The sequence below is a fragment of the Sinohyriopsis cumingii genome, chromosome 5, assembly GCF_028554795.1.
Source record: "Sinohyriopsis cumingii isolate HCF-2022 chromosome 5, ASM2855479v2, whole genome shotgun sequence".
Lineage (NCBI taxonomy): Eukaryota > Metazoa > Mollusca > Bivalvia > Unionida > Unionidae > Sinohyriopsis > Sinohyriopsis cumingii.
The window spans coordinates 113,011,453-113,155,631 of record NC_142965.1 but is presented as its reverse complement, the minus strand read 5'-3'; positions in this window follow the sequence as shown (position 1 = coordinate 113,155,631).

Below are 144,179 nucleotides of genomic sequence, written 5' to 3'. Positions count from 1 at the left end.
AAGTTCTCGGTAGATGCTAGTATCCATGATACCACCTTGAAATAATCGCTGGCAGATATCGGCGGCTTCGTTAATAATTTCTGGCGAGTTATTTCCAGCACGTCTTCCTCCGATGAGAACTTCTAACCGTGATACATCATTGATGATATTATCAGGACAAGTAATTTCAAACCACTGCCAGTTTTTTTTCAGATTCTTGTTTGACCTTCCTTTCCTTAGATTTTTGTAGAACCTCTTTTTTGAAATCTTTATATTCAGGATCCTGTAAGTCAACCGGAGATCCCTTGAAAGCAAAATACAACGTAGACATCCACCTCCCATGGTTAAGACTTTCCATGAGTTTAGGATTTTTTCCGAAAGTTTCCCTATTATTATAACCTTGTGTAACAAGATACTTTAAATTATTTCGATTTTCAATAAATTTAAGAGTGTTATCATTATAAAATGACGCAGGTGATTCTAGCATCTGAACAAGCAGTTTTTTTTCTGTCTGTTGTTTTCTTTATATCTGTTGCTGTGGCGGAGGAAGTTGATAGGAAGGCTCCTGTGGTGACGGAGGCTGTTTTTCTTATATCTGTGGTGGCGAGTAGGCAGGTGGAGGATCTTGTGGTTGTCTAGCTTCGTCGATCGCTCGCATTTTTTTCCACAAGTCCTGTAAATTTTACCGAAGAGGCCTTATTTGTGCCGTAGTGTACACGATATGCCCATTTGACAAAATTTGTATCACTCGTTTAGGCATGTTTTGGATCTAAATTTACGGACTTTTTTATACAAACCATCTAATATTGTTTTAGGTAATTCTGCTTCTGGTGTTTTTTTAAGAAGTTCAACAAAAGCTGAGTTAAATCTTGCAACCGGGTCAACTTTTCTCCCCTTTCTTGCTGGTTCGGGTGCATCAGCTTCGGCGACTTCAGTGCCTTCTTCGGCGGCGGGTGAATACTGAGCTGTAGCGATTTTCATTGGAAGATCTCGTAAAATACATTTTGTTTGCTTGGTTCTTTTAGCAATCTTTTCAGTTTGTACAACAGCTTCTTTTAGCGTTGGAAGAATACCATCCCCCTTGTCGTCTCCTAGTAGAGCCCTTCTTGTGATCTCCTTAGATAACTCACTAGCTGTCGTAACAGGTTTAAATAATTGTTCTGTACCTGTTGCAAATTCAACATGTGCTTCTTGTCGATCTTGAAGTTTTTGTTTGACAGAATCTCTCACGGGAAGAAAACTTTTTATTGCTTCTAGTCGCTCTCGAGCTAATCTAGCGGGATGTGCTTCTCCAATGTTGGCCATTATTGTTAACTTAAATTTTTAATTTATGACAACTGACACGCAAATATGTTTTTTCGTACATCAGTAAAGGCCTTGATTTTCGAAAAGGGACGCAGAAAGCAGCATGGTGGGCGCGCCTACAAATTGTCACCGACAATCGCACATCTTTCCGTCGAAGTTACAAGAGGAAGAAAACCCATCAGCGATAAAGGTAAACAGAGTTGTTTTTACGCTGATACGCACATTTTTTTACGATTTTTGTGTTTTTGTGGAAGGCTTAATTTGACGAAATATGAGTGAATCAATTAGAGGCTGCTCGCCCACCCTCCTGCTCATATATATACATATATACACCTATACAGATATATACATATACACATGTATATACACCTATACATATATATACATATATACACCTATATATATAAATACATATATGCATGTATATACACCTATACATATATACATATATACATGTATATACACCTATACATATATATACATATATACACCTATACATATATATACATTTATACATGCATATACACCTATACATATATATATATACATATATACATGTATATACACCTATACATATATATACATATATACATCTATATACACCTATAAATATATTTACATATATACATGTGTATATACCTATACATATATACATATATACATTTATATACACCTATCCACATATATGCATATATACATATATATACACCTATGCATATATAGATATCTAGATATATATACATCTATATACATCTATACATATATACATATATATATGTACATGTATATACACCTATATATATATATATATATATATATATATCTATATATCTATATATATATCTATCTATTTATCTATATATATATACATATATACACACACACACACATATATATATATATATATATATATATATATATATATATATATATATATATATATATATATATATGTGTGTGTGTGTGTGTGTGTGTGTATATATACATATATCGGAAATAAAACCGTCCTTTTTTCAACATCTTTTCTAGAAAATATATGGGTATACTCTGACTTACAATATTAGCAGCAGCAGAGAGGGTGAATCATACAAACTTTCTTTTACCAGAAAACCCTTCCACGGAAAACATTTCCGATAGAGCATTTATTTTCATGAAATAACCCTTCTATTCAGAAAACACGACAAAAAGATGTCCCCACACCGAAATAAGGGGTTATTTCAACGAAATTCTTTAATATCGGAAACGTTTCCGTGGTAAGGTCTATTTCGAAAAATATCGGGTATAGATTCACCCTCTCTGCTGCTGTAGAAACTCAAAGAGTTTCCCTGGGAAAAATTATGTCAGCTGAATTAGGCATAAAGTGTATCAAGTCCGATACGATATCGGGTTCTGGCATCATGTAAATTTATTGTTAAAAATCCATGCGGTTTTGATTGAGCATGACTAAAAAATTTTTAAATTTATTGAGATCCATATCCCCGCTACACCAAGTTTGGTGAATATTTCGTAGTGTGTGTATATCAGCTCCGTTAAACACCGCAAGAACATTGCAGTTATCTCTGATGATTTTCGGTATTTGTGCGTATCTCTGGGTTACATAAATGATATCTGTGTTTTTATGCCTTCCACGAACAAATATCCTAGCTGTTTTTTTTTTGTTTATCCGTTATCACATCATCGTATACAATTAGGTTATCAATTGATCCATCAAGGTCTTCGGGGTATGGTGCTTCATCCATATCAGTGATAAATTCGATTATATCCTCACCGTCTTCGCTGATCTCTTTTGCCTTCTCATTAAAATCCTTTAATATTTGATAGCACCGCTACTCATCCGCAGACGGAGCTATCAAATATAGTTTATCCCACTTCATCCACTTCATTATCAAGTTCAACAGCAACTGTGTTTTACCCGATCCCGATGGACCTATGATAATCATTCGGATAGAATTTGGTAGTATCGGATGATGCTTGATTGGTTCCTTCTCTTTTGTCGAGGAAAAGTCAGTAATTTCCATTTGTATATAAGGTAAATAAAATATGGATTTATATTGTGTGAAGTGTAAGACACGAACTCCCACGGATGGTCTAACAACCGTTACAACAAAGAATAACAGACAGGCGCTCTCTGGTAAGTGTGCACGATGTGGCACAAAAAAATTTAGATTTCAAAAAAAAAGCCTGACAAAGTCAGCGGAGGTGACATCGCAGCCCAACTTGGAAAACTACCCGGAACTCCATGGGCTAAATACCCAGGAGAAAAACATCTCCCAGGATATAATTATTGCGGACCCGGTACCAGACTTGACATCAGACTTGACAGCGGCGATTAACCCAAACCCGGTGAGTATCCGATAAACGCTATTGACAGCGCTTGTCACGCTCATGATGTAGCTTATAAAAGTAAAGATCTACAGCATCGACATATCGCAGATGTGAAATTAATTCACGCGTTAAACGCCATAAAAATAAATCCTTCAAGGAATCACTCGCTAACTGGTTAATAAGATCTGCAATGAAATCTAAACTAGTATTAGGTGCTGGGTAATTAAATAACATGGAGGTGATTTATTATTCCCCAATCGGATACTGGAGAGGTAACGCAGCAATTAATAAACTCGCCAAGGCGGCATCGGTAACACGCTCGGTCGCGAAAAATTAGCTATCAAAACAGGCAATATGGCAAATTTATCTACCACCGCCTAAACAAATCAACTTTGCACATTTTGATGTTAGGGTTACTAATGAAGTTCATCAGGCCGACATACTATTCCTGCCTCACGATGTTGTTCGTCGGAAAACATATAAGTACGCGTTAACAGTAGTTGATGTTGCAAGTAGATACAAAGAAGCAGAGCGGTTAACAACAAAGACAGCATCTGAAGTTGCTTCTGCGTTAAAAAAAATTTATCAACGAGGACCTCTAAACTGGCCACGACTATTACAAGTTGATCCTGGCAAAGAATTTCAAGGCGCAGTATCATCGCTGATGAAGCAACATAATGTCACCATCAGACGAGGGCATACTGAAATTCATCGTGATCAGGCAATTGTTGAGAGATTTAACCGAACACTCGCTGAGAGATTATTCGGCTATCAGTATGCTAAGGAGTTTATTCAAGACGGCAGATCTCGAGAATGGGTTGCAAGATTGTCAAGTGTGATAGCCGCGTTAAATAATGAAATTACTAGAACAACTAATATGAGACCTGTAAATGCAATCACAAAAAAATATATATCAATACAACGAAATCTGGCAAAGCCAGCGCCAGTGCTGGGTAATGTTACTGTGAGGTATTTATAAGAACCCGGTGAACTAGAAGGAGGAAAAAAAAGGGCAACCGATCCAGTTTGGAGTGTTACTACACACAGGATATCTAGCATAACTAGATCAACTGGGAGAAACGCAAGCGATTCCAGTCCAGCAATCAACAGATTGGATTCGACTGCTCCTCAACGTGGATTCACACGTGAGCAACTTCAGGTGATTCCTGAGGATACACAATTACCACCTAAATCACTAAAGTCATTCAATCACTTCGGTGATCCACGCTTAAATAGCGGCAGCGCCACGATTTCGATTACACTCAAGACAAGTCAGTATCACATTTTCACGTGTATGACCGAGATTGCTACCTTTTCTATCTACGGTAAATTGTCTTGGATTGTTTTTTGAATACTGCCACAGCATTATACAATTATAACTTGCACAGTGATTATTCTGCTGTTGTCGTAACGCAATGACGAAGTCATCGTCGAGGTCAAATTCTCGATTATTTTTTTTGTCGCTCTGTTTGTAACCGGCTACTGTTTTTCTTATTGTATCATCGGCGATTGATTTGTTGACACTGCCATTGACAACATCATCTAATACAATTCTTCGCAGTTGAGACATTTTTCTTACTCTGGACACGGCTAAATAGACTAAGTTTGACCACTCGATGCGATCATCAACAATCCAAACAATTGATTCTGAAATAGTTAGTCCCTGCGATGAGTGAATTGTCATAGAGTATCCTAGCGTCCACGGGGATTTGTTCATTTTTAGTATGCTCTCGACAGCATCAACATCAACTGTGACAATATCATTCAATACTAAATTTTGTTTTTCGGATTTCCCAGGAATATCAACATCAATATTTTGTAACCGCGTATCAGCTGGTCTATAACACAGCGGCACTGGTTACGTTGGGAATTTCTCCTTATGACGTTGAAATAATCGTTGTTGAAGTGTGTCTCTGACTATCTTTCTACTTACCACAATCAAGTCGGAAGGTCTCCATGTTTTCCAAAAGTCGTTCATGGAAGTCTCTGAAATCATCTCGCTCATAATTTCACACTGAACTTTATTCGGCTGTAGTCTGATCAGTTTTTTAAATTCCTTCAACGTTGCATCAAGTGCTCTGTGATCATCGGATATTTCTTCGTAATAATCCACAAATTCTTTCAGCCACTCATGTGGATATGCGCCAACAAATGGTGGTGGCTGACCATGATCACCGCACGCCATCACAGCGGTATTTTTCGTCAGCAGCCAATCCAGGAACTGTTTTAATGTATCCAACGGCACAGTGTCTATCTCGTCCCAGATGATTTTCTCAGGAATATATTTCGTTCCCATTCGTTCAGGAGTCCATGTACCACCGTTATATTTGAAAAAACTGTGATACGTGCAAGATTTTACTTCGCGTTGCCTCATTTCCCTGGAAAGTCTGTGTGTGGGAGTTAAGACTATCATGTCAGAATTTCGAAATAATTCAATCGCTCGGGTTGTCTTACCAGAACCACCTGGGCCGTTCAAATAAACGGTTTTGTGTCTGGTAACAGGGTCATATACAGACGGCAACAACGAAGTTGTCGAGGATATTTCTGTCGTCGTTGATTTACGATATTCATCTTTAATTTCAACGTCAGCTGATTCACAATACCCGTGTAACGTTTCCTTTTTTATTCTCCAACAACGCCATGATTCGGATTTCGTTATAACGCTATCTAACAACGCTGAGTGTTTTTTGTTGATATAAAATGAATCCGTTGCAACTCTCAGCACGGTGTCAGGAAATCTATTGATCATCGATAACAAATTTATAGATACATAAGCCAGCATCGAAGATCTCAAATGTGTGTACTGAGATGATTCTCCGTCAATATAACTAACAACCGTTCCTAATTTTTTCCCGTCTGACGCGAAGACGTCTTCGCGATTACAGAATGCATTTCTCGCAACAGCATCGGCGATTATAAAATCCAATTCAGCATCATCGATAATTAATCGACAGTGATGTTGTTTATGATCATATGCACCACCTTGAGTGAATTTCCCGATTATTCTTCGTCCGAGATCTTTTGCTGTGCTTTCATTGTTTTTGAGTCTAATCTTAAGCATTTCGGGAGCTCCACTGATAATATCATCTTTGGGAGTTTCTGGACGTTCTCGTGACCATTCTTCGATGACTTCCTCGATGGTGATCCGCTCTGGTGTTGGAAACCAAACTGAGGTCTGCGTGCGGTAACATATAATTGCTTCACTGACCGTCAACGATACTAGTATTCGACTGTCAAGCATGTACCGGAATAACACTATCGGTGCCCAACGCTTTTCGACGAAATGCCTGCCAAACCAAACATAACAACACGGATGAAGTCTATCAGCGAATTCAAACGACGTCACACAAGCAAATCCTGTCAGCGGCAAATCGGGTAAAACACCGTTCACGGCGACTCTTATCATCGAGTTTGTAGGATGGCCAAATATTTTAAAATTTTCTTTGCATTCGCCATACCTGAGAAAACTTCCCGGGTAACACGCAGCCATATCAACGGTTATCATATCACGGTGGTCATACTGAGTATTCCATAAACCACCGTGTCCATATTCTACACAGCTCTGTTGGATATCTGCAAGAAAATTATTTCGTGTTGGTCTCCATGAATTTTTTTCCAACGCAATATGGGCGGCAACACTAGGAACAGTAAAACAATTTGTCAACAACTGATCGGTGTTTGTTGAGTATTTTTCTGCGAATTTTTTCATTTGTTGTTGTAACGCTTCCGTTCGGTATATTTCCCCGTTGGGTCTTACAAACTGATCATATTCGCGTTCTTCATCACTTTTAAATAACCATACCGACACAGGGTCGGTTTTACTTATCTGATAAATACAATCAAATATGTTTCCGTGATAATATATTACAACACGATCTCGCGGGAATATCCTAACCGAGTCAGCCCAAGCGTGAGAGTTATGATCAATAATCGTTATTGATGCTCCGTAGCAGTTGTATTTTGATTTGTATAATTCTTCTCCGGTTAACGATTTTACCGTTATAGGAAATCTTAGCGAGCGCTCTATCTCAGTAACATTGTTTATTGACGCTCCTGTATCCTTGACTCGCTCGGCCCATGCTGTTATTTTAGTTTGTCTTAACGCAGTTAGACCGTTTCCTCGCATTGCATTTTTAAAATGTTCCATTACTCGCTCGGCCACACAATTCAACACCCTTGACTCTGTCAAGGTCGACGAGGTCGATTGCATTTTCATTGGGTTGAGTTTATCAATTTTTGGTTTCTTCATCGGATAGATTCCATAAACGACTGCGATCACAGGATAAGCTCGAGTGTAATACGGGATATCAATCCCGGTGAGCATTCCTGGTCTGGAATCGCGACTTAACAAAACGGTTTTCCTGTCAGCGAGAACAGGGTCTAGTTCGTCACGGATAATCAACGTGTCATCACCGTTTTCATCAACGACACCAACAATAAATTTTATTCTGAAAAAATATTTTTTATTATCAAGAAACCCAATTATGTTATTTGCTCGTGTATCGTTCATGGTAGCATCGATGATATTTTCCCCGAAAAGATCTTCAAGAATATCACCAAAGATGTTATCGCGGATAATTTTATATGTCGACCACACATGTGCGGCGCCATCATCGTGAAATTCTTCTTTGGCATCCTTGATAATATCAAGCAATTTTTTTAACTCTCTTCGCCGCAAATCAACAGTTAGTCTGTCAAGATCGAATCTAGAACCTGATACGGGTTTTATTCTGGATAATCTCTTAAACCCCATATTATATTTAAGACAAGTATTTAAATAAGAAATATTTAATATATATAATGAACCAATGCAAGTGGATCAGACTAAATTCATCGGTTCCGTGTAGCAAACCTTGCAGAGGTGAATTCTGCGGACAACACGCCCAATCGGTCAGACGTGGGAGTCTAGGACCGATACCGTGCCTGCGATGTGGTGTTGGAGTTAGAGGAAAAACGCAATTGTGTGCAACGTGCGGTGGAAAACGATACCGAGAACTAAAACGGTATTATAATAAAAAATATCCAAACTGCGATAACGCGCTCAAATGCGAGCGTGATTACATAAATAAATTTTCAGACAAATTATGAATTAGACAATGATTTTGTTTATAGTATAATGAATCAAGAATTTGTCCGACATCCAACTATTAAGAATTATGAAGCATCACGAGATGGCGTAATCAGACATTGCGGGCGAAAACAACCAGTTGGGACTGTGAATAAACTTGGTTATTTAAGATTTACTGCTAGGGAAAGAGGTATCAATGTCATCGTATTATTTACGAATGTTTCTTTGGAATGATTCCTAAAGGCCTTGTCGTTGATCACATTGACGGGAATAGACTTAATAATTCTATAAACAATCTTCGTGCTGTGACCTCGAGTGAGAACAATTTATCCGGAAACACAGGGTGGTGTAAGATGGTTGGAAAACGGGCTGTAAAGTCTCGAAATACACAGACAGGTGAGGAAATTGTATTTCAATCAATGAGCGCAGCTGGTATGTATTTCGGTATTTGTCGGCCTTCAGTACAAAGAGTCGCAGATGGGATCTATAAATCATCATTTTCAAAGAAATTCAATCAAAAGATCTTATTCTGTTATATACCGCTTATTCTTGATACAATTAAGGGAGATAACTCTTCCGAGGATATGTAGCGCTCGCAGAGTTATCTCCACCTCCTGCCGGATAAAATTTCTTGCTGACATATTTTTACCCCTTGACAGAGTCAAGGAGACCGCGTTATTGATTTTTCTATTTTTAGACAATTAGTATACAGCGCTATGTGAGTTATACAGTATTTGATATAATTCCCTGACAAAAGTCAGAAAATCCTGCGGTTTAACAAATTATCTGACTGTCTTTTCATTAAATTTTTTTTTTTGAAAATCATGCGGGATTTCCTAACTTTAACAGTACTATTAGCTACATATTAATTTCAAAATCGTTATAACGTAAGTAAGATCCGTGGTGCGTTGCTAGCTCGTCGACTTATCGTCCAAGCGCTCTGAAATACTTCACGGATCGAGCCCCACGGCGGACAACTATTGTCGGTGATTAATCGGAGGATGATTTTATAGTGGGGGGTGGTGGCACCTACCCTGTGCACATCTATCTCACCATACAATCGTATGGTGAGGCGATTTTTGCCACACCTGGGGTTGTATTCTGGGGTGGGTGCGCACAGGGCAGGTTGTGCAAAATATATGTACTGCAAATATTGTAAATACTGTATATATTACATGTACTGTATCGTCCTACTGTAAATATTGTATATATTACATATACTGTATCGTCTTACTGTAAATATTGTATATATTGCTGTATATATTATAATACGATGCTGTAAATATGCTTCTGTATATACGATGCTGTAAATATGCTTACTGTAAATAATATAAGATAAGTTAGAATTAAGATTATATGTTTGTTGTATCTTTGACCTGCTGGAACACTCGGAAAGCTTGTTCGTGTTGTGAAAAATAAATGTGCCTGACTTGATATAAAACTCGAACCTAGAAGTCAAGGCTGTCTCGTCCTGTAAATAAATGTGCCTTTGACTTACACTCATAGAAGTTAAAGGTTGTCCGTCCTTAATTAAGGTTATAAGATAAGTTAGAATTAAGGTTGTATTATACCCGTTGAGTCTGGTAGGATGCGATGGCACTCTACGGCTCACATGGGATTTGTATATAGTGTAAATAAATTTGTACACAGTGTATATAACAACTGCGTTGTAAATATGCTTGACCCATATTTTTTTGAAAATGCAATGCGTTTCTTTTGAATATATAAAAATATATAATAATATGAATTACGAAAATATAAATAACGTAATTAATGCAATTCAAGAATTACAACAACGTGGTTTTAATATTTTACTAAATACTGAAACAATTATGTCGGATTTTGAATCCCTAAATGAATCAAAATGCTCAGGCAAACATGTACTTCCTGCCCAATACAGGTTCATAAAGAACATACAGGATCGTGTGTACAGGTCCTTGGCCAACATAGCAGAATCACAAATAAATGAATTTATCCCAGTGTCTCGTGCAGTTGAAAAGATCCGGCGAGTACTATCCCAAGAATACGAAACGAGAAAATTAATAAGTACACGAGTCAGGAAGCTGAAAAGCTGTATGGGGAATCTAAGTGTTGAAATCCAAATGGGGGTTTCGACGAATATGAAATTAACACCGAAAATGCCTGCACTGAAATCCCAAACGCTAGTGAAATCAACAAGGAAGTGAATATCGCATATTGATCCTATCAAGGTGACTTAGTCAAGTATCCAGAATTAAAAGTGAAAGTACGACTTTCCCGGTAAAAAAAATAGTACACTATTTTTTTTTTACTTCCAAAAGTGAAACTTTCAGATATGATTTTTGAAAATCCGTTGGATTTTTACGACAGGATTTTCTTAAGCGTTCCAACATCAATGCAAGAATGAGCATAATTCATAATCTGGTCTCGGTGACACCAGATCATGATGATATGATGTTGCTGTAATTGTTCTAATTGTTGGGGAGTTAATAAAAACTTTTCATTACCGTACATATCAATGACCATTTTAACAAGGAAAAACAAATCCGGAAATGTTTGTATTTGAAATACGGTTTTTATTGCTTCTTCAAGAATTTGCTTATCATGAATATGAACTCTTGCATGAATATACTCGGGTTGATACATTATAAACAACTTTTTTTTAAATGCTCTAACGTGAAAAATGCAAAGCATTTTCAGAAATTCTTTGAATTTTCCATGGAAACGCTACTAGCGTTTCACACTGATAACTACTGAACTATGGGAAATGCAAGCATTTCCGATAACTACTGGGTTAACATCATCATCAGAGTCAGTATCATCGCTGGAAATGCTTGCATCGTCATCAGGGTCAGTATCATCGCTAGCGTTTTCATCAGAGTCAGTGAAATCACTATCAGTGTCCACGGTATCACTGTCATCGTAAACTTTTTTCGAGGACATTATTATGTTACAATATCATTAATTTGAAAAAATAATTAGTTTTTTATAATATTTTTCTGAAACAGTCCAAAGTCGCAGATTTGATAGGGTATTAGGTAGTAAAGATCAACAAAACAGTCCAAAGTCGCATAAAATATATAAAATAAAATATTTTTTCTGCAAATTTTTTACGATTTCACCAGCAGGTTTACACTAACCGTCTCCTCACGTAAGTCCAACAAATTTCCTGACTGGTCGGTGAGTTTGAAATTTATTCTTGACAATCACAGGTTATGACACCGCAGATAGACTGGATTGATCGGCTCTTGCACAATCAAAAATCCAGGCGGGTCTTTAGGTGTGAATAAATAGAGAACGAAGCCCTGCTGTGCTGTCGTGGTAGTATCTGATGCGCTGTAGCTACCGTCGAGGACATCACACACAAGATTGACCGCAACCACAATTGTGATATTTACGATCCCCGGAGAAACATGTCTGCCAGTTGATTCTATGCTGTTGTTGTGTCTGAGGATAACGGGCTCTGGTAGTGTTTGCTTGTACGTGGCAAGAATATCCTCTAAGGATTGATCGATGAGATCACTAAGGGATTTTTTCATTTCGGGTACGTTATATCCGGGGAATTTAAATGTTGGAATACCTTCTACACGTATTTTACCCCAATCTGCAAAACGTGTTCTAAAACAACCCTCTTTAGCATTTGATACACTCTGAATAAATTGGAGGTTTATATATTCCATATCATCTACGAGTTGATTTATTATCTCAATACGTTTAATGATTTCGTTACGTGGACCGTATAAATCAGAAATATATTTCTGAAAGGATTGTTGTAGATTTTTAAGTTGTATTTTATACAATTTGTTAATTTCATCAAAATACCTTCCAATATCCGGTGGAGTTATATCATAATACCTAAGATGCCTAGATACTTCTGGAGGGAGTGAACGTTCTGGATGAAAAGACCAACCCGGCCCATCATAATAAATTTTCTCATCAGGTTTGTCAATAACATAATCGGTATAAGTTTCTCTATAATTTGGATTCTTTATTGCAATTACAAATTCTGTGTATGTTGATTGAATTTCATGATATGATTTGTTATCAGTTACGTAATCGGATTTTACAGGTTCTGGTAGACGCGGTTTTACATCAGGGGTTTCCGCTGGCCATCCTAGCACGGTTCGGATTGAGCTGTTATAGATATCCACGGCGTAACCGGGTGTTGAGATTTCAATGGCCGTGGACAGCGTTGGTTCATGAGCTTTTATTGATATTTTGGCTTCCTTGCCAGTGATTCGTTTTATTTGACATTGTATCTCATCGTTGATTTCTTCGATATGATAACTTCCGTTGGGTAACGTGATGGTATCCCAATCAGGGGTTCCATAGGGTTTGTTTCTATACGAAAACACAAACGAATTATTTGACTGCAGACCACCAAACGACGCCGACCTGACACTGGGCCAGCTGTGGTATACTCGCAGTTGTGCTAACGCGATTTCGGTAACTGAAATCGGAGTTGGAAAATTAATACCGAATGCGGGTCTCGTCGATGATACCGTTATCATTGTGGTTTTCACCGGAGTTGTATTCGCGACTATTTGTTGAAGTAATTCGTTCGGCGTTGACATGATTATTTATTTGTTTAGTTTTCAAATTCGAATTCAGAAAGTCATTATACGTGTCAGACATCAGTTTAAACTCAGAATCTGATATTGTCCTGCCGGACCTACTTCGCGCGTCAAGGCTTGATGATATCAGCGACGACAATTTCTGATATGCGGCCGTGGCTGTATTTAATTTTATGACGTAGTCGTGTAATTTTGTGTTCGCGCATGATGACATTTTTTTCGCGATGATCCCGAAAACTCCTGCGGCAGTTGTGGCCGTGGAAACACAGATCGTGGCGGTGATTACTGCGGTCACCGGGGCTATCGCTGATAATACTACTCCAGTAGATGCAACTACCGCAGACACCGAATAAACTAACACGTCCAACACGACAACACGTCTGCGATATTTTTTTACTTTCGACGTGTACTGGTCGATGACGGTTTTCAACTCAGATTGTCATTCACGTACTTGATTGTATCTATACTCGTTTGCGTCCATTATTTGTTTTACGCGGTGACCAATTGAGGTGTTTCAGCGACGAATTCCAGACACCACCAGTAAGTCGTTGCGGTTAATTTCTTGTCTGCGGCTTCCAGTAAAAATATTTCTTCGGTTCCGCTGTTTAATATGATAGGCACAACTGTTGTAACCTTGTCGGTGTCATGCCGCCACGGATACGTAGTAAATATCTTAAATTTTGCAGCGGAAAACACTAATAGTCTGTATACTCCAGTGACCGATGCAGTATATTTGATAGTGTTATTTTGCTGTGACCACGTTGCGGATCCTGATGATACAACGTAGCTGACATTGACGATATCTGCTGCAGTTACCACGGCAGGAATTTTCATCAAACTAGTTTTTGCAACAATATTAGGAATTCCGTTTGCGATGTCATCTAGTATCCTTGTAATCCCGGCGATGTTTGTCTGTAATACCGCGATAAGATCTGAAAAAGATCTAGAGTCTCTGATTACACCCAATCGAGTATTAATATCCGACAGCGATGTCTTGATATCAGATAGGGTCTTATCGACTACGAGTGGAGGACCAAAGAATTTCTCCACGGCTTCATCGGTTTTTTGAAAGTTTCTACGAAGTCTTGTAAACTGGTTTACATGAACATCATACTCGGCTCGTAACGTGGATAATTTAGTATATATGGCGGTATCTGCGGCGTCTACATACTGTTTGCTTGCTGCGTCTTCGTTCGAGGTTGGATCCGCCAACACGACTATTCTGTTTTTGTTCATGTTGATTTCTCCTCTTATCGTGTCGCCGGTGGTTTTCACACGGTCAGAAACACTTTTTGTGATTTTGTCGTTGATGTCTTTGATTGATATATTCGAGTCTTTGATTCTACCACCGTCAGTAAATTCAGCGAAGTTACCCGTGGTAGCTCCAAGAACCCTGCGAATTATGTCATTCCACTAAATGTTGCTCGTTTTTAGTTTTCCTTGCTTGTCTTGGAAAATAGCAACTTCATCTGGGTCAACTCCAGCTAGATTCAAAAGATCATCGACTTCATCTTTGGTCACATATTTTTTCAATGTCTGTGCTTGTTTTACTTTTAACTCTGATAAAAGGTCTTCCGTAAATATCTGCCATTATTTGTTATTGCTGTTTTCAAATTGATTTGCAGTGTATTCATACACAACTTTATGCGGAGGAACTTTTGGATTTCTTGAGATTGCATCAAGAACGTTCAATACCTGTTGTCCACAAATAGGCGGATCAGTTAATGTTTGTGTTGGTAACGTTGACTGCCATAGGAGATTGCGTCTCCCAGGAGTATTTAGAAATCTACTGACGTACCTGAGAAACTCTACTGGCGGTGCTAGCCCGTACGAATCAAAATAGATAATTCCACGTGGATCGATCGCGTAAGCAACCCAGTGAGTTCCAGGACCGTTTTTGTTGTCAAGATTAATAATACCAGTTTCTGGATTATTCGGTTGTTGCGGTAATTGATCTCGCATAAAGACACCTCTGAAATGTTTTACGCGTAATCGCCAAACAGCATCGAGTAAATCAAAATTGCTCGCTGGAAGCGCTAGAATTTTTTTGGATACCATGATGCCGGGGTTCCTGGAAGTCTTAGATAGGATCCCTTTTTCTTTTTTTTTGTATCCTTTTCCGGTTACTTTCTTTAGTGCCATCCCAGCTGCGGTTCCAACTGCGCCGAGTGCTGCGGCTTTTGCTACAGCTGGTGCTGCTGCGGCAATCAACGCTGGCATTGCTGCGAGAAGAGGAAATATTCCACCGGTTTTAACCATGTCGCTGACAGCTTTTGGAGCAAAATCAAGTCGACCACCGGTCTTTGCTGTTAGTGCCTTATTAAAATGTTTGAGCTGGGTCTTAGTCAATGACAATTTGTTTGGGCCACCAGTAATCTGATCTTTTTTTAGTGTTATTGATGTCCCACACGATGCTGCGTTCTTTGATTGCAATTTTTTCGCTTGACCGGAGGTCAAGGTGACATTAACGTGACTGTATGACATTATATTTCAGAGATTGGTCTAATTGTTACATGTTCTCCACTGGGGCGTCAATGACTCTCATTCGTCTGCCAACACCTTCAAGTAGCATTGCTTTATCGGAGAGTATGACAGCAATTGCTCTGAAACCACCAGCAGGTGGAACACCTATACGAGCTCGGAAATGTAGGTCAACAACTGATTGTTTAACCAGATCAAGATGTTCCAACGAAAAGTAATAAATCGGATATAAACTCGTAAAGTCTCGTTGTGATATTTGCAGACCAGTATCAACGTTAAGGTCGCGCCCCATAAATGACATCAGACGATGATACGCGCGTTCGACGCGATAATGTTCAAAATCTATTAATATATATTCAGATGGTTCTTGATGACCGTTTATTCTCAATGAGACTTCAGAAACCCCGAGTGTATCAAATACCATCGGATTTCTATCCTGCCTACCTAATCTATCACGAGATTGAAATGCAATAAAAATATGTCGTGGTGCTGTTACTCCCTGTTGCGATGATATATGCCATGTGAACAACCCACCATGATCACCTTGATTAACATCTGTGGTTGTTGTTCCCCAGGATAACAGTGATTTACCGCCTGTGTCCATGAAAGGCAGTAGTCGTTGTTCTTCGGCGATTGACGGAGACAACACTGGCATCCACAACGACAGTTTAGTTAGCATTACTTGACCAGCGCCAACAGCAGCATCTCGCCAGATAGCATCGTTATCATCGGCTTTTCTATGAAGTACAACCGTGTGTTTGGCGCCGAATATGACCTTGCGGATATCTCTGCAAAAACCAAATATGTGAGATAGAGGAATCACACATGAAAACTCTTCATTGGTATTTAACATTGATCTACGTGTTGCAAAACCCAAATTGAAATTTTCATTCATTGATCTAACTGCGTCACCGGCATCAGTCATTGTTACATTTCTGTTCTCGGGAAAATCAGATATATCCTTTGCAAACATCATTGAAGGTCCGGCTGATCTGGTGTAATCATCCGAGTATCTTGCTAACCCGATAATTGTTGTAGCAACGTCGACGTTATCATGAATTGTTTCAATTTCTTTTCCATCTATCATGTAGATTTAAATAACGCCATGATGCCGTTGTTAACAAATCCAACTCGGTCACCGATTCCGTAGGGAGCGTTACCTGGTGGTGCTCCTAAAAGCCTACCTTCGACTTCGATAAAAGCCTCAGCGGGCAAGAAATATCTACTTGTATCCTGGACCTGCAGTTCGATTCTTCCACGTTGGTTAGGAGTACGCGCATCATAAGAATAATATTGAAAATCACGTACAGAATCATCTTTAAGTACTGGTTTGGACATATCAAACGCGTCATTGGATTTGCGTACAAACATTTTATTATAAATGCGATGGTCTAATTAAAATGTTGTCGTCATCGGAAACCACTACCGGCTATCAAATTAGCGGCTACACTATCTTGCAACGCTTTGGAGGTAATTCCCGTTGTTGCGATCTCAGCTAATTTCTGATTTACAGCCTTATTTACTACTTTGCTAACATCTGCCGGCATAGCTTCAGTGGATGGTAGTTTTACTGGTGGTTGAACCACACGTGGTTTTCTTCGTATCAGCTGTGCTATCCGATCCTTGATTGTTTGGAATGCTTTTCCAGCAAGATTACCAGCAGTGCCAATGGCTTTATCCCTGACAACATCAGCAGCTTTCATCGCGAATTGTTTTGCTAACGGTCCTGCCTTTGGAGCAACTCTTGTTATTAAATCCCTAACAACATCACCGACTCCATCTCCATAAACAACCTCGTATACTGGTAATCGTGAGTTTACTAACCTGACACTTCTTGGTCTGCGATAAGAATCGTGTACGATCATTTTATTTAATTGTTGTTTCTTTAACTAAAGTCATCAGTCACTGTCGATGAATTCATCAATAAGCTCTCGATATACGTGAACATCTATCATTTTATTTTGGAATAGTCGCTGACAGATACCTGCGGCCTCATTTATAATCTCGGGAGAGTTGTTTCCGGCACGTTTTCCTCCTACGAGAACTTCTAACCGGTCTACAGCATTGACGATATTATCAGGACAGGCAATAAAACCACTTCCTGTAGAAAAACCTTTTCCTGTCGTCGTCGGCGGTAAAGTACTTGTGGATAAAATCTCTTGCGGCAAACTTTCAAGAGACGTTGTTAAGTCAATTATCGGCGACCTAGTTTGTTGGGATTTTTGACCACGTGGACTTTGTTCAGATGCAGCCTCGTATTCTCTTAACGGGACCAGGTCAGGGTCTATAACTCTTCGCCGTGAAGTAGATTGTTTATGCGGTAGTGAAATATCAAGTTTACGTATAGCATCAACAAGTCTATCGTATTTTATATCATCCCTACTGATCATTTTTTTATTTTCACGTATGCGATACGAATATTTAATAAAATTATCATCTGTTACAGAAACATATTCTGGTTTTAAAGATACATCTCTTTGAATCAATCCTAACAGTATTGTCTCGGGTAATTTCTCCTCTAGTACACTTTTAAGAAGTTTAATACAGTCCGGATTAAATCTTTCAGATGGGTCAGTAATTCTTTGTGTTACTCGCTTACCAACAGGTACTGACACAACAGCTCCTTCACCAGGTGGAGGCGGAGGTGGAGGATGAAGTCCAGCTGAAATATCCTGTAAAATTCTCCCGTGTTGAGTTAACGTTGGAAGAATACCAGTTTCCCCTAGTAAAGCCTCTTTGGTAACCGTTGCAGCTTTTTCAGTAGCTGTTGTTACGGGTTTAAATAATTCTTCTGCACCAGTTGCAAATTCAACTTTTGCTTGCTGTCTTGCTTGTAATTTTTCTCTGACACTATCGCGGACAGGAAGAAATTTTTTGATCGCTTCGAGTCGTTCTCGAGCTAGTCTAGCTGTACGAGCTTCTCCGATATTTGCCATTATTTGATAACTAATGATTTAATTCACAGCTGACATAGTCGCCGCTGACATAATTTTCCCAGGGAAACTCTTTGAGTTTTTACAGCAGCAGAGAGGGTGAATCTATACCCGATATTTTTCGAAATAGACATTACCAGGGAAACGTTTCCGATATTAAAGAATTTCGTTGAAATAACCCCTTATTTCAGTGTGGGGACATCTTTTTGTCGTGTTTTCTGAATAGAAGGGTTATTTCATGAAAATAAATGCTCTATCGGAAATGTTTTCCGTGGAAGGGTTTTCTGGTAAAAAAAGTTTGTATGATTCACCCTCTCTGCTGCTTTAGCTTAAATGTTTGATTTACAGAAAGATGGTATAATTGTTAAGTTAAGAATAGTTTTATCAATATTCGATATAATTCGGTTCATTTAAAACACAGTTATTAAAGTATTTAGTAAACAGATACCAGATATCTCAACCGAATTAGACTCTAATTCAACGTCATATGATAAATCAAAACTACATTTAGAACACCGGCCCGCATTACCTAGTCTGTTTTATAACATCCATAAATGCCTGACGTCTAATTCGGCCGCTGTATCAAAACTTTCAAGGTAGATTCTAAATACGTCTGTATTGTCTGTTCTGTATTTTGCTTAGAAGATTCACGAAAATACCTTTACGGCCTTCCATATTTTATCTACTTACCTAGAAAAGTACAAAGCTTCATCGTGAGGATTCTTTGCATCGGGTGACCAATCAAGCTAGCTGTCGGGATCAAACCTTTTCAACGATAAGTCCTCAAATGCTGCATCCTGATTACATAAAATAATTTGCGATAAAGTTTTTCTTGTTGGGACGATTGAGTGATCTATTCTTAGCCTATCCTTTTAGAGTTGTTATGCTACTAATTTCTTATCCTCGCACTTCCATAATATTTAAAACTGATACTCCGAACACAAGGGTTACACTGTCTTGCTACCGAATAAGAAACGGTGCTGTACCCAACATAACGATCTGAAGCTCTGCATGTATCGTGATTTGTATAGACATCACAATTAACAACCCAATATAGTAGTCTCATACTACTAAACATGTAGTCAAGAGTTGATCTGCGTGGCTCTAACATATAAGACTGACCTTTAAATCTGACATCAATCGTCATTGTTTTAATAAAAGTTAATATATTCAGTAGACCGCAGATACACGCCAATTATAAAAACTGTACCGTCTTTCACTGAACTTAATGCAATGTCAACAATTCGATCACTACTGCAATTTAGTTCTTTCACTGAGAAGACTAAGTTGTTTCTAATCATAACTGATACTTCACCCAGGGGCGGATTAAGTCTCACTGGTGCCCTAAGCACTGACAAATCTTGGTGCCCCCCTCCTTTCCACGTACACCTGGGAAGATAACCCTAGGATGCACCATGATCTAGAAACAGAATATCATGATCAATTTGCACTAGTTTTATCAATTTTTTTACAAATCTTCATTCGTTTTTTTTCTCTCACCCTTTTCTCAACTTTGTGGTGCCCCCTTTAGCCCTGCTGTCCTAAGCACTTGCTTAGTCTACTTAATGGTTAATACGCCCCTGCTTTCAATTATGTGGTGCAAAACATCTAACAAAATTCACACTGTTACAGCATGCAGTTATCTAAGTAAGTATGTATGTATGTATGCAAAATGTATGCATGTATGTATGTATGTATGTATGTATGTATGTGTACGCATGTATGTATGTATGTATGTAAATATGTACGTATGCATGTATGTGTATATGTATGTATGTATCTATGTATGTATGTATATATGAATGTATGTATGTATGTATGCATGTATTCACGCATGAACGCACGTACGAACGTACGTACGTACGCATGCATGTATGTAAATATGTATGTATGCATATCTGTATGTATGTATGTATGTATGCACGCACGAACGTACATACGTAAGTACTTGCATGTACGTACGTACGTATGTATGTATGTATGTATGCATGTATGTATGTAAGTATGTATGTATGTATGTATGAATGTATGTATGTATGTATGTATGTTTGTATGTATCTATGTACGTATGTATGTATGTATGTATGTATGAATGTATGTATGTATGTATGAATGTATGTATGTATGTAAATATGTACATATGCATGCATGTATATATGTATGTAAGTATGTATCTATGTATGTATGTATATTTGAATGTATGTATGTATGCATGTATTCACGCACGCACGTACGCACGAACGTACGTACTTACGTATGTATGTATGTATGTATGTAAATATGTATGTATGCATATCTGTATGTATGTATGTATGCACGCACGCACGTACGTACGTACGTGCATACGTACGCACGCATGTACGTACGTATGTATGTATGTATGTATGTACGTATGTATGTATGTAGGTAGGCATGTATGTATGCATATATGTATGCATGTATGACTGACTGACTGACTGACTTTCTTTATTTCCTCTTCAGAAGAGATTTCATTCAGTTAATTTTTCCTTAATACAGAAAAGTTAGGAACATAGCTTGACATTAATGGACTTACAGTACACTATATATATATATATATATATATATATATATATATATATATATATATATATATATATATAGATATATAGATATATATATATATATATGCACATATGTATATACACATATACATATATATACATATATATGAGTACATACACACATCTACACACATACATACATATATATATATATAAACACATATTCATGCACACATACATACTTACACATTTATATATATACATACACACATATACATACACATATACACATATACACAAATATAAACATATGTAAACACATACACATATATGCATACGTACATACATATACGCACATACATGCATACACTTATGCACATACACACATATATGCATATACACTTTATACACATACACACATACATATATATACACATACACATATAAATATATACACACATACATACACACATACATACACATACATATATATACATGTATATATATATATATATATATATATATATATATATATATATATATATATATATATATATATATATATATATGCATATACACACATATAGACATACATACACATATACATATATGCATACATATACATATGCATATATATACATATATATGCATGCATACACATACACACATATACACATATACATACACATACATGCACATGTACACATATACATGCATACATGCACATACATACACAGATATATGTACACACATACACTATATATAAAAATATAAAGAAACGTAAAGAAAACGCAATATCTAAACACATGAGTGAGAGAACTCATTGCAAGCAAGATATATATGCAACATAGATTAAGAGTGGAAAATAAAGGAATTGGAATTATTTACATTCGACTGTAACGATTTAAATGGATTATCATGTTCTCTCTCACTTTGAACACATGTACATAATTTATAAGATCGAAATGAAATGGGTCCATTTCCCTAATTTACTGAACAAGGATAGTATCATATATCGTTTTCAAGGTCATTTGTTCTTCTGTACATTGTGTCTATTCCATCAGCAACCACACACGTGAATGCCTGCCATGATTGATCATCCATAGAATCAAAGATGCCCACTCTCTTGCCCAAAAGGATATGAAGTAATGAGTCATTGTCCTGCCCAAAAAGCCAGTGCGAGTCTAGAATGACCATTGCATCTATTAGTTTTTCAAACATAGTATTACGTTCGTCGTTTAGGGCTTGGTAACATATGCTTGGCTCTGTCTGTAGTTAATCTTTTGCAGAGTTTACATTTATATTCATTCTCTGTTGAAATTGAAAACATAGTTAAATTGGCAATGTTAGCGAAAGTCCAAGTTTTATTAGGAAAACATTTACCAAGCTTCCAGACAGCGAGTGGTTGAAGACTAGTATGGACACTTGCATAATGTAAAAGTTCAGGTCAAATTTCAAGGTTAGATCTCTACAATGATTCTTCGCAGCAGTGAACTGACGTTTCAATATTCCTCCTCCAGACTGGTTTCGGGACAGAATATAGGGTGTTTACGTATAGGTGGAAAAAACCGCCAAGCTGGTATTTCAAAAGAACACGATATATATCTTTAACAAAACCTACGCTCTCGTCCTCGTGCATCAGGAAGTCAAGAATTCTTCTGTTGAATATAATTTTCCATGCTAGTGAACCATTAGCTCCGCAGATTTTATTGAAGAAACCTAATTTGATTTTATCTACATATCCCTCTACTGACCACAGTCCAAGACTGCTAATTGTTGTTTCTGTAGAAGAGCGCTGATCACGCCCTATAATTCTTCTTGCAGCTTTTCTTTGACATACTTCTAGATCATATACCCGTGACTGGCTCAAGTTGGACCATAATTCGCATCCATATGTCATTGCAGGTAGTACTTTTTTGACCATATTTTAGAATTATTAATTGGATTCATTCCATCCTTTCCAATGCCAGTCCCAACAAGGGAATAAAATACTGATCTTTCTTTGTCACAAGCATTTTTCACTGCAGCATTATTAGAAAGATCTGTGGAGAGAGTAACTCCAGCATAGGTTCTAGAAGAGACTATTGGAATCCTTTTATCTCCGAGCACGAACTTATATTCTTACCTGATTGTTTTCATCGAAAATATGGCAATATTGCTTTTACCAGCATTATACCGGAGTCTCCACTTCGATGCATAGTCATGGAGGTTGCGAAGTAAAACACACATACCATTAAATGACGAAGATAGCAAGGACGTGTCATCCGCTAGTAAAACACAGGGGATACTTAAGGTACCAACTTGTATTCCACATTTTGTTGACTCCAGCAAGGATATTAGGTCATTTATCATGACTAAGAATAGCCATGCTGATAGCATTCTTCCTTGTCCTACCCCTTGATTGACTGAGTATGGTTTCGAATGATGCCCGTTGAACAGAACAAGGGCCTTAACTTCTCGAAAAGAATTTTTAATCAATCTCCACAGTTTTCCTTTAACTCCGAGATAGAATAGCTTATAAAAGAGACCATCATGCCATACCGTATTAAAGGCCTTAGCATTATCCAGGAATGCAGCATAAACGTTTGATTGACGTTCTAAATAATGGGCTATTCCCTCCTTTATAATAAAGGCTGCAGTGATGCCACTGCATTCGCTTCGAAATCCCTGTTGTAAAGGATGAGGGAAATTGAACCTTTCACTAAAAAGAATTAGCCTTTCAACAATATTTTTTCAAATACTTTTTGAAAAACTGGAACGATTGAGATATCTCTATAGTTATTCATATCTAGTCTGTCTTTTTTTCCACCTTTAAAGATAGGTATAACACTTACAGTTTTGAAGTAGTCGGGATAGGTTTCCAAGGAAATTATGCTATTATTCATATGCTATTATACACTTTACATAAAATAGAACTAATCGGTTGACAGGCAAACATTAAATGCTCTGCATATATTTTATCATGTCATGTATGTATGTATAAATACATATGTATGTATGTATGTATATGCATGTATGTATGTATGTATGTATGTATGTATGTATGTAAGCATGTATGACTGACTGACTGACTGACTGACTTTCTTTATTTCCTCTTCAGAAAAGATTACATTCAGATAATTTTTCGTTAATACAGAAAAGTTAGGAACATAGCTTGACATTAATGGGCTTACAGTACACTATATATATATATATATATATATATATATATATATATATATATATATATATATATATATATATATATATATACTTACACACACACATATATATATATACATATATATATATACATACATACATACATACATACACACACATACACATATATACACACACATTCATATATACATACATACACATACACACATATACACATATATATACATATATATACACATACATGTACATATACACATTTACATACATACATGCACATACATACACACATATATATACACACATATATAAAAATATAAAGAAACGTAAAGAAAACGCAATATCTAAACACGTGAGTGAGAGATCTCATTGGAAACAAGAAATATGTGCAACATAGATTAAGAGAGGAAAATAAAGGAATTGGAATTATTTACATTCGACTGTAACGATTTAAATGGATTATCCTGTTCTCTCTCACTTTGAACACATGTAGATAGTTTATAAGACCGAAATGAGCAGCAGAGGGACTGAGCCCACCACTTTTTTTCGTCTCAACAGAATCCCTATTAAAAACCTTTTCGATAGAAGGCTTATTTCACAAAAATAAACCCTTCCAGCCAGAAACATGATGATGACTAAATCCTCTTTTCTGGCCGGAAGGGTTATTTCGACACTCGCGAATAACTCGCTATCGAAAACTATTTCGTGACGGAGTTGCCGTCGACGAAACACTTTGTGGTGTAGTCCCTCTGCTGCTAATCATGCTAGGATTTTTGTTGTGAATTAAAAATTCGGGTTAACAATAATGGCCAACATCGGAGAAGCACGTTCTGTTAGACTAGCTCGAGAGCGACTAGAAGCAATAAAAAATTTTCTTCCTGTACGAGATAGTTTCAGAGAAAAATTACAGCAACGACAGCAAGCACAGGAAGGTTTCGCAACGACCACGGGGGAATTATTTAAACCTATCACTGCAGTCACTGGAAAGGTTTTAACTGCTATCAAAGGACGAACTGAAGAAGAGGCTGCAATTGAGGGTGGAAAACCAGAGCAGGGTTTGCTTCAAGCAATAAAACAACTTAGTGAACAACAAGTAGCAGCCGCAGCTGATCCAGGTGCAGTAGGTCCACTTGTAACTGTCAAGGAAACATTTATTAAAAAATTTACCGAAGATGGTATTGACGAAATAAGAAATATTTCACTGAGTAGCCCAGGGGAACTTAGACAGTTTTCTGTTTGGATTGATGATAATTATCGTCGCAGACATGAATTTTTAAAACCAGAAGCTGCCAAGGGTATGACTCAATCCGAGTGGAGGGATTATGTGTATAAAATAAATCGAGGTATCTCCCGAATATCTCCAACTGATGAACTTCATGATTTTATAAAAACAGGAGTAATTGGGTATAATAAAGCACTGAGAGATCAAGCAAAAAAAATAAAGGAAGAAAAAAAATCGCGAAAATGCAAGCGAAGGAGATACAAAAGAAAGTTACCGTAGAGAGAGATCAATCACCGCCACCTGAACCACCTAAACGAAAAGGAAGACCTAAAAGAGAGAAACCAGCGCCGTCTTACTCTGCTCTGAAAGTAGAAGAGTTTCCAGAAGAGGGGGATGTTCTTGAAGAATTGGGGATGCTTGAACCTAAAACTGGATCGGGTTTTATTCCCTGCCCTGATAATATCATCAATGATGTATCACGGCTAGAAGTTCTCATCGGAGGAAAACGTGCCGGAAATAACTCTCCGGAAATAATTAATGAAGCGGCTGATATCTGTCAGCGACTATTTCGCTGCGGCATCATGGATTCTCACATCTATCGAGAACTTATTGATGAACTCGTGGACAGCGATTGAAAGTCGCCGCGATTGAAAGTCGATTAGAGGAATAACTAATTAAATAAAATGATCATACATGACTCTCATCATATGACCCGACGAGAGAGAGTGGTAAATTCGCGATATCCTGTTTACAGTGCATATTATGGAGATGGACTTGGAAATGTTATTCAAGGATTGTTTACAAGAATAGCTCCAAAGGCGGGACCAATTGCAAAACAATTATCGTCAAAAGCTATTGATGTTATCAAAGACAAAGCTTCTGGTGTAATCGGTGAAGCCGCTGGCAAAGTGTTCACGGCGATCAAGGACAGACTAGCACGATTAATACGCAGAAAGCCTCCGCCGGTAAAATTACCAATCGCCGCGGACATGCCTGCAAATGTTAGCAAGATAATAAATGAAACTGCGAATCAAAAACTAGCGTCGCTGATACCTTCCAAAGAAGTAGAAAAAAATATAGCTTCAAGTTTAGTAGCGGGGAGTGGTCTTCGTTTTAGATAATAATGTATTACAATAAGATGTTTCAGCGTATATCCAACGTAGCACTTGATATGGTTAAACCAGTCAGAAAGGATGAATCCTTGCGCGATTATCCATTTTATTCTTATGACGCAAAAACACCTAACGCGCGGGGAAGAATTGAGTTTCAAATTCATGACACAAGTAGATATTTTCTGCCTTGTGAGGCCTTTATTGAGGTCACAGGCAGAATCTTAAAAGCGGATGGTGGTGATTACGGAATAGGTGATCGTGTTGGTTTTGTTAATAATGGTGTGATGGCGTTATTTAGCAAAGCCACATACTCGATTGATGGAAAAGATATTGAGTCGTGTTTGGATAATGTTGACGTTGCCACGACAATACTTGGTCTTGCAAGATATTCCGATGACTACACAAGATCAGCTGGTCCAACAATGATGTTTGTAAAGGACATAACTGATCATCCCGAAAGTAGAAATGTAACGATGAACGCGGCTGGGGATGCAGTTGCATCCATGAACGAAAATTTCAACTTGGGTTTTGCCGCGCGTCGGGCAATGCTGAGCGGCGACGAAGAGTTTTCCTGTGCAATTCCTTTATCTCACATTTTTGGATTTTGTAGGGATGTCAGAAAGGTTATATTTGGTGCCAAACACACAGTAACGCTTGTCAGAAAAAACTCTGACAATGATGCAATATGGCGAGCTGCTGGAGTTGATCCTGGTCAAGTAGAGTTAAGAAAACTATCTCTGTGGATGCCAACAATGACTCCATCAATCGCTGAAGAACAAAAATTACTTTCTTTTATGGATCAAGGTGGAAAATCGTTGTTGTCATGGTTAGCAATGACAACAGATAGTACTTCTATCAACGCTCCTGGACTGTTCACGTGGCAATTGGGATCATAACAGGGAGTATCAGCAGCGCGACACATATTTATCGCATTTCAGGCAAATTCTAGAATAAATAACCAGGAGGCAAGTCCAATGATATTTGACACACTCGGAGTTTCTGAAGTTTCATTAAGAATAAACGGACATCAAGAACCCGCTGAGGATATCAGTCTAAATTTTGAAAGAAATGATGTTGCACGGGCATATTATCGATTGATGTCTTATGATGGGCGTGATCAAAACGTTGACACTGGGCTGCAGATATCTCAGCGTGATTTTACAACGTTGTATCCGATCTATTACTTTTCGTTGGAACATTTGGATTTATTCAGAAAATCTGTCGTTGACATAGTTATTCGGGCTCGCCTGGCTCGAGTACCAGCTGCGGCACCACCACTTCCTGGAGGTGCTAGAGCAATCGCGGTCATACTTTCCGATAAAGCAATGTTACTTGAAGGTGCTGGCGGCCGAATGAGAGTCATTGATGCGCCAGTGGAAAACATGTAGCTTTTTCAAAAGCGCAATTAGATCAACATCATATTAAATAAAATGTCATACAGTCATGTTAATGTGTCACTGACTCCTGGTCAGGCGAAGAAATTACAGTCGAAAAACGCGAGCATATGTGGGACATCAATAACGTTAAAACATGATCAGCTAGCGGGCGGCTCAAACAAACTGTCGCTGACTAAAACTCAGCTAAAACATTTCAATAGCGCGAAGCAGGGTAAGACTGGAGTTCGAATTGATCTCTCTCCGGCCGCGATCAAAGATATGGTTAAGTCCGGTGGAATACTTCCATTTATTCCAATAATTGCCGCCGCGTTAGCACAAGCAGCAGCCGCCGCGGCAAAGGCGGCCACGTTAGGAGCTGTTGGAACCGCAGCTGGATTAGCTGTCAAGAAAATGGCCGGAAATGGTTACAATAAACGAGGAGGAAATATACCAGCACTTATGGTGAGCATGATGCCTGCTGTTGGATCATTACCAAATGCTAGGAGATATTCTTCGCTGACGGTAACACCTGTGGGACAGATCGCTTCGAACCTAATAAAAACCAGTAATATTAAGTGGAATGACATAATTCGCAGGGTTATTGGAGCTGTCGCGGACAACATTGTTGTATTCACTGACAGCGGCAGAATCAGAGATTCGTCGATATCAATTGCGATGCTGCGAGATGATGCACGAAGAGTCGCAGCGACGCGTGTAGCGAAGACCGGTGATACAATGACAGGTGAACTGAGCATGAACGGCAACAAAATAACCGTTCTAAAAAATCCGGAAGGTCCCGAAGATGCCGCAAACAAACAATACGTAGACGTCGTTCACGGTAAACTAGCCACGTTGCGGGCAGAGTATGATGTTCACGTGGGCGCGTTTACAAGATTTCGAAGAAACCTTCAAAAAATAACTGAGGCCGTGGATAAGTTCTTTGGGGATCCTCCAGTCGTCGATGTGAAACTCTCCGATGTAAAGACCGACATTAACACGATCAAACAAACACAGCAGGATATCGTATCGGGTATTCCTGATATCGTTAACAAAACCAGTCTGATTAAAGTCCCCACTGGAATTACCCCCGGGCATATCACCAACATCGTATACACGGTATCATCTGGATTTGCAACATGGTCCCGACAAAATAATTCACTCAAATACACAGCAACAGCCACTGGCGTGTACAGGTTGTCTGTGTTTTCAGCCGCTAAATTTGAAATCTTCACAACGTTTCCCTGGAGACATTCCACCGATAAGTATTCCGGTGTTGTAACTGTAATACTAAACAGCGGAACCGAAGAAATATTTATACTTGAAGCCGCAGACGAGAAATTAACCGCAAGATCTTGCTGGTGGTGTTTGGAATTCGTCGCAGGAACGCCTCAATTGGTTACCGCGTAATTGAAAATCGCTAGCGATTTTAAATAATGAAATCAGCATCAACGACGACGTTGAAATCCGAAACATTTCCAGATGCTCAACAATATCGATATGATCAGGTACGCGAATGGCAATCAACGTTGAAAAACACCATCGACAGATGCGCAACAAAAATAAAAAAATACAAACGCCGTGTGACCGTGCTGGACATAACAGTGTATTCGGTATCCGCGGTGGTTGCATCTACGGATGTGCTATTGTCAGCGCTAACTCCGGTGACAACTGCAATCGCTATCACCATCGCGATTTCGGCCTCAACGACGATTGCCGCAGTCGCCAACATCATCGCGAAAAAAATATCCTCGTGCGCGATAACAAAATTACACGAGTATACGCGGGTAGCCAACGCGGCCAACAGCGCCTACTCGAAATTGTCCTCGTTGATATCATCCAGTTGCGACAACAACAACATATCAGATTCTGAATTCACGCTGATGTCAGCGTGCTACAACGATTATGAGCGCGCGGTAAATACTGAAACCGCAAACGGTTTTCATTTGAAAACGATGAAGATAAATAATGACAGAGATAATTCAGCATCAAGCGTTGCTCGACATAGCCGCGAATACAACTCCGACAAGGACCACAATGATATCAGTGTCCTCGACGCAACCAGAGTTCAGCATTAATTTTCCAACTGCAATTGGAGTTACCGAAATCGCGTTGGCACAATTACGAGTATATCACAGCTGGCCCAATATCAGGGCGAAATCATTTCACGGACAATCCCCGAATAACTCATTTGTTTTTTCATATCAGAATAACGCTGATGGAATCCCAGATTGGAACGTCATTGTGTTACCAACTGGGAGTTATTAGATAGAGGAAATCAACAAAGAAATACAGCGTCAAATAAAACGTATCACCGGAAAAGAAGCAAAAATATCAATCACTGCACACGAACCAACGTTGTCAACGATCATCGAGCTTGCTACACCAGGTTATGCCGTTGATATCTATAACAATTCAATCAGAACCGTGTTGGGTTGGCCAAGGGAAAAACCACCACCAAAACCTCGCCCACCAGAACCTGTAAAGGAAGATTATTACACCGATGAACCTGAAACAGAAAAATTTTTTGACGATGAGAAGGATATTCGGAACGAGGAAAGGGCGATTACTTTACCGGCAATGATTGACCCAGGTGGTTATACTCCATTTTTTGCTTTTGTGTATAAATCTGAAAGAATCGGTTGGAGTTTGTTTCACGTGAGTGCTATTCTGCCACTAATTTTTTACAATGAAGCTGGAATAACTAATCTATTTAATAAATATCGCGCATTACATAATCAAAGACTATCAATTTTACGTTCACACTTTCAATCACATATCAGCGATATAACAACCCCCCTTGATGATATCATTAATGAAATCAAAAAATTAAACAGAATTGCAAATTACATGGACACGCTGAACAACAGAATAGTTAGATCATTGGTCGAAGCTAACTCCTACGAAAGAGAGATTATGAGACGAGATGAGGAGGCGGTATCAAGGATAAAAGCAGGCTTTGCGTACAGGCATGGTCTACCCCTCCTCCGCCAAGAACAGGCTATTATTGACAGAGTAAAAGAAGAAAGGGGGTTACGTGCTATCCGGGAAGCACTAGCCAAACTTAACATCAATAATGAGGATGAAATTGCAAATTACAAACACCCCGGATACGTCCCAACGGTTGAGTTAAAAAAATTAGTTACTGATCTCATCGACGAATACTTTCCAAAAATCATGGCAGCATATAATCAGTTACTTCCGGAATCTGCTGTCCTCGAGCACAACAACAGCACATCCGGCGACGGCCGGCACATTTCTCCGGGGATAGTAAATATCACCGACGTCGTCGCGGTCAATCTTGTGTGTGATGTCATCGATGGCAGCTACAGCATAAATACGACAACATCGGATCAGGCCCAGCAGGGGTTTATATTGTATTCGTTTACTCCTACACAACCGCCTGGATTTTTGATTGTGCAAGAGCCAATCAATCCAGTATCGTTGCGGTGTTTGAATCCGACGCTGACAAGGATAAATTTTAAAGTCACTGACCAGCAACAGTGGTTGTCAGACCTACGCGGGGAAACAATTAGTATCAATCTGCTGGTGAAATCCTGAAAAATCTTCGATTTTTTCAAGGATTTTCGTCCTAAGGACTTTCAGTGGAAATTCGAAGAATTTCAGAAACGATTTTCAAATTAGCGTTGTGACTTATCATATATCATGTCTGCGAAACGAGTTCGTGTCGATGTCGCCATTGTTGATTTGGAATCGCAAAGCGATTCTCAATCGGAATCGTCGAAATCACGAAGTGATTCAGATTCTTAAAGTGATTCCGAATCGTCCTGCGATTCTCAGAGTGATTCTCGAGAAACACAAAGTGATTCAGATTCTCAAAGTGATTCTCAAAGTGATTCGTCCTGCGATTCCAGTTAAATAAACAACTACGATATAATGGCCGAGGATTTGGCGATCGAAGATTTTTATCAGCATGTTCGCGTTAACATAATTGACCGAAAAGAACTTGCCGACGCAATCAGGGGCGCGTTCGCACGAACCTGCGATGCTTTTCCATATCAGTTGAAAGATGTCCCTGTTCGCATAGAAAACACCGGCACCGACAAAATGTTGCTGCTAAGCAATGATATCACGCGAATACGCGAATACGGCGTCGCTGTTGTATTCTTCAGCGATGATGAGCTGTTGAACTATGCACACTCATGTTTGTCCCGGGAACAGTTAAATGACGTTCTCGCGGGGGGAAATATTTAATAATATCACATTTAAACAAATATATTCGGAATAAATAACGCGATGAGATTTTCAAAAATCCGTGAAGCATATACCTGTTGCGAATCCATGTCGGTGATTGCCGGTAAACAAAAATACAAGTCCGTGTTTGACAAACTCAGATATGTTTGCGATGTTGACAACGATGTGGTCATCGACGAAGAAAGTGAGCGCGATGACATCCAATTTGAGGTTGTTAAATATTCCCCCCCCCCCACGTATTCGTGGAATTATTTATTGACCACGATGGCTGTTTATGCGAATACGACAACGCTAATAAATCTTTATTCCTGAGAATCCTTTATGACTCTTTCAAACGCAATAGCGGTTTTCGAATGGATTATCAGGAAACTAAATCTCGTCCTGTTTACGACGTTGACGCGCTTAAATTTCTTGAGCGGATTATGCTCGTGGTGGTGAAATCCTGAAATTCGAAGAATTTCAAGGATTTTCACTCTTGATGGCTCAACCCGGGTGTGACCAGGGGAAGTTTTTGAGCATCTCGCGGTTAGCTATCTCACGGGTAAGCTCTTCAATGTACGCACGAAGCTCACTATTTTGTTGAAAAAGTGCCCTGTTACACTCGCGATACTCGCTATTTTTTTTTATCAGTTTTTGGTTGGTTAATTTTTTTTTGGAATTTTTTTTCATCATCGCTGACAGTTGTTGTTGTAACTGTTTCACTGCAACATCTTGTGGGAGAGCACTTTGTGTTTGCGCGGAAACACTCTCTGGGGTAACACTATCTACGGAAACACTCTGTGTTTCCGCGGCAGATTTCGTCGACGCTCTTGGTCTGATCGAGTCTGGGTTGCCCTGTCGCCATATTTCGTAGATTCTGCTGTAACCGATATGATAGGTTCGGGCGATCTCGGAGATCGGGATAACGTTTCGTTGACGCTGAATTTGTTGAATTTGCTCCGGATCGAGATTAACTTTTACCATAATTATTATTACGGTAATAAAAAAGTGCCAAAAAAAATTTTTACTTTGAAAATTGCTTAATAATAATTATTATTACTCGTCGATGAGCAATTTATCGCGCTTATCCGACAACACCTTTCAGAGTTTTTCTTGTTAGAAGATCTGTCCTATATCGCTGAGGATCTTCTTGATGATTCGAGCTATCGGCACGAAAACGTCGATTTGATCCTTGTAACGGCGAATGATTTTGAATCTGAGCTCGTTATTAAGCATCTTTATGGTTCTGTATTCACGCCGGTAGGTTTTGTAGCCTTGTTCGCGAGATTCCGAGATAGAATCGTACTGATCCTGTAGCCAGTCAACGTTGAAAATCTCACTCGATGACGTACATTTTTTTATCGCGCTGATTTCATCGATAAGTGTTGCAACCGTTGACTCGTTCATTATATCTATGGCGGGTTTGTCTCTTTAATATGCTGTCAAGGTTAGGTAGGTTCGTAGAAAGATATAAATTTATTGTATTTTTCCGAGTATACTGTCTTTGTTACAAGACTAATATTTCGATAAATAGATCCTGAGTTTATCTCGAAATATTTAGCGGCAGAATTCATCGACGGAAATTCTATTTCATCTGAGTCCAACACGGCAATGACAGGTCTCGAAGGAAGCTTTTGAAAAACCCTTGTTGAGTTACGCAAGTTTTCGCATGGAGTAACAGCTCTTAGATTTTCGATACGATTATCCAATTTATTTCTGTTAATGTGGTCGATAACTAATCCCGTAGGAATCGGGCCGCGATGACATTCGTAAATAAATCTTTGAGCGTAAACCGTTTTCTGTCTGCCGTTAATTTTAAAACTAATCAATATGTAACCGCAGTTACCCACAACACCAACAGGAATTTTTAATCTGCAGTTTCTAACTGTTCCGTCTGTGGAAGCTTCGTAGTTATCGTAGATTGGATGTCTTCTGAATTCCATTTGTCTATGTTAGATGGCATTTGTTTGTCTAAATAGTAGATCGGATGGCTGTTGATGTACTCTTGTTCTGTAAACAAGCGATTGTGTTTGCGCCGGTAATATCTGGCGAGCTCGCGAAATCTTTTGCCGCCGCAACCTGAACATAAGTTTGTTTTCCCGCGGGTTGCCACGTCACATACTAAACAGTTAACTCCACCGTTGGACCCTCGCTTGAAATTCTGGTTATGAGAAGCACAATATTCTCCAACACATTTTCGCTGGCACTGTTTTTTAGTTCCAGAGATTTTCCAGTTGCAATAGTTTTCAGGCATATATATATATTTGACTTTTTTTTAATTAAACACTATTTGTCCTATTGTTATAACATGAAAGATTTTGACACGTTATCATCGATAAGACCAGCCCGGGGGAGATTTGATCTTGATAGGTTAACCGGCGATGCACAACGAAAAAATTTAACAATACTGAATAGCATCATCAGACGCGCGAAACAGGAATTTCGCGATGATGGTGCAAGTCACGTATTCTCGACGTATAAAATTATCCGTGAGAGTTCCGAAGATATTTTTGAAGAACTGTTTGGGGAAAAAGATTTTTCCGATGATGTCATCGACGGCACAATGACCGATACGCGCGCGAGCAGCATCGTTGAATATCTTGATGATAGCAAATATGGCATGCTGATAAAATTTATCGTCGGTGTCGCCGATGATGAAACCGGCGAGGATAAATGGATTATCCGTGATAAACGTGATCCTGTACTCGCTAACGGAAAAACAGTTTTGTTGAGTCGTCATAGCAGACCAGGAATGCTCGTTGGAGTTGATAGTCCATATTATGCCAGAGCGTATCCTGTAACTGCAGTCATTTACGGGTTATATGCGGTAAAAAAACCAAAAATTGATAAACTTGCCCCGATGCGAATGACTGCGTTGACGTTGAATTGTGTAGCCGAGCGAGTAATGAAACATTTTAAAAACACAAAACGAAGAAACGGTTTAACAGACCTGCGACGTAAAAAAATAACAGCCTGGGGTGAATCGGTTAAGGATACCGGGGCAACAATAAATGATGTTGCTGCGCTATCAAGTAAATTAAAATACTCAATAACAGTAAAAACACTAACCGGGGAGATATTATACAGATCAAAGCATTATAAAAAGTCAGGAACACCGATTGAAATTATTGATCATAATTCGCACGCGTGGACTGATGCGGTTACAATATTTCCACGAGACCGTGTTGTCAAGTTTTATTGTGGAAACATATTCGACAACATTTATGAAGCGAGCAAAACAGATCCTGTGTCGGTATGGTTGTTTAAAAGCGATGAAAATTCCGAGTATGATCAGTTTGTGAGACCCAACGGAGAAGTATACCGAACTGAGTCGTTACAACACGAAATGAAAAATGCTCAATTTCCGTTGATGAGTCTTTCATCGATCAGTTGCTGACACGCTGTTTTACTGTTCCTAGTGTTTCCGCTCACATAGCCAGGGAACGAAATTCATGGAAACCAACCAGCAATAGATTCCTCAAGGATATCGAGCTGAGCTGTGTTGAATATGGTCATGGCGGGTTGTGGAATATTCCGTATGATCACCGCGATATGATATCCGTTGATATGATTGCGTGTTACCCGGGAAGCTTTCTCGGGTACGGCTCATGTAGTGAATATTTTACTAGATTTGGACATCCAACCAACTTGATGACAAGAGTATCCGTTGACGGACCGCTACCTGATTTTGACTTGACTGGATTCGCCCGGGTGACATCATTTCAATTTGCTGAGAATTTACACCCGATCAATGATGCATGGTTCGGTAGACATTTCGCAGAGAAAGGTTGGGTTCCGATTGTGTTACTGCGATACATGCTTGACAGTGGCGTGCTAACGTCGCTGATGGTCGGTGAAGCAATTATATGCTATGGCCGACAAACCTCAGTTTGGTTACCAACGCCTTTTGCTGCTGTTGAAGATCCAAGAACCCTCGGAGAAATTATCCAAAAATACCTCGATGATGTCGGAGATAAGCGCCGCATTGATGATCTCACCGAACAAGAATGTGAAGACATAGCACAGCAATATCAACAACGACGCGAAGAAAGCATCGCAAAAGATCTCTCTCGAAGATTAATAGGGAAATTTACTCAAGGAGGAGCGTATGATCACAAGATACATCATAGCAGATTAATTTTCGATGATGCCGAATTAAATTTTATAATAGCTGACGCTGCCGCAAGAGATGTATTTTGTCACCGTGAAGATGCATTGTTGTCAAACGGAAAAAAATTAGGCACAATTGTTAGTTACCTTGATGGAGAATCATGTCAATACACACATTTGAGATCTTCAATGCTGTCTTATGCTTCTATAAATTTGCTATCGATGATTAACAGATTCCCCGATACCGCAATGAGAGTTGCAACGGATTCATTTTATATAGCAAGCAAATACTTACAGCTGGTAAATAGCGTCGTAACGGAATCTTCATCATGGGGGTGCTGGAGAGTGAAAAATGAAGTATTGCACGGATATTGTGAATCAGCTGATGTTGAAATTAAAGACGTTTATCGTGAATCAACGATGACAGAAATATCTTCCTGCAAGTTGTTACCGTCTGTGCATGATCCTGTTGCCAGACACAGAACTGTTTATCTAAACGGACCAGGTGGCTGTGGTAAGACAACTCAAGTAATTGAGTTATTTGGAAAATCTTCGATTTTCAATTCTGAGATGATAGTGTTAACTCCCACACATAGACTCGCACGAGAGATGAAACAACGCGGAGTTAGCACCTGCACGTATCACAGTTTTTTCAAATACAGCGGAGGCACATGGACTCCTTCGCGGATGGGCACAAAGTATATTCCTGAGAAAATTGTGTGGGATGAAATAGACACTGTACCGCTGGATACACTGAAGATGTTTCTTGAGTGGTTGTTGACGAAAAATACTGCAGTTATTATGTGCGGTGATCATGGTCAACCACCGCCGTTTACAGGTGAATCTCCACATGATTGGCTGACGAATTTTGTTGATTATTACGAAGAAATCGATGACGACATTAGAGCACTTGATGAGCGACTAAAGAAGTTTAAAAAGCTGATCCGGCTACAGAATAATAAAATTCAATGCGTAGTTATGCGCAAGGTAATTCCAAGGACGTCAATGAAAGACTTCCTGGAAACATGGACCCCAAGTGATCTCATAACGGCGAGTAGGAAAACGGTTAGAGACACACTTCAGCGGCGATTACTTCAACTGCATAAAGAAAAATTTCCCATGATGCCGGTACCGTTATGTTATAGACCAACAGATACACGATTACAAAATATCGATGTCGATATTCCAGGAAAATCGGAAAAGCAGCAGTTAGTGTTAAATGACATTGTGTTAGTTGATATCCGTGTTGTTGATGCTGCACTTGCCGCTGATAAATCCCCGTGGATGTTAGGATATGCTATGACAATTCACTCCGCGCAGGGATTAACCATCGAAGACACAAAAGTCTGGATCGTTGATGATCGCATCGAGTGGTCAAATTTAGTTTACTTAGCCGTGTCAAGAGTGCGAAGAATATCTCAACTGGGAAGAATTGTGTTAGATACGTCAACGACATCAGCCGTTGATAAGTCAGCGATGACTGACACAATAAGAAAAAAATTAACCGATTACAAACATAGCGACAAAAAAAATAATCGGAAGTTTGATCAACATTTGGATGTTGAATTCGTAATTACGCTACGACAACAACAACGTAATCGCTGCGTGAATTGCAATTGTGTAATGTTATGGAGATATCCGAAAAATGACCCAAGACAGTTCACGTTGGACAGAAAAAATAGCAACCTTGGTCACACATGTGATAATGTCGTGTTGACCTGTCTTGAGTGTAATCGACGTCGGGGTGCCAGCGCTAGTTAAGTCACTTCAGTGATTTTGGCGGCAATTGTGTGTCCTCGGGAATTACCTGAAGTTGCTCACGGGTGAATCCGCGTTGAGGAGCAGTTGAATCTAATCTATAGATTGCTGGTCTGCCAGTGGATCTTGTCACGGTGGATATGCTATGTGTGGTAACACTCCAGATGGGATCAGTCGCTCTTCGTTTACCACCTTCAAGTTCGCCTGGTTCATATAAATATCTTACAGTAACATTACCCAGTATCGGCTGCGCTGAAGAATCGCGTCGTACGGGTATAATTTTTTTCGTGATCGCAATGGCAGGTTTCATGTTTGTTGTTCGAGTTATTTCATTATTTAGCGCAGTTATCACCCTTGTTAATCTTGCAACCCATTCGCGCGATCTCGTATCTTGAATAAATTCTTTCGCGTATTGATATCCAAATAATTTTTCGGCGAGTGTTCGATTGAATCGCTCAACAATTGCCTGATCACGGTGAATTTCAGTGTGTCCTCGTCGTATGGTGACGTTATGTTGTTTCATCAACGATGATACTGCACCTTGAAATTCTTTGCCAGGATCAACTTGTAGCAGATGCGGCCATCGCAGAGGTCCTCGCCGATGAATTCGTTTAAACGCATCAGCTACCTCAGATGCTGTTTTAGTTGTTAACGGTTCCGCATCTTTGTATCTACTGGCAACATCAACTATGGTTAACGCGTACTTGTATGTGCGTCTTCGGATAGTATCATGTGGCAGAAATAATATATCAGCTTGATGAATCTCATTTGGCACACTAACATCGAAATGCGCAAAGTGAATTTGTTTGGGGCGCGGTAGATAAATTTGCCATATTGCCTGTCGGGATAACCAATTTTTGGCAACCGCGCGTGTTACTGATGTCGCGCTGGCAAGTTTATCAATTGCCGCGTTACCTCTCCAGTATCCGCTTGGGGAATAATAAATCGACTCCATTATATACCAGTACCTAACGCTAATTTACCTTTCATTGCAGTTTTTATCAACCAGGACGCTAACCTTTCTTTGAAAGATTTATCAGGGATGGCATTTAACGCATGAATTAATTTCACGTCCGCGAGATGGCGCTGTTGCAAATCCTTGCTTCGGTAAGCTACATCATGAGCATGGCACGCTGCATCGATAGCGTTTATCGGATACTCACCTGGTTTTGGTTGATCATGAGCATCAAGTCTGATATCAAGTCGGGTTCCTGGACCACAGTAATTATATCCTGGAAGATGTTTTTCTCCTGGGTATTTAGCCCACGGAGCTCCTGGCAGCGCTGTTAACTTGGCTGCGATATCACCTCCGCTTTTTTTTAATAAATCTAAATTTTTTTGTGCCACATCGTTCACACTTGCCCGTGAGCGCTTGTCGATTATTTTTTGTTGTAATTGTTGTTGTGTCCGCGGTTGGGGTACGTGCTCGGCATTTCACACAATATAAATCCATATTATGTTATGATATATCTAATGGAAATCACTGACTTTTCCGCGACAAAGCGAGGAGAGCCAATCAAGCATAACTCAGTGCTACCAAATTCTGTTCGAATGATTATCATAGGCCCATCTGGGTCGGGTAAAACACAGCTGTTACTTAATTTAATCATGAAGTGGATGAAGTGGGATAAATTATATTTGATAGCCCCGTCAGTGGACGATCAGCGATGTTATCAAGTGCTAAAAGATTTTAACGAGAGTGCAAAAACAATCATTGCCGATGCAAGCATTTCTGAGACCGACGAAAACGTAGTTGAATTCATAACTGACATAAATGATGCACCCGGCATTGATGACATCGATGGATCAATTAGCAACCTAGTAGTGTACGATGATGTCATGCTGGATAAACAAACTAACCCGGCGAGAATATTTTCCCGTGGGCGTCATATAAACACTGATGTCATTTATGTGACTCAAGGGTATACACAAATTCCAAAAGTGATCAGAGATAATTGTAACGTTCTTGCGGTGTTTAACGGAGTTGACGCACACACGCTGAGAAATATTCATCAGACTTGGTGCAGTGGTGACATGGACATCAATAAATATAAAAATTTCTTTAGTCATGCTCAACGAAAACCACACGGGTTTGTGACGATAAATTTACATGATCCTCGGACACGATACCGAGTTGGGTTAGATACATTTTTTAACTAAAAATCCTAGCATGATCAGCAGCAGAGGTTCTACACCACAAAGTGTTTCGTCGACGTCAACTCCGTCACGAAATAGTTTTCGATAGCGAGTTATTCGCGAGTGTCGAAATAACCCTTCCGGCCAGAAAAGAGGATTTAGTCATCATCATGTTTCTGGCTGGAAGGGTTTATTTTTGTGAAATAAGCCTTCTATCGAAAAGGTTTTTAATAGGGATTCTGTTGAGACGAAAAAAAGTGGTGGGCTCAGTCCCTCTGCTGCTAAATAAGATGGGTCCATTTCCCTAATTTACTGAACAAGCACAGTATCATATATCGTTTTCAAGGTCATTTGTTCTTCTGTACAATGTGTCTATTCCATCAGCCACCACACACATGAATGCCTGCCATGATTGATCATCCATAGAATCAAAGATGCCCACTCTCTTGCCCAAAAGGATATGAAGTAATGAGTCATTGTCCTGCCCCAAAAGCCAGTGCGAGTCTAGAATGTCCATTGCATCTATTAGTTTTTCAAACATAGTATTACGTTCGTCGTTTAGGGCTTGGCAGTATAGTAACATATGTTTGGCTCTGTCTGTAGTTAATCTTTTGCAGAGTTTACATTTATATTCATTCTCTGTTGAAATTGAAAACATAGTTAAATAGGCAGTGTTAGCGAAAGTCCAAGTTTTATTAGGAAAACATTTACCAAGCTTCCAGACAGCGAGTGGTTGAAGACTAGTATGGACACTTGCATAATGTAAAAGTTCAGGTCTCATATCAAGTATAGATCTCTACAATGATTCTTCGCAGCAGTGAACTGGCGTTTCAATATTCCTCCTCCAGACTGGTTTCGGGACAGAATATAGGGTGTTTACGTATAGGTGGAAAAAACCGCCAAGCCGGTATTTCAAAAGAATACAATATATATCTTTAACAAAACCTACGCTCTCGTTCTCTTGCATCAGGAAGTCAAGAATTCTTCTGTTGAATATAATTTTCCATGCTAGTGAACCATTAGCTCTGCAGATTTTATTGAAGAATCCTAATTTGATTTTATCTACATATCCCTCTACTGACCACAGTCCAAGACTGCTAATTGTTGTTTCTGTAGAAGAGCGCTGATCAAGCCCTATAATTCTTCTTGCAGCTTTTCTTTGACATACTTCTAGATCATATACCTGTGACTGGCTCAAGTTGGACCATAATTCGCATCCATATGTCATTGCAGGTAGTACTATTTTTGACCATATTTTAGAATTATTAATTGGATTCATTCCATCCTTTCCAATGCCAGTCCCAACAAGGGAATAAAATACTGATCTTCCTTTATCACAAGCATTTTTCACTGCAGCATTATTAGAAAGATCTGTGGAGAGAGTAACTCCAGCATAGGTTCTAGAAGAGACTATTGGAATCCTTTTATCTGCGAGCATGAACTTATATTCTTGCCTGATTTTGTTCTTCGAAAATATGACAATATTGCTTTTATCAGCATTATACCGGAGCCTCCACTTTGATGCATAGTCATGGAGGTTGCGAAGTAAAACACACATACCATTAAATGACGAAGATAGCAAGGACGTGTCATCCGCTAGTAAAACACAGAGGATACTTAAGGTACCAACTTGTATTCCACATTTTGTTGACTCCAGTAAGGATATTAGGTCATTTATCATGACTAAGAATAGCCATGCTGATAGCGTTCTTCCTTGTCCTACCCCTTGATTGACTGAGAATGGTTTCGAATGATGCCCGTTGAGCAGAACAAGGGCCTTAACTTCTCGAAAAGAATTTTTAATAAATCTCCACAGTTTTTCTTTAACTCCGAGATAGAATAGCTTATAAAAGAGACCATCATGCCATACCGTATTAAAGGCCTTAGCATTATCCAGGAATGCGGCATAAACGTTTGATTGACCTTCTAAATAATGGGCTATTCCCTCCTTTATAATAAAGGCTGCAGTGATGCCACTGCATTCGCTTCGAAATCCCTGTTGTAAAGGATGAGGGAAATTGATCCTTTCACTACAATGAATTAGCCTTTTCAACATTATTTTTTCAAATACTTTTTGAAAACTTGAAACGATTGAGATATCTCTATAGTTATTCATATCTAGTCTGTCTTTTTTCCCACCTTTAAAGATAGGTATAACATTTATAGTTTTGAAGTAGTCAGGATATGTTTCCAAGGAAATTATGCTATTATACACTTTACACAAAATAGAACTAATCGATTGACAGGCAAACATTAAATGCTCTGCATATATTTTATCATGTCCACATGATTTATTTTTCTTCAGCTCTCGTACAGCCTCTTCAATGTCTTTCTGTAGTATGGTTTCACACATATCCTTATCTGCTCCGTCATCAATATTTGAATCCACAATAGTCTTCATTTTGTTTCTAATATCCGTTGCAAAAGATTCGTTAAAATGAATATTTGGCATTTCAGGACCTAACATTTTAAAATGCTGGCGCCTCGCGTCACGAATCAAATCAAGGTCCCGTATTATTTCTCCTTCCACTTTTAGTTCAGAAATATCTTGTCTCTGACCCTTCTTATGAAGTCTTACTATTCTGTAGAATTTCCCTACATCCAGTTCTGCAGCTTTTTCCAGCTCATTGAATTGTTCCTGTTCGTATTGGTCTTTTGCCTTGTTTAATTGGTTTCTGAATTTTCTTTTCGCATTTTTATATTCTGCATAAGTTTTAAATTGTGTACCACGTGGCCGTTCTTCTTTTATCTATAATGCTCGTTTTCCTCTCATCTCTTTATGTAGTTCAACCACATTAATAAATTTCCAGTAAGGTTTTAAGTGTGGCAGGAAGGGTTTCTTTGGAAGAATGTTGTCAGCTGTATTGCGTAAAACCGTCGCACCAGTAACTAGGGCGTTTTGTACATCTGAAATGTTGTGTAAAAATAGCTCCACTGAGTTTAAGTGCTCGTTGGTTTCACTTCTGTACCGCTCCTGCTGTTCTGAAGAAGCTTTGCGCCAGTTGGTTGTAACTGGATATCTGGAAAATGTTGATTCTAGGAGTTCGTCTGGAACTAACAACTCTGCTCGTGCAGGTAAATAATCAGATAGATTGAGATGATGGTCATCTTCAATATTGGCACTACGGACTAAATCTATTTTGGAGGAGGTAATCAAAATGTAGTCAATCAAGGACGAGTATTTGCCGTCTGATGAGCAATATGTATAACCTGGTATTCCAGAAGGGAAAATATTACATGTTGACATTAGATGCCTATTTTTAAGAAATGATTGAAGGATGTAACCTTTACCATTTGTACTTTTTTAAATCACTTTTTTGTGAAGCTCCGCATTGACGTCACCGCAGATAATCACTAAACCTTTTTGACAATATTCATCATAAAGGCATTCCAAAGCTTCCATTATTTCTTTATAATCATCTAATGAGGCGTTTGTGGAAGGAAACCACACACAGAACAAAAACAATTTGATAGCGCGCAGGCTAATTTCAACTGCAATAACTCTGTCGTTCCCGATATTATTCATAGGACGAACCGGTAATGATTTCCGATAGAAAATTGCAGTTCCTCCAAATCCAGAGGGACGCTTTCTTTCCCATGGACATGTATCAATTCTGGTATCCGGTCTCGAAGAAGCAGTAAATGTCCTATCAATGCTTTGAAAAAATTGCAGTTGCTCTGGATATAGCCAATGCTCTTGTATGCATGCAATATCTAACGTAGGAAGTAACGAACAAAGATAAGGTGTTCCTGTCATAATGCCCTTCGCATTCCAAGTCATTATGTTTAGAGTAGTCATTCAAAAAGTAAACAAAAGCTTTTCCGCATGCAATTTAGAGACACGGGCTCATTTATATCTCATACTATTCTCTGGCTAATACAAATTCCGGCCAAAATCCCTGCTGTAAAGATTTGGTAAGCAGATTTTCCGGAACAGTGACACGAACGGTATAAGTTTCTCCGTTCCTATTTGACCACTTTTTAAGAATCCTAATATTTGTGATCTTTACTCCTCTATTGTATGCATGTCTGCGTATTACATGATTTAGCTCTTCTGGGCCATAGTCTGCTTTAATACGAGATAACAACAAAGATTTTGTTTTCGAACTCCTCTTCATTCCACTGAATGGCACAGTACTGATTCGTACCTGGTTTGGTTTCGAATTATTATTATTCACATCATTCATGACATTGTTTTTCAGTGGAGAATTTCTAGCAACCGATAATTGATTCTGATTAGTGTGATTAGTGTGATTTTCTTTTTCAACAATTTTCTTTTCAAATGTTCTTTCTTTATCTGCTTCACATGTTATAGTAGGTGATGTAGTGTTAGGGGTTTGTGCTACTTGAGATTGCATCAAACCTTCAGTACGAATATTGTATATTGGTAGCCTGGAAACACTTGAGCCGGTACTTTTATATTCTTGTTGATCTGACATAGTCCTATTTCGGGATTCTAGATGATGTCTATCAGTTGTACTTGTATTCGGAGCTGTATTTGGTGTACCAGATGTATTTGAAGATGGGCAAGAAGATCTGGTCATATTTGCATAGGAGCAAGACAGCTGCATAAAGTTTGTAAGTTGGAGCTGAATTCCACGCATCTGTGCACTTATTGTCTCAATTTGTTTCTCGTTTACAACTTGTAGCTTTTCATTTATCATTGCCTGGTTCTTTATTATATCTGCCATTGCATGTAGGTCAGATTCCAAACGCAATTCCGACTCCCTTGCCTTGTCAATGCTCGATTCGAGTCTTTTAATTTTCTTATCTTTACTTTGTATCATCCCATCCAAACGAACGATGTCCTTCCTCATTCTCTTCATCTCTTCCATAATAATTGTACAATTGACGTGTAGTTCATCTTTCACAAATTGTTTCAGATCAATAAATTTTTCATATTGCAATATGGGAATGCTTGTTTCAACTCTCTCTACTTGACTATTAATTCCACAATCACCGATTGATATATTACCTCTTGACTGATCCATGTCACTCGACTGACCATTTTCTTGACTAGTTTCTTGCAGACTCTTTAAGCAACTGAAACTGTCTGTTATACTCTGCTTTCCTTTTCCATACCTAGACATGCATGCCTTCACTTCACTAGTGTTACCATCTCCCTCTAGAAAATGAAATATTGCATATATATCGTCTGCTATTTTTTCCTTCACCGGAGCACTATCAGAACGCAAGGTCCTCTCCACCAGTCGACCAGAAGGATAACTTGGATAGCTGAGCCTACCAATATCATGCAAAGAACTACGAATATGGCGAAGGGACGTTACGTCAAGACTACTCGATAACTCTCGCTTGAATGACTGTTTGTCCAATTTGCCATATTTTTCTCTTATTTCTGCAAGAATACAGCGTTCTAATTGAGAAGCGCACGGTAAATCATTATCAGAATATTGGGTATCCTGAGTATCCTGGGTATCATTGGTATCCATTTTGTCACTCTATTCATTTATCAACCCTAATTTGTAGGAAATTAGTCAGAATAATATATACAATGCTGGACAAAATCCATCAAGCTTCAGCATCCATAAACACAGTAGCATCAAACATAGGTACTAATTACTTAAATTGTTAAGTGTTCATATTAGCATTAGCACATGCTGATGCACTTGCCCTAGTTAATGACACAGGTAATGGACTGTTCGAGCATATATTATCCATAGAACAGGTTACTAGTCAAGCTACTAATCCACTGAATAGTGAGTAAACTCAACTTACAACAGATGACAAATATATATGTATTTATAAAGTATATTGTTTATCCAATGCATTAGACATACAAACTGGAAAACAAAAATCCATCAAGCTTCAGCATCCATAAACATAGTAGCATCAAACATAATTTATGTAGCCTCTCAACATGTCTCCAACAGTACATTTTTCTCAACATATCTCCAACAGCACATAAGATTCAACAGAAACTTCGAAAATACACGATAACGACACACCACTTCATAGCCTGATTTATCAAAATGGCACGAAAAAATATGAAAGGAAAATTGAATTTCATCGAATTTTCTTGAAACGTAGTTTTTATAAAACTATGGTACACATACCATTATGTTTTCAAAAGTATTCACACAGCAGAATTTCAACACTAGAATGAAAAACATTTCTCTTTTCTCTTGTAGGCGTCCATAACTTCTCAGAGCTCGAACACATGACATCCATGTATGTATGTATGTATGATTGTATGTATGTATGTATGTATGTATGTATGTATGTATGTATGTATGTATGTATGTATGTATGTGTATGTATGTATGTATAAATACATATGAATATATGTATGTATGTCTGTAAATATGCAAGGAAGGTAAACAGACCTTATTTTCGCGTCAAAATAAAGCCTTCTGCGAGAAATAATTTCGTAGGAACGTTTATTTTCACTTCCAAAGGCTGCTACGAGGGTTAATTTTTGTGTTTTTCAGACACGCTGCATTAGGGACCCCCCCCCCCCCCCAAGGTGTGTCATAAAAACATGGTGGCACAAACAAATTTTATTTGGTAAACAGATCTTATTTTCGCGTCAAACGAGAAATAATTTCGTAGGAACGTTTATTTCACTTCCAAGGGGCTGCAATCTGTCAAAAAATTTCATCAAGACCAACTCGATATCGACTACGCGGATCATGCAAATTTATCGTTATGAATCCATGCGGCGTTGACTGAGCGCGACTGAATAGATTTTTAAATTTGTTAATGTCCATGTCACCGTTGCACCAGGTTTGATGGATATTTCTTAACGTGTGCGTGTCTATGCCATTGAATACCGCTAAAATATTACAATTATCTCTGATTACCTTGGGAATCTGCGTATACCTCTGAGTTACGTAAATAACATCGGTGTTTTTATGTCTGCCGCGAGAAAATATCCTAGCTGGATTCGTTTGTTTGTCTATCATCACATCATCGTATACGACTAAGTTATTAATTTCTCCGTTAAGATCCTCTACGGAAGGAGCCTCATTGATATCTGTTATAAATTCAATAATATTTTCACTAATTTCGGACACATTGTCGCTGAAATCTTTCAATACCTGATAACAACGCTGATCATCAACGGATGGCGCAACCAAATATAACTTGTCCCATTTTAGCCATCTCATTATTAAATTCAGCAATAACTACGTTTTTCCTGACACGGATGGGCCGATTATGATCATTCTTATCGAGTTTGGTAATGCCGCGTGATGTTTTACTTGTTCGCGTTTTTTCGTAGCTGAAAAATCAATTACATTCATGATATTAATTATTAGGGATCTATATTGTGTTAAATGTCGCACGCGCACAACAACGCTAAATCCGATCGAGATTACCACGCGCAATAATAAAAATGCAATCACGGGTACATGCGAGATATGTGGCGCACACAAGTTTAGATTTGTCAAAAAAAAGCAACACGGAGGTGATATCGCACCAAGTTTAAGCAAATTACCTGGCCTTCCTATGGGCGAAATATCCCGGAGAAAAACATTTACCTGGATATAATTATTGTGGGCCTGGAACGAGACTTGATATAAGACTTGACAAAAATAACCAACCAAATCCTGGTGAAATCCGATAAACGCCATCGATGATGCTTGTTATATTCATGATCTTGCTTACCGCAGCGGAGATTTACAACAAAGGCATCTCGCTGATGTAAAGTTAATTCACGCGTTAGATGCAATTCCTGACAAGTCCTTCAAAGAAAAATTGGCAACGTGGCTAATCAAAGATTCAATGAAAGGCAAATTAGTATTCGGTGCAGGTAAATAATATGGAAGAAATATACTATTCTCCGCGAGGATATTGACAAGGAAAATCAGCAATTGCCAAACTTGCCATGGCCGCTAAAGTAAAAATACCCGTAGCTGCATCTTGGTTATCAAAGCAGGCTATGTGGCGAATTTCTCTTCCTCCGCCTAAGAAAATTCCTTACGCGAGTTTTACCGTTAGTACTCCTAATGAGATTCACCAGGCTGACATAATGTTTCTTCCGCACGACACCGTCAACGGAGTCACTTACAAATACGTGTTGACCGTCGTTGACATCGCTAGCAGATACAAAGAGGCAGCGCCATTAGCAACTAAAACGTCCACGGAGATTGCTAACGCATTTAGCGATATTTATTCACGATCATTATTGACTCGGCCGAATTTTCTCCAGGTTGACCCAGGCAGGGAATTTCTTGACGCGGTTGCCTCGTTGATGAAAAAAATAACGTTAAAATTCGACGTGGTCATGCGGGAATTCATCGTGATCAGGCAATCGTTGAACGATTCAACAAAACGCTTACTGAGCGATTATTTAGATATCAATACGCGCGGAAATTTATCAGCAATGAGCGTTCTCACGAATGGGTGCTAAGATTGCCTCAGGTCATCAACGCGATAAATAACGAACCAACGCGAGCAATATCAATGAAACCAGCAATTGCTATCACAAAATCGATTATACCAACAAAGCGAGATTTCTCAATCCAGCCCGTGCTAGGTAGCATCACTGTCAGGTATTTGTACAAGCAAGGCGAAGCTGAAGGTGGACGGAGAAGAGCAACCGACCCAATTTGGAGCGTTACTTCGCATAAAATATCTGCCGTAACAAGGTCATCAGGAAGGCCAGCAATTTATATATTAGATTCGTTAGCTCCGCAACGAGGATTCAGTAAAGAAGAATTACAGGTAATTCCCGAAGATACTCAATTACCGCCATTGTCACTCAGATAAATTCTTCCAAACTATTATTCAGATAAATTCTTCCAAGCTAGTATTCAGATAAATTCTTCCAAGTTGAGATAATTTTCTAACTCTAGACACGGCCAAGTAAACTAAATTTGACCACATTATTCTATCATCGACAATCCAAACTTTACCTTCCACGGTTAGTCCTTGCGATGAATGTATCGTTGTTGCATAACCTAATTTCCATGGAGATTTTTCTGCGTTTAGCGCATCATTGACAAGATTAATATCAACGGTAATAATATAATTCAACACCAAATTTCTTTTCTCGCCGCATGGCATAATAACGTCAATGTTTTGTCGTCGAGTCCTGAATAACATCACGAACTATTTTCCTGCTAACGACGATTAAATGATCGGGCCGCCATAAATTTAAAAAATCACTCATTGATGTTTCGCTGATTATTTTTCTCATAACGTCACATTGAATTTTATCTGGCTATAGTCGAATTAATTTTTTGAATTCGGTCAATAATTTATCTGTGGATCTGTAATCGACGTCAATTTCTTCGTAATAATCAACAAAATTCCTAAGCCAATCATGCGGTGATTCACCATCAATCGGATTTGGTTGACCATGATCGCCGCACATTATTACGGCGGTATTTTTCTCTGACAGCCAAGCTAAGAATAATTTTAATATGTGCAAATTTACTGTACAAATTTCATCGAAAATTATTACCTTGTTGATGTATTTGTCGCCCATACGCGCTGCATCCCATGCGCCAAGGCTGTATTTGAAATGACTATGATACGTGCAAGTATTAACGCCATGTTGTTTTATTTCTCGCGTTAATCTGTGTGTTGGCGTTAGTACAATCATATCCGAGTTTGCAAATAATTTTATTACTCGCGATGTTTTGCCGCTACCGCCAGGCCCATTCAAGTACACAAATTTACATCGTGAAATTGGATCAAACGCAGATGCAGCCACGGATGTTTCTTCGATGCTACCGCGGTGAAATTCATCACCATCTTCAACGTCTGCGTCTTCGCAATATCCAAGAATATCTTCGTTTTTTATTCTCCAAGTGCCCCAAGAACCATCCGAGATGAGATTTTCCAACCTAGGCAGGTATTTATCAGCGATATAAAACGAATCAGTTGCTACTCGTACTGCAATGTCAGAAAATTTATTTATCATAGAAAGTAAATTTATACTTACATAAGCGAGCATTGACGATCTTAAATGAGTATACTGCGGCGATTCCCCATCAAGATAACTAACTACGGTACCTAACTTTGTTCCGTCAACGATGATATTTTCTCTGTTACAAAATATACCTCGCGATGTTGTATCGGCGATTATAAAATCCAATTCAGCATCGTCGATGAATAATCTAGCATGGCGATGTTTATGATCAACAGAGCCACCTTGAGTAAATTTGCCGATTATTTTTCTTCCAATGTCTTTGGCGTTATTGCAATCCGTTGGCAGCCACACATTAGTTTGTTTTTTATACGAAATAATTGCCTCGCTCACCGTTAGCAATTTTAACATTGACGAATCCAACATATATCTTAGCAGCGCTGTGTGGACCCAACGACGCTCAGGAAAAGGCCTGCCAAACCAAACGTAACAAATTTTATGTAAATTTTCAGCAAATTCGAATGATATAACGCGAGCAAATCCAGTCATAACAAAATCAGGTAATGGCCCGTTAATCGCAACTCTAGTCATTTCACTGGTAGGGTGACCAAATTTAGCAAAATACTCAGCGCAGTCGCCGTATCCCAGAAAACTTCCAGGATAACACGCGGACATATCAACGGATATCATATTTTCATAATCATATTTGGCATTCCACAATCCACCATGGCCATATTCGATACAACTCATCTGAATATCAGCAAGAAATTCACTCCGCGTTGGTTTCCATGAGTTTTTCTCTCTGGCGCGTGAGCAGCAACTGACGGAATGGTAAAACAGTTAGTTAGTAATTGCTCAGGATTTGCCGAATATCTTACCGCTAATTCACTCATTGATTCATGTAAAGATTTATTTCTGTAAATGTCACCGCGTGGCAACACAAATTGATCATACTTATCTTCGCTGGAAAATAACCAAACTGATATTGGATCTGATTTACTTAATTCGCTAATAAATCTAAACATAGCAGAATTATCTTCCGCAGAATTATCGGAATAAAATTTAACTACGCGTTCTCGTGGAAATATCGTTACCGAATGCGACCACGCGTGAGAGTTATGATAAACAATCTCAATTGGCGCTCCTCGAGATTTATACGGCGACGAATATAAAATTTCTCCCGATAGTGTTTTTACCGAGATTGGAAATTTTAATTTTTTTCATAACACAGCCACGTCAGCTATTGATGCGCCATCAGCAACAGTCTCCGCCCAGGTGTTTATTTTTTCCAATCTTAACTGAGTTAAACCAGATCCGCGTTTTGCATTTTTCATGTGTTCGATTACGCGCTCAGCTACGCAATTTATCACCGATGATTTTTTCATCGCGGGTAGATTTTTAATGTCTGGATTGTTATTTAGCCGGTAAATTCCATAAACAACTGCGCTAACCGGGTATGCCTTGGCGTAATAAGGACCATCAATGCCTAATAACAATCCTGGCTTTGAATTCGCGTCAAGAATAACATTTTTCTTACCGCCGCGTATAGGATCTCGTTTATCACGAATAATCCAAATTCCGTCAGGCATTTGTGCGATGAATTTTATTCCAAAAATAAATTTCTCCGCGGGGTGATTTTTCTTCACATGGTCGATTATTTTTTTAGCTCGTTCTATATTCATTGTCGCATCAATGGAATTTGTTTTCCAAGTTGACCAAGTATGAACCGCTCCATCGTCGAAAAATTCTTTCTTGGCTCGATCAGCGTCAGAAATGTCATATTCAGCCTCATTGAGGTCAAATAAATCCATTGTTATATTTTAAACAAATATCTAAATAATAATGAATCATTGCAAATGGCTCTTAATCGGTTCAGTAAATTACTGCAATAAATCATGCAGAAAAGAATATTGTGGCGCGCACATACAAGCAATTCAACATTTAAGCAAAGGACCGCAACGATGCTTGGTTTGCCAAGTTGGCACGCGCGGGAAAACTCGATTATGTTTTCGATGTGGTGGAATGCGTTATCGGGAACTGAAGCGATATTACGATAAAAAATCATCCACGGTTATAACATGCGAAGAAGATTATATTAATAGATTTCAAACAAATAATGATATAAACAAATAAATAATCATATATGAATCAAATATTCAAAAAAATCATCCAACGATTAGCGGATACGTAGCATCATCTGACGGCGTCGTTAGATATATCAAAACAAAAAATCATGTCGGTGTGATTTGTAATTCTGTTTATCTTCGTTTCAAAGCCGGAGGTAAAAATTATTTCAATCACAGATTTATATATGAGTGTTTTAACGGACCAATCAAAGATAAATTTGTTATCGACCACATTGACGGAGATAAACTTAACAAAAGAATATCTAATCTTCGAGCGGTCACTCACAGAGAAAATTGCAGATTTGGCAACAACGGCGGATACAAAATCTGCAGAGCAGTCAAATCAATAAATAAGGAAACCAACGAGGAAAGTATATTTACGTCAATGAGTTCTGCTGCAAAATATTTTGGTATTAATCGCGCATCAGTTCACAGAGTCGCTGACCGAATAATCAATGCAACATACTCATATAAATTTGGAGTATGGATTCATTTTCAATATCTTCCGGTAGTATTTGATCCACAAAGAAAAACCTTTGTACTTAAATTTTAAAAATTTTACAAAATTAAAGAATCTCAAAAAAATAAATTTCCGCAACAAAATATTTTATTTTTTTAAGATTTCCACAAAATTAAAGATACAAAATAAGTATATGAACGAAGAAAATATCAGCAATGTCATTGACGCCATCGAAGATTTGAAAAATAAAAATATAAATTTATCTGCGGATTTAGATACTGATAAAATCATCTCTGAGTTTGAAATATTAGTTCAAAACAAACTCGAGCACAGGTATGTGTTGCCGTCCGAATATAAATTTATAAAGAAAATTCACTCTGCGATGTATCAATCGCTGGCGTCCGTCAATGAGGAACAAATTAAGGATTTTGTTGCGTTGTCAACGTCGGTAGAAAAAATAAGATCGGAATTATCTGACGAATACGAATCAAGAAAAATTATTAGTGCGCGCGCTAGACAGTTAAAAAAAATTAGCAAGTGAGAGTTCAGAATTGCACAAATTTCTGGAATCAAAGATACTTAATCAAAGATTCTTAAGATTCTTGATTTAAAATCAAAGATTTTTAAATATAATGTGCAGTATAAACGATTTAGCAGCATTAAACGTATTATCAAACAATTATTTTTACGAAAAAATGATAATTGATAAAAATTGCAATCATTATTTGCTACCACAAGATAAAATAATGACCTTCACGTTTCGTGACGGCGAAATAATACCAATTATCGGTGATGATTCACCAGATTTAACGTCATTTTCCCTGATCAAAATAGCGAATGAATTTCATAATGAGTTTCAACGACGAATCAGCAGAATCAAAGATTGAAAAATCGAAGATTCTCACAGCGCGGAATTTCTTCTCGCGGCTGATTATGTTAAAATTGCATCAGAATCTAGAATTTATTTTCATACTTCGATGATGTCTTATGTTGGAAATTTCCTCGTGAGGTATAATTTTTATATCAAAAACAAGGAAAATCAGCAAATTCCTTTGTTTTGTGTACCAAACTACCCCTCAGAAATTAAGAAAATTCAAGAAATTCTTTGTTTTTGACTACCAAACTACCCCTCAAAATCCAGAAAAATCAGCAAATTCCTTGTTTTTTGCCTTATTTTATCAAATTATTTTTATTTTTATTTATTTTATAAATTTTTTTTTCTGAATTAATTTATTTTTTACTAAAAATCAGAAAAAAAAATCAGCAAATTCCTTGTTTTTGACTACCAAACTACCCCTCAAAGAAAAGAATTTGCTGATTTTTCTTTAAGAATCTTGGATTCTAAGTACCAAACTACCCCTCAAAAATAAGGAATTTGCTGATTTTTCTTTGTTTTACAAATTATTTTATTTTTATTTATTTTATAAATTATTTTTTTACTGAATTAATTTATTTTTTACTAAAAAACAGGGAAAATTGCACAAATTTCTTAATTTTGAGTACCAAACTACCCCTCAAAAACGAAAAATTGCTGATTTTTCTTTAAGAATTTTTGATTGTAAGTACCAAACTACCCCTCAAAAATAAGGAATTTGCTGATTTTTCTTGTTTTTTGACCACGAACTACCGAAAATTAAAATAATAATTTTTTGTTAGTTTTTGCTGATTTTTATTTATTTTTTATCGATTTTTTTTTACCGTAGACAGGTTGAGAATCGAATGATTCTTAAGATTTTACCAGGAGATTGATACTTAATGTTTCGCAGCGCGTATCAAGCAAATTTCCCTGCTGATTTGTTAACTTAAAATTAATTCTTGACAATAATCGATTATGACATCGCAAGTAAAACGGATTGACAGGTTCTTTCACTATTAAATATCCCGGAGAAACGTCCGGGGCAAACGAATAAAGAACAAATCCTTGTTGGGCCCGCTCTGACACTGATGTATCTGTGCTGTAACTGCCGTCGATGACATCCGCGTGAAGATTAACCACGATAACATCGGATATATTTACGATGCCTGGTGAAATACGCCGTCCTTTCTCGTTTGGATCATTATTATGCCTAAGTATCGACGCTGGCGGTAATTTTTTGACCCACGCGGCGTGTAATTGCGAAAATAACTCATCAATGGTATCAGTGACGGATTTTATCATTTCATCAACTTTATAACCGGGGAATTTAAAATCCGGCAACGTTGCCTCGGTTAACCCGTACTCGTCCATAAATTTTTGTTTATTACCTGAATTTTTAGTAATATCGTGACCAATCCATTCATTACCACCAGCAAATGATATGTCATTAATTATTGCTGGAATAAACATCTGATGATAAGATTCAATATAATATGCAAGTTGATTCAATATTTCCACGTGTTGGATAATATCACTACATGAGCTTGACACGTCAAAAATACATTCTTGAAAATAATTTCGCAGTAAATTTAGTTGTTTTTTATGTTCTTGATTAAATTCATTAATATCTCTCATTATTTCTGCGGAATTTCTGGGTGTCATTCTGTTTCGAATTTTAAGCATCGAGATGAGATGTCCTCTGAGATAAAATTCCCATTCTAGATTATGTTTACCTTTAAAAGTAAAGGTAAAAAATATTAAGTTATTTTTATAATCATCTACAAGAGTACTAACATCGTAAATCGCAGATTCAAACACCAACGTTCCATGATAATCTCTCTTGTCGCTGACATAATCGGATTTCACAGGCTCCGGTGACTCCGGTAAATCTGTGATTGCAGGTGCAATTTCAGGCCAACCTAGAATGGATCTAATCAAAGATTGATAAATATCGACGATGTATGGTGATTTTATTTCAATCGTCTACGTTAGCGTTGGTTCATGTATGGATATTTTCACGCCTGGTTCAGCATTGCCGGTTATATTTGATATTCTATAAGTGAATTCTTTATTGATTTATTCAATCTCGTAGCTGCCCGTTGGTAGTCCAACAGCGATCCAATCTGGAGTGCCATCAGAGCGGTTTTTATTAGCGAAAACAAGCGAGTTATTTGATGATAGGCCACCAAATGATTTTGATCTAATATTGGGCCAGCTATAATAGACGCGTAATTGTGACAGCGCAATTTCGTTGACGCTAATTGGCGTTGGAAAATTAATACTAAATTCAGGCTTAGTCGAACTTGCTAATATCATTGTTGTCACTGACGGCGTTGTGTTTGTCACAATCTGAGCCAACTCTGACATTATTAACATCCACGTGTTCAATCGTGGAATAAATTTTTACCATCAGAGAAAATTCATAATCAGATATAACTCCATCGTTGAGACTCTCAGAAAGCAACAACGATAATTTCGAATACGCTGCCGTGACCGCGGTTAATTTACTTGCATACAAAGATAATTTTGCATTCGCGCACGAAGATAATTTTTTTGCAACAATATTAAACACGCCCGCGATCGTCGTTGACGTGGAAACAATTATCGTTGCCGCGACCGGTGCCATCATTCTTACCGCGGATAATATTATTCCCTCGCCGGCGATAATCGCGCTTGTCGTGTACACGGCCACGTCAATGGTGACTAACCTCCGTTGATATTTTTACCTTTGCCGAGTATTCATCAACGGATAATTTTAGCGAATCCTGCCACGATCGCGCCTGATTATATCGGTACTCCGACGCGGTCATTATTAATTTCCTGTCAAGCTAAATGGTGATGGTATTTCAGCGATAAATTCTATACACCAGAAAAAATTTGTCGGCGTTACAACAGTTCGTTCTTGCGGCTCTAGCTCGAATGTTTCTTCGGAATCTTTCCTTAGTAAAATAATTAAAAATCCAAGATATCTATCGCTGAGATGGCGCCATTTGTAATCTTTAGCTATTATTCTGAATCTTATTTTGGAAAAAACGTATATTCGATACGCACCGGTAACTGGCGCATTATACGTGAATGTGCTATTTTCTGGCGTCCACGTTGACAATCCCGACGCGGTTGTAAATTGCAGATTAATAATTTGTTGTGGCGTCACTGATGGAAGTTTAATATTCTCGGTAAGTTTAATATTCTCGGTAAGTTTAACAATTTTCGCACTAATGTCACGAATTTCTCCATCATACAATGATATATCGACCTTTTGACGAACGTCAAGGCTAATTTTAGTAATATCTTCGTTGTATTTTTCCAGGTCAATTTTGAGAGCCAACGCGGTAATAAGATCATCAATGTCTTTTCGGAGATTTCTTCGTGATTTTCTTATATCATCGTTGTTTTTTTCAATATTCTCGTTGATTTTTGTAATATCCTCGTCGATTTTTCTTATATTTTCGTTGATTCTTCCTACGTGTTCGTTAATTCTTGCAATATAATCGTTTATTTTTTTGGAATCTTCGTCGGTGTTTGCTTTATCGGCCTTTAAAAGCAACTTTGCCGTGAATTCATTAATTTCATTACCGGCTTTTCTCGCTAATTCTCTCAAGCGGTCAAAATCATTCACGTGTGCGTTATATTCAACTCGCTTGATTATATCAGTTATTTTAACGTTACTTGACCGCAATTTTCCGTGTTTATCTTGAAAAATAACAACATCATCAGGGTCTATTCCTGCTATCGATAGAAGATTATTAAGATCCTCCTTTGTCGCGTATTTGGATAAATCAATATCGGTTGTTGTTGTTTTCCTGTAAAGCGATCTTCCATAAATGTCAACCATATTTATTAATCGTATATTCAAGTACTATTTTGTGATACGGACCCGGCGACGTTGAAATCGCATCAAGAACATTAATTGATTCAGGACCGCATATCGGTGGATCTGTTAATGTTTGCGTTGGTAACGTCGAATACCAGATTGGAACTTTTAATTTCGATACGCAATTGAGAAATTCCTTCGGCGGCGCCAACCCGTATGAGTCAAAATAAATAACTTCGCGAGGATTAATCGCGTAAGCAACCCAATGCGTTCCGGGACCGGTACTTGAATCGAGATTTATTATTCCGGTCTCATTAAGGTTTGGTTTGTCGGGTAGTTGATCTCGCATAAACACGCCTCTAAAAAACTTTATTTTTTTATCTCTTGCTTCGTTAGATAAATCTATATTTGACGACGGTATGTTCCTGGTTGCCTTAGGCCGAATCCGTACTTGGGCCGTTTCAGATAGGCGCCGCTGCCCTTTTTTTTACCGTATCGGCCTCCTGTTATTTTTTCTAATATTTTGCTACCTGCGCATCCGGCCGCACCTGTTAATGCGCCCTTTGCTATTAACGGACCAACTGCAGCCAAAATACTAGGAATAGCGCCTAATAATGGAAGAAATCCACCAATTTTAATCATATCTTTGATGGCACCCGGGTTAAGATTGACATGAACGCCAGAATTTGCCAATTTAGCCTTGACGAAATGTCCATGCTGAGTTTTAGTTAGCGATAATTTATTAGGCCCACCTTGAATTTGAGTGTTTTTCAGCGTTAATTTCACGCCGCATTTTTTTGTCGTCGCCGATTGAAGTTTCCTCGACTGACCCGGAGTCAGAGTCACACTAACATGATCGTACGGCATTATTTATAATCAGTTCAATCTAAATTAAATCACATTTTTTCCACAGGTGCGTCAATAACTCTCATTCGGCCACTAATGCCTTCTAGAATCATTGTTCTATCGCTGAGAATTACCGGGATTGTGGTTAGCTCCAAGTGTGTTAATGTTAGCTTTGAAATGTATATCAACGACGGATTGTTTTACCAAATCAAGATGTTCCAGTGAAAAATAATAGATAGGATAGTGAGTATTGAAATCCAACTGTGATATTTGCAATCCCGTGTCAATATTTTGATCCCGGCCCATGAAACTCAGCAAGCGATGATACGCACGAGCCGTCGAGTTATTGGCAAAATTTATTGATATTTCTTCGGATGGTTCTTGTGGTCCGTTTATTCTCAGCGATACATTTGTCGCGGCAACTAAATCAAATATCATATGACTACGTTTTGGATGATATCTATTGTTGTTCTGAAAAGCGATAAAGATATGCCTAGGTGCAGAGACACCTTGCTGTGATGCAATACGCCAGGTGTAATCACCATTAATATTGGTAGTTGTAGAGTCAGTTGTCTTTGTTAACCATGACATAATTGATTTACCGCCCTGATCCATAAATGAGAGTAATTTTTCTTCCTCAATCATTGACGGAGTTATCGCTGGCATCCACAGAGTAAATTTAGTTAATATTACTTTACCAGCGTTAGCAGCGTCGGCGGCCTCATCAGCAACACCTTCTCGCCAGATAGCATCATTGCTGTTATCTTTTCTGGTAAACACAATTGTGTGTTTCGCTCCGAAAATTACTTTTCTAAAATGTCTGCAAAATCCAAATATATGTGATAACGGAATCGCACAGGAAAATCTTCTTGGCCTGCTGTTAACATAGCTACTCGCGTGGCAAATCCAAGATTATAACTTGGATTAGCATTGATTATCATATCCTCGACGTTAACGTCGGCGTCGCCAGCATGAGTTTTTGGTCGTCTGATAATGTATGGTTTGTGATCAGCAAAGTCAGAATTATCCTTGGAAAACATCATGCAAGGGCCAGCTGACCTGGGAAGATCATCTGAATACCTAGCTAGGCCTATAATTGTTGTTGCTAAATCAACATCGTTGGTAATTGACTCAATTTCTTTTCCGTCAATCATATACTTGACGCTGTTAAATAACGCCATAATACCATTATTGACAAATCCGACTTTAAAATTATCTGCGTAGGCGGTATTATCGGTTTTTATAATTTCACCAGCAAATTCGATAAACGCCTTGGATGGTAGAAAATATCTTGTTGTGTCATGAACTTGAATTTCAACACGACCAGACGCATTTGGTATCTCTGTGTCATACGAATAATATTGAAAATCACGCACAGACGTATCCCTGCCTACGGGCTCGTCCATGTCGAATACTTCATTAGGTACTCGTGCAAACATTTTTATTATAAAGATTATCGTCTAAAACGAAGACCACTACCTGATACAAAACTTGTGTTTGCTAATTGATCAGCTATTGCTAACTGATTAGCTGTTGCTAATTGATTGGCAATTTTATTGGCTTCCTTAGTTGTTAACTCCTGATTTGCTAATTTACCAATTTCTTGATTTACCAATTTTTGTTTTACTAATTCATCTAATTTTTGATTTGCTGCGTCGTTTATTATTTTACTAACGTCGCTAGGCATTACGTCAGTGCTAGGTAATTTAACCGGTGGTTTTTTCTTTCCGCGTATCAAATTTATTATTTTATTTTTAATATTTTCATAGCCTTTGCTAGCCAAATCACCAACACCAGAAATAACTTTCTCGCCAATCTTTCCTATAACCTTTGTTGCCAGTTGCTTAGCTAAAGGTCCGATTTTAGGAGCTACTCTTTTTACGAGACTTTTAACGATATCGCCAATTCCGTTGCCGTGAATGTACTTATATACGGGCAATCGAGAATTTATCACGCGAACCTGTGTAGGTCTGCGATGATATTTGTGAACGATCATTATTCATTATTCTAGTAACTAATCGACAAGTTCGTCTATGAGTTCCCTGTAAATGTGAGAATCTATAATACCACCGCGAAATAATCGCTGGCAAATGTCCGATGCTTCAATGACTATCTCGGGCGAGTTATTTCCAGCTCGTTTCCCACCAACAAGCACCTCAAGGCGAGATTCATCATTGACAACGCTGTCAGGACAAACAGAATAACCACTGCCGGTTTTTGGTGAATCACCCAAAATATCTTCCAATAAATCATAAGGTTTTTCTTGTTCTTCTTCTTTAACCTCAGGTTGCTGTTTCAACCTAGATACTTCCTTGAGAAATTCTTTATAATCAGGATCTTCCAGATCAACTGGTTTATTTTTGTGAGCAAAATATACATAAGTTGGCCATTTATCTTCACTGACAAGATTAACATACGTTTGTAATAAATACCTGTCCCTGGCATCATAATCATACGCAGCAATTTCAGCTACTCTAGATCTATTTTTTAGTATTTTATCACTTCTTTCATTGAACATAAGAATCGGATTTTTTTCTGCTTCTTTCTTTCTTGACTTAATTAATTCTTTTTCTTTTTTAATCTCCCCAAGAAATTTAATATATTCCGGGTTATTTTTAACAATTTTTGTTCTCTTGCTGGCAAAATATACCGTGGGAATCCAATCACCAGATGTTATGTGTTCAGCGTGGGATTTGTCTTTTAAATATTTCTCTCTTTTATCATAATCATGCAAGGCAATATCAATTAATTTAAATCTATTATTAAATTCATCAAGTGCCTCCTCGGTAAATACTTCATGCGGTAGAGGTGCCTCTTCTGCTTCCTAGCGCGGTTTTGGTGTCACTACTTGTTTAGATTCTATCTTTTCTCGCTTATACCCCTGCATAAATGCAATATAATTTATGCCTTTTTTGTCTATCCGAGAAATACCTAATCTGGCCTTATACATGAGTAGTGAATGGGGATACCCTACGGACAATGGGAATTAGCATTAAAAACACCCCTGGGACACTCTACGGACAATGGAAATTTAACATGGCGAAAAATCGTGGGACACTCTACGGACAAGGGGAATTAACATGGCAAAAAATCGTGGGATACTCTACGGACAAGGGGAATTTAACATGGCTAAAAATCGTGGGATACTCTACGGACAAGGGGAATTTAACATGGGATTTTTTTTTTAAAAATTTTTTAAAAAAAGGGTAGGCAATGGAAAGGCTATCTCTTTTCGAGAAATATGGCTGGCCCTGAAAAGGGCCTTTGGTTTATGTTAATATGCCCTTAACATAAAGGGCATTTGCGACATCTTCTTGTCCTCAAACTTCGTCTTACAGCAGGGCCATACATCAGAGTCCTCTTGAGGCAACCTTGTCTCTCTATATAGACTCTTCTTATCCACAGGCTGCTGTTAGTCCTGTGGACAACGGTCCACTTGGATCGGACATACATGAGCATGTCCGTCCTGAACATCATTGTTGACACAAGGGTTGAAGATTCAACGTCTGTCCACATGTTGAGGCTCCGAGAATAGGTGAATCAATGCAGTGAACGGCGCTTATTTATAGGGACAGGAAGGATTGAAACGGATTGAGTTCATTCACCAATCCTAACACGCGTTACAGAATTCAGTCAGCCCGCATCCAATCCGAAGAGTGCAGTCTGTGACGTCACGTAGTCTATATAGATTCGCTAGCGCTTGTGTGCAGTCAATCTATGCGACAGTGATTCAACATGACGGAAACTCAGAAAACGATCCATTGGGGTGCACCAGCAGGGGAGACTGCCCAAGGGAACTCGGACTTACTTTCAGAAGAGGTGAATTGGGATTTTGTGGATTTTCTCTCCTCGCAAGAATTTGTTCCGGAACCTTCGTTACCTTCTTCATTACCGCAAGTGGAGAATTTTAGACAGAGACAGAAAGAAGAATTGGAGAAATTTATACAACGACAAAAGGAAGAGGAACAGGCTTTTCTCCTACAGCAACAGCAACAAGAAGAAGAGGTAAGAAAAAAACAACAGCAAGAAGAAGAAGTAGCAGCAGCAAAGAAACAAGAAGGTGAAAATCAAACGGTCACGGTACTGTTGGACATTTTAGCGGAGTTAAGAAGTCTGAAACAAATGTATCAGACTTCTTTATCACGACCGAAGAGAATACGACCTTCCCGAGCTAAACACGTCAACCCTGTGACTAAGCCTACCGTACCACCCTTAGTGATTTCAACCCAATCATCATCAACATTACGCAGTCCAGAAGTAGGCCTTGGCCGTGGCAAAGGCATAAGGCAGTTAAAGTTGATTGCTTAAACTCACCCCTACACCAATAAAAGGCCCTTTTCAGGGCCACCCACATTTCTCGAAAAGAAATACAATTTCAATTTGCCAATAACTCAAAAAAACCACCCATTTTACCCTTATAGTACGTGTCTGTGTATGAGTGCGTGAGTGTAGCTTCTTATTTTAAAATCAAAACTCAAAGACACTTACCTTTTATCATTAATTTATTCTTTTCTCCATTTTTTACAATCCAATTCACAATTCACAACACAACACTTTAATTAAAAGTTCATTGACTTCTTCTTTCTCCTTGTTTAGTCTCTCTGTTTTTTGAATTTCTTCACCGTCTTTTCCTCATTTTCTTCCCTTCTTCTTTTCTTCTTCTCCTGTTTCTTTGCCTCTTGTAAATATAATTGTCTTTTTTCTTCCTCTTCTTCCTCTAAAGAATCCCTCTCTTCTTTCGAAGAATCCCTCTCTTCTTTCGAAGAATCCCTCTCTTCTTCTGAAGAATCCCTCTTTTCTTCTGACTCCTCTTGTTTCTTTTTTGGGCAATCTGGAGACCAATGTCCTTTTTCTTTACAATAATGACAGGTATCTTGACTTTTGTCTTTTTTAGTCCCTGTTTTTGTTCTTGTTTGACGGTCTGGACACTCTGAAGACCAATGCCCTTTCTTCTGACAGATATAGCAGGTATCTTGACTTTTATCTCTAAAGGAAGGAGAGTAGTCCGTAGGCTGGTCTGAAGAGAATTTTCTAATGACCCCTCGCAAAGCTCTGACGAAACGTTCCATCTGGTTAGTCTCTTCCATCGTTGTGCTCGGCTTGAGAGTGAAATGAATAGTGAAAGGACAAGACACACACCCTTTTATATACGCTGGTCTGCTATGACTATAAAGAAGCTCATGGTGTTTGAACTTGAGTCATTTGACTTTTTGCTTTCAAGATGAAACGATCTAATTCATTCGAGAAGAAAGAAGAAGAAAGTAAGAGGCAGAAACGTGATCTATCGCCTCGAACCAGGGCTGAAATCTTGGCACAAATTCATGCCAGTGATTTTGAAGAGGACATGAGTGAACCAGAATTTGAAACCTCTAAACCAATTTCACCACCCTTAGTCAACCCTGAAAAATACTATTCCATTCGAGAGACGGAAAAGCGTTCCTCTAGAAAATTTAGAACCACGGCTTGCAAATACACGGTGAAGTTTAAAGATTTCAAGTCCGAAGTACCGTTAGAGAAAGCAGAAGGGTTCATCACCGGAGTGTGGGATTCTCTGCTCACTTCACTCAAGCGACAATGTCAACCCAAAGAAGACGATCGCTTGAGACTTTCCATACAGCACGACGGTTTGAAATCCCCTGTTTGGATCGAGTTTAGCACCCCTGCAGAATTGACTGCTTCCAAAGTCATGGACAAGATTCAACACGTACAACAATCTAATGATCAGTTTGACATCACCGATGGTAAAGCCACACTGGACATGACCCACGTCTCTCCTCCTCAAGGGACAGGACGCAAAAAGATGTTATTGGTGGACGACCTTTGCAACACCAAAACGAGTCTCGTCCGAATTGACAACCCTCATGACCAGATGTGTTTAGCCCGTGCCATCGTGGTGGGACGAACCTATGCCAACAAGAACGACACGGTAGAATGGAAAAGAACCTGGGACACTATTCAACGTTCCGACCGAGCCAAACAACGAAACGAAGCAGAACTCCTGTTACAACAAGCCGGACTGCCCAAAGACACACCCTGCGGCATTCCTGAGATGCAAAAATTGCAAGATGTCCTAGCTCCACGCTACACCTTGAAAGTGCACCCTCAAGAAATGCGCGGGCCTCTATTGTTTCGAGGCCAAGATTTTAAGGACGGAAAATACATTCATGTTTATCATCACGATGACCATTTCGATACCATTACCAGTATCACCGGATTCCTAATATACGGTTATTATTGTGAGAAATGTGACTATGGTTATAATAATCGAGAGCAACACAAACATTGTGGATGGAAATGCTCAGGATGTTTGGCCTCTCAACCCTGTCTGAGCGAAGAACCAGTGCCTTGTTCAACTTGTCTGCGCACGTTTGTCAGCCCTACCTGTTACCAACAACATCTGAAAACGCAAGGTTCACAGAAGAAATGCGCTTGTCAACTGCTGAGATTGTGCCCTACGTGTGAACAAGTCATACGTACCAATAGTACCAAGGCACACGTATGTCGAGGAAAGAAAAAAATGTCACATTTGTCACCACATCGTGGACTTGGAACACCAATGTTACGTGCAAAAATACCAACCCCCACCAGAGAAAGAGGATGGTCACAAGAAGAAAGGCAATTTCATCTTTTTCGATTTTGAATGCATGCAAGAGACCGGCATTCACATTCCTAATTTCTGCGTGGCTCATCGAGCGTGCGAGAAGTGCATTCAAGAACCTATCTTCAGTCATTGCCCTCACTGCAGCAAGATTCCTGGAGGACGTGAAAAAATCTTTCGGGGACCGAACACGTTAGCCGATTTTGCCCAATGGGTCTTAGACCCCATCGACAAGACGTGGAGCCAAGAGGACATCGAACTTTACGGAGATTGTCATCGCCATGCCACGGTGATGGCTCACAATTTCTCCGGATACGATGGACAGTTTCTTTTGAGGTACTATACGGAACAAGGCACCGAACGTCCTAAAGTGACTTTGAACGGAGCCAAAATCATTTTCATGCAAGTGGGACAAGTACAGTTTAAAGATTCGATGAGCTATTTGGCCATGCCTTTGAGTCGAATGCCTAAAACGTTTGGAATGACAGAAATGGCTAAAGGGTACTTTCCACACTTTTTCAATACGGAAGCCAATCAACACGCCGTTCTACCCAATTTACCAGAGGCTCACTATTACAACCCCGACAACATGCGTACCGAACAACGAGAAGCTTTCTACGCTTGGTACCAGATTCACGCCTCGGACCCTTTCGACTTTCAGGAAGAAATGCTAAAGTATTGTCGTTCCGACGTGGACATTTTACGGCGTTGCTGTGGAAAATTTCGAGAACTGTTCATGGAACACGGAGGGGTCGATCCTTTGAAAGAAGCTTGCACCATTGCCAAAGCGTGTTCCTTAGTGTATCGACAACGATTCATGCCTGAAAAGACCGTGGCTGTCATCAGTCCTCAAACGACCCACTTTGTCAAACGTCAATACTCGGTCAAAGCCCTACGTTGGTTACATTACTTGTGCGACAAGGAAGACAAGTGGATTCAGCATGCCCGCAACGGAGGGGGCGAAAAGACCATCGGAACGTATTCGGTCGATGGCTGGGACTTAGAAAACCCCAAGATCGTGTACGAGTTTAACGGTTGCTTATTTCACAGATGTCCCGTCTGTTACCCTGACCGTGGCACCAAGAATCAGTTTTTGCAACGAACCATGGAAGACCTGTACCAGGACACTTGTCAGCGACGCCTAAAGTTAGAACAGCAAGGATACCAAGTGGTGGAAATGTGGGAACACGAGTACGATCACCGTATGAAAACCGATCCCGAGTTTAAACGCCTCGTGGAAAGTTACCAGTTCATGGACCCGTTGAACCCGAGGGATAGTTTGTACAGAGGAAGGACCAATGCCACCTGTTTGCTGTACCAAGCCGACGAAGAGAAAGGAGAAGAAATCAAATACTTGGACGTGTGTTCGCTGTATCCCTACGTGTGCAAATATTGTCGCTTTCCTACAGGGCACCCGCAATTGTTCACGGAACACATCGACCTGGTCAACATTCGACAATACGAAGGCTTGATCAAGTGCAAAGTTTTGCCTCCCACGAACCTATACCATCCCGTCTTACCTCACCATTGTCAAGGCAAACTGATGTTTCCCTTGTGCCGTACTTGTGCCGAAACGTGCAACCAAGATCAGCCTTGTCAGCACACCCAGGAAGAACGGGCCTTGACGGGAACCTGGGTCAGCGTAGAATTGTTCAAAGCTCTGGACATGGGATACCAACTGTTAGAAGTGTACGAAATTTGCCACTTTCCCAAGACATAACAGTACCACAAGGGTTACCCTACTCAGAAAGGCATTTTCGCCGACTACGTGGATGCCTTTTTGAAACTGAAGCAAGAAGCCAGCGGCTATCCTTCCTGGTGTCACACTCCCGAAGACCAAATAAAATTCAAAGAGAAATACTACGAACAAGAAGGCATCATTTTAGACCACATCGAGAAAAACGAAGGCAGGCGATCGTTTGCCAAAGTGATGTTAAATTGCTTGTGGGGCAAAATGGCACAACGACCGTGTTTACCCAAGACGGAATATTTGACAGAACCTTCCCGCTATTTCCAGATGATTCACGACAAAACCAAATACATGAAACACGTGGACGTCGTTCGAGAGAATTTGATCTTGGTCAATTACGAAGAAGATCTGGACTTTGTACAAGACGACCCTTTTGGAAATGTCATCATTGCGGCTTACGTGACAGCCCATGCTCGCTTAAAATTGTACGAAGCTTTAGAACTGTTAGGGGAACGCGTCCTGTACTTTGACACGGACAGCTGCATTTACATCCATCACCCGATTCAACATCACCCTAACATCGAAGGAGACCGTTTAGGAGCCTGGACAGACGAGCATCCCGACGACAAGATTCTAAGTTTCGTCAGTGGCGGTCCCAAAAATTACGGCTACGAATACCGTGACAAACAAGGAGAAGTGCACACGACGTGCAAAGTGAAAGGACTGACTCTGAATTATCGTACCAGTCGAGTGGTCAACTTTGGGGTATTGAAAGAAGCCTTGCAATCGGGAGAGGATGGAAACTTTAAAGTGACCACCTATCAACCGAACAAGATTGTACGTTTACCCACTCACCACATCGTCAGTCGACCCTTGGAAAAAATCTATCAAATTGTATACCAGAAGCGAGTTCGACTTCCCAATCATTTCACCTTACCGTACGGTCACGTCGGTATTGGTCTGTATATAAAAAAGGAACCCTAGGCAAGATCGATAGTTCATCGTGACTACCAAGACCGAGCGAACAAGATGAATACTTTGAAAGAGACATCGTTCCAGTTTGGGGATTGTAAAAAAGTTGTATCTTCCTCTAGTGTGACTAATATTGGATGGATAAGACCCATGCATTGCGACGGAAAATGTCCGGAAGGAAACTGCGATTGTCCATGTGGTTACCATTGTAATTGCGTAACGGAGTTTGCAGACGAGTGCGATTGTGAGCCTTGCGATGGATACGATGCTGTACCTTGTGACCTGAGCGATGCCGTAAAGCATCATGGGAACTTTAGTGCCCCTACCCCTATCATGGAAAGTGATGCTGTGCGTGTCAAACCTGTGGGATGCGAAAGCGATGCTGCTCGTCCTCTTGGACATTTTACTGGGTTTCGTTTTAAAGGGGAATGTTCACCTTCACGTCTACCCCCCTACGGATGTCATCCAGCCCTGAGCAAACTCCTGTTCCTGTCACCCAACCCTCATCGAAACGAACCTGTGAAAGACGAATATTCGTTTCCTGTGCGTTTGTCGGAATACTGCGACTTTGAAAATCGTCTTCAATCGTTCAAAGGAAAATGGCCTAAGTATCTGGGAGGACCGACCCCCGAAGAATTAGCCAGAGCCGGATTTTTCTACTTGGGCGAAGGAGATAAAGTCAAGTGCTTCAGTTGCGGTGTGTCACTTCACCACTGGGAACCGCAAGATTCGGCCTACGTTGAACATGCTCGATGGTCACCGAATTGTCATTACTTACCCTTAGTGGGACCGAGACATTGAAGTAACTTCTTACCATAATAATTTGTTCATGGATACTTTACAAGAGAACATTCGTGCTTTGCCTGTGGAGTTGAGAGAACGCATTTACCGAGAGCTGGTCAAAATACAAGTGAAACGTAAAGAACAATTGCATCCGTTACGTCACCGGTGTTTGAACCACTGGTACCTTCAGGCTATACAAGGACTGATTGAGTTGAAAGTGTTCCATTGGACAGACATTGATCAACGACCTCCTGGTTATAAAAAGGAATGGTTTGGTATGGACGATGCTATCTACTACATTGTAAACGTACTGCATCGAATTCCAGAGGAAGAGTTAACGAATTACCAACATCTTTCACGCAATGTCAACTTGGTGAAAGAGGAAACTTCTGAACGAATTGTAATGTGTAGATTAGTGGTGAAACGATTTAGATTCGACAATGAATTAAAACCATGTTTGTGCAAACAGTACATTTCTTGTGTCAGACCAAAGAGGATTTAGTATGACCTATTCATGGATACTTTACAAGAGAACATTCGTGCTTTGCCTGTGGAGTTGAGAGAACGCATTTACCGAGAGCTGGTCAAAATACAAGTCAAACGTAAAGAACAATTGCATCCGATACGTCACCAGATCTTTAACCACTGGTACCTGAATGGTATAAGAGAACTGATTCGTCAGAAATTCTTTCAATGGTCAGACATTGTTCAAAACTTTGAGGTCGCTAATGATCGACATGTTCATGATTATGGTTACTTCGAGATTCACCTAGTGCAACGCATTGAGGAAGACAAGTTAAAGGATTACAAACATATTTTACGTGGAATCTGCTTAGCGGAAGAGGAAACACCTAAACGAACTCTGACGTTTCGGTTACAGTATGCAAGATTTAGATTCCCTACTGGAGAACGAAGATCTCTGGCTAGAAAGTACGTGTATTGCATCCAAAAAAAAAGAGAATATAAAAACAGGCTGCCATGCCACGGTTTATGTCACATGTCATCCAACAGATTCCGTGGAAGGAACTCAATGACCATATTCAAACCGTGGATCATTACCATCGATTATTACAAGAACTGTATCCATTCAATTTGGGACGACAAGTGGTGTGTGTCTTAGTGACTTGTTTTCTGGGATTTCGTTTACCAGCCGATTCTTTGTGGACTCTTTACGATCAGTACTTACCACCTCCATGGCCTTAAATGGTCACGAAAAACTCCTTTTGCTCAAAGCCTTGCGGTTTCATCTGGATACTTCTCGACCTCAACAGGAAAAAAAGATTCGTCAACTTTTAGCTACCCAGGACGTGTATGACGATGTGTGTGTAGCTTGTGACTTACACCCTCATTGGACAGATGTTCGTGACTGGAAAAAGGGGGGTTTTGAGGCTTGGACCCAAGAAGTGGCCCAGTATGCACAAGAGTTGTTCAAGGAAAAAAGTTACTTTTCAACCTGTGTTAGTGACGGTGCCAGAAGAACCCGTCACCGAGAACAACCACTCGCTTCAGGACAGGACTGTCATGGACATTCCTGAAAGGTCATTCCGGGAGGACACTTGTGTGACAATACCTCATGTAGAGACTGTAAGAACATTACACACTGTCCCTAGGACATCTTGGTTACCCAAAACATGTTGTACAGACACTTGTTTATATTCCACTTTGATCGCTTTGTTGTGTTTTATATTCCTGTACATCACTATTTGGGTTGTATGTATTTTTGTCTTTCGTGTTCATATTTGAAACATTCAATAAACGTGTTCTGAAAAAGTATATAAACTCTTGTCTTGTTTGTTTTTCGTGTCACAAGTGACATTTCTCACACCATGGCTACCTCTGCTGTCTCTGCTCCCTCTTCCTCTACTGTCAAAGTCATCGACGAACACTTAGATCGTGCCAGTTGGGAGGCTTTGTATCTTCGCCATCCCTTTAACATGCTCATTGCTGGACCTAGCGGTTCTGGCAAAACCGAATTCGTCAAACGTTTGATCGAACATAAACATCATTTGATCGATCGGCCCCCTCAACGGATCGTGTGGTGTTACAAAGAGTGGCAATCGGCGTACAGCCTCTTGCGAGAAAGTCAAGGCGATTCCATCGTGTTTGTGAAAGGCATTCCTAAAGAAGACGACGGCATCGTCTCTGACTTCCGTCAAACCCGTTTGGTCATTTTCGACGACATGTTAGGAGAAGACGAAGAAGAAATTAAATTGTGGTTCACGCGCAAAGGGCATCACCGTAATGCCAGTGTCATTTACATCACCCAAAATTTGTTTCAACAAAGTAAAGCCCATCGCACCATCAGTCTCAATGCGCATTACGTGGTCTTGTTTAAAAGCCCTCGAGATAAATCGCAAGTGCAAGTCTTAGCCAAACAGTTAGGAACGCCTTGGCTGACTCAGGCGTACGACGATGCCACTCAAACACCACACGCCTATTTACTCGTCGATTTGAAACCTACGACCCCCGATGATTTGCGATTTCGTACCCACTTGTTTCACCACTGGTGCCAAGACGGAGGGCCTGTCCTGTACACGTCTCCGTCCTCGACTTCATTTCACTCCCCATGAAAAAAATCTATAAAAACCTCAGACCCTTTTTCGTCTGTCTCACACAGTGTGAACATGACGTCCCTTCAGTCGCATCTTCCCGTCAAATTGATTCGTGTCTTGTATGGCATCAGTCGAGAAAAAGATCCACAAACACGAGCCCGTGTCTTAGAAGCTAGTCTCAAAGAAGTCTTACGATGGTTCACGGTGACGGCACGTCAATTACTCCAAGGAATCATTCAGATTCCTCATCAAACCAAACGCTTTTTCGATCGAAACAAAGTCGCTTTGGTCCAACTGGCCGATCCCCGCATCGACACTCAAACCAAAAAACAAATCATTTTGAAACCTGGAGGGAGCGGTACTCTAGGAGGGGTCATCATTCGCTCACTCTTAAGATGGGATCCTAATGCCCACAAAGTTATCCCTAAGACAAAAGTTCAACGAAGCCCCAAGAAGAAAAAGACCAGGTCCCCAAAGAGAAGAACTTCTCCAGTGGCGGGACCCTCCTCTTACCAGACACCACCCCGAAAAAAGAAAAGAAGCCCCCAGAAAAAGAAACAGAGAAAAAGTCCTCAGAAAAAGAAAAGTCCACAGAAGAAGAAAACTAGTCGCAAGAGAGGCACTTCGGCCAGGACACAACCTTACACTCGCAAACCACGACCTGCCACAGCGTCTCCGGCAGCCTCACGTTTATCCACTTCTCCGTTGATGACACCAAGAACTGAAGAGTACTTGGAGACGTTGACCACACCAAGAACTTCTCCGTTGATGACCCCCAAAAGAACTTCCCCAGTGGCAGGACCTTCCCATTTAGCGGCAGTGGCTGTTGCTCACAAAGTACCTTCTCCCAAAATCAAAGTCCATGAAAGATCGGGCATGTTACAAAGTTTACTGGATTTGTCCAAGCAAGAACTGGCTCGATTTAGTCCGTTACGTACCCCTGCACGATGTGTCATGCCTGTCCTCAAACTGATACGCCGTAAAGACAATCAGTGGCGACGCGTTCCAGTATAAAAAGGCCTGTGACCGAGTAGGGTATCAGTGTTTTTAGGTGCTCCTAAAGACTCAAAGATGTCACCCTCCAGAAAACCCCAAGGAAAGAAAAGGAAAGGACTGCCACCACGTTTAGCCAAACATGGGGACCTGTTATCTGTCCTGTCCAAAGCTTCTCCACCCCTACGAAAACAACTCATTCAAACGGCCTCCAAAGAGGTCATCGATACCGTGTGCGAATGTTGTTTGAACGTTTTGAAAGGCACGATCCCTTTGTCCAAACACCAGAAACAATGCTTAGGCAAACATCGTCACGTTCTTCGGAAAATGGTTCAAAAGAAAATTCCCATTCGTCAAAAAAAGAAGATGTTGGTCCAACGTGGAGGCATTTTACCTCTCTTGTTAGGCCCCATACTGAAAGGAGTCTTGGGAACCATGTTGGGAGGACTGGTGGGAGCAAGATAAAAAGGCCCTCGAAAGTCCCAAGATCTCAGAATTCACCCCTGACAACCCCATGGAAGGACGAAAACTAGCTTTAGTGCCTTACAAACGATGGATGGAATACCATCGGTGGCAAGAACAACGCACCCCACATTTACCTCCCAATCCCAATTTGAGCGAGATGTCCCAGTTACAACACGAATTGCAATCCTTGATGGATCGCCAAGATTTGTCCGAAACAGAAAAATCGCAAAAGTACGGTCAACTCTTGCAACGACTGCAACTCTTTCACCAGAAAGCTTTCGACGAAACAGCTCTACCCACTCTGAAAGATTTTAAGACCTTGATGAAAAGTCCAGCACCATCACCAGTACCAGTACCAGTACCAGTGGTCAAGACAGAAAAAGGAAAAGAAGAAGAAGAAGGGTTTCAAACTCCACCAGAAAAAGTACGCAAGTTAACAACACCACCTACCTCCAGAATTGGATGGATTAAAAAGATGATGACCACCCCTTCTTCCTCACAAGAGAAAAATAAAGTGAAGACAGAAGTGAAGACAGAAGTGAAACAAGAACCGATATCCCCCGCTCAGACATCCTCCTCTTCGACACCTATTGCCGGTCGCACACGCAAAGCCTTGCAATCCAAGAAAATACCCCAAGAGAAAAAGAGTAGCATCCTCCAAGAGTGGGTGTCTTATTAACACACCAACACAAAAATGGAAAAAGTCTTAGCCAGCATTTACTACGATCCCTCCCATCCTGCAGGTTACGCAGGAGTTCAAAAATTGTATCGTGCTGCCAAAACGCGACTGAAAAGTCTCCGTTTACCTCAAGTGCAACGATGGTTACAAGAACAAGCTACCTACACTTTACACAAACCCATTCGACGCAAGTTTGCCAGAAGTCGCACCCGAGTGGAAGGCATCGATCATCAATGGCAAGCCGATTTAGCCGATGTCTCTCATTTGGCCAGCTACAATCGTGGCTACAAATATTTGTTTTGTGTCATCGACGTCTTTTCCAAATTTGCCTGGGTCGTGCCCTTGACTTCCAAATCGAGCAGCGAGTTCGTGCGAGCCCTGCAACGGGTGTTGAAACAAAGCGGTCGTCACCCTCTTCGATGGCAAACGGATAAAGGCACCAAATTTCTGAACCAAGCTTTCCAAAAAGAATTAAAGAAACGTGACATTCATTTTTTTACCACCGAGAATCCCGAAACCAAAGCCAGCATCGTGGAACGTTTTCAACGTACTTTGAAAGAACGCATGTGGAAATATTTTACGCATCACCACACTCTGAAGTACATCGACATCTTACCGCACCTGGTGCAAGCGTACAACCAATCTTACCATCGAAGCATCGGACGTGCCCCGCAAGACGTGACTCCCGACAACGAAGTGCTGGTGTTCGAGCGTCTGTTTGGTACGTCCCCGACGAGGGCTGTCCCCGAGAAAAGTGGAGAGTTGACCGTAGGAGATTGGGTGCGCATTGGCAAAACCAAACGCACTTTCGACAAAGGTTACTTACCTAACTGGACGACCGACCTGTTTCGCGTCACTGGACGAGTACATGGCCGTCATCCTACCGTCTATAAATTGGAAGACATGAACGGAGAAGTACTCAAAGGAACGTTTTATTTGCCCGAGTTACAACGTGTCACCAAAAAAGAAGATGACGTGTACGACATCGAAAGCATTCTCGAACGCAGAACCCGTAAAGTGGGCAAACGACGTGTCAAAGAAGTCAAAGTACGTTGGAAAGGATATCCACCCAGTTTCGATTCTTGGATCGACGCTTCGCAAGTCATCGACTATAAAAAGAAGTAGTGACCATCATGCCCTTTCACACATCAGACGCAGCTACGTCGACCACTCCTTCTTCCCCTAGTTCTTCTGTGCAAGATTTACAAAAACAACCCTTGTGGGTGTGGTGTGGAGAACGTGTGCCTAAAACGCAAATCGTCTTTTTCTGCCAAATCTTCGTGGTGTATTGTGTCATCGGGGCAGCCATTGCCAATTTGAGTTTGCAACAAGGAGACAAACAATTGTGGACCATTTTATTGAGCAGTTGCATCGGTTACCTGCTTCCCAATCCCTCCCTGAAATTCTCCTCGAACGGGAACGTTGTGTCCAGTGCCAGTGCCAGTCACCACTCCAACAACAACAACAACCACAACCAGAACCCCATTTTGGGCGGAGACACACCTCTGACATCCACTAACCCCTCGGACAGCCACAGAACTCTGGAATTATGAGTCACCAAAACCACTTTTACTTAACCTTACCCAGTGACAGTTCCATGGAGGTGTTTCCCAACAACACGTTGTGCTGTTACACGGCCAAATTACCTCAAGCCATCCCCTTAGATCACGAAGCCCATTGGGAAGTGGCTTTGGTAGAAATGATTCACCCGACCCAAGTCCTCAATGTCATTCCCCAGCAAAATACTTTTACGGTGGAAGTTCATGACTCACATTTGCAACAAGAGTTGGATAAGACTAGTAGCACATATACCAATAAAACCTATAATGAGAAAACTAAAACGTGGACCTACAACTTGTTCATTCTCCCAGGCTATTATTTCAGTGGTCAACATTTGGTCAACACCATAGCTACCAAGTTTAATGGCGTGTTTGGGGAAGCTTTTAAGAGTTCCAATGTCAATGTCAAGAACAAAAGTGTCACCATGGAGTACCACAAAGTAGCTCGTCGCTTCTTGATGAAATTTGAACGGTCTAAAATCGTAACCATTGTATTTTGTCCTGGATTGTTTGACATGTTGGGTGGTGACATGGAGATGAGGAAGCAAGTAGAACAAAAAATCGAATTACCAGGCATTTTCGACAACGATTCTTTTGTCAAGTATTTTCGTACCCCGGTAGAACTGAACCAAGGACTGAATTTGATGTTCGTGTATTCCGATGTGGTGGAGTACAACGTGGTGGGACACACCTCCGTGCCGTTACTGCGTGTCATTCCTTTCAAAGTGGATTCTGCCACGAACGCTGACGAGGAAGGTGGAAACACTTATCATGTCCACCGCGAATTTGTACATCCTCGCTATTTACCGGTCAGTAAGTCGTATTTGGACACCGTCAACATTACTATAAAAGGAGATCTAGGACAAGATATTCCATTTACCAAAGGAAAAGTCACGGTGAAACTCCATTTTCGAAAACGGTTCTCTCACGACTCTTAAGTCATGTATCCAGTGTACCGAGGGGTTGCACGACAGCGAGGACACGGTTTAGGAGACATGTTAAATCGGCCTTTCGTTCGGTGGCCCCAGTCTTGAAACCGATGGTGACACGCGGATTGCACGCCTTGAAAGATGCGGCACTGACGCAAGGCAAAGAATTTCTCCAAAATGTCATCATCGACAAACAAAACCCTAAAGAAGCCTTCATGAGGGCAGGCAAAAATGTCTTGCTGCAAACGGGCAAAGACATTTTGGGCCGACGAGACACACCTATAAATGCCCTGCACGCTACCGAGTCAAGCATTCAGCAAGGACAAGGCAGAAAGAGACGACGAAGAAGAAGAAAACACCCTTTCACCAGACTTCAAGCTAGAAAGGCCAAGAAAAGAAGAACCGTTCGAGACTTAGACGTTTTCGATTATTGAGAAAAGAGACAAAAAAAAAATGATGCACCGAGAGTCTTGCGCTTGTTCCAAGACGGAACTGGATCTGTTTGCCATGCCCCCCACCATGATGACGATGCAATAATCTCAGTGGGTGGAATTTCACCCCATCTCCTCATTGATCGATTCCGCTCCCATCGAGTTCGAAATCAAGGGACAGCCCGAAGATTACATCGATCTGAATAGCAGTTACTTGTACTTGAAAGTCCAAGTTCTAAAAAAAGATGATAGTGGAGTAGAAGACACTGACGAAATAGCTCCCGTCAACAATTTCATGCATTCCTTGTTCAGCTCAGTGGATTTGTACTTGAATAACAAACTAGTCAGCAGCAGCATGGATACATACCCTTACCGTGCCTACTTGGAAAATCTCTTGACGTACGGAATAGATGCCAAGGATAGTCATCTCAATGTCTGCGTGCTGTGGGTAGCTGACGAAGCGGACAAGTTCGACAAAACAGATGGAAGCAATCCCGGCTTTGAGGCAAGAGAAGACAAAATCCTAGGTGAAAAGAGTTTAGAACTGATGGATCGTTTGCATTTGGACATGTGGTTGCAAGAGAAATATTTGCTCAACGGGGTGAATGTCCGCTTGAGACTAAATCGCAGCAGTACCGCTTTCCATTTGATAGCTGCTGATGCTACTAAGGGTCCTGAAAGCAAAATCGAAGAGGCCAAACTCTACGTACGACGCGTAGAAGTGTTACCCAAAGTGGGTAACGAAATCAGTCAAACGTTGAGCAGAACGACCGCCAAGTATCCCATCCGACGTGTGGAAGTGAAAACGTTCACCATTCCCAGCGGACTGCAATCCATAACCGAAGATCATCTGTTCCAAGGACAGCTACCCAAGCGTTTAATCCTTGGTATGGTCTCGAATTCAGCCTTCAACGGAGCCATCAAAGAAAATCCTTTCAACTTTCAACACTTCAACGTGAAGAAAATCGAAGTCAGTCGCGATGGCAAGACCTTGTGTACCCGACCTTTCGAACCTGACTTTGCCAACAAAAATTACTTGAGATCGTACTTGTCCCTGTACGAAGCCACCGGTCAGTTAGGAACCAACACCAGTCACGGCATTGAGTACGACGATTATGACGGAGGCTACGCTTTGTGGGCTTTCGATTTCACTCCAGACCAAGGCAGCGACGAGGGACATTTCCACCCTATAAAATCTGGCCAGATGCGTGTGGAACTTCAGTTTGCAAATCAACTGAAACAGACAGTGAACGTCATCCTGTATGCAGAATTCGATAATACGATAGAAATCAACAGTTTGAGAGAAGTCATTCTAGATTATTAGAAAGCCATGGAAGACTGTTATCCCTCATTACCTAGTGGAGAAACTTTGGAGATGGAATGTGAGGAGACCGTGAAAGGAGAAGAATCTCAAGACAAAGACGAAGAAGATATCATAATGAAGTCGAGATGGCCAGAACAAGAAGCCCATTTAGTCTCCTGTTTTGCCAAACACTTGGTCGACAAAATGACGGAATTGATCAAGAAAAATTGCTATGGATGTCAAAACGATCATCCTAGTCAAATTCAACACGATAAATGCCTAATGTTAAGTCAAGAAGAAAAATTGGACGAGTATCTGGACGAAGCTTGGAGTCTCATCTCGAACAAAGACGTGTTGCACCAGTGGTATAAAGACTTGCGTGAACATTCTTGTCCACCATTAACCACTCAAGAGATCCATCGTATCGAAGCTCTCCTGAATCAGAGTGAGGAAACAGAACGAATAACCGTTTATTCGTCAGACATTTTCAAGCAAAAAGTCAGGATCGAATTGACGACTTATTATTACCTGTGAAGAAGAAAACAAACACAAAACAATGGATACCTGGGAACTTTATTACCTTTTGAACCACAGTTCGTATACGGCTTCTTGGAATCCTGTCGTCTGTGCTAAAGATGAACTCCCTCATCGCAAACCTAAAGACCATCAAGCTTACGTGATCAACACGGACGACAGTCATCTCCCAGGAACCCACTGGGTAGCCGTCTACTTTCCTCAAGAAGGATGTGTGGAATATTTCGATTCGTACGGATTGCCCCCTTTGGAAGACGATATCATCGACTTTATGAGAAGAAATGCTCAAACCACCCGATTCAATAATGTGAAATTACAAGGCACATATTCCTTGGTGTGTGGACAGTACTGTGTGTATTTTCTGCATCATCACAGCCTGGGCTATTCCTTAGAACATTTAGTGACTCATTTCGATCCTCGTTCTTCTGCTAGAAACGATGTGAAAGTAGATCGATGGTTTTGTGACCATTATGCTTATCTTTTGTCTCAAGCTAGGAAACGTAGTGTCCATCAATGGCCTAATGATTTCCAACAGTGGAAATCACAATTTCATTCACAACGTTGTCAGCCCTGTTTAAAGTAGATTGTCCATTGAGAAAAAATGTTTGTGATTTGAAAAAAATTGTTTGATGTTATAGTGTTGGATTATTGTTAAAAATGTTAGAAATGTTGTTGTTAAGTGTTAAGTGATTTTTGAATAAAAAATGTTGTGCTTTGAAAAAAATGCTTTTGTGGTTTGTTTAGCTATAAGAATGTTGGATTGATGCTCTTTCATTTCTTACTATCTCTCTCATGAACGTTGCGGCTCGAAAAACCGTGTGGGGGGATGTTTTCCTTCACGTCCGCGCTTTAACTTTAAGAACCGGTTTGTTCCCAGTCTAACCATCCATTGTCGACTCATCCTCCTAAGAAGATGTGCTCCAAACTAGCTAAGCTCAACGAAACCTACGTGAATTTGCATAGGGTCAGACACAGTCTGATACCGAAGCCAGAAGAAATAGAGAATGTGAGAATGTTAAAAATCACTGAAGACCTGATAGAAGAGCTCTTCAGAGAAGAAATGAACAGGGAAAAAGAAGAATGGACAGAGAAGTACAGACTTCAGAGACAGCAGCAACAACAGCAACAGCAGCAGCAACCTGAACCTGACAGAGGCTTTGTCGATTGTCGTATCGACACCAAAGAGTTCTTCTTCTCTTTCCGAAGAAGCAGACCTATCGCCAGAAAGTCTATCCTCAGAGGACATCGCATTCTTAGAAACTAAAAAAGAATGCCATAGCAAACAAAAAAAACAGCCCTTTTCAGGGCTACCCCAATACTCTAGAAAAGAAATAACGATCGATTTGCCAATGTGTGTAGGTAGAGTAGTGTGAAAATAAACACTAACTCTTTTTTAATAGTGGAAGTGTATGTGTTGGTGTGTTAGTGTTAGTAAGAGCTTAAAAAATAAGTTGGTGTGGATAGTAGATTAAAATGATATCTTTTCTTAGTGTTTGAGGTGTAAATTTGGGGTTAGATTGGATTGCTTTGCGTATGTGGATAGTCTATTGAAGTGATTTATAAAAAATTTTAAATAGTAATGGGTAGCATAAAAAGTGAGTGAGTGTTTCTTTTAGGTCCGCCATTGTTGTTTTTTTTGGTCATGATCTAGGTAAGATGAATTTTATGTTATTAGGGGGATGTTTTCCTTCACGTCCGCGCTTTCAGTATAAATTGAAACTCGTTCGGCAGTCCAGCTACCCTTGTTGATTGATCAACACCAAAAAATGAACACGAGACTTGAGAAACTGTTGGAGCTTCATGTGCATCTGGAATATGCCAGGCGCATATTAAATGAACTGGCCGCGGAAGCCATTGTCGAGGAGGGAAGGATAAGAGAGGAGGAAAGAAGAAACAAAGAAGAGGAGGAGAGAAGATATAAAGAAGAAGAAAGAAGATATAAAGAGGAAAGAAGAAACAAAGAAGAGGAGGAGGAAAAGGAGAGAAGAAATTTCAAAATCCCAGAGAGCGAAAATTGGGATTCTGAAGCGACATATCCTGCCTCTGCTCTCTCCCCCCAAAAGGTAAAAAGTAACTGGGGGATAAGATGTGTATGTGGCGCCAGGCCCGGAAGGTGCCACCATTAACCAGGTGTCCATGAAGTTCCAAACAAAACAGCCCTTTTCAGGGCTACCCAATACTCTAGAAAAGAAATAACGATAGATTTGCCAATGTGTGTAGGTAGAGTAGTGTGAATATAAACACTAACTCTTTCTTTAAAAAAATGTGAGGGTAAGTGTTTGTGTGATTGTGTGTTTGTGTTTGTAAGTGATAAAGTAGGTTGGTGTGGATAGTAGATTATGGGTTTCTTAGAGTATGTGAAGAGTATAGTTGGGGTTATATTATATGAAATGAAAAAGTAGGGGGATGTTTTCCTTCACGTCCGCGCGTTGTTGGGTCATGATCTAGGTAATATCAATTTTATGTTTTTTAGGGGATGTTTTCCTTCACGTCCGCACTTTCAGTATAAAACTAACAGTGTTGGCCATTGGAGCTCATTCTACGGAATAAGCAAACAAAAAGATGCCAGCAGCTTCAGCTTTATACAACGATCTTATGGGAAGTTGGTATTGGATGGTAGATGGATTGAGTGTAGCAGAAAGGGTTGAACAGGAATGGAGGTATGAAGTGACAAAAGACTTCGTGTCAAGACAAGTAAACAGCCTGCACTTAGCCGTAAACATCGTGAAAGAAATGATAGAAGATGAGGAGAAGAGAATCAGAGGTTTAATTAACCCACCGTATGTCAAAGTGGGTAAGTTAAAAGAAGCAATAGATCATGTGACAAGTGCAAGGTGCTTTTTAGAAGACGTTGTAGAATGGACAGATTGGTGTTTCGCAAAGTGGGGGTTAGAAAAACTTAAGAAAGCTGAAGAACTAATGAGGAATGTGCTGACTAAAGAGGTCAAGAAGATCAAAGAAAAGTGGTCCAATGAAAGAAAAGACGAAGAAAATAGAAGAAAAAAGGATGAATTCGAAAAACTGAACACAAACTGGATGAAAATCCAAGAGAAGTTCCGGGCCATGGGCCACCCGGACTGGCTGCCGGAAACAGAAAAGAAGAAGAAAAAAGGAATGATGGACAAATTAAGAAGATGTTGGAAAAAGTTAAGAAGATAAAAGAAGAAGAAAAACCCAAAGGCCCTTTTCAGGGCCAGCCATATTTCTCGAAAAGAGATAGCCTTTCCATTGCCTACCCTTTTTTTAAAAAATTTTTTAAAAAAAAATCCCATGTTAAATTCCCCTTGTCCGTAGAGTATCCCACGATTTTTAGCCATGTTAAATTCCCCTTGTCCGTAGAGTATCCCACGATTTTTTGCCATGTTAATTCCCCTTGTCCGTAGAGTGTCCCACGATTTTTCGCCATGTTAAATTTCCATTGTCCGTAGAGTGTCCCAGGGGTGTTTTTAATGCTAATTCCCATTGTCCGTAGGGTATCCCCATTCACTACTTACATGTAATCGACAAATGTTTGACGTGCATTAATGTTAACATCGGGATTTAAAAATCTTTGTCTATCCGAAAAAGCATTATAGGCCTCAAAACCGAATATTCTAAAATCATTTTCAGTATTGAGATGAAATTTGGTAATAATTGACAATCCCCATGGACTAAAACTTTTATCGTATTCTTTACCAGCAGGTTCTTCCTCAATTTGTTCTTCCACTTGTTGAGATTCATCCTTAGTAGCAACCTGAAGCGGCTGAGCACGAATTTGCTCCTTGATATCTTTTAACACAGGAAGGATTCCGCGTTTTCTCACATCAGGATCTTTTATATCTCCAAGCAAAACTTTTTCAGTTGTTTCAGTAACTGGCTTTAATAATTCCGAAGATAATTCGCCAATTCCATATTTTGCGTCTTCGTATGCGCGTATTTTTTTTTTGACTGATTCTCTCACAGGAATATATTTTCTTATTACCGCTAATCGCTCTCGTGCCAATCTAGCGGAATGTGGTTCTCCAATGCAGGTACTCATTCCAATATGCGGACTCATTATTATCTTTGTAAATAATTTTTTAATAAGTTGTTTTGCAGCCCCTTGGAAGTGACACAATGGAAGAAAAAAATTACCCCTCTTGTAGCAGCCCCTTCCTACGAAATTATTTCTCGTTTGACGCGAAAATAAGATCTGTTTACCAAATAAAATTTGTTTGTGCCACCATGTTTTTATGACACACCTTGGGGGGGGGGTCCCTAATGCAGCGTGTCTGAAAAACACAAAAATTAACCGTCGTAGCAGCCTTTGGAAGTGAAAATAAACGTTCCTACGAAATTATTTCTCGTAGAAGGCTTTATTTTGACGCGAAAATAAGGTCTGTTCACCTTCCCTGCTGCTGTATGTATGTATATTTCCATGTATATATGTATGTATGTATGTATGTATGCATGTATGTATGTATGTATGTATTTATGTACGTATGTATATATGAATGTATGTATATATGCATGTATTGACGCACGCACGCACGCACGAACATACGTACGTAAGTACGTATGCATGCATGCATGTATGTATGTATGTATGAATGTATGTATATATGCATGTATTGACGCACGCACGCACGAACGTACGTACGTATGTACGTATGTATGCATGTATGTATGTATGCATATATGTATGTATGTACATAAGTACGTATGTATGTATGTATGTGTGTATGTATGCATGTATGTATGTATGCATTTATGTATGTATGTATATATGAATGTATGTATTTATGCATGTCTTGACGCACGCACGCACGAACGTACGTACGTACGTATGTATGCATGTATGTATGTATGCATATATGTATGTATGTATATAAGTACGTATGTATGTATGTATGCATGCATGCATGCATGCATGCATGCATGTATGTATGTATGTATGTATGTATGTATGTATGCATTTAGGTATGTATGTATATATGAATGTATGTATTTATGCATGTCTTGACGCACGCACGCACGAACGTACGTACGTACGTATGTATGCATGTATGTATGTCTGTATGCATGTATGTATGTATGTATGTATGTATGTATGTATGTATGTATGTATGTATGTATGTATGTATATATGTATGTATGTATATATGAATGTATATATGTATGTATGTATGTATCTATGTATGTATGTATGTATTTATGGATGTAAATATGTATGTATGCATATGTATATGTATGTATGTATGTATGCACGCACGCACGCTCGTACGTACGTACGTATGTACGTACATACGTACGTACGCACGTATGTACGTACGTACGTATGTCTGACTGACTAACTGACTGACTGACTTTATTTCCTCTTCAAAAGAGTTTACATCAGAATAAACAAATTCAGAATAATACAAGATCATAGAATAGAAAAGTGACAAAAATACAATAGTAAATTTCGCTATGTATGTATGCATGTATGTATGTATGTGTGTATGTATGTATGTATGTATGTATGTATGTATGTATGTATGTATGTATGTATGTATGTATGTATGTGTATGTATGTATGTATGTATGTAAATATGTACGTATGCATGTATGTATAGATGTATGTATGTATATATGAATGTATGTATGTATGCATGTATTCACGCACGCACTAACGTACGTACGTACGTATGTATGTATGCATGTAAATATGTATGTATGTATTTATGTATGTATGTATGTTTGTATGTATGTATGTATGTATGTATGTATGTATGCAAGCACGCACATACGTACGTACGTACGTGCATACGTACGTACGGATGTACGTACGTATGTATGTTTGCATGTATGTATGTAGGTATGCATGTATGTTTGTATGTATGTAAATATGTATGTATGCACGTATGTATGTATATATGTATGTATGCATGTATGTATGTATATATGTATGTGTGTGTATGTATATATGTATGTATATTCGCATGAATGTATGTATGTGTATATATGTATAAATACATATGAATGTATGTATGCATATTTGTATGCATGTTTGTATGTAAATATGTATGTATTTATGTACGTATGTATATATGTATGTATGCATGTATATTTGCATGTATGTATGTGTGTATGTATGTATGTATGTATGTATGTATGTATGTATGTATATATACATATGAATGTATGTATGTATGTATGTATGTATGCATCCATGTAAGTTTGTATGTATGTATTTATGTATGTATGTATATATGAATGTATGTATATATATATACATGTATTCACGCACGCACGCACGAACGTACGTACGTATGTATGTATGTGTGTATGTATGTATGTATGCATGCATATGTATATGTATGTATGCATGTATGCACGCACGCACGCACGTACGTACGTACGTACGTACGTATGCATGTACGTACATACGTTCGTACGCACGTACGTACGTACGTATGACTGACTGACTGACTGACTTTATTTCCTCTTCAAAAGAGATTACATCAGACTAAACAAATTCAGAATAATACAAGATCATAAAATAGAACTGAAAAGTGACAAAAATACAATAGTAATACTGTGTCAGCTACCGTATTGACAAAACGAAATATCTCAATACCTGCAATTATGCAAATCTGCAATCATTTGGCTGAGCATGGCACTGATCTTTTAACAGTTGCTTGATGATGATAATATTTCGAAAAGTTAATACGTCTATATTTCGAAAAGTTAATACGTCTATAGTGTTATGTGCTTAACATTAAGTTCGAGATAGCAACGAAAATGAAATGGGAAACTTTTAACAGTGTCATTCTATATGTAGTTTTTCTTTCATATGACACATGTATTTATGCATATATATGCTTGTTTGCGCGTATGCTTGAGTGCATGCATTTATCTATGACTGACTGTCTAAATGACTTAATTACCTCTTCAACAAAGATTATATCAGGTTACTAAAATACATATTATGCATGTCATGAGATTATGAGACACATTATAGACGAGAACGCAAACATGATATATACATCGTCAACTAATGCATTTACAAAACGAGATATTTAAATACAGAAAACCATATCGAAATCTCTAGGAAATATACATAAACAAATACATAAATAAATACATAAACAAACACACACATACATACATATATACACATATACATACACATATACACATATATACATACACACATACACACATATATCCATATAGACATACATACACACACTTTCATGTACATACATACACATATATACACATACATACACATACATACGTACATATACACATACATATATATATATATATATATATACATAAACATATATACAGCTGTCATACAACAAAATTTGCGGATTTGACAAAAAGACTTTGGCTTTTAATTGTTTAATTTTTATGTTAATTTACTACTTACTTTTTATATCATGTTTGAACATGTTGGTTGATAGTATGGCACACGTTTTATTGCAGAATGAAGCTATGCTGTTTGCGGTCACCAGCATGAGCCTATCTGATACATCATCGTCAATAGACGACATGCAGTCAACCCTGCTTCCAAGAAGTGTCTCCAACAATATATCTTCTTCTTGATTGAATAAGTTAACCCCGTCTCTCACTTCTAAAGAGTCAATCACTCTCTCAAAGAAAACGTTTCGTTCCTCAAGCAGCATTTCGCAACCTAAAATAAGATGTTTCGCTCTGTATGTATGTATGTATGTATGTATGTATGTATGTATGTATGTATGTATGTATGTATGTATGCATGCATGCATGCATGCATGCATGCATGTATGTATGTATGTATGTATGCATGTATGTATGTATGTATGCATGTATGTATGTATGTATATATTTATATATGTATGCATGTATGTATGTATGTATGTATGTATGCGTGCGTGCGTGCGTGCATGCATGCATGCATGCATGCACGTACGTACGTACGTACGTACGTATGTAAGTATGTATGCATGTAAGTATGTATGTATATATGTATGTTTGTATGTATGTATGTATGTATGTATGTATGTATGTATGTATGTATGTATGCATATATGAATGGTATGTATGTATGTATGCATGCATGTAATATGTATGTATGCATGCATGCATGCATGCATGCATGCATGCATGTATGTATGTATGTATGTATGTATGTATGTATGTATGTATGTATGCGTGCGTGCGTGCATGCATGCATGCACGTACGTACGTACGTACGTATGTAAGTATGTATGTATGTATGTATGGATGTATGCATGTATGGATGTATGTATGTATGTATGTAGTATGCATGTATGTATATATGTATGTATGTATGCATGTATATATGTATGAATGTATGTATGTATGTTCGTGGCATGTGCTCATACATAAATATTACCGTTGAAGTTGTTGTGAAATTTATATTTTAAAGTTGTAGTAAATGAGCTGATGATAGTTTTAATTTACAAACACAGTAACTGTAAATAAAGAATATGTTGACTTGGTTTGACATGACTTGGTAGAATATAGTTATCTGTGTTTGAAAACGTAAAGGAGAGTTATCGAACTATGTTAAAATTTCAGTTATATTAACATAAATTGGATAATTAATTTACAGCTGTGAGAAATTTGTGCTGTGGAAGTCCCATCGTAATTCTTAAAATCCAATTTTCAAGTCTGTTTTCCATAGTTTTCACAAAATGTTGTTCTACTTTATTATATAGACTGGACTGATGACAGATTAATTTACCATTAACCACAAGTGTCAAACCTCTGCAGAGATAAATCGTAATTAAAATATTAATCATCACTCTGTCCGTTGGCTTAAAAAAATGCTAAATATTTTTTTTTAATCGAATATTTATTTGTGTTCCATTAAGTCAGTCTGCGTTCAATCATTTTAGAGCATCCTGCTGTAATCTACATTCAAATGATCACACAATGGATGAAAGCAACCAGCTTTAAACTATTTGCCCCTTTAATCAAATGATTCTGAAAAACATCCTTGAAATATAAAATAATTTAATTTGACAGTGATTCATGACATGTACAAAGCCTGTTGCAATTATATTTCTTATAAAAATACAATTCTGCTAAATTGAAATCCGCCCCTCAGATTATGGGTAGTATCATTCGAATTTTTTCTGAGAAATAAGGTGTGATTTATTCTTTGAAATATGAATCAAGCGCATCGTGAAATAAATTCTGATTACCGACTGTCTTATAGCGATCTTGATGGCATCATATGGGATACGAGAATTCGTGCCTGATATAAAATTCAGTTATATTTATTATTGTTCTTCTGATCCCTATGTTATTCACTTAATGTCAAGCGATAATAAATTTACCCACGACCATCAGTTATTCTAGTTATCAAGAAGTGTGTGCATTGTTTGTGGAAGTGGGGGGGGGGGGGTAGAAGCTTTATTCCGCCGACGCAAACTATCGAACCCGAGGAAAGGAAATACAAAATGTTTCTCTCTCTCCTCTAAGAAATCAGGTTGGGTCTCTGTACGTTACAAATGTGTTATTGTGCTCTGCAGAATTAATGGTACGTCACGCATCATAAGTGAGATCACCTTATACTGAGAAATAGAAAAAGAAAACTGTGCATTAATGCTGCAAAAAATGAAAAACATACATGACACTTAATGATATTAGACTTCTGTATAATTGCTTTTTGTTATCCAGGAACCAACATTAAGCGAAATATTTTAGGTGCCATGAATAAGACAAACACTATCCAAATGAATGGGATCGATGAACGTATCCGCATTTAAATAGACTGGAGTTAAACTGAATGGATTTATAGCGAGGGACAACTGCATATAAATATCACTTTATTAGTAATGGTAATCACAATAACAAAGTCATGAGAAAAACCCTGAAAAGGATTTAAATCATAAAATATGTTATGTTTTTGCATCGTTATTATGAATTTGGAGTACAATATTGGATATCACTACGCTCTTAACATCATATATATACGTGTGTGTGTGTGTGTGTGTGTGTGTGTGTGTGTTGTTTTTGCTTTTGAAAAAGACTCATTAAGGAGTCAAAAGCACTCAGGCTAGCCAGGGCCGGCGCTGCCATATAGACAAACTAGGCAGCCGCCTAGGGCGCTGATTTCAGGGGGCGCATATTTAAAAAAAAAATTTTTGTTTATAAATTTTGAAATTGATATTTTCGGAGGGGGGGGGGCAGAATCTAACTTTGCCTAGGGCGCCAGATAGTCTGGCCGGGTCTGGCGCCGGCCCTGAGGCTAGCTAGCTACTAGCTTCGCACTGTTCGTTGTCTGTTTATTGCATTATATTAATCAATCTCTGACAAACGTGATCCCTTGCTGGATCCAGTGCACTTTAAATGATTGTTATTCGCCATATGATTTGGATTTGTTATATATATATATATATATATATATATATATATATATATATATATATATATATATATATATATATATATATATATATATATATAATGGATTTCTTGGATCATCAATGTGGAGAGATATAAGTATTTCAAGACTGCAGTGAATGGTCCCAGCTATGATAGGTAGAAATATGAGTCGATTACACGCATGGAAGAGAAGCGAAAATGTAATAAACTGTACGTATATTCCATCAGCTATAAAAACATAGATCGTTTTATCCTCACACATGTACTTGTTCAATGGACACACTAAAAAGATTCAGTTGTAAATTGCTACTGCTTGATTAAGTGCAAGTTATACCATTTTGGTTATCCTTTTGTTAGTAAAATAGCAAATGCATGTTTAAGCCACTTGCGCTTTGGAATTCCACTTATGTATGCCTAACAAGTAAAGTATCAATTAGCTGCAATACTCAGTTAAAAACCATATCATACCCAGCGCCAGACGGGTGATTCAGAATCAGTTCTTTGCTTTCTTCACTGACATGTTAACCACATAAATATACACCCCCAAACTGTTTTCATACATTATGTTTTAATACATTTATTTGAAGCCCGATATTGATAAAAAAGAAACCTCCATGCAGAAACAAACGCTTGAACAAATTATCATCAATCTGCATATTATTCCAGCCACATACGTCAAATTTTGTGTGGGTTTGATTAATTTGAATATCTATGGTGTGATTTATATTATTATTACCAAAATGTATGATACCATTGATATCATTTATGCTAAGCGCATGTTATTTATATCATTATTACTAAACCGTATATCATTAATACTGAAATGTATGTCATGATGCCATTTATATTATTAATACTAAAACGTTTGATGTCATTTATATCATTATTTATATCGATCTGTGATACGTTCAACTAAACGTTCTTATTTTTAAAAGAAAACAAATATAAGGAACTTTGAAGACAAAGTATCAGTGATAGCGATGTTTAATTCAGATACCAGTCTTAGCTTCATATAGGAAGGTATGAAAGGTATAATCTGAAATGAGACAATACAATATGCGATAACAAATAAAACATAAATCTAAAGACAATGAACTATACATTCTGGCCGAAAGTTAAGCTTGGTCAAAAGATTTTGAAAGAGTATATAATACCAAAACTGAGTGATTTACTTGATAGCAAGAAAGAAAAGCTAAATTCAATTAACGATGAAAGCATATAGGGAATATTGATAAGGCACATGGCTCATTAAAATTAGGATGGGGAGAGACTTGTTTTGTAAACACAAATATCGTAAGTTTGAAAGTAATTTTATGAAAATGTTTAGTTAGGTGGAAAGAGCATATGTAATACGCTAGAATATTGAACGATGAAAGAACATACGTGATATGCGAGAATGTTGAACGATGAAAGAACCTTATTAATTCCTGAAGAAAAATAGACTAAACTAAAAATTTTATATTCTTCTTAATAAAAAAAGAACTTACAGATCAAGACAAAGTAAAGGGTATTTGACTAAAACAAATACAATGATGGATTCAGTGTTGCTGTACCATCTTTAAAAAATAAAATAACTCCAATATAGATCAGATGTCTTCGGAGTATTATCATATTGTCTGGAATAACTCAACGAAAACTGCTATTGTCTCCTCTCTTCAACGGCATGGGAGCAGAACTCGCGTTTTGAAAAGAAAACGTTTAGAGATGTCAATTTTAATTAGGCTGTACGTTCCCCATTACTTCATTACTAATAGTGAGAACGCTAAGTATTACATTAGATTTAATCCCCGTGGAATAATTGTGTATTCGTTTGTCTTTGCTTCAGGATCCTTCATCAATTCATATCTCGAGGTGTCCCAAAAGTAATGCGTGTGTTTTATGTTGACCGCTCATGGAACCATACTACATGAAATTTTTCATAGATATGCGGTCTTTACCTGCATATCAAACAATATTCAGTGTGGCTGGATTTTAAAGGCACGATGATGCAGAGAGAGAGAGAGAGAGAGAGAGAGATTTAGATTTATACACAAGATAGACTATACATGGCGGCCAGTATAAATAGTGGAGGAGGAACCAGGGAAAAGCCAGGAAAAAGCCACCGATGCACGAGAAGCTATTGGCAAGCTTTCTCACATACCCACATTGGCCGAACTCGAGACTCGAACCGAGGCAACCAGAGGTGAGATGGCAGTGATCTGTAACGGTGATCGCTTTAGACCAGTCGGCTACTCGGAGCCCAAAACGTGTTTATGCAGTTGATGACCCAATCGTCTGCTTCTGATACTATGAGAGCAGGTCTAAACCTTAACCATTGTCTGCTTTATAACCTCAGATGCAAAATAAAGTATGGCATTATTAGTATCATTATCATACGCAAACTTCACTACAGTTAACATCATCATCATCATCATCAACAACAACAACAACATCATCATCATCATCATCATCATCATCTTCTTCTTCGTCTTCTTCTTCTTCTTCTTCTTCTTCTATGTAATTTAATTTTATAAAGGTGCAAGTCTTTACGAAGGAGACTCTACTATTGATTCTCTTACAGCGATGATTTATTTGATGAGGATATTTTGTTCCTAAAAACATTTTAATGATAAGATTTCTTTTTTTTTTGTTGCAAGTTATGGAAACAAATATATAGGTTTTTATCTTGAAAAATAGAAGCCGTTTTGGAGTCAAGTGTCACCACTGGGTAAGCAACGGTCAATATGATGGTACATTCATATCTGGAAACGTCTGGTAATATAGGGATTCCATCGCGCAGTAAAGGTAAACACACAGTTTTGTCTTCTTTAGGTTTCACATAAACGTCGCAAGCTGCTGTAAAATGAGGTGTCTATTCTACGAGACAAATGAATACCTGTTTTCACTGCAGCAATATTTTGCATAATCTTGTTGGAATTACTTCTTTGGGATTTTTGAAAATTTTCAATAGTGAGAACATGCGTTTGTTTTTGGAAGATATCACTTTTCAAGCCATTATTTCTTGTTGTCCCTACACATAAAACCGTGCATACACGCATGTGTGTGTCATTAAATATTTAACGTAGCTTTAACAATTTGAGTCATGTAGCTACGATTTCGACAGTATGGCAGACAAGAAGCATCATGTCCATCCCAGTCACATTATCGTGACACCAAGCTAACCATTCATAATACTAACCACTTAATGCTGAGCTCCCAGCAAGGCAGCTGTTAGTATCATTTGTATAAGAATTTGATATGACTCGACCAGTGTTCAAACCCGCAATATTCCGCATTAGAGGCGGACCCTCTGACTGCTTAGGCCACATGTGCGGTAACAAATACCTGTACAAAAGATGAACAAGGTTGAAACTGGGCCTCGTTTTGAATTGCTTAGGTTATCGTTTGCTGTAATGTTAGAAACAGGCAGATTTATGAAACGCATGACAATCACAAAGAAAATGCAACAAGATACTATGATGGTTTATTTTTGCTATTAACTTGATTTTGATATTTGAAATGTACTGGTCCGCCAAGAATCGTGATGTTGTCAAGAGAGCGCCTTTGAATAATTCACAACAAATCCAGAATATTGTAACTATAATCAAATGTTTTTCCTCTTTAATGATATCTAAGTACAGAAATATACAAGTATGCAGGCTTACAACAAGAACTCAGGAAATGAAAAGAACTCCAAAATAGGAATGAATCTAATTGTTCATTTCCTCCATATATACACTGTATATTTCGACTGCATTTCACGAAGTACCCCACGTGATTAATCTTAATAATCATTGTGCCTCGAAACTGCCTATTAATGTGACCTAGCCCAACCAATTAGAAGTTAATTTAAGCTGTTAGAAACGCCCAAAACCCATCAGCCAATGAGAACTTTGCCCAAATACGTCATTAAGCCTTTTTATTAAAATTATTGAAATTATTTGTCAACACATACGTTAGCATATATTTATAGGTCCTATGTAATGTTAAACTCTTATAAGACTCGGGTCACGAAGGCAAAACCTAACAAAAACTATTCTGTAAAATATATAGTATTGAAAATAAACAGCAAAACTTAAATAAAATCATGCACCAGGAGTTAAACGATAAAGATATCGATAACAAACGCTTCGAGTATGTCTCAGAAAACATACATATACAGTCTTACGTTTATAGAGATTGTGTACTTTAATAATGAACTGGAATCCATTATTATTCTGTTCAATTGTTCTGTAGAAAAACCGTCTGTAACTTATAGATAAGTTAATTTTCGTTAGAAAATTTAAGAAATGCTTCAACACAAGTCTTTCAAAACATATTTCCAGAAGGGAAATAGGGCGATAATTCGATGGTAAATACTGATCTCCCTTCTTAAAAATGGGTACTACATTGACAGTTTTCCCCATGGTAGAGATCGCTCCGGTGGCTTAGTGGTTAGAGCATCCGCCTCGGATGCGGGAGGTCGTGAGTTTGATCCTCGGCCGAGTCATACCAAAGACTTACAAAAATAATGCTAACAGCTGCCTCATTTGGCGCTCAGCATTAAGAAGTTAGTGTTGGGATTGGTCGGCCTGGTGTCAGGATAATGTGACTGGGTCGAACATCATGCTACGTGTCTGCGACATGATGCCCAAGTGCTAGTCATCATTATAAACTGCCACACTACTAACATCGTAGCGATGTGGTTGAAAAATTGTTAAAGCTACGTTAAAAATCCAAATCACATTCACACACATCACTATGCTAGGCATACTCCTGTCGCCTAAAGATGCATCACAGAGAACTAAAAGCTGCTTGGCTTCATAATTGTAAACTAACCTGAGTAGTCGATGACTGATAAGATCCGACAATATCGCCATATCAATATAAAATGACATGATGATGTCATAGACTTTTTATAATTTGTAAAGTTTCAAAAATATTTATGTGTGCGAAGAATGGTTTGAGATAAAAATATGTCCCTATTACCAACGTGACTTTCTGGTGCAAATAATTATTCAAGAAGTTTGCTTTTGTGCAAACCTCAAAATTAAACTTGTCTGAACGATTTATTTTTCAACAAGTTGAAATGTATTCCTTTAATAAAAACTAGAATAATATTCCATGATACATATATGTACAATGGTAATATGCATGAATTCGATACATATATCAAGTAAGTAACAAGACAACTTATTAAAAAAGATAACTACAGTTCTTAACTTTTTATAATTCGTTACAGTCAAACAGTATATTATTTCTTACGTGCCATAATGCACCAACAATACAAGGCCCACACTCACCGCCGTCCTTTACTGTGATCCTTATAGTAAAAGATCATGAATCCCATTTATTAAAACTATAGCAAATCAATGCCTTCAAAACGATATTAATTAATTTCCTCCTTATATAGCTAATCTGCATTATAGTACCATTTCAAGACCTTCCATCAATACTTGAGATTTATCAGAAGAACTAGAGCTATTAACGTGTGTGTGGTGGGTGTCAAAGCTTTAACAGAGAAACATTTGTTGAGAAGGCAAGGTTAGGACAACAATAATTCAAGGCCTAGATTCCCCTAAATGATGACGTGGATCACTATAATTCCAACACATTCAGAGTCTTATCAAAATAACGGTGTATGTTAAAGGTTGTTGAAATCGAGCAATCCTAACTAAATTTACTCTGCGGAAGATAGGAGGACGGTCAAGCGAGATTATAACTACTGTACATTATGTTGTGGATTGCTAAACTCATTCAGAGTTTCAGAATACAAACCTGTATACAGCATGTGATTGAAGTCCAAGCATCCTAGGTAAAGTGTGAAGTAACAGAAACTAGAGTCTGGAGGACAGAAAACAGAAAGGCATAACATTAAGGTGGATAAACATGAAGGGAGGAGGAGTATCTTTTGCAAATTATAGATTATGTAGTGGGGATTTAGAGACAAAACACATTAAATATCAATCTGAAGTTCACCAGGAGAAAACGGCAGGAAAGTTTGTCTTTTGCCAGAGATTTTGCCAAGAGTTACAGATTACTTCAGATATTGTACGATCTATACCGTCTGATTCAAATCTTCATTACTTGAGAATACGAAGATAGTCGCCTGACCTAAATAACTGAAAGTTAATTATATATTGAACCCAATTATGCTTCTAACAACTTGCTGTTTTCTTGACATTATGTGCCGTAAAATGGATCCAATGGAGTAGATATCACGGACGTTAGTGGAAAAATGCGGAGAACATGATATCTGGTGTATGTAAGCATGCCGCACATGTTGTGTGAACGGTAATTGCATATTAAAAGACATATCGTTTGGTGTAACAACTTAAAAATAATTACAAGACGTCATGATGATACGACGAACCGACACAAGTAAATACGCGGGTGGTGGGGTGTTGTTGTAGGCCCAGCCCGCACTTGGCTCCTCCGCTGGTTTATTTATCTAAAATATCTTAACTACGCAGCCCTTACTTTGTGTCTACTCAACCATGATTTTGATTTATTGTAGTATCAAGCTTGAGCCAGGCGCGTGTGGTATGTACGAAATATTCAATTTGTTGATAGCAAAAATAAAGGAGTGGCAATAGTCGCACCCTACTCACATGGTGTTTAAGGTCGATTGAGATCTCGTGCATGCACAGATACGGCACCTATACAGCAAAAATCGCTTGCAGTGTGGGGATCAGTTACGAAACATATCAGTATATTAGAATGGGAGGCAAGAGATACCATGAATACATGAACGCGTACATTAAATATGATGTCATTAGAAATACGTCGACCTTTTGCGTTTTTTTTCTTTTCATGTTATCGCCATCATTTGAGCACCAGAATTCTTGCTCTAAACCAGGAACGTTCCTTCGGTACATTGTCAGGAAACATGTACGGGGCATATCATAGTAACGATTACCCATACACCTGGTAGCAGCAGCATTGTTCTAGAGAATAGTTCAATAATAAACTCCGTTTCCTTCAAAATATTTTGTGCCTGAAGAAGTTTAAATGCAAAACTAGTTGCACAGACTTTCGGCGCTTGTGTTTTTTGGTATCCCAATAGAGAATAGTTCGAAATAACATTCCTCTGAAATAAAAGCTCTTCATACCATTCCACTGAGAGCAACAGAATAATGCTGCCAAACAGCGAATGCGTGCAATCATTTACATTTTCATTTAGATTACCTATACCGATACGCAATTAAACCTTATTCGTGCATGTAGTAACCATTCACTGACGTCTACAAACTTAATTTTGTGTCTGCGATAACGATGTGTTGCGCTCCCAAATTTTGTTTCCCAGAAGTAGAAAGATTCTCCTCGTTATCTTAAATTTCATTTAATATGCAGACATGAACAAAATAACGTCTCAAAAGATCGTTCGACTCAAAAGTAGTTCATATCGTTTGTCACCGTCATTGACTCAGACCTACTATATTATGACAAAAAAACCTGTAATGTCAAACATTTATGATATATACACTATTAAGTTATTTGGCGGATAGCAATGTTTCAGTTTGGAAAGTTATTTGTATTTGTTCCGTCATCCTGAACTCATACGTGGTTCATGTTACAGTTAGCAGCCACTTGTAAAGAAAATAAATCATGTACTAAAGACGCATAATAGCGTGATTGAAGGAGTCAAACAATGTATTAACTATACTTAATGACTTGATATCATACAAAATCGTATCGAAAGGAAAAGATTTATCAACATATTTAATAAATGTTGCCGTTCTAAAGGAACCTTGAGAAAATAACATTAAATTCGTTTCCTTGTTTTTAGCTGGTATAATAATTAGTGTTAAAGTCTACAGTATAACAGTAAAGAAATAGGCATGCACTTTGCTATTTTACCTAAAGTATGAGCGTGCCACCTGGCTTTCAGGGAAAAGGATACAAAATTTATCACAGCAAAACAAAAGTCTGCAAAAGCTGTATATGTATCATCGAACTCAAGCATTTCACACACACACACACACACACACACACACACTCGGCAAAGATTTTTGTGGTGACGAATTGTGAAAGGTCAGTTGCCGTGGTCGTACACGCAGATTATCAGATATTACTTAGTGAAAGTCTCTCTCTCCCCCTTCTCTCCCCCTTCTCTCTCTCTCTCTCTCTCTCTCTTGCCTTTAGCGAGATAATTTTTCTGTAACCTTTAACCTTTATCCTATAGCAACATATTAATGTACAAATTAACATTTAAATGCAATCGATTCATACTGGTCTCATTTCAATAAATTTCAGATTAACCTTCCGAGTATATTTAAAAACTAAAATGCGAAACCAACCGACATTAAAGACTCGCATGTGTTTCTCCTCTTTAATAGGGGTAATGCAATAAATGAAAGTAGGCTCTGTTGCTTTGATATCTGTGATGGCCTTGTAGTTTGTAAAACACTCGTCCCTTGATATCAGTACACCTATGAGGTGGCCGTATAAAAGTGTTTTACTATTCAGCAAACCTGTACTAATGCTGCGAGCAAATTATTAAATTTTAAAAATATTCTTGTTATTTGTATGACTTATGCCACTGAAATAGGTTACAATGCATGCTACTTTAACACATAAAATATGTTTTGTCTTCTATTTGACGTAATATTTTGACACATTTAGAGTAGTAAAGGTCACTGGATTCCATTAATTTAATAAAACATTAGAAATGGATGGTCTTACTATTTTTTTTACAAGTACATTCACTCTTGCAACTTTAGTCTAAGCTTAAAGTTTAACTTCCCAAGCGTAGGAATCAAACCGAGCGAATATTACCTTCTTTAACGCAAAATTAAATAGTTTCATTAATATTAAAATGAAGATATTCATTATGCCTGGTTAAAACAACACACACGACTCTAAAGATAAAACGTCATGATGATACGGTGATCCGGGGGCGAGCTTAAGGCGATTCAAATAATCGCAAATTCACAAAAGTTTGAGATTCGCAGGCTCCTAACTTCTCTTAGATGCAAAGCATAAAACTGCATCTGCTCCTTGAAGCAAAATTTCTCCCCGCATTATAATTACATGTAGATAATACCAAAATGTAAATGCAAACACGAATATCAATAACACTCGATGGCTACTTGTGTAACTAAGAATTTTCTGGATATATACATATATATATCTATATATATATATCTATATCTATATATATATATATATCTATATCTATATCTATATATATATATATATATATATATATATATATATATATATATATAATGTCTTTTATGAAATATATCTCAATGGGGTTTATGTGGCGACACATCCTCCCACTGGGACCCAAGGGGCTAAGACACCGGAGATTCCTACATTTTAATTTCGGGGCATACTTTGAATCATCCAACTGTAAAGAAAAACGTACTCCTAAAGCCTTGCAGTTATTTAGCGCCCATTTTGATTGAGGGGGATGACTGATGTAACAACTTAAGAATAAATATAAGACGTCATCATGATACGATGAAAGACAAGCAAATACGCGGGTGGTGGGATGTTGTTGTAGGCCCAGCCCCCACCTGGCTACACCGCTGGTTCATTCATTTAAAATATCTTAACTACGCAGTCTTTACTTTGTGTCTACGCAATCATGATTTTGATTTATTGTAGTATCAAGCTTGTGCCAGGCGTGTGTGGTGTATGTACGAAATATTAAACATCTTGATAGTAAAAATAAAGGAGTGACAATTGTCGCACCCTACACAGATAGTGTTTAAGGTCGTTTGAGATCCCGTGCATGTGGAGGTGCGGCACCTATGCAGCAAAAATCGCCTGCAGTGTGGTGATCAATTACGACCCATATCAGTATGTTAGAATGGGAGGCTAGAGATACTATGAATATATGAACGCGTACATTAAATATGCTGTCATTAGAAATATGTCGGACTTTTGCGTTTTTTCTTTTCCTATTATCGCCATCATTTGTGCAACATAATTTTTACCTTAAACCAAGAACATTCCTTCGGTTCATTGTCAGGAAACATGAACGGGGCATATCATGGTAGTGATTACGCAAAGACTTAGTAGCAGTTGTATTGTTTTAGAGAATAGTTCAATAATAAAATCCATTGCTTTCAAATCATTACGTACCTGAAGAAGCATAAATGCAAACTAATTGCACAGAATTTTCGGCGCTTTTGTTTTTTTTTTATTATCCCAATAGAGAATATTCGAAATAATATTCCTCTAAAATAAAAGCTCTTCATACCATTCCACTCAGAGCAACAGAATAATGCTGCCAAATAGCGAATGCGTGCAATCATTTACATTTTCATTTAGATCACATATACCGATACACAATTAAACCTTATTCGTGCATGTAATAACCATTCACTGACGTCTACAAACTTAATTTTGTGTCTGCGATAATGATGTGTTGTGCTCCCAAATTTTGTTTCCCAGAAGTAGAAAGATTCTCCTCGCTATCTTAAATTTCGTTTAATATGCAGACATGAACAAACGAATGCCTTAAAAGATCGTTCGACTCAAAACTAGTTAATATCGTTTGTCACCGTCATTGACTCAGGCCAATATTAGTTTGGCGGATAGCTATGCTTCAGTTTGGAAAGCAATTTTTATCTGTTCCGTCACCTTGATTCCCCCCCAACCACACACACACACACACACACACAGATATATATATATATATATATATATATATATATATATATATATATATATATATATATATATATATATATATATATACACACATAATCAGAAAAGATTTTTGTGGTGAATAATTTTGAAAGATTGGCTGCCATGAATGTACACGCAGAGCATCAGATACTACTTACTGAAAGTCTCTCTCTCTCTCTTTAGCTCTCTCTCTCTCTCTCTCTCTCTCTCTCTTGCCTTTATCCAGATAGTATGTGGGTAACCGTTAACCTTTATCTTATAACAATCCTTAATCAACAAATCAACATTTAAATGCAATTGATTTGTACTGGTTTAATCTCAGTAAACTTCAGATTAGAATTCCTTGTATATTTAAAAGCTAAAGTGCAAAACGAACAGACATTAAAAAGTTGCATTTGTTTCTCCTCTTAAATTGGGGTAATGCAAAAAATGAAAGCAGGCTATGCTGGACAGAAATGCTATGATTGTTTTGATATTTGTGATAGCTTTGTAGTTTGTAAAACACTCGTTCCTTGATAACAGTACACCTGATTACAATTCTGAGGTGGCCGTATACAATTTCTCTTTTATTCAGCGACCATGTACTTAAGTAGTGAAGTGGGATACTTTAGCGTCAATGGAAATTAGCATTACAGGACCCCTTGGGAACGTTTAGCGTCAAGGGAAATTTAACATGGAGAAAAATCGTGGGAACGTTTAGCGTCAAGGGAAATTTAACATGGAGAAAAATCGTGGGAACATATAGCGTCAAGGGAAATTAACATGGAGAAAAATCGTGGGAACATATAGCGTCAAGGGGAATTTAACATGGGGATTTTTTTTTTTTAAATTTTTTTTAAATTTAAATTTAAATTTAAATTTAAAAAAGGGTAGGCAATTGAAAAGTCATTCTCTTTTCGAGAAATATGGCTGGCCCTGAAAAGGGCCTTTGGGTTTTTTCTTCTTCTTTTAACTTCTTAACTTTTTCCACCATTCTCTTATTTTGTCCATCATTCCTTTCTTCTTCTTCTTTTCTGTTTCCGGCAGCCAGTCCGGGTGACCCATGGCTCGGAACTTGGCCTGTATTTTCATCCAGTTGTTATTCAGTTGGTCGAATTCTAATTTCTTCTTCTTATTCTGTTCTTCCTTTCTTTATTTAGTCCACCTTTCCTTTATGTTCTCTACTTCTTGGGTCAGCACTCGTTTCATAAGTTCCTCGGCTTTTATAAGTTGGTCAACACCCCATTTCACAAAAGACCACTCACTCCATACTAATATATCTTGTAGGAAGCATCTTACTAATGTTGTATTATCCAGAGCTTCCTTTAAGCTACCTACTCTTACATAGGGAGGGTTAATGAATCCTCTTATTTTCTTCACTTCTTCTTCTAACATACCGTCAAGGAGATCCATAGCTAGTTTCAGACTCCTCACTTGTCTGGTCACAAAATCCCTTGTAACTGGATATTTCCATTCTTTTTCTACTCTTTCCACAACATATACTCCATCTACTATCCAAAAATAACTGTGTCTCAAGTTGTTGAACAGGTCAGATACAGCTACCATTTTCTTTCCGTTATTCCGTAGAATGGTGCGAACGACGAACGTTGTGGGTTCTTATACTGAAAGCGCGGACGTGAAGGAAAACATCCCCCTAAAACATAAAATTGATCTTACCTAGATCATGACCCAACAACGCGCGGACGTGAAGGAAAACATCCCCCTAAAACATAAAATTGATCTTACCTAGATCATGACCCAACAACGCGCGGACGTGAAGGAAAACATCCCCCTACTTTCTCATTTCATATAATAGAACCCTAACTATACTCTTCACATACGCTAAGAAACCCATAATCTACTATTCACACAAACATACCTGAGCTCTTACAAACACAAACACACAAACACACAAACACATACCCTCACATTTTTTTAAAAAGAGTTAGTGTTTATATTCACACTACTCTACCTACACACATTGGCAAATTAATAGTTATTTCTTTTCTAGAGTATTGGGTAGCCCTTAAAAGGGCTGTTTTTTTCAACTCCAGATGCACCTATCTAATGGTTGCACCTTCCAGGCCTGGCGCCACACACACATCTTTGACTCCAGTCTCTTTTTACTTTTTGTCTTGAGACTGCAGAGGCGGGATGATTCGCTTCAGCACCCCAATCCTCTGTCTCGGGAATATTGTACGACATCCTCTCTCCTATTTTCTTTTCCTCTTCTTCCCTCTCTCTTCCCTCCTCCTCTTCCTTCTTTATTCTTGCTTCTTCTACGATAGCCTCCGCTGATAGTTCATTTACTATGCGCCTGGCATATTCCAGGTGCATCTGGAGTTCTAGCAGCTTCACAATCCTTGTATTCATTGTCTTGCTGTTAACAGGTCGACGATGGGTAGCCCAACTGACGAATAGTTTTTCAATTTATACTGAAAGCGCGGACGTGAAGGAAAACATCCCCCTAAAAACATAAAATTGATCTTACCTAGATCATGACCAAAAAAAAAACAACGTGCGGACCTAAAAGAAACACTCACTCACTTTTTTATACTTCCCATTCCTATCTTAAAAAATTTTTTTCATCAATCACTTCAATAGACTATCCACATACTCAAATCAATCTACTATCCATACCAACGTACGTGATCACTTACAAACACAAACACACCAACACACAAACACATATCCTCACATTTTTTAAAAAAGAGTTAGTGTTTATATTTACACTACTCTACCTACACACATTGGCAAATGGATTGTTATTTCTTTTCTAGAGTATTGGGGTAGCCCTGAAAAGGCTGTTTTTTTTTGTTTGCTATGGCACTCTTTTTTTAGTTTCTAAGAATGAGATGTCCTCTGATTATAGACTTTCTGGCAATAGGTCTGCTTCTTCGGAAAGAGAAGAAGAACTCTTTGGTGTCGATACGGCAATCGACAAAGCCTCTGTCAGGTTCAGGTTGCTGCTGCTGCTGTTGTTGTTGTTGCTGTTGCTGCTGCTGTCCCTGAAGTCTGTACTTCTCTGTCCATTCTTCTTTCTCCCTGTTCACTTCTTCTCTGAAGAGCTCTTCTATCAGGTCTTCAGTGACTTTTAGCATTCTCACGTTCTCTATTTCTTTGGCTTCGGTATCAGACTGTGTCTGACCCTATGCAAATTCACATAGGCTTCGTTGAGCTTAGCTAGTTTGGAGCACATCTTCGTAGGAGGATGAGTTGACAATGGATGGTTAGACTGGAAACAACCCCGGTTCTTATAGTGAAAGCGCGGACGTGAAGGAAAACATCCCCACACGGTTTTCGAGTCGCAACGTTCAATGAGTGTTATGAGAGGGATAGTAAGAAATGAAAGAGCATCAATCCAACATTCTTATAGCTAAACAAACCACAAAGGCATTTTTTTTCAAAACACAACATTTTTTATTCAAAAATCACTTAACACTAACACTAACCAACAACAACTGTAACATTTTTTAACAATAATCCAACATGATAACATCAAACATTTTTTCTTCAAATACAGTCTATTTTAAACAGGGCTTACAACGTTGTGAATGAAATTGTGATTTCCACTGTTGGAAATCATTAGGCCATTGATGGACACTAAGTTTCCTAGCTTGAGACAAAAGATAAGCATAATGGTCACAGAACCATCGATCTACTTTCACATCGTTTCTAGTAGAAGAACGATAATCAAAATGAGTTACTAAATGTTCTAAGGAATAGCCCAGGCTGCGATGATGCAAAAAATACACACAGTACTGTCCACACACCAAGGAATCTGTGCCTTGTAATTTCACATTATTGAATCGGGTGGTTTGAGCATTTCTTCTCATAAAGTCAATGATATCGTCTTCCAAAGGGGGCAATCCATAGGAATCAAAATATTCCACACATCCTTCTTGAGGAAAGTAAACGGCTACCCAGTGGGTCCCTGGGAGATGACTGTCGTCCGTGTTGATCACGTAAGCTTGATGGTCTTGAGGTTTGCGATGAGGGAGTTCATCTTTAGCACAGACGACAGGATTCCAAGAAGCCGTATACGAACTGTGGTTCAAAAGGTAATAAAGTTCCCAGGTATCCATTGATTTGTGTGTGTGTGTGTGTGTGTGTGTTTTCTTCTTCTTCTTCACAGGTAATAATAAGTCGTCAATTCGATCCTGACCTTTTGCTTGAAAATGTCTGACAAATAACCGTTTCTTCGTTTCGTCTCCTCACTCTGATTCAGGAGAGCTTCGATACGATGGATCTCTTGAGTGGTTAATGGTGGACAAGAATGTTCACGCAAGTCTTTATACCACTGGTGCAACACGTGTTCGTCCGAGATGAGACTCCAAGCTTCGTCCAGATATTCGTCCAATTTTTCTTCTTGACTTAACATCAGGCATTTATCGTGTTGAATTTGACTAGGATGATCGTTTTGACATCCATAGCACTTTTTCTTGATCAATTCCGTCATTTTTTCGACCAAGTGTTTGGCAAAACAGGAGACTAAATGGGCTTCTTGTTCTGGCCATCTCGACTTCATCATGATCACTTCTTCTTCTTTGTCTTGGGATTCTTCTTCCACGATCTCCTCACATTCCGTCTCCAAAGTTTCTCCACTAGGTAAAGAGGGATAACAGTCTTCCATGACTTCTAGTAATCTAGAATGACTTCTCTCAAACTGTTTATTTCTATGGTGTTATCGAATTCGGCATACAGGAGGACGTTCACTGTATCGTCCAGTGGCTTTTTAAACTGAAGTTCCACACGAATCTGACCTGATTTTATAGGGTGGAAATGTCCCTCGTCGCTGCCTTGGTCTGGAGTGAAATCGAAAGCCCACAAAGCATAACCTCCTGCATAATCATCGTACGTAATGCCGTGACTGGTATTGGTTCCTAACTGTCCCGTGGCTTCGTACAGGGACAAGTACGATCTCAAGTAATTCTTCTTCTCAAAGTCAGGTTCGAAAGGTCGGGTACACAAGGTCTTGCCATCGCGACTGACTTCGATCTTGGACACATCAAAGTGTTGAAAGTGGAAAGGATTTTCAGCGAAGGCTCCGTTAAAGACTGTATTCAAGACCATACCAAGGATTAAACGTTTGGGTAACTGTCCTTGAAACAGATGATCTTCGATCATGGATCGCTGTCCCTTGGGAATGGTGAAGGTTTTCACTTCCACGCGACGTATCGGATACTTGGCGGTCGTTCTGCTCAACGTCTGACTGATGTCGTTTCCCACTTTGGGTAGCACTTCCACGCGTCGTACGTAGAGTTTGGCCTCCTCGATTTTGCTTTTAGGAGTGCCAGTCTTAGTAGCATCAGTATCAGCCAACAAATGGAAAGCGGTACTGCTGCGATTCAGTCTCAAGCGGACATTTACGCCGTTCAGCAAATATTTCTCTTGCAACCACATGTCCAAATGCAAACGATCCATCAGTTCTAAACTGTTCTTATTTAAGATTTTCTTTCGTCTTTCCTCAAAACCGTCATTGTCTTTATCTAGTAGGTCAAACTTGGCCTCTTCGTCAGGTTCCCATAGCACACAGGCATTGAGATGAGTGTTCTTGGCATCTATTCCGTACGTCAAGAGATTTTCCAGGTAGGCACGGTAAGGGTAAGTATCCATGCTGCTGCTGACCAGTTTGTTATTCAAGTACAAGTCCACTGAGCTGAACAAGGAATGCATGAAATTGTTGACGGGAGCTATATTCTCAGTGTCTTCTACTGCACCATTATCCTTATCTAGAACTTTGACTTTCAAGTACAAGTAACTGCTATTCAGATCGATGTAATCTTCGGGTTGTCCCTTGATTTCAAACTCGATGGGAGCGGAATCGGTCAGTGAGGAGACGGGGTGAAATTCCACCCACTGGGATTCTTGCATGGTCATCATCGTGGGGGGCATGGCAAACAGATCCAGTTCCGACTTGGAACAAGCGCAAGACTCTCGGTGCATCATTTTTTGTTCTTTCTCAATAATCGAAAACGTCTAAGTCTCGAACGGTTCTTCTTTTCTTGGCCTTTCTAGCTTGAAGTCTGGTGAAAGGGTGTTTTCTGCGTCGTCTCTTTCTGCCTTGTCCTTGCTGAATGCCTGACTCGGTAACGTGTAGGGCATTTATAGGTGTTTCTCGGCGACCCAAAATGTCTTTGCCCGTTTGCAGCAAGACATTTTTGCCTGCCCTCATGAAAACTTCTTTAGGGTTTTGTTTGTCGATGATGACATTTTGGAGAAATTCTTTGCCTTGCGTCAGTGCCGCATCTTTCAAGGCGTGCAATCCGCGTGTCACCATCGGTTTCAACACCGGGGCCACCGAACGAAAGGCCGATTTTAACATATCTCCTAAACCGTGTCCTCGCTGTCGAGCAACCCCTTGATACACTGGATACATGACTTACGAGTCGTGAGAGAACCGTTTTCGAAAATGGAGTTTCACCGTGACTTTTCCTTTGGTGAATGGAATATTTTGTCCCAAATCTCCTTTTATAGCAATGTTGATCGTGTCCAAATACGACTTGCTGACAGGCAAATAGTGAGGATGGACAAATTCGCGGTGGATGTGGTAAGTGTTTCAACCTTCTTCGTCAGCGTTCGCGGCAGAATCCACTTTGAAAGTAATGACACGCAGTAACGGTACGGAGGTGTGTCCCACCACGTTGTACTCCACCACATCGGAATACACGAACATCAAATTCAGTCCTTGGTTCAGTTCTACCGGGGCACGAAATAACTTGCTAAAAGTCTCGTTATCGTAAACGATGGGTAATTCGTTTTTCTTGAGCATGGCCATTCTCATGTCCATGTCTCCACCCAACATGTCAAACAATTCAGGACAAAATAAAATGGACAGGATTTTACTCCCGTCAAATTTCATCGAGAAGCGACGAGCTGCTTTGTGGTACTCCAGGGTGACACTTTTTCTGACACTCTCCAAAGCTTTCAGAAACACGACATTAAACCTGGAGGCTATGGTGCTGACCAAATGTTGACCACTAAAATAATAGCCTGGAGGAACGAACAAGTGATAGGTGGTGTACTTTTCATTTTGTGTGCCAGGGGTTTTTATGTTATATTTGCCATGGGTATCCAAGTACTGTTGCATTTGCTCGTCATGAACTTCCACATCAAAAACATTTTGATTGGGAAGGACATTGAGGACTTGGGTCGGGTGAATGATTTCTACTAAAGCCACTTCCCAATGGGCTTCGTGATCTAAGGGGATGGCCTGAGGTAATTTGGCCGTGTAACAGCACAACGTGTTGTGGGGAAACACCTCCATGGAACTGTCACTGGGTAAGGTTAAGTAAAATTGGTTTTGGTGACTCATAATTCCAGAGTTCTGTGGCTGTCCGAGGGGTTATTACTGGACGTCAGAGGCGTGTCTCCGTCTAAAATGGGGTTCTGATTGTGGTTGGAGTGGTGACTGGCACTGGCACTGGACACAAGGTTCCTGTGGTTCCCGTTCGAGGCGAATTTCAGGGATTCATTGGGAAGCAGGTAACCGATGCAACTGCTCAATAAAATGGTCCACAATTGTTTGTCTCCTTGTTGCAAACTCAAATTGGCGATGGCTGCCCCGATGACACAATACACCACGAAGATTTGCAGAAAAAGACGATTTGCGTTTTAGGCACACGTTCTCCACACCACACCCACAAGGGTTGTTTTTGTAAATCTTGCACAGAAGAACTAAGTGAAGGAGGAGTAGTCGACGTAGCTGCCTCTGCTGTGTGAAAGGGCATGATGGTCACTTCTTCTTTTTATAGTCGATGACTTGCGAAGCGTCAATCCAAGAATCAAAACTGGGTGGATATCCTTTCCAACGTACTTTGACTTCTTTGACACGTCGTTTGCCCACTTTACGGGTTCTGCGTTCGAGAATGCTTTCGATGTCGTACACGTCGTCTTCTTTTTTGGTGACACGTTGTAACTCGGGCAAATAAAACGTTCCTTTGAGGACTTCTCCGTTCATGTCTTCCAATTTATAGACGGCAGGATGACGGCCATGCACTCGTCCAGTGACGCGAAACAATTCGGTCGTCCAGTTAGGTAAGTAACCTTTGTCAAAAGTGGGTTTGGTTTTGCCAATGCGCACCCAATCTCCTACGGCCAACTCTCCACTTTTCTTGGGGACAGCCCTCGTCGGGGACGTACCAAACAGGCGCTCAAACACCAACGCTTCGTTGTCGGGAGTCACGTCTTGCGGGGCACGTCCGATGCTTCGATGGTAAGATTGGTTGTACGCTTGCACCAGGTGCGGTAAGGTGTCGATGTACTTCAGAGTGTGGTGATGCGTAAAATATTTCCACATGCGTTCTTTCAAAGTGCGTTGAAAACGTTCCACGATGCTGGCTTTGGTTTCGGGATTCTCGGTGGTAAAAAAATGAATGTCACGTTTCTTTAATTCTTTTTGGAAAGCTTGGTTCAGAAATTCGGTGCCTTTGTCCGTTTGCCATCGAAGAGGGTGACGACCGCTTTGTTTCAACACCCGTTGCAGGGCTCGTACTAACTCACTGCTCGATTTGGAAGTCAAGGGCACGACCCAGGCAAATTTGGAAAAGACGTCGATGACACAGAACAAATATTTGTAGCCACGATTGTAGCTGGCCAAATGAGAGACATCGGCTAAATCGGCTTGCCATTGATGATCGATGCCTTCCACTCGGGTGCGACTTCTGGTAAACTTGCGTCGAATGGGTTTGTGTAAAGTGTAGGTAGCTTGTTCTTGTAACCATCGTTGTACTTGAGGTAAACGGAGACTTTTCAGTTGAGTTTTGGCAGCACGGTACAATTTTTGAACTCCTGCGTAACCATCAGGATGCGAGGGATCGTAGTAAATGGTGGTTAAGACTTTTTCCATTTTTTTGTGTTTGTGTGTTAATAAGGTACCCACTCTTGGAAGAGGCTACTCTTTTTCTCTTGGGGTACTTTCTTGGATTGCAATGCTTTGCGTGTGCGACCGGCAATAGGTGTTGAAGAGGAGGAGGAGGATGTCTGAGCGGGGGATATCGGTTCTTGTTTCACTTCTGTCTTCACTTTCTTTTTCTCTTGTGATGAAGAAGGGGTGGCCATCATCTTTTTAATCCATCCAATTCTGGAGGTAGGTGGTGTTGTTAACTTGCGTACTTCTTCTGGTGGAGTTTGAAACCCTTCTTCTTCTTCTTCTTTTCCTTTTTCTGTCTTGGTCACTGGTACTGGTGAGACTGGTACTGGTACTGGTGATGGTGCTGGACTTTTCATCAAGGTCTTAAAATCTTTCAAAGTGGGTAGAGCTGTTTCGTCTAAAGCTTTCTGGTGAAAGAGTTGCAGTCGTTGCAAGAGTTGACCGTACTTTTGCGATTTTTCTGGTTCGGACAAATCTTGGCGATCCATCAAAGACTGTAATTCGTGTTGTAACTGGGACATCTCGCTCAAATTGGGATTGGGAGGTAAATGCGGGGTGCGTTGTTCTTGCCACCGATGGTATTCCATCCATCGTTTGTAAGGCACTAAAGCTAGTTTTCGTCCTTCCATGGGGTAGTCAGGGGTCGATTCTGAGATCTTGGGACTTCCGAGGGCCTTTTTATCTTGCTCCCACCAGACCTCCCAACATGGTTCCCAAGACTCCTTTCAGTATGGGGCCTAACAAGAGAGGCAAAATGCCTCCACGTTGCACTAACATCTTCTTCTTTTGACGAATGGGAATTTTCTTTCGAACCATTTGGCGAAGAACGTGACGATGTTTGCTTAAGCATTGTTTCTGGTGTTTGGACAAAGGGATCGTACCTTTCAAAACATTCAAACAACATTCGCACACGGTATCGATGACCTCTTTGGAGGCTGATTGAATGAGTTTTTTTCGTAGAGGTGAAGAAGCTTTGGACAGGACAGATAACATGTCCCCATGTTTGACTAAACGAGGAGGCAGTCCTTTCCTTTTCTTTCCTTGGGGTTTTCTGGAGGGTGACATCTTTGAGTCTTAGGGAGCACCAAGAACACACTGATACCCCGGACTTGGTCACAGGTCTTTTTTATACTGGAACGCGTCGCCACTGATTGTCTTTACGTCGTATCAACTTCATGACAGGCATGACACGTCGTGCAGGGGTACGTAACGGACTAAATCGAGCCAGTTCTTGCTTGGACAAATCCAGTAAACTTTGTAACATGCCCGATCTTTCTTGGACTTTGATTTTGGGAGAAGGTACTTTGTGAGCAGCAGCCACTGCCACTAAATTGGAGGGTCCTGCCACTGGGGAAGTTCTTTTTGGGGTCATCAACGGAGAAGTTCTTGGTGTGGTCAACGTCTCCAAGTACTCTTCAGTTCTTGGTGTCATCAACGGAGAAGTGGATAAACGTGAGGCTGCCGGAGACACAGTCACCGACGTGGCAGGTCGTGGTTTGCGAGTGTAAGGTTGCGTCCTGGCCGAAGTGCTTCTCTTGCGACTAGTTTTCTTCTGTGGACTTTTCTTTTTCTGAGGACTTTTTCTCTGTTTCTTTTTCTGGGGGCTTCTTTTCTTTTTCCGGGGTGGTGTCTGGTAAGAGGAGGGTCCCGCCACTCGAGAAGTTCTCCTTGGGGACTTGGTCTTTTTCTTCTTGGGGCTTCGTTGGACTTTTTTCTTGGGGATAACTTTGCGGGCATTAGGATCCCATCTTAAGAGTGAGCGAATGATGACGCCTCCTAGAGTACCGCTCCCTCCAGGTTTCAAAATGATTTGTTTTTTGGTTTGAGTGTCGATGCGGGGATCGGCCAGTTGGACCAAAGCGACTTTGTTTCGATCGAAAAAGCGTTTGGTTTGATGAGAAATCTGAATGATTCCTTGGAGTAATTGACGTGCCGTCACCGTGAACCATCGTAAGACTTCTTTGAGACTAGCTTCTAAGACACGAGCTCGTGTTTGTGGATTTTTTTCTCGACTGATGCCATACAAGGCACGAATCAATTTGACGGGAAGATGCGACTGAAGGGACGTCATGTTCACACTGTGTGAGACAGACGAGAATACGGCTGAAGTTTTTATAGATTTTTTATGGGGAGTGAAATGAAGTCGAGGACGGAGACGTGTACAGGACAGGCCCTCCGTCTTGGCACCAGTGGTGAAACAAGTGGGTACGAAATCGCAAATCCTCGGGGGTGGTAGGTTTCAAATGGACGAGTAAATAGGCGTGTGGCGTTTGAGTGGCATCGTCGTACGCCTGAGTCAGCCAAGGCGTTCCTAACTGTTTGGCTAAGACTTGCACTTGCGATTTATCTCGAGGGCTTTTAAACAAGACCACGTAATGCGCGTTGAGACTGATGGTGCGATGGGCTTTACTTTGTTGAAACAAATTTTGGGTGATGTTAACGACACTGGCATTACGGTGATGCCCTTTACGCGTAAACCACAGTTTAATTTCTTCTTCGTCTTCTGCTAACATGTCGTCGAAAATGACCAAATGGGTTTGACGGGAGTCAGAGACGATGCCGTCGTCTTCTTTAGGAATGCCTTCCACAAACACGATGGAATCACCTTGACTTTCTCGCAAGAGGTTGTACGCCGATTGCCACTCTTTGTAACACCACACGATCCGTTGAGGGGGTAGATCGATCAAATGATGTTTATGTTCGATCAAACGTTTGACGAATTCGGTTTTGCCTGAACCGCTAGGTCCAGCAATGAGCATGTTAAAGGGATGGCGAAGATACAAAGCCTCCCAACTGGCACGATCTAAGTGTTCGTCGATGACTTTGACAGTAAAGGAAGAGGGAGCAGAGACAGCAGATGTAGCCATTGTGTCAGAAATGTCACTTGTGACACGAAAACAAACAAGACGAGAGTTTATATACTTTTTTCAGAACACGTTTATTGAATGTTTCAAATATGAACAACACGAAAAACAAAAATACATAAAACCCAAATAGTGATGTACAGGAATAAAAAAGACATCAAAACGATCAAAGTGGAATATAAACAAGTCTCTGTACAACATGTTTTGGGTAACCAAGATGTCCTTGGGACAGTGTGTAATGTTCTTACAGTCTCTACATGAGGTATTGTCACTCAAGTGTCCTCCCGGAATGACCTTTCAGGAATGTCCATGACAGTCCTGTCCTGAAGCGAGTGGTTGATCTCGGTGACGGGTTCTTCTGGCACTGTCACTAACACAGGTTGAAAAGTAACTTTTTTCCTTGAACAACTCTTGTGCATACTTGGCCACTTCTTGGGTCCAAGCCTCAAAACCCCCCTTTTTCCAGTCACGAACATCTGTCCAATGGGGATGCAAGTCATAAGCTACACAGACATCGTCATACACGTCTTGGGTCGCTAAAAGTTGACGAATCTTTTTTTCCCGTTGAGGTCGAGAAGTATCCAGATGAAAACGCAAGGCTTTGAGCAAAAGGAGTTTTTCGTGACCATTTAAGGCCATTGAGGTGGTAAGTACTGATCGTAAAGAGTCCACAAGGAATCGACTGGTAAACGAAATCCCAGAAAACAAGTCACTAAGACACACACCACTTGTCGTCCCAAATTGAATGGATAAAGTTCTTGTAATAATCGATGGTAATGATCCACGGTTTGAATATGGTCATTGAGTTCCTTCCACGGAATCTGTTGGATTACATGCGATAAAAGTCGTGGCATGGCAGCCTGTTTCTATAGTCTCTTTGTTTCGGAAACAATACACGTACTTTCTAGCCAGACATCTACGTTCTCCAGTAGGGAATTTAAATGTTGCATACTGTAACCGAAACGTCAGACTTCGTTTAGAAGTTTCCTCTTCCGCTAAGTAGATTCCACGTAAAATATGTCTGTAATCCTTTACCTTGTCTTCCTCAATGTGTTGTACTAGGTGAATCTCGAAGTAACCAAAATGATCAACACGTGGATCATCGGGGGCCTGGAAGTATTGAACAAGGTCTGACCACTGAAACAATTTCTGACAAATCAGTTCTTTTATACCATTCAGGTACCAGTGGTTAAAAATCTGGTGACGTAACGGATGCAATTGTTCTTTACGTTTCACTTGTATTTTCACCAGCTCTCGGTAAATCCTTTCTCTCAACTCCACAGGCAAGGCACGAATGTTCTCTAGCAAAGTATCCATGAATAGGTCATATTAAATCCTCTTTGGTCTGACACAAGAAATGTACTGTTTGCACAAACATGGTTTTACTTCAGTGTCGAATTTAAATCGTTTAGTCACTAATTTGCACATTACAATTCGTTCAGAAGTTTCCTCTTTCACTAAGTTGACATTGTGTTCAAGATGTTGGTAATTCGTTAACTCTTCCTCTGGAATTCGTTGCAGTAAGTTTACAATGATGTAGGTAGAATCGTCCATAGCAAACCAATCCTTTTTAAAACTAGAGGATCGTTCATCAATGTCTGTCCGATGGAACACTTTCCTTTTATAGCCTTCAGGTACCAGTGGTTCAAACACCGGTGACGTAACGGATGCAATTGTTCTTTACGTTTCACTTGTATTTTGACCAGCTCTCGGTAAATGCGTTCTCTCAACTCCACAGGCAAAGCACGAATGTTCTCTTGTAAAGTATCCATGAACAGATTATTATGGTAAAGTTACTTCAATGTCTCGGTCCCACTAAGGGTAAGTAATGACAATTCGGTGACCATCGAGCATGTTCTACGTAGGCCGAATCTTGCGGTTCCCAGTGGTGAAGTGACACACCGCAACTGAAGCACTTGACTTTATCTCCTTCGCCCAAGTAGAAAAATCCGGCTCTGGCTAATTCTTCGGGGGTCGGTCCTCCCAGATACTTAGGCCATTTTCCTTTGAACGATTGAAGACGATTTTCAAAGTCGCAGTATTCCGACAAACGCACAGGAAACGAATATTCGTCTTTCACAGGTTCGTTTCGATAAGGGTTGGGTGACAGGAACAGGAGTTTGCTCAAGGCTGGATGACATCCGTAGGGGGGTAAACGTGAAGGTGAACATTCCCCTTTAAAACGAAACCCAGTAAAATGTCCAAGAGGACGAGCGGCATCCCTTTCGCATCCCTCAGGTTTGACACGCACAGCATCAGTTTCCATGATAGGGGTAGTGACACTAAAGTTTCCATGATGCTTTACGCCATCGCTCAGGTCACAAGGTACAGCATCGTATCCATCACAAGGCTCACAATCGCATTCCACTTCCGAAGCCCCACACTTGAATTGGGCCTTTCTAAACAACTTGTTTTGTGTTTCTCTGAAAGTATTCATCTTGTTCGCTCGGTCTTGGTAGTCACAATGAACTATCCATCTTGTCTAGGGTTCCTTTTTATATACAGACCAATACCGACGTGTCCATACGGTAAGGTGAAATGATTGGGAAGTCGCATTCGCTTCTGGTACACGATTTGATAGACTTTTTCCAAGGGCCGACTGACGATGTGGTGAGTGGGTAAACGTACAATCTTGTTCCGCTGGTGAGTGGTCACTTTAAAGTTTCCATCCTCTCCCGATTGCAAGGCTTCTTTCAATACCCCAAAGTTGACCACTCGACTGGTACGATGATTCAGAGTCAGTCCTTTCACTGTGCACGTCGTGTGCACTTCTCCTTGTTTGTCACGGTATTGGTAGCCGTAATTTTTGGGACCGCCACTGACGAAACTTAGAATCTTGTCGTCGGGATGCCCGTCTGTCCAGGCTCCTAAACGGTCTCCTTCGATGTCAGGGTGATGTGGAATCGGGTGATGGATGTAAATGCAACTGTCCGTGTGAAAGTACAGGACGCGTTCCCCTAACAGTTCTAAAGCTTCGTACAATTTTAAGCGAGCATGAGCTGTCACGTAAACCGCAATGATGACATTTCCAAAAGGGTCGTCTTGTACAAAGTCCAGATCTTCTTCGTAATTGACCAAGATTAAATTCTCTAACGACGCCACGTGTTTCATGTATTTGGTTTTGTCGTGAATCATCTAGAAGTAGCGGGATGGTTCTGTCAAATATTCCGTCTTGGGTAAACACGGTCGTTGTGCCATTTTACCCCACAAGCAATTTAACATCACTTTGGCAAACGATCGCCTGCCTTCGTTTTTCTCTATGTGGTCTAAAGAGATGCCTTCTTGTTCATAGTATTTCTCTTTGAATTTTATTTGGTCTTCGGGAGTGTGACACCAGGAAGGATAGCCGCTGGCTTCTTGCTTCAGTTTCAAAAAGGCATCCACGTAGTCAGCGAAAATGCCTTTCTGACTGGGGTCACCCTTGTGGTATTGTTGTGTCTTGGGAAAGTGGCAAATTTCGTACACTTCTAACAGTTGGTATCCCATGTCCATAGCTTTGAACAATTCTACGCTGACCAAAGTTCCCGTCAAGGCCCGTTCTTCCTGGGTGTGCTGACAAGGTTGGTCTTGGTTGCACGTTTCGGCACAAGTACGGCACAAGGGAAACATCAGTTTGCCTTGACAATGGTGAGGTAAGACGGGATGGTATAGGTTCGTGGGAGGCAAAACTTTACACTTGATCAAGCCTTCGTATTGTCGAATGTTTTTCAGGTCGATGTGTTCCGTGAACAATTGCGGGTGCCCTATAGGAAAGCGACAATATTTGCACACGTAGGGATACAGCGAACACACGTCCAAGTATTTGATTTCTTCTCCTTTCTCTTCGTCGGCTTGGTACAGCAAACAGGTGGCATTGGTCCTTCCTCTGTACAAACTATCCCTCGGGTTCAACGGGTCCATGAACTGGTAACTTTCCACGAGGCGTTTAAACTCGGGATCGGTTTTCATACGGTGATCGTACTCGTGTTCCCACATTTCCACCACTTGGTATCCTTGCTGTTCTAACTTTAGGCGCCGCTGACAAGTGTCCTGGTACAAGTCTTCCATGGTTCGTTGCAAAAACTGATTTTTAGTGCTACGGTCAGGGCAACAGACGGGACATCCGTGAAATAAGCAACCGTTAAACTGGTACACGATCTTGGGGTTTTCTAAGTCCCAGCCATCGACCGAATACGTTCCGATGGTCTTTTCGCCCCCTCCGTTGCGGACATGCTGAATCCACTTGTCTTCCTTGTCGCACAAGTAATGTAACCAACGTAGGGCTTTGACCGAGTATTGACGTTTGACAAAGTGGGTCGTTTGAGGGCTGATGACAGCCACAGTGTTTTCAGGCATGAATCGTTGGCGGTACACTAAGGAACACGCTTTGGCAATGGTGCAAGCTTCTTTCAAAGGATCGACCCCTCCGTGTTCCATGAACAGTTCTCGAACTTTTTCACAGCAACGTCGTAAAATGTCCACGTCGGAACGAAAATACTTTAGCATTTCTTCCTGAAAGTCGAAAGGGTCCGAGGCGTGAGCCTGGTACCAAGCGTAGAAAGCTTCTCGTTGTTCGGTACGCATGTTGTCGTGGTCGTAATAGTGAGCCTCAGGCAAATGGGGTAGAACGGCGTGCTGATTGGCTTCCGTATTTAAAAAGTGTGGAAAGTACCCTTTAGCCATTTCTGTCATTCCAAACGTTTTAGGCATTCGACTCAAAGGCATGACCAAGTAACTCTTCGAATCTTTAAACTGCACTTGTCCCACTTGCATGAAAATGATTTTGGCTCCGTTCAAAGTCACTTTAGGACGCTCGGTGCCATGTTCCGTATAGTATCTCAAAAGAAACTGTCCATCGTATCCGGAGAAATTGTGAGCCATCACCGTGGCATGACGATGACAATCTCCGTAACGTTCGATGTCCTCTTGGCTCCACGTCTTGTCGACGGGGTCTAAGACCCATCGAGCTAGCGTGTTCGGTCCCCGAAAGATTTTTTCACGTCCTCCGGGAATCTTGCTGCAGTGAGGGCAATGACTGAAGATAGGTTCTTGAATGCACTTCTCGCACGCTCGATGAGCCACGCAGAAATTAGGGACGTGAATGCCAGTCTCTTGCATACATTCGAAATCGAAAAAGATGAAATTCCCTTTCTTCTTTTGATCGTCCTCTTTCTCTGGCGGGGGTTGGTATTTTTGCACGTAGCATTGGTGTTCCAAGTCCACGATGTGGTGACAAATGTGACATTTTTTCTTTCCTCGACATACGTGTGCCTTGGCATTATTGGTAAGTATGCCTTGTCCACAGGTAGGGCACAATCTCAGGAGCTGACAAGCACATTTCTGCTGTGAACCTTGTGTTTTCAAATGTTGTTGGTAACAGGTAGGGCTGACAAACGTGCGCAGACAAGTTGAACAAGGCACTGGTTCTTCGCTCAGACAGGGTGGAGAGGCCAAACATCCTGGTCATTTCCATCCACAATGCTTGTGTTGCTCTCGATTGTTATAGCCATAGTCACATTTCTCACAATAATAACCGTATCCCAGGAATCCAGTGATACTGGTAATGGTATCGAAATGGTCATCGAGATAATAGACATGAATGTATTTTCCGTCCTTAAAATGTTTTCCTCGAAACAACAGAGGCCCGCGCATTTCTTGAGGATGCACTTTCAAGGTGTAGCGTGGAGCTAGGACATCTTGCAATTTTTGCATCTCAGGAATGCCACAGGGTGTGTCTTTGGACAGTCCGGCTTGTTGTAACAGGAGTTCTGCTTCATTTCGTTGTTTGGCTCGGTCGGATTGTTGAATAGTTTTCCAGGTTCTTTTCCATTCTACCGTGTCGTTCTTGTTGGCATAGGTTCGTCCCACCACGATGGCTCGGGCTAAACACATCTGGTCATGAGTGTTGTTAATTCGGACGAGACTCTTTTTGGTGTTGCGAAGGTCGTCCACCAATAACATCTTTTTATGTCCAGTCCCTTGAGGAGGAGAGACGTGGGTCATGTCCAGTGTGGCTTTACCATCGGTGATGTCAAACTTGTCATTGGATTGTTGTACGTGTTGAATCTTGTCCATGACTTTGGAAGCGGTCAATTCTACAGGGCTGCTATACTCAATCCAAACAGGGGATTTCAAACCATCGTGTTGTATGGAAAGTCTCAAGCGATCGTGTTCTTTGGGTTGACATTGTCGCTTGAGTGTAGTGAGCAAAGAATCCCACACCCCAGTGATAAACACTTCTGCTTTCTCCAAAGGCACTTCAGCCTTGAAATCTTTAAACTTCACCGTGTATTTGTAAGCCTTGGTTCTAATTTTTCTAGATGAGCGCTTTTCCGTCTCTCGAATGGAATAGTATTTTTCAGGGTTGACTAAGGGTGGTGAACTTGGTTTATAGGTTTCAAATTCTGGTTCACTCATGTCCTCTTCAAAATCACTGGCATGAATTTGTGCCAAGATTTCAGCCCTGGTACGAGGCGATAGATCACGTTTCTGCCTCTTACTTTTTTTTCTTTCTTCTCGAATGAATAGGATCGTTTCATCTTGAGTGTAAAACGTCAAATGACTCAAGTTTAAACACCATAGACTAATTTATAGTCATGGCAGACCAGCGTGTATAAAAGGGTGTGTGTCTTGTCCTTTCACTATTCATTTCACTCTCGAGCCGAGCACAACGATGGAAGAGACTAACCAAATCGAACGTTTCGTCAGAGCTTTGCGAGGGGTCATTAGAAAATTATCTTTAGACCAGCCCACGGACTACTCTCCTTCCTTTCGAGATAAAAGTCAAGATACTTGTTATATCTGTCAGAAGAAAGGGCATTGGTCTTCAGAGTGTCCAGACCGTCAAAAAAGAAAAAAAATAAACCAGGGACTAAAAAAGACAAAAATGAAACAAGAGGAATCAGAAGAAAAGAGGAATTCTTCAGAAGAAGAGAGGGATTCTTCAGAGGAAGAGAGGGATTCTTCTGAGGAAGAAAGAAGACAGGTGAAGAAAAAGAAACAGGAGAAAAAAAGCAGAAGGGAAGAAAGCGAGGAGGAGGAAGAAGAAGAGGAAAAGAGTGTGACGGTGAAAAAATTCAAAAAACAGAGAGACTAAACAAGGAGACAGAAGAAGTCAATGAACTTTTAATTAAAGTGTTATGTTGTAAATTTTGAATTGGATTGTAACAATGGATAAAAGAATAAATTAATGATATAAGGTAAGTGTCTTTGAGTTTTGATTTTAAAATAAGAAGCTACACTCACGCACTCATACACTGTCACGGAATGGTATAAATGTTGTTAATTAAATACATGTACTCGGGTTTCGTTTCTTTTTCTCTGTACAACGATACCCGAGGGTGATTATAATATGGTCTATGTATTTCGAAATCGTGAGTACGATTCGTCCTGTGCCACACGTGCAAGGTGCCTTTGATAAAGAATAACGAAAATTCTAAAGGTATAAATACGTTACTACATGTAAAGGACCTTTACAATACTAATGGTTTTGTCAGCAAGCGGCCTGCTTAAAGGATTCGCACAACTCCAGCTGTAGGGGTAGGTAATGTTTTGGGTTTTAAGTGATAACTAGTGTATTACCATATTTTCCTTTGCATGTTTGTTATAGTTTTCTTTACATACCATAATGCGTGCATTTTTTATTCTTGTTGCGACGTAGTGCAGGACTTATATTGGTAATGTAAAGCTACATTTTTTAAAAGAATTGTTTACTATTGTCTTATCAAGCAGGGTTAGGTTACTATTGAACCTCTGTTTTGTAATTGCCATTATAATATAATCTTTTTAACTTACCATGTATAACGTCCTTACGTTATGTCTGTATCAAGTTTAGTACACTGTATCGGGTATATTTTCAGCTGAGGTTTTGATGGTAGGAATATCCGGGGTGTCCGGTGTTGTCAGAGTGTAGAAACGTCCGTGTGTCCGGAGCGTTTAAGGTGCCGGAGCGTCTAATGTCTAGCGTCCGGAATGTCAAGAGTGACTAAGGTGACCCAGCTGTAGAGCCGTCAAAGGACCAGGGGGTCCGGAGGGTCTAATATTTCAAGTGTCCGGAGGGTCTAATATTTCAAGTGATCATAGTATTCCGAGGGTCCGGAGTCTATATTGGTTGTGAAATTGATTCGGAGGAGCTGTGGAGCGGATATGGTGCACGGGTGACGGAGTGCATCTCCACACATGTATTTTTAGCTGTATGCTAATTTTGGGTTAGTAAGACCCAGTGTATTATTCAGGACTGGAAGGATAGATTGTATATCCGTTCTTGTTTAGTGACATAATTTCGCTACCTGAGCGAATACATTTTTTACTGTGTGTAAAGACTTACATCGTTTACTATTTGAGTGAACTATATTCATCTTTCCATTATTGAATCATTTGTGAAATCATTTATCCTCTGTTTTAGGGTTACTGAACTAATTTATTTGTATATTTTTTCCATCTTTGAAACTGTGCGTTTTTTATGTTAAATAGATCCAATATTTGGATTATAAATACGCACACATCTTCATAATCCACTACTCATATAAATCGCCATATTAAATCATATATCTGTGTCGTCAAAACGTGTTCTGTTGTTAATCCGAAATATCCCACCCGGTTATCTTGTTACATACACAGACACGTACTATAAGGGTAAAATGGGTGGTTTTTTTTTGAGTTATTGGCAAATTGAAAGGCTATCTCTTTTCGAGAAATGTGGGTGGCCCTGAAAAGGGCCTTTTTTCTTTATGGTGTAGGGGTGAGTTTAAGCAATCAACTTTAACTGTCTTAAGCCTTTGCCACGGCCAAGGCCTACTTCTGGACTGCGTACTGTTGATGATGATGATGATGATTTGGTTGAAATCACTAAGGGTGGTACGGTAGGCTTAGTCACAGGGTTAACGTGTTTAGCTCGGGAAGGTCGTATTCTCTTCGGTCGTAATAAAGAAGTCTGATACATTTGTTTCAGACTTCTTAACTCCGCTAAAATGTCCAACAGTAGCGTGACCGTTTGATTTTTCACCCTCTTGTTTCTTTGCTGCTACTTCTTCTTGCTGTTGTTGCTGTTGTTTTTTTTCTTACCTCTTCTTCTTGCTGCTGCTGTAGGAGAAAAGCTTGTTCCGCTTCCTTTTGTCGTTGTATAAATTTCTCCAATTCTTCTTTCTGTCTGTCTAAAATTCTCCACTTGCGGTAATGAAGAAGGTAACGAAGGTTCCGGAACAAATTCTTGCGAGGTAAGAAAATCCACAAAATCCCAATTCACCTCTTCTGAAAGTAAATCCGGGTTCCCTTGGTCAGTCTCCCCTGCTGGTGCACCCCAATGGATCGTTTTCTGAGTTTCCGTCATGTTGAATCACTGTCGCATAGATTGACTGTACACAAGCACTAGCGAATCTATATAGACTACGTGACGTCACAGACTGCTCTCTTCGGATTGGATGCGAGCTGACTGAATTTTGTAACGCGTGTTCGGATTGGTGAATGAACTCAATCCGTTTCAATCCTTCCTCTGCCTATAAATAAGCACAGTTCACTGCACTGATTCACCTGTTCTCGTCGCTTCAAGATGTGGACCACAGTCGAGTCATCCACCCTTGTGTCTTCCATGATGTTTAGGACGGACATGCTCATGTATGTCCGGTCCAAGTGGACCGTTGTCCACAGGACAAACACCAGCCTGTGGATACGTAGGATCTACGTTGAAAGACAAGGATGCCTGAAAAGAGTGCTGATTTACGGGCCAACAGTGAGACGCAGCCTAAGGACAAGAAGAAGACCAATGCGGTGCCCTTTATGTTAATGAATACATTAACATAAACCCAAAGGCCCTTTTCAGGGCCAGCCATATTTCTCGAAAAGAGAATGACTTTTCAATTGCCTACTCTTTTTTAAATTTAAATTTAAATTTAAATTTAAAAAAAATTTTTAAAAAAATCCCCATGTTAAATTCCCCTTGACGCTATATGTTCCCACGATTTTTCTCCATGTTAATTTCCCTTGACGCTATATGTTTCCACGATTTTTCTCCATGTTAAATTTCCCTTGACGCTAAACGTTCCCACGATTTTTCTCCATGTTAAATTTCCCTTGACGCTAAACGTTCCCAAGGGGTCCTGTAATGCTAATTTCCATTGACGCTAAAGTATCCCACTTCACTACTTACTTATGCTGCGAGCAAATTTATGACTTTTAACATATTCTTGTTATTTGTAAATAGGTTACAATGCATGATACTTTAACACTTAAAATATATGGTAATATTTTGGAACATTCAAAGTTCCGAAGCTGACTTGATTCTATTAATCCCATAAAATATCAGAAATAGATGGACTTGTTTGTTTTACAAATACATTCATTCTTGTAACTTTAGTCTAAGCTTAGAGTATAAATTCGCAAGTATATGAATCAAACAGAACAAATATTAGTTTCTTTAGCTTAAAATTAGTTAGTTTCATTCATAGTTAAAATGAAAAAATTCATTATTCCTGGTTAAAACAACACACTTAACTATTTTCACCTTAATTGGAATTCGAAGCTAAATTTTGATTACAAAATTCATCACTAAACTATCTTTAAGATCAGTTATCATGTTTCACCTCCTATTAAGGTTTCACTAAAAGAAGCATCATTTCAAATTTGAAAATCGTGTGAGTCTAGCCCTATACTATGCATACAACCCATGTATACTTACTAATATGCATAAATTTCTCGTAGAAAAAAACTTATTATTTAAGGCACAGTTTGTTTTCAAAATCTGGTTCCAGGATAAAACAATATGCTGTGAATAAACGATCAAAAGCACCTATGAGCTTTTTTTATAAACGATAATATGAAAAGCAGGTGCACTTACAAAGAAAAGACTTTTAAAAAATTTCCATTACTAATTTGAGTTTTTTATTCTTAAAACGGAATTAGATTCTTATGAGTGTGTTCTAACATACATGATGTGATGCATCTCTGTCAATGTTGACCCAATACAGAGTATTGAAAGAAAAGTTTAATGTTTTAATCCTGTAATTCTAAAAGCATGAATAGTCTTAATAGGCAAAATATTCATATTCTGTAATTCTCTTTTGCGAACATAAGAGGATGCAAAACAACGCAAGTATCTTTTAAATGCACCATCGCACAGTGATATAAAAAACAAAAAATAATGAAATTTATTATCCTTTATTTAGAAAGAAATCAATACGATAACATGCTTTTTAATTAGATTTCAAATTTGAGTTTTCTACTGATTCACAAATAAATCTACTATCTTAGACGAACTGAATTTACTTGGATTAAGCTACAAGAAATATTGTTTAGAATGGAAAAAATGTTTAGGAACAATAAAATTGTTCTATGTCATATTTTTATAAATAAGAAAAACAATAAGGCAATTTTTTTCCAGAGATAATCGAGCGGATGTTGAAAGGAGAAACTGAAGTCTGGTTTCAGTGCTATAAACAACGTTTTGTATCAAGGACGTAAACCAAACTGAAAGTTTTATTATTTCTTAAACACGGGTAATTTTCGTTGCAATGGAAACAAGTCTCGACATATTTAATTTTCGATCGCATTTATCACTTGCATGTCGAATTATTATCCAGTGAATGCTACTTATCGAATCTCTTTCTGTCTCTCTCCATTAATGTCTGTCTTTTTTCTCTCTTTCTCTGTAAATACACACACACACACACACACAAATCAAGCTAGTGTAAGATAGTACAGACGGGAGTTATATAAAGAAGGTTGGTGCAAACGAAATCTTTATTGGTACTTCCAGTCTGGAATCATTTGCTGTCTTGCTCAGTTATAATTTGAGAAGAAGCATTTATATTATTCATTGGAATTACGTGTCCATTGGCAGTTTTGACTTAAAGCTACTTTATGATCATTGAGGACAAATTAAATGACTGTCTGGATTATGTCAGTGTGATATATTCATAATGTTGGTACATCAGCACATTCAAGATTATTTGAGTTCATTGGAAACACTAAACTGTTAGTCTCGTGATAAAACGTTTAAAATTATTTCGATTTAATTCACAATACGTTAAGTTGATCTTGAATTTTCTGTTTATAACTTAGGGAATTAAGTTACTTCTTGATACTGCTAAAGTTGTATTGCGTCTCTAGTTTAATTAGTTTAAGACCAATTTCTCTCTGTGTGTGACTTTCTCTCTCTGTGTTACTCTCTCTCTCTCTCTCCCCCTCTCTCTCTCTCTCTCTCTCTCTCTCTCTCTCTCTCTCTGTATATATATATATATATATATATATATATATATATATATATATATATATATATATATATATATATTCGTGTGTGTGTTATATCCTGTCGAATATAGGGTAATAAAAAATGCCGTAATGTAGTAATTTAGAAAATTGAAGGTCTGTTCTCATGAAGATCTCCTTCTCAGCGGTTTCAGGGTTTTAAATGTATTCTACACCAGTTTAAAAGTTGCGAATTTCCTTTAACCAAATACAAAATTCAAACCTACAAATATTAAATGTCACTGGAAATAAGACAAGTTTGATAACGATATAAAGCAGTATAAGTAGAGCAGCAGGAAGGCGGAACAGACCTGTGAGTTCGAGCAAAAAATAAAACGCTCCAAAAAAACTGTTCTCGTAGAAACATTTATTTACCGAATACACGTTTCCCAGGAATGTTTTCACGTAGTTGGCCGCCAACCTGATAGAAAACGTTTTGGGTTCATAAATGGCTGCCATGAGTATTCTACGTCATTTATTTATTTTTTTGACGACTAATCCGTCAAGGCGCTCCCCTGCTGCTGTTGTGTTTAAATGAAACTTTATTTTTCTGAATTTCAAGATATAAATTAAAAATTATAATCATGGATGTAGGAGAAGCATTACGAACAAGAATAGCACTAGAGCGATTAAAAGAAATAGAGGAATATCTACCAGTGCGAGAATCAGTTAAACGAAAAATGCGAGCTGCTCAGGAAGCAAAGGAAGGAATCGCTGAGTCGACACAATTATTGTTTAAACCAGTAACTGAAACAACTGAAAAAGTTCTCCTAGGTGATGTTGCTGATCCGGGGGTAAACAGGGAAGGTATTCTTCCTGTATTGAGAAGAATTGAAGAACAAACTACTGCTAGAATTCAAGTTGCTGATAAATTTACCGAGGAAGGAATTACATTTATAAAATCAGCCGCGGATGTTGATAAGCTAGCAGAAATTGCTGTTAGGTCATTTCCTCGGCGAAAAAAATTATTAAAACCCGAATACGCTGATAAACCACCAGCATCTCGTGAAATGTGGAATAGATGGATATATTATGTACATTGTGATGTTAATCAGGGCAGAGCGAGTGATGATAATTACGCCAAATATCTTGATGCAATAAAAAAATATACGCAACAACCTAAACCCAAAGTATCTGAACCTAAAACACCTGAACCACATGAATTATTCACCGAAGAAACTCTTGACGTTATCAAAGATAGAGATGAATTAATTAGAATTGCTAAAAATTATGATGAACGTGAAAAATACTTAAAACCGGAATACGCTGGTGACGTTGAACCAATTGGTTGGATCCCCGAGTTATATTTTGCTTCTAAAAGATCAAAAGTAAATACCAGCAATGCAGATCATAAACAATTTGTTGAAGAAGTGAGATCAGAACAGCAACCTCAACCAGAACAACAACCTGCAAAAAAATTTATGCTCCAGAGGAGCAATCAAAACTTCGAAATGTATCATTTGCTAATTATTTTCTTAAAACTTTCCTAGATAAAGCTAAAGAAGATTCAACTTTTTTAACTAGAGTTGCTGCGTTTGAATATAGTAACAGAAATACATATTTATTGAAGAAATATGCTAACTTTATTGAAGTGGTTGATTGGATTCCTGCGGTATATTTCGCTAGTAAAAATGCTAGGGTCGATCTTGATAATAAAGGATATAAAGAATTTAGAGAAGAAGTATACAGATACAGAGAACCTTCACGTCCATGGCCAACATCATTAAAGGAATATCAAGATGAATAAAAAAAAAACAGGTAGCGGCTATAACATCTGCCCTGATAGTGTTGTCAATGACGTATCTCGGCTAGAGGTTCTTATCGGGGGAAAACGAGCAGGAAATAATTCGCACGAAATAATTAATGATGCAACTGATATCTGTCGAAGATTATTTCAGAGTGGTGTTATTGATGTAGCTATCTATCGTGATCTCATTGATGATATCGTCGACGACCACAGCGATTAAACAATTAAAATAATAATAAAAATGATCGTACATAAAGGTCATCGTGCAACATTACCAACTCGTGTGGTAAATTCGCGTCTACCAGTATATAAAGTCATATACGGCGGTCAGTTAGGATTTATTACTCGAATAGCACCTAAATTTGGTCCTATTGCTAAACAACTAGCAACGAAAGCTATGGGGTTTATTCGCGATAAAGCTGGAAGTGTTATTCGTGATAAGGCCGCTGCTGCTGCCGGCAAAGCGTTCGACGCCGTCAAGGATAGAATATTAAGATTAATAAAAAAACCCACCTGCTAAGTTGCTACCAATTACCGATGAGATGCCTAGCGACGTCAGTAAAATAATAAATGGTGCAGCTAATCAGAAACTAGCATCAATGGTTCAGCAGGAAATAATACAACCACAGCAACCACGTCAAGAAATAACGAGTACTAGCGCATACGGAGGTGGTATTCGTTTTAGACGACAAAATAATAATAATAACGATGTTCTCGCGCGTAACCAATGACGCTTTTGATCTAGATGAGATAGCAGAAAAAGATGATTCAGTACGAGATTATCAATACTACTCGTATGACGCGATAACACCAAATAGTACAGGTAGAATTGAATTACAAGTACAAGATACAACAAGATATTTTCTACCATGTGAGGCTTTTATTGAGGTTGTTGGTAAAATTGTTAAAAATGATAATACCAACTACGCCGCCGTTGTCAAGGTTGGATTGGATAACAATTGTATCATGGCGTTATTCAAGAGCGCTACGTACATGATTGACGGAAGAGAGATTGAGTCAAGTAATGATAACGTTGATGTAGCAACAACAATTATTGGCCTGGCAAGATACTCAGATGATTTTGCCAGATCAGCTGGTCCCAGTATGATGTTCACCAAGGATAATTCTGATGCTGCTAATCCTGATCCATTTGAAGTCAGAATACCAAAGAAAAATAGCGATGTTAATGCTAACGCCGACGTGGAAGCAGTAACGATAAACAAATTGATGGTTATAATCTCGGATTTAGGGCGCGTGTAGATACGTTATCAGGTGACAGCAAAAGATTCTCATGTGCTATTCCGTTATCGCATATATTTGGATTCTGTAGATGGTTTAGAAAATTTATTTTTGGGGCCATGCACCCAGACACATTTTTATAGCTCTTCAGCTGGCTGATCAATTAAATGATCAAACTAGAAGTCATATGATTTCTGATCATTTTAATGCCAGCGAGATCTCACTGCGAATAAATGGACATCATGAACCAACTGAAGAAATTTCACTAGATTACGCAAATAACTCAGTAGCACGCGGGTATCATCGGATATGGAGTTACATGGGTCGAGATCAGAATATTGATACTGGATTGCAAATATCTCAGTTGGATTTTATAAAATTCTATCCTATATGTTACTTCTAGCTGGAGCATCTTGATCTGCTAAAGCAATCTGTCGTTGATATACATTTTAAGGCCAGGTAGTTAACGCAGCCGCTGTTCAGTTTAGAGCTGTTGCTGTTATACTTAGCGACAAAACCATGCTTCTCGAGGGTATCAGCGGTAGAATGAGAATTATTGATGCTCCTGTGGAGAAAATGTAATTTAAATCAATCGTGTTGTTTATAAAATGCCATATGAACACGTCAGTGTGACGTTGATTCCGAGTCAAATTAAAAAACTTCAGTCAGAAACAACAAAAAATAAAATGTGGAGCAAAATTAACTTTGAAAAATAATCAGATTCAAGGTGGGCCAAATAGATTATCAATAACTAAAACACAACAAAAACATTTTGACGCAGCAAAATCATCTAACATTGGAGTACAAATCGCGCTATCTCCGAGCGCCATAAAAGATATGGTTAAAATAGGTGGCATTTTCCCGTTTTTGGCTGCGATACCAGCGCTGCTCGCAGCAAAAGCCGCTGCGTTACCAGCGCTAGCCGCCGCGGATGTACCAGCGTTAGCAAAATCCGTTGCGCTAGGTGCTGCTAGTACAGCGGGTGGTATGGCGCTACAAAAAGTGCTCGGTGGGCGATATAGCAAAAAACAAAAAAAAAAGATTAGGTCTTTACCTGGGAAGACAACGACGTGGAGGGGGACGTTTTCTGGGAAGACAACATCAGGGAATGGGTCTTCGTTTAATATAACGCCGATGTCAAATTATGATTTATTTGATGCCGCTAAAAAACTAAAAATAAAATTCTTCAGAGGAGTATTCATGCGAGATAATTACCTGCGCGACCGAATAAATATGAAACAGGAGTTATAAATCTCGACAACGACGCCGGACCTGGCGCACACTGGGTTGCTTACGCTATTAATCCACGTGAAGTTGTTTATGCTGACTCATATGGACTAGCTCCAACTCGAGAATTTTTAAATTATGTAGCTCAGTTAAATACTCCAACGTGGTATTCTACGTTACCAACACAAAAACTAACCGATCCTCCGATATGTGGCCGTGAAGCAATTAACGTTCTTGCAGCGATATCTAATTCAGATAAACCATATCATAAAACAGTCCACGAGTACACGTCGGGTAAATTGAATCAATCAAAATAAATATAATGTCTGACATCTATAGTAAATCCTCGTTAAAAAGAATGGTGAAAAAAATATTAGAAAAAGAAAAACTTGCTGCTATCGATCTATCTAGATACGTAACACGGGATGGCATTAAATATATTTTTCAATAGCAGGAGTAGAACGTAACGACGTTGTTGTCTTTCAGGATCAACATGGTAAGTTGAAATCAAGTAACGTCAAAATAGGTGATATAATCAAACGAAACGAATATAACGTTCACGTAAATGAACATAACGCTGTTAAGGATGATATTGAAAAAATTAATGATGCTATCAGTAATCGCGTAAAAATCACCGGTGATACAATGTCGGGAGAAATTAACATGAATAAAAATAAAATAATTTCACTTGGTAGCCCAACATCTGGCGAGGAGGCGGTAACAAAAAAATACGTCGACGTTGTGAGCATAAAAATCGATAATGTGAGTATAAGATTATGTGATCTAAGTGAGGAGTATACTCAACATCTAGTTAACTTCAATAATTTAAGAAGAAACCCTTTACCGACGAATAAAATAGCTGAGGAGTTTTTCGGTAAACCACCCGTAGCCTGTGTAAAACTAGCAGAGATTAAAGATGCAGTTGGTGCATGGCAGATGTCGCTGAAAAACATCATCGACGTCTACCAGGTAAAAATAAAAAATATCAGCTCAGATTAGTTATAATTGATGTTGTTTTTTATTCTGTCTCAGCGGTAATAACTGGTGCTGGAATAATCCTATCCGCGGTAACAATGACGGCTCCTGCTGTCGTCACCGTGGTTGTTTCTGCCACAACAACGCTTGCTGGTGTATTTGGTATCATAACAAAAAAAAAATATCTTCATGTACCAGCGATAAACTAGCCGCTTATAAAGATAAACTGAACACAGCAACGATAGCGTACTCGAAATTATCCTCGCTGTTGTCAGAGAGTCTTAATAATGGGGTTATATCCGACGTAGAATTTGCATTAATAACTAAAATTTATGATCAAGCGATTAAAGATACCAATATGAATAACGACCGAGCTACTGCAGCAGATAGCGACGAACACGACAGCGACAAAAACAACAATGATATCTGTCAGCGCAATTAAGACAGAATTTAGTATTATTTCTCCTACTCCTATTTCTATCAGCGAAATAGCACTAGCTCAGTTGCGTGTCTATCATAACTGGCCAAATATCAGATCGAGCTCATTTGGTGGGTTGTTATCGAATAATTCGCTCGTTTTTGCTTATAAAAACAAAGAAGATGGTACGCCAGATTGGATCACAGTTGGAATACCAACAGGTAGTTATGAAATTGATCAGATCAATGATGAGTTCACACACAGAATAAAAAATATAAGAGGGCGAGATCCTGGAATAAAGATAACTGTACACGAACCAACATTAAAATCGGTTATTGAAGTTAGTTCTGATTACAAAGTTGATATTTATGCGAGCTCAATAAGAACAATATTAGGTTGGCCTATAATCAAACCACCAACGCAGCCAGCACCACCAGAACCCAAAAGAGAAGATTTTAATCCTAATAGAAGTTATCTCCCCCTCACCGTGATGACCCTATACTTAGATCGATGATTTTTAGTGACACGATAAATTTTATAATCAGAAAAAAGTATGATATGATATGGTTTATCGACGGCGTTCCTCATGAATTGAGTGATATTATTGACTATTTCAATGAAATTGAGCAAACATTTAATGAAAAAATACAATTATTAGAAAGTTATTTTCAGGAATGTATTTTTGATATATCAAGTTCATGTGATAAAATTATTAATACAATAAACGACGCAAAATCATACATAGCAGCAATAAATTTAGCTAATTCTAGACTCCTCCATTCAGTAAGAGAAAGTGATAATGATGATGACAAACATCTTTATTTAACCGCGTATTCATTAACTACTACTATAGATGAAATAAGAGAAATAGAAGCATCTAACGAAGGTAGATTAAAAACACATCTCACTGACACTATCGATAAAAATTTTGCTAAATTACTTGCCGCATGGAGAAAAAAATCACTACTACAATCACTAGATACTCTCAGCCGCGATAATTCTGAAAACGAAGGTAGCGGACGACATATTTCACCTGAAATAGTTAATATAACCAACGTTATCGCGATCAATCTCAATTGTGATATCATCGAAAACAGCTATATCGCAGATGCGTCTGTGTCAGATCAAGCCAGGCAAGGGTTTGTTCTTTATTCGTTTTCACCGAATGAATTACCTGGGTATTTAATAACACAAGAACCAATCAACCCAATTTACCTTCGATGTCATAATAATTTACTACAGCGAGTAAATTTCTCTCTGACTGATCAATCTGGTCCTCTGCTTGATCTTCGCGGAGAGACTCTGGGTATAAATTTGATAATAAAATCATAAATTGTGCAGGTAAAAAAATCAGCAAAAAAAATATACTTTACTTTTTTTATTGATTCTCGCCGTCAATCAACTTTCGCAGTGGTCGCGCACGAGTATCAATTATTTTTTTAGACTCGTATTCATCAGATAACGCCGATTTGATCTTGTCAACGACACGAGCTAATGGAGCAAAATAACTTTCTTCACCGTCACCGACGTTAATGAGTGACTTATACATCGCAGACTGAATCTTTTTTTATAAATCTGTACTCGGACGACAGAGTATATCGACCTTGTTGCTTGTGTTGTATTATGGTATCAAAATCTGCAGTAATTTTATCGGAATCTAGCTCGTCGGATAATGGTATTTCTTTTATTTTCAACACCTCAATGGATTTAATTATTTCATCAATATTCTTCTGATTCACTATATTATTATTCTTATTTCTAAATAAATTTATTTATCCAGTATCAGAGGATAATAAGAAAATTCGATCCAATTGCCAAATTTATATGAAAAAGTTGATTTATATATTTTATCTGCAGCAAACCGTACCGAACGTGAATTAATACCAAAATACTTGCCAGCAGAATTCATCGACTGAAAATATAGCTCTTCTCCTGTGTATACATTTATTGATTTAACAGCTTTAGAAATTTTACTAAATTTACCAGTGTTCCCTTTTATGTTGGTTTCACTTGGCGTTATCGCCTGAAGATTTTTTATCGAGTTATTAAGTTTATCTCCATCGATATGATCAATTACCAGATTGTTTTTTTATTAGACCATTGAAAGATTCAAATATGAATCTGTGATCAAGATAATTTTTTCTTGGATGACCTCCGGCATTGAAATCAAGATAACCAGAATTAATAATACTGCCAACGAATTTTTTCGTTTTAACGTGTCTCACGATGCCGTCACAAGATGCCTCGTAGTTATGAATGATTGGATGCTTCCTGAATATTGGGTTCATATACATTATTCATATCTCTAAATAGAAGTTTGTCTGAAAACCTATTTAAATAATCCTCCTCACACTTAATAGCGATGTCGCTGTCGGGTGATTTCTTATCATAATGTCGTTTTAGCTCTCTATATTTTTTTCCGCAACATTCTGCACATATTCTAGTTTTTCCTCGAATTCCAATGTTACATCCGATACATCTCGTTGGTCCAACTCCGCCTCGTCGTATATAGGCTAGATGTATCCCACAGTATTCTTTTCTGCATGATCTACCACAACAAGTAAATGATCCAACCATGAGCCATTTGCATTTATTCATATTACTATTTAGATATTTGTTTAAAATATAATATGTTATTTGATCTTGACGAGGCAGAATATATTGTTCCTGAAGTAGATCAGGCGAAAAAAGAATTCTACGATGATGGAGCAGCTCATGTTTGGTCTACATGGAAAGCAGCCGACATCGATAATACAATGAACGATACACGAGCCAAAAAGATAATTAATTCACTCAGTAGTGATAAATTCATATTCAGGATACAATTTATCGTAAATAATGAAAATGATGTATGGATTACCCGTGATAAACGCGATCCTGTAATTGGTGGAAAAGAATCTGTCACTGTGAGTAATAATTCTAAGCCCGGATTATTGACAGGTATTGATAAACCATACTATGTACGAGCATATCCGGTAACAGCTGTTGTTTATGGTATTTACCGATTAAATAAACCAGCCGTCGAAAATCTCGCTAAGATGAAAATGTCAACGAAAATAAATTGTGTAGCTGAGCGAGTGATAGAACATTTTACAAATGCGCGACGGGGAAATGGCCCGACAGATCTGCGGCGAGAGAAAATAAATAGTTATGCAGAATCAGTTGCTGATGGAGCATCAATAAATGATGTTGCTACGCTATCAGCGAAATTAAAATTTCCTATAACGGTAGAAACACTATCAGGTGAAGTATTATACTCATCCGCTTACAGATCCAAAGGAGCACCTATCGAAATAATTGATCATAATTCTCATGCTTGGTCGGCGTCGGTAACTATTTTCCCACGGCAGCGTAATATCAAATTTTATTCCACGACTGCGGGAAAGATGTTTGATTTTATTCATGAAATAAGTAGATCAGTTCCTGTTTCTGTTTGGTTATTTTCTAGTGATGAACGATACGATCAATTTGTCAGACCAAACGGAGACATGTATCGAAGTAAAATTTTACATGATTCAATGATAACGATGCCAGAAAAATACTCGGTAAATAAATAATTACTTGTTAATGGCTTCACTATTCCATCTGTTGCTGCTCACGCAGCAAGAGAGAAAAAATCATGGAAGCCAACTCGACGAGAATTTCTTAAAGATATTCAGAACAGTTGCGTCAAATACGGTCACGGAGGATTGTGGAATACAAATTATAATTGTGCTAATATGATCTCGTTTGACATGATAGCGTGTTATCCAGGAAGTATTTTAGGGATGGGGGAATGTAATAAATATTTTATGCAATTTGGCCATCTTACTGATGAAATGACCAGAGTATCAATTAATGGTCCGCTGCCGGATTTTATTTTAACAGGATTCGCTCGTGTTGTATCATTTAAGTTTGCTGCAGGGTTGCATAACATATGTCATATTTGGTTGGTAAACATTTCTCAGAGCAACGATGGGCTCCAATAGTGTTATTGAGATATATGTTACATTCTGTGTTGTTGACGTCGTTGACGGTCAGTGAAGCAATTATTTCGTATCAGTTGCCAACAGAACACGACGACGCAAAGGATCTAGGCAGAAAAATAATTGGACAATTTACGCAGAGTGGCGCGTATGATCATCAACGACATCATTGTAGATTAATCATGGATGAGGCTGAATTAGATTTTATTATCGCTGATACCGCTGAGAAGGGAATATTCTGTGATCGAGAAGATGTTTATGTTGCAGATGGAACAAAATTAGGTACCGTGGTAAGTTATCTTGAGGGAGAGTCACCGCAGTATACTCATTTAAGATCATCAATGTTGGCGTATGCGAGTATAAATTTGTTATCGATGATAAATAAATTTCTTCATGTAGTTAGAGTAGCTACTGATTCGTTTTATGTTGATAGAAAATATTTATCGGAGTTAGAAAAATTAACCGGAGATGGTTCGTGAAGTACATGGCGAGTAAAAAATGAGAGTATTTTATATTATTGTGAAATAGTTGATGTAGCTGCTGAAGAAAAATACTACTCAGATAGTACTTTAGAAATCTCGACGGCACCTTCTGTGTATGATCCCGCGGCAAGATATAAATTAGTTTTTATAAATGGATCAGGTAGATCAGGAAAAACAACCAGAATGATAAAATTATTCAAAAACTCTGACATTATCGTGTTGACGCAGACACACAGATTAGCACGAGAAATGAGACAACGTGGGGTTAATTCTTGCACGTACCACAGTTTTTCAAATACAACGGTGGTGCATGGAGTCCATCTAGAATGGGAGAAAAATATATAAATATAGTTATTATTTCGCATGAAATTTGTACTGTATTTGTTGGTGTATTAAAGATGTTTTTGGATTGGTTGTTAACAAAAAATACTGCTGTAATTATGTGCGGAGATCACGGTGAGCCAAATCCTATTGATAGAGAATCACCTCATACGTGGTTGAAGAATTTTGTTGATTATTATGAAGAAGTTGATACTGATTATAGATCATTGGATGGTCGGCTAAGTGAATTTAAAAAATTAATTCGATTAAAATCCAATAAAATTCAATGTGATGTAATGCGAGAAATAATTCCAGAAACATCAATGAATGATTTTCTGCTGACGTGGACGCCAAATGACTTAACAGTAGCTAGTAGAAAAGTAATTCGAGATGTACTTCAGCAAAAATTATTCAAATTACATCAAGAAAAATTCCCATTACTGCCTGTTCCATTATGCTACAGGCCGGTTGATACCAGATTGCAAAATATTGACGTTGATGTACCAGGACAGGAAAAACAAAAATTAGTGCTGAATGATGTTGTCGTGGTTGATATAAATTTAGCCGAAGAAGCACTAAACGCAACAAAATCACCTTGGACGTTAGGTTATGCTATGACAATACATTCTTCACAGGGATTGAAAATTTCTGATATACGAGTTTGGATTGTGGATGACTATGTCGAGTGGTCAAATTTGGTGTATTTAGCTGTTTCTAGAGTGAGAAAAATATCTAAACTAGGTCGAATTACCCTGGATAGATCAATTATTAGCGATGAAACAGACGAGTACGTGATAAAGAAAAAATTATTTAACAACAAACAATTTGATAAAAAAACATAATTACGAATTTGACCTCGATGTCGAATTCATTTTATCGCTGAAAGAAAAACAACGTAACCATTGTAGTGGTTGTAATTGTATCATGACGTGGAGTTATCAAAAAAATGATTCGAGACAATTTACCATAGACAGAATAAATAATAATCTAGGCCATAACAGAGAAAATGTTACTTTGGCGTGTTTAGAATGCAACAGGTGTGGCGTGGATTATCTAAGTGATTGAGGAGGTAATTGAGTATCAGCTGGAATAACCTGTAGTTGCTCACGGGTAAATCCACGTTGAGGAGCCAATGAATCTAACATATAAATTGCTGGTCTACCTGATGATCTAGTAACATATATTATTTTATGTGCTGTTGTACTCCAAATAGGATCGGTAGCTCTTTGTCTCCCTCCTTCAGCCTCACCTGGTTTATATAAATATCTGACAATAATGTCACCCAGTACCGGACGAATAGAAAAATCACGCCGCGATATTGGTAAAAGCTTTTTTGTGATAGCGACTGATGGTTTCATTGATATTGCTGCTGTTTTCTCGTTATTTATTGCTGAAATAACACCTGGTAACCTAATAACCCAGTCATTAGATCGCTTATTCTGAATAAATTCCATCGCGTATTGATAGCCACATAATCTTTCAGCTAGCGTTCTGTTGAATCGCTCAACAATTGCTTGATCGTTATGAATATTAACCTTTCCTCGTCTTATTTTTCTATTTTTCTGTTTCATTAAAAAAGTAACAGCACCAAGAAATTCTCGTCCTGGATCAACCTGAAGTAGACGCGGTCACGTTAATGGACCTCGTCGATATATTTTTTCAAATGCGTTAGCTACTTCAGTTGCTGTTTTAGTTGTCAACGGCTCAGCTTCTTTATATCTGCTAGCGATATCAACTACGGTTAGAACATATTTATAAGTTTTATCATTAACTGTATCGTGCGGTAAAAATATTATATCAGCCTGATGAACTTCATTTGGCAGGCTGACATCGAAATGTGCGTATTCGATCTTGCTAGGTGGTGGTAAATAAATCTGCTAAATAGCTTGCTTTGATAACCACGCAGCAGCTACTGATGGTTTTACTCGAGCAGCCTTTGCCAATTTCTTAATAGCTGATTTACCTCGACAAAAACCAACAGGAGAATAATAAATTGACTCCATATTAATTACCAACACCAAAAACTAATTTACCTTTCATAGCAGTATTAATAATCCAACTAGCTAATCTTTCTTTGAGGGATTTATCGTTCATAGAATTTAGCGCATGAATTAATTTTATATCAGCTAAATGTCGTTGTTGCAGATCTTTACTTCTATACTCGATATCATGAATCATACACGCTCGATCAATTGCATTTATAGGATTCTCACCTGGATTTGGTTGATCTTGATTATTTAATCTGATGTCGAGTCGTGTTCCTGGTCCGCAGTAATTGTATCCCGGTAGATGTTTTTCTCCGGGGTATTTTGCCCAAGGAGCTCCTGGTAACGATGATAATTTTGCTGCAACATCACCTCCGTGTTTTCTTCCTTTTTTGATTGTTTTTATTTTACCAGATGAGGTGAATCTAATTTCTTTTGTGCCACATACTTCAACTATACCAGTAACAGCGGATCTATTATTTTTGTAGTAACAGTAATAAGATCCTTCGTTGGTGTTCGCGTTTTACACTTGACACAATATAAGTCCATAATATAATTTATATCATGAATGTAATTGATTTTTCGGCTACGAAAAAAACTGTCTCAGTTAAGCATCATGCCATATTACCAAATTCGATTAGAATGATAATAATCGGCCCATCAGGGTCAGGTAAAACTCAATTGTTGCTGAATTTGATAATGAGATGGTTAAAATAGGATAAATTGTATTCGGCTGCACCATCCTTTGATGATCAGCGCTGTTATCATGTGCTAAAAGAATTTAATGAGAATGCAGCCTTGCTAAATGACGGAGAGAATATTATTGATTTTATTACCGATATTGAAGAAGCACCATCTATTGATGCTCTACCTGGATCTGTTAATAATTTAGTAGTCTATGATGACATTGTGTTAGATAAACAATCTAACCCAGTCAGAATATTTTCCCGTGGGCGTCATAAAAATACAGATGTCATTTATGTGACGCAAAGGTATACTCAAATACCCAAAGTCATCAGAGATAACTGTAATATGTTAGCTGTCTTTAACGGCTTTGATGTTCATACACTGCGAAATATCCATCAAACTTGGTGTAGCGGCGACATGGATCTAAATAAATTTAAAAATTTATTTATTCGAGCTCAATCAACACCGTATGGACTTGTAACAGGTAATTTATGTGATCCACGAACTAGATATCGAATAGGTCTAGATACAATCTTCATTTAAACACAACAGCAGCAGGGGAGCGCCTTGACGGATTAATCGTCAAAAAAAATAAATAAATGACGTAGAATTCTCATGGCAGCCATTTATGAACCCAAAACGTTTTCTATCAGGTTGGCGGCCAACTACGTGAAAACATTCCTGGGAAACATTTATTCGGTAAATAAATTTTTCTACGAGAATAGTTTTTTGTGGAGCGTTTAATGTTTTGCTCGAACTCATAGGTATGTTCCGCCTTCCTGCTGCTTAAGTAGCCATGTATATCTGGTATTAAAGGCATGAGACTTAATCCACAAATTATGACGGCCTGTAATCCAATCATGTCATAATACAGACATCAATAATTTAAACACTTAGCATGATATGTATAACGTGTTCAATCCTGACGCAAACCCTTCTTTTACAAGCGTCCTCGCAAAGCCAAAATAACTGAAGCTTTTGTGAAATGTTGGACCAACATCACTTCTAAATTTTGAATATGTTCTGTATTTGTCTTTTTTATAGAAACAAATATTTTAATTACAAACGCTTCGAAATATAAATGAATAAAATTGTTGTCAACAACGTCAAACGCTATTTTATATGCAGACTCTTATTGTAAATGTCAGTAAACAAGCTTTTCAGTATTGACCAGTGGTGTAATTGCCATGCAGTTCTAATCTGTGTATCATTGCTCAGGATGGAGTATAAAATGTAGTTTTTATTTGACTTGCAGATATAGGCTGAATTATTGTACTGGCTACATTTGAGTTACCGCAATAAGTAAGAAAAAACACTGCCGAATAAGATGTATGTATAATTAAATCATTTTTAAGGCTGTAACAGCTTCTTAATCTTGGTTTTGCACGGCAAAAATAATTTGTTACTTTTCAGAACATTTATTGACTAATCAAGGCTTTTTTACTTGACTACACTAATTCAACAGTTGCGAGTCATGATGTATTTCTTCTATTCTTTTCCCATTTGTAATCGTACATTATCTGTAATACATTATACCTGAAATATAACACGCCTTTTCGTGTCCTCTTTGGTATCGACTCTTACAAAGGGAAGAACACGGCCTACAGAGTCGACCTTTAGAGCATTCTAGGAAACTAAAACCTGTTTGTTTCGAAAATTTACCTTCCATGTGGCGTGACCACAAGATTAAATGTATGAGCGAGTGTGCCACGTAATGAAATATTGTTACCTGTTAATGAGATATTCCATGCAAGATTTGACCCCTTGAAGGAGGCAAGTAAATATAAGCATGTAAAGAACTATTTTCGTAAAATATATTAGCAACATTGATAATGATTTCGTGGTCTCCATATCATATATAGTAAAATTCTACTCCTAAATAGCTAAAACGTCTTAAATTTTCTGCTGTTGTTGTTTTGGGGTTTAATGCCATTTTTCAGCGCAAGATTGGATATCAATATCAGCCAGTATAGGTGGTGGAGAAATATCATGGGGAAAACCTCGACAAGAACCACCGACCTAGGGGAAGCTACTTGCAGTATTCTCAAATATACATATTGGCCGAGCCCGAGACTCAAATCCAATGGCCAAACCTCAGATACTCCAAAGACTTAGCTCGCCATATATCCGGTAGTCTAAAATCATCTGTAACAAAAGAAAACCCATTAAGCCCGTGGATATCATATCTAAAGATTTAATCTTAGTGAATTATGATAGCTTAGCAGAGTTTGCACTAGACCTAGAGTTTGGAAATGTTTTTGTTTACCGTATATGTCTCCTTTGCCAGTTTAATATTTTATTTTGTCTTGGAACCTTTCATGATCGAGTCTTTTACTTTGACATCGACGTTTACATCTGCATCTCCAATTACGGATTCCAATAACGTGACAAACCAGGACCACTTCCTAGCAAATGCAAAGTGAAATGGCTGAAAGGAACTATTGTTCGTGTCAAGTGAGCACCTTAGGTGTCCTACTTGATGCCTTATAGGCAGGAAAATATCAAGACTTTCGCATAAAAACGTTAGATACCAAAGATCCGCAAGATCACGAAATCAGTCAGTCGATCCTTGTGAAAAGTAAAAAAGTTCGTATACCAGAAACGAGTTCGACTTTATGTCCGCAGCTCCTCACCGTACAGATGAAAATAGCACATATAAATAAAATGCCAAAATAGATGGATCTTTGAGAGTAGATGCTGACCTAGAAAGATTAATTCTACACAAAAAGACCAATATCCAACATCATCTATATCTTCCTGGACAAGACCGTCAGAGCTAAGTTCATCCATGTAAGAAAAGCCATTCAGTCGCCCCTAAAGATTATTAGACCAGCCCAATAGGTGATTGCCACGTCAACAGACTATGGCATATACTTACAGGGAAAATGTAAAGAACTCAGCTTTCGAATTCCATAAGAAAAGCAGATAATTTCATTCATAGGCTTTTGAGTCATTGTTAGGGGATTTAGAAAGCAAAATATAAAGATTATTTAAGGATTTTTTTAACAACTGGTTGAAAATTCCATTATGTCTCCAGCTTAGTACACCAGCAGAGTTACCTTCGTCCAGACTCTTCACGCATAAAAATGTCTATAAATTAGGGAATTATTAGAAATCATCAATGGAAAAGCTACTATTCATATGACTCATGTTCCACAACCTAGTTGCGAATATTAAGATAATCTATGGTGGGGTTAGTACCGAGACAAGAAAATCCCAGTAAAGGGATTACATTAATTGTCTCCTCACGAGGCATAGTCTAGTAGGGAGATAAATAATGTAGCCCCGAGACTGGGATTTCCTTGTTGTGGTACAATCACAGACAAATAATATTTTTCTCACACAAATTTTTCCAATGAACTTAAAATAACCCGTACTTTTGCGATTTAGTTAACAGATTCAAAACTCATGATTCATCATGTAATATTGTTGTTTCTGACTTAATATAGAGGTCATCATGTTTTGCTCTTTTTTTGAAAATCTGATCATTTTAAGCAGAGTCTAACTATATCTGACATTCTTAAAAAAGAAGAAGAAAATAAACAAACGAGAACAACTTTATATATAACTTGAGCGCTTGAAGTATTGTGTAACAAGCATCTCGAGCCAAGTGCTATTGTTGTTCAAACTGCAGTACTGCGCATTTGTTCGAACATGTTAATGAAGGCAATATAGCGACATGTCGACCATAACTAACCAAATTCTCCGGACGAGAAAACACAAACATAAAACCATTGATACTATTACTCTATTATCACATATAATTGATGCTAGTCATATCAAAGTAACAATTATTATCTTTGAATTAAATAGCATTTAACTTTCATTAGTTCTAATTTAGAACACGTTCTATGCTAGGCAACGGTGCGACATATTACAATAATGGGTACAGGATACCGTACAGTTCTAAATAAGCGTGTAGTGGCGGAATTGTTTTTACTGTAACTCTTGACATCGTTGGAAATGAATGTTTTCTTTCTTGGAAATATATTAAGTGGTGCAATTGTTAGTGCAATGATACGCTACATGGAAATCATTTTGTGGATTGCTGATGTTCACTGATGAATGAACAAATGTAATTTGTAATTGCAGAAGAATTCAAATTACAATTTTGGTTTCACAGGGGTTATTTGGGGGTATTTTACAAATTTTGAAGACTTCAGTTCTGACACAACACATTTCTCGTCGTTGCCCACATTGGGGGTGCTCTTGAAAGATTTTGGATTTTTTCTTGTTTTGTAGTCAGTGGTGTGTACAGTCTGTGTGCATGGAATTGTATTTTCTGTCATAGTTCGTTCTACACAGCATAGCAAATTTTATCTTATCTGTAACTCAGTACATTTTCAGGTCAACATCATTAAAACTAGCAAGCAGTACCTAACTGGTTGAGGACGAACCCAGCTAAACCCGATAAGAGCCAGCAACCCATGGGGAGCTACTGACAAGCGATTTCCCATTCTTACATTGACTGAGCACCTGACTCGAACTCATCCGGACATAGGTGAAATCGCAGTGATCGGTATAGGCTAGCACTTTAGACCACATTGGCAGCCCGGGGCAGTTGTTTGCAGTTGGTCGCCACTTGGAAGTGAGTATTGTATGTTATAACTTTCAAAAGTAGGTCACTCAAAAGAGTAACATTTCAAAACATATAAGGTTCTTGTACACAATTTTCAGATCAATTGTCACGTTATAAGTAAGGAACAATAGCCAGATTGCAACATGTATATGCTAGACCCTGAGGCTAATTATTCGCTTCATAAATGTTGCGAGTGTAAGCCGACATCAAAAAGACGGATTGGAAGCCAGTTGTATATAACATGGCGATAGGAACTTGTTACTGGCGACTTATTCTGCTGCGTGCGATTCACAGGTAAGTGGCATGAATTGCCGGTGTTGGCTCAAAGGAATGTCAAGTGGGGGTCGTAAATCCACCCTTGACAGACTGCCGGGGAGGGGGCAATGTATGCTAATTATGTAGACCATGGGTGAATCGACATCAACTCGGACTTGAGCAAGGCGTGGCCACCATTGGAATCGCAAGTTTAAATCTAGTGTCTTGAAACTAAACGTCAGTAGTCGCTAAACCATCTTGTGGGAATTACATAAGGAAGTTATAAGAAATTGGCGGGAAACATTATTATTCTGGGAATTACAAAGGAGCTTCGTCAAGGTCAGTGACTTATTTGCTCGATTGTCGCAATCTATTACGGCAAGATAATTGTACTTTAATTATGTGCAGTATGTATATTTCATTACTAGAATCGTTAGTACGTAGAATTACCATTTGTAGGGTTTGATTCATTTGTAGTGTTTGATCTACATGCATATTTTGAGATATCAGCAATGTTTCTGTAAAGAATTAGTATTGTAATTCGCTATTTGGTTAATTTGTAGTAACCTCGTACATTTATTCATGTGATATTCTCGATTAGCAAATGTTGAATTGAATTATAACTTTGTATAATGGTTGCAGTGTGCAACATTAGTTAATAGGGGTATTTGACTATCTGTGTACACTTTGTAGAAGTGCAATGTACAGAAATACGTCTGATTATGTGATATTGTTCTGTATAATAAGATTGAAAATCTATATATACCAATGTGATGAAATCTATTGATATATACATGATAAGCAGTTGATACCGTGTATACCATACCAGAAAGTATGGGTATTTCGATGTGCATGAATGCGTGACCAAAGAAGGTAATGGATTATCTGATGATAGATTGTTGTTTAGTGTGAGACTAGATAGCTAGAAAAATATTCTAATGCCCTTGTGTGTGTTCGGACAGGAAGCTTTTACGGACCGGAGGAGCTGTAGGAGACAGAAGGGAAATACCCTAGTACAGTTGGTTCCGAGTCTCTGGGGGACAAGAAAAGGAGAGAACGGAAGTGGAGGAAGTGGAAGGGTGAAGGACGTGGTTGTTGGACTGAAAGCGTACTGGGTACCAGTCAAGAAATATTACAAATGAGTAGAAACACAGGATAGGAGGAAAATCTATCACACTAAGTCAGATGATGAAATAGGCCGTCACTTGGTCGAGTGAAAGACGAGTGATAGGGTTTTGAATATTGAATTTCATTTGTGGAAGGACTATCTGTAATTGAATGGCATTAAATTTGTTGTTATTTGAATTTCACCTTTGTGTATTCAGTAATTTAACTGTCGGCATCTCTGACTGGGGGTTCGGAGCTTTGCATCTCTATCACTACTTCAATTTCTAACAAAAACTAGCCAGGGTGGGTCTTCTGTAATAATTAAAAATAATACTGGGAGCACGCCACCCCAACATAAGGTAGTCAACTACGAGACCCTTTACATCAAAGTTTTAGGTGTCTGTCAAATTTCTGGTAAACATTCGTTCATCCACACTGGTAATTTGTTTCAAAATGTGTTTCATTTGTTTCAATAACACATTCAGTCAAAATTTACCAAAACCAAATAACTATTAAACGAATTAAATTTCGCGTTGGGTAATTTCAAATATTAAGTGCCTAAAGCATCAGGACATTATAGCACGGTGATAGGAAGCTATGGACAGCTGCCAGCTAGCTCCAGTTCTCATTTGATATGCTGATGAGGTTGACGACTACTTGAGGTCTGTTGAACTCTAAGTATAAAGGCAATGCATAGGTGAACTTTTCCATGTGCTTGAAATAATGCTGTGCTTACATTTGTCACAGTATGAAATTGGTCTAATGTGGATCTTGTGCAAAGCAAGTTATAGTTTCTACCCTTCCAATATTAAGTAGATTTCATATTTTGCTGATATCATTACAAAGAGATCATAAACATTTCCATTCCATTCTTAAAAAGTTTGTTTTTATAACTATAAGAGAAATCGTGTGAAATATATCGTCGGTGGAATCATCTTTTTCTTCTCCTAAGTTAACCTTGGTTTGCAAATTTAAAGTATCAACACTGGTAAACAGAAGAGTGTTATGGAGGAAGGGAAAAAGCCATGTTATTGTATATGATACGTACTGTGTTTATATATATTATTTTATTTATTACATGTGTAAATATTAAAATTACTACATCAAATAAGGGGAACATGGCTTTTAATTTTTCAGTTTTTTTCTACGTAAGAGATTCGCAATCTTCTTATCTAGGGCGCTGTGTTCGTTAGGCATGAAAGGTACTTTATGGTTAATTCAGTCTCAGTAATAATAGGTCTCTGTAACTCAACCTTAACGTGGTGTGTGAGCCTATGTGTGTGTCTTGTGTGTGTGTGTGTGTGTGTGTGTGTGTGTGTGTGTGTGTGAGAGAGAGAGAGAGAGAGAGAGAGAGAGAGAGAGAGAGAGAGCATGTGTGTAAACTATTTATGCAGGTGCGAGTAACTGAGTTAACTGCATTTTTGGCGTAAGTTATCGGAAACCTAGATGCATAAAATATCCCTATGATCATTAAAATGAAGCTACCATGCGCAATGAAGAAAGTGTGATGAGACTAATAAGCTATGTCAAATTATATATTTAATCACGGTTAATGTATTGGTCTTTTTTATAAATGCGATTCAATATTTTTCAATGTTCCGCATATCGCGCGAACTTACAAAGCAAATTAAAACAGCCAACCGGATTAATAGCATTTGTATTTTGTCGGATATAACTAAATTCATATATTTATTTATAACTTTTTTAATGAATTTGCCGACATTTATATTAGTTCTGTCGATATTGTATGGATTGTGTATATCTTATGTGTAAAGAAGATAATTGGAACTAAAAGGGTAATTGTGCACGGACACTTAGCAATTTCCATTTTCGTCCATGATCCACCACACCCTCGATAACTCGGGCCCTGATATCTAGCTAATCTATGTATAACTCGGGGTTAGTCGCGAATGGCAATTTGTTGAACTGGAAGAAAATTACGATCATTATAGATAAGATACACTTTGATATATAGCTCATTTTATTGTCAGATTCGGTTGATAGTACTCAAAAATTTGAAACAACGTTATCGAATCCTCAGCGTTTAATAAGAATTCAGATATGTTGCTAAATTTTCTTTCCAAATAACATTTTTTCCACAGCCTATACTAATATTTCAATCAATGAACATGTCATAAGCGCCTTTGTGTAATCATCATAAATACAATGTGCCCTTTGGTATTCAAACGCGAAATATATCATACTACCGTAACAGGTGTGCCCGCGATCGTTTCTGTGAGAACCTAACTATGAAGTTGTTTTGATATCTGACTTGCGGAAGTACTTGTTGTAGTGGTGTACTGAATTAACCGCGGACCTGCTTTATATTTTCACTTTGATATTAGAATAAAGTAAAGGTCGTGGAATAGAAGAAAAGTTAATAGGACTGCATGTCCTTTCTCCTCAAGAACTAGAGGCCTTTGTCGTATATCGAGCAAACTCATTGCAGTTGATCACCCAACCACAGTTATAAATATTCTTGTGTATGTAATATAATTATGTAATATAATTAAGATACCTAAATGTAGCATTCCCATTCACAAATGTGATTAAAGATAGCAAGGCAAACAAGCGAGATAAGTACTTGGTGAAATGAAAAGCTATGTTGCACACATATGGTTCACTCTGGAGACGCGAGTTAGAGTCTGCAGTTA